The sequence below is a fragment of the Hylobates moloch genome, unplaced genomic scaffold, assembly GCF_009828535.3.
Source record: "Hylobates moloch isolate HMO894 unplaced genomic scaffold, HMol_V3 SCAFFOLD_4, whole genome shotgun sequence".
Lineage (NCBI taxonomy): Eukaryota > Metazoa > Chordata > Mammalia > Primates > Hylobatidae > Hylobates > Hylobates moloch.
The window spans coordinates 82,022,063-82,166,241 of record NW_026652279.1 but is presented as its reverse complement, the minus strand read 5'-3'; the positions used below and the strand labels follow the sequence as shown (position 1 = coordinate 82,166,241).

At 37.8% G+C, this 144,179-nt stretch overlaps 3 protein-coding genes across 6 annotated transcripts in view; 2 read left to right on the top strand and 1 right to left on the bottom strand.

The window, feature by feature from the left end:
• Positions 1-62,263, top strand: part of FREM2 (FRAS1 related extracellular matrix 2) — a 190,847-nt gene extending 128,584 nt beyond the window's left edge. Inside the window, exons 5-22 of the mRNA XM_032151198.2 lie at positions 27,549-27,698; positions 29,435-29,644; positions 31,015-31,212; positions 31,921-32,085; positions 32,663-32,845; positions 37,098-37,228; positions 38,845-39,003; positions 40,269-40,572; positions 42,388-42,519; positions 45,208-45,539; positions 53,693-53,885; positions 55,449-55,553; positions 56,940-57,067; positions 57,166-57,300; positions 58,045-58,171; positions 59,369-59,556; positions 60,068-60,214; positions 61,525-62,263. Coding sequence (XP_032007089.1) covers positions 27,549-27,698; positions 29,435-29,644; positions 31,015-31,212; positions 31,921-32,085; positions 32,663-32,845; positions 37,098-37,228; positions 38,845-39,003; positions 40,269-40,572; positions 42,388-42,519; positions 45,208-45,539; positions 53,693-53,885; positions 55,449-55,553; positions 56,940-57,067; positions 57,166-57,300; positions 58,045-58,171; positions 59,369-59,556; positions 60,068-60,214; positions 61,525-62,028 — 3,491 coding nt within the window. The 3' untranslated portion in view covers positions 62,029-62,263. The remainder of the gene's footprint in view (positions 1-27,548; positions 27,699-29,434; positions 29,645-31,014; positions 31,213-31,920; positions 32,086-32,662; positions 32,846-37,097; positions 37,229-38,844; positions 39,004-40,268; positions 40,573-42,387; positions 42,520-45,207; positions 45,540-53,692; positions 53,886-55,448; positions 55,554-56,939; positions 57,068-57,165; positions 57,301-58,044; positions 58,172-59,368; positions 59,557-60,067; positions 60,215-61,524) is intronic.
• Positions 62,264-76,415: 14,152 nt separating this feature from the next.
• Positions 76,416-103,625, bottom strand: PROSER1 (proline and serine rich 1). Of its 4 annotated transcripts, none has more exons than XM_032150419.2 (13): positions 102,737-103,625; positions 99,698-99,763; positions 97,122-97,190; positions 94,844-94,938; positions 93,777-93,870; positions 91,842-91,952; positions 90,050-90,133; positions 88,634-88,712; positions 87,909-87,995; positions 84,374-84,418; positions 79,552-81,337; positions 78,629-78,779; positions 76,416-78,041 (listed from the first exon to the last, which is right to left on the bottom strand). In XM_032150419.2, exons 1-13 carry the CDS (start codon positions 102,779-102,781, stop codon positions 77,919-77,921), a joined length of 2,835 nt encoding a protein of 944 aa, XP_032006310.1. In that variant the 5' UTR covers positions 102,782-103,625; the 3' UTR covers positions 76,416-77,918. The 4 variants fall into 4 exon arrangements, with proteins under 4 accessions (XP_032006310.1, XP_032006311.1, XP_032006309.1 ...); XM_032150418.2 differs by having other exon boundaries at positions 76,685-78,041; positions 102,444-103,624; XM_032150420.2 differs by lacking the exon at positions 99,698-99,763.
• Positions 103,626-103,888: 263 nt separating this feature from the next.
• On the top strand, positions 103,889-115,352 carry NHLRC3 (NHL repeat containing 3). The gene is made up of 7 exons (XM_032150417.2): positions 103,889-104,257; positions 104,668-104,820; positions 105,104-105,251; positions 107,637-107,837; positions 109,625-109,716; positions 112,288-112,400; positions 112,906-115,352. The coding sequence occupies exons 1-7, from the start codon at positions 103,934-103,936 to the stop codon at positions 113,156-113,158; spliced, it is 1,284 nt and encodes a 427-aa protein (XP_032006308.1). The 5' UTR covers positions 103,889-103,933; the 3' UTR covers positions 113,159-115,352.
• The last annotated feature ends 28,827 nt before the right edge of the window (positions 115,353-144,179 follow it).

The following is a 144,179-nucleotide window of genomic DNA, read 5'->3' as shown; positions in this document are numbered from 1 at the left end:
TGGCTGCTATGCTGCTGTGCGCTTGCCTGGTGTTTTTGAAACTGTTGATACAATGCACTGCTCACCACAGGAAAAGCATTAAAGAGCTTTGTTCCACTGCACACACACAAGCTTGGCAAGCAGCCACTTGAATTTCTCCTGCTAGTCACATTAAAACATTTCACCACCATTACCAGAAAAGGCAAAGTCTCCAAACTTCTTTATGAGAAAAACTAACCATTTTGTATAATTTACACTGAAGAATGACCTTTCTGCCCACAAGAAAGTGAGCACAGGGAGCTGTGGCAAGACATAGGGCTTGTTCACCCAGAAATGAGCCCTCAAATTCATGGAGTGTAAATTTACAGATATGTAGTCTGCTAGAGTGGTTTTAGGATATCAAGGTTGTGGTACCGATTAGGATTATGCTGTTCACAATATTAATTTAACTCATGTCTTTATTTTTTAAGGCTTCATAGATATCATATATTTTTATATAATCATAGCTAACATGAACACCTTCCTAGATGTGCTAAATCTTTTACCTGAATTATTTAATACACATATGCACATACACAAATTACAAGCCAAGTTGTATTATGCCTGGGTGTTATCATCTGTGAGTGGTTAGACAACTTGCCCAAGGTCAAACAGCTGGTAAGCATTTAGCCAGCCTGACTAAAGAGACTATGGCATTAACAACTGCACGGTGCACCTCATATTATACTAGAAGTATGTATATTTAATATACACAATATCTTTCTGATTCTACAATGTAATACTCAAAGATATTATTAGGTATCCTAATAGGGAAGTTTACAAGATGAAACAAGCTATATATACTTTTATAGACATACAGCACCTGAATATTGATAATTGAAATGTCATAGATATTAGGATAACTTGTAAATGAACCATTCTTGTTGATCTTTTATCAATTATAATTCCCCTTGGATCTTTAGGAAAGCTTATTAGTGCGGTCTCAATCCGGTACTTCAATTGGACAAGGAATAGCACTGCTTTTTCCACATCATCTAGCAAACGACCCGGTGAAAATGGTTGCCTTTCTGAAAGATTGCATTTTGGCTCTCGTGTCAAGTCCTCATGGATAAATATTGTCTTGAGTTTGTTTTGTGTTTTTCCCAGTAACACTATCTCTTCCAAACAGAAAAGTGAATGCTGGCCATGCAATACTATCTTATAGACATCAAAGAATAAATATTTCTGATTTATTACCACTAAAACCCTGGAAGCAGTTCACTAAACATTTATAGGATCCTCAAGATCTCACTCACAGAAAATTCCATTTTAGTGTTAAAAATCACATGAATCTGAGAAGCAACTTCTCAGATACTAGACATCAGAATTTGTAAGTTTAAAACTATTAAAATGAATTTTATAATAAAAACCAATAAAATACATAAAAAGTTGATTAAATGGAAAAGATCTCTTACTAAATACTATTGTTGTGATCCGAAAGTCTTAATTATTTGCTGGCCACAGAGGTCTGGCATATCTTTTTATCGAGATCATAAAACATACAGAAAATGCTGAAAAGCCAAACATGGCAACTTGGCTGAAAACAGAGCACTTCAAAGTCTTGGCCTGCGTGCCTCAGTGATGTAAAGAGAGGCCAGCATCTGTGAAATGCTGCCGTGGACTTGCAGGGCTATGATTATTTATTTTAAGTCCAGAAAATGCACTGTGCACCTATGGTCTACTGTTGAAAACGTGTACCTCCATTACTAAACAGACAGCAGCATCTCCTTGTATGGTATTAGAATGAAATGTTATGAAAACATTTTGGAATGTACTATTTTCTGACATTGGCGGATATACCAGTGGTCACTGTAGAGATGTGAAACTTGTTAGTTTGCTTCCTTATAAAACCAGAAGTAGTTGTCTCATTAGGAGTCCTTATAGTGTCCCTATGTTCTCTGTGAACCTTCCTTCTCTTTGTAGATAAATGTTACCTTTCAGAGGGAACAGATAGGTATTATGTTTTCCCTGAGAAATAGGTCTTCATTCTATCTGACTGGACATCGGATCTTCTTTTCCCTCATTTATTCCTATGTTGTAAATCTTATACATATTTTTTTGTAATTGGCCTTAAATCTTCCTTAAAAGTATGTAGAGAATCTTATACTGACCTAGAAAGATACAAGATTGCCCAGTCAAATATAGTGCTACTGTTATTTGACAAACCAGTAAAGTATGTGACAAATAATCACAATAATAATTTATATTGAGATTTTAAACACATATCTAAACTAAAAATGCCTTCTTTCTCTAGGCCATTTGTAATAATTTGAAGCACTTAAAATTATGGATGAAGCTTTTCCTTCATACTACTGGAGAAATAAATAATCTTTTTTTCTCTTTTTTCTAAGAAACAGGTCTTTTTTCTGTCTTTCTGAAACAGACATTTGAAATAATTTGAATCCACATTTTTATTCATTTAAAACACACACTTAACATCTCTCATGTTGCCAGATGCTGTGCAAGGGTAGAGGGAACAAGAATTTGTCCTGGCCTCGCTTCACGTGTTTATAGGCCCCTGCTAAGTGGCGGGCATTAAGGACACAGTGGTGAAAGACACTAGTCCAATCTATAGAGAACTTAGAGAAGGAAATAAACAAACAGCTCCAACAAGGCAAAGGATAAGTCCAGGCTCCACATGCAGTGATGGCTTTCAGAAGGTTCTCTCACTTGGCCTCAGGCTCCCGGAAGGCCAGTTCTCTTCCACACAAAGAATGGAGGAGCCTGAATCATTGAGTGGGCAGCCAGTAAACTGATGCTCAGAGTCACGTGTCTTTTTAGGCTGTGACAGTCTCTCCATTGTGAAGACAACTGCACTATTTGGGATGAGCCAAGTTACAGTACAATTCAGCAGTTCCTGAGTTTAAACACATTCCTGTGAAAAGAAATAAAACAGCTGATAGATCTTTACTCGTGAGTACCTTTTTAAAAAGCAAGAATATAGGTATTGTGAGAGGAAAAAAATAGCTTTCTTTTTACACCTTATAGAGCTGAAATATATCTCAGCTTCAATTTCCCTGAGGGTGTTTCACAAACAATGGGTTTCACAGGCCCAGGAAGTATACTACAGAGCTGAAGCTCTGTGGTCAAAATGCCAACAAGGAGCCCATTCTTTCTTTCTTTTTTTTTTTTTCTTTGTTTTTAAGAATCACACTTATTCAGAAGGGTAATTTTTGAGAGCACACCCCCTGCCAGAGAAGGCTTTAAAAAGCCAAAGCCACAATCTTTCACAGTCTCAGTGCTGCAAGATGACCCTATAAATACAAGATAAAATTAGAAGTGGTCTAGGTGTTGCTTTATGCCTGTGGGTCTAGCGTGCATGGTCTGCATCTCATAAACTGGTGGAATGCTGTCTGTGCTAAATAGCGGGTTGAAAGCAGTACAGTTTTATAAGTCTTTCCAGGGGATCGCTATCCTCCCAACAAACCTAGCATGCATGTTTTCTGTGATGTTGGTCCTCAACATATATTTTGAAGTTTTTAAAATGACAGTACATCTAAATAGTAATATGTATTCCATCTAGTTCAGTATACTGAGAGGACAAATCAACTCTTTGCAGTAGAAGATGTTAGTTTAGCTCCCTGAGGAAAATTTTACGACTCTGTTCAACACATCCCTTGACATCTCTATGAAGAAGGAAACTTCATCAAACCCTGTGATATAATTATGGAAGACACAATGATTTTGTCATGTGTGAAAACTCTTTTTTTCTTCTTCTTTTTAAACAGTGCAAGAAAAGTGATGTAGGCACACATCTTACCAGACTTATTGCCTTAGATTCTGAAAAGCCTCAAAACAAATCAGGAGAAAAACTCAATAGATTAGAGCACTTAGTCCTTGCCCCACCCTGCTTTATTCCCCCTCATCCTTAATCTTGGTGAATGGTTCTATCAGTACTGGATTCCTTCCTCTCACTCCTCACCCAGCTCCTTGATTCTACCTCCTTCATATCTCTAAATATTATATCCTTCTTATTTTTCCCCGTCTGAACTGCCACCACCTGATCCAAATGAACTTCATATCTTGCCTGGATTCTTGCACTTGCCAACTAGCTAGGCCGCCTGCTTCCAGTTTGCTGAAATCCCACCCCTTTCCACCAGCCCATTCATCCTCCAGACCCCTAAATGCACATTTCATCATCATGTTCCCCCCTTTTTTAACACTGAGCACACCGCTCACCTGCTAATTTCTAGGACAAGGCTCCCACCACAAGGTCCTGCATGGCCTGGCCATGGCTTCCTGCTTTCCTTGTTCACCCCGTCTGCTCATTCCAAGCAGCATACAATACCACAGCACACTCTGCAGCCCCCAAACACATGAGGCTATCTATTTATCTTTAGTTTCTATTTCTGCTTCTACTTGAAGAAAAATTCTCCCTCTCCACCTCCTCATTCATCAGCTGACTAACTCATATTAATGCCTCAAAATTCAGCTGCCAATAATTAATAATAATAATAACTTATGGTGACTGAGCACTTTCTATGTGCAGGTGAAGTAATAACTTTATGGTCATCTTATTCTTTCTTTAAAAGAAAACATTCACAATTAAGCAACAGATAAGAGATGAGAGAAGAACCAGGGGACAGCAGTAATATGGAAAGAAAAGGATGAAGATGCAAGAAAAAAGGTGTGGCCCATAGTATTAAATTCTTCAACGATAAAAACAAAGATTTGCAATATGCAGTTGGGTTTTGCAAAAAGAAGGGCATTGGCCAACTTGGAGAGAGTATTTCTGGAGTGTTTTGGAGAATGAGGCCGTGTTTCAATGAGCTTAAAATTAATGAGAGCTGAGAATATGAAAATAATGGATAGAGCATTTCAAGTTATTACTAACGTTAAAGGAAGAAAGAAACTTTAAGATCAAATACGCGTGCTTGTGATAGGGGATGGAGTGGTAGTATTGTGGGAAAGATATGTTATAATGATTTTATGTAGAGAAGAAAGAGTGAGGAGAAAGAGACAGTTTTGTCACATAAAATAGTAAAATTGGGTAGCACAATCTAAGCAATTAGCATTACATCATACAAGGAGAGGCATAATATGCTTATAAAGCCATATCACCCGGTGTCTAATTCTGGCTCTGTCTTATAAAGTAGATGTTCTTGGGATAATCATCTAACCCTTCTCTGCCCCAATTTCCTCATAACGTAACAGCCTGATGAGTTATTCCGGCTCGGTACACAAATAAAGACCATGGCATTTTAGTAAAGAAAGAGTTTAATTGACACGAGGTCAGCCACACCATGTAGGAGATAGAGTTATTATTCCAATCAGTCTCACCAAAGGCTCATAGGTTAGGGGTTTTCCAAAGGTATTTTGAGGGAAACAGTGGGAGTGGCTATGCAATGGGTGCTTGCTGCTGATTGGTTGGGTTAGAGATGAAATCATAGGAAGTTGAAGCTGTCCTCTTGAGCTGAGTTGGTTCTGGGTGGGGCCATAGGAGCCACCAGTTAGCAGCTCCAGGTGGAGCTATGCTGTTAGATACTCACAAAACCTGAAAGAGTATCACAAAATGCCTATCTACAATAGAAGAGTGATGTTATTTGCAGGAGTAACTGGGGAAGTTGCACCTTAGCAGAATTCAGGCTTCTCTCCTCCTGTAGGCTGGTGCTCTCTCATTAGCTTCATAAAGGCAATTGAGTTTTGGGGAAGGGCTGTTTTCATTTAAACTATAAACTAAATGTCTTCCAAAGTTAGCCAGCCTAAACCCAGGCAGCTTGAAAGCTAAAGAAAAGGTTGGGGGTGGAGTGGGGCGGTGGGCTAGATCAGATCTCCCTCACTGCCATAATTTTCTCACTGATATAATTTTTTCGAAGGTGGTTTCAATAATACTGTCTACCTCATAGGGTTGTTATACAGAATAAATAAGTTAATATATGTAAAGCACTTAGAATACCAATATGTTTAGTTGTCATTATTATTACGGCCAAGACAACTGTGCAATGGTGTGTTTGTTTTCAGTTTTAACTCCTAGACTAAGAACTCTTCAAAAACAAGGGCTGTGTCCTTATCATATCCCCAGTATGGAGCACAGTGCCTGATCCATAATAGGTGTTCAAAAAACAGATAATAAATTGATGGTTAAACGTATGCAGGCAGGAGGGTTGGCCAGGACTACCTTTCTTGATATTCTTCCTATTACTTATTGTTTTTATAATATACAAAAAAATTAACCACAAAGAATAAAGCCTTATTTATTAAAAAAAAAAAACCCACATGTAGTGTATTCACAGAATGTCAAACATCTAAGAACAAAACATGTGCTTTGTAGCTTACTTAAATTTTCCTAGGTACGTCTCTGAAAAGCAGTGGTTAGCCTTCCACCTAAAGGCTGCAGCGAGGCATTGTCATTGCCCTAGAAAGCTCTGGCTGCTGCAGTTTATGTTCAGCTATTAGAATGAAAATGCTGAACAGCTCCTTAGTGACATTACATGTATCTGAACACCAGTAGCCTTAAATTGGCATTTCCTCGTGTCAGCCATTTATTAAGCTGCCCAGTTCTATTACCCAGGCTCCTCTCTGAGCTACCTTTTACCCCCATCACTCACAGGCTCTGCCATGACTATCACTCGTATCACCCTGACTCAGGGCTGCGCTCCTTTCACTCTAAAAAGTGGCCTTGCTTTACTTTTAAATTTTATTTTAAAAATATATTAGACAGGTTTTTATTCTCTATAAATGAAAATACACGTTTAAGTGATTAAACAAGTTGTTCTCTTTAAAGCCAAAATGTTATATGATATAAGAAGTCATATAAAAATCATAATGCTTGTGTTTACAGCTTCTTGGTTACTCCTTAAACACAAACCATCTTAAAGACAAGAATGGTTTTCTAACTCCTATTTTTCCTTGAGAGGAAGCACCTATTATCCTTCCAATAAAGACTGCAGGAAGTAAGCATGAATCAATTGGATAAATGTTGAATGAGAGAAATAGCTGCCAACTAGTCTCATATCAACAAGAAAAACACAAACGTCCCAGAAGGGCAAGAAGAATAGCTTGGACCTGAAATCTTAGAGATCTGACTTCACATAGATCAAATTGGATATTGCAGACCAGAAATCCAAGAACTAAAGAAGTTGATTTCCCCAATGTCGGGCATTTTGTAAGTGACTGAGAGGGGAGCGGCACCCCTGGCTTGCAGAACAATGATTTTTTTTTTCCACGTACAACACGAGGAAGCAATGCAACAGCGTTGACTGCTAATATAGAGTAACACAGGATAACCGAGGAAGAAGGATCTCACAATAAAGGAGCACATTCCTTCCAACTTGAAATGGAGTTGCTTTTGCTATTTACTCTGGAATCCCTTCCTGTGCTGCCTGCGGGCGTGTTCAGGTGTCAGTTGTCAAGCAGCCTGTGGTCAAGATTATTTATTTTTTAAGTGTCAATCACATGCTTTTATTCCTGAGATCTCACACAGATTGTGTTTAACACCATATTAGTCGTCATCTTTCTTCATTCAGCTGTTGGAATTCCCAAGTAAATCACCCTCATGTCACAGTCTCTGTTGATTTCAAAATCTTACTTATAAAATTTACTTTAGTTAGCAGGAATAAAAATGTACATATGTGACTTCTGACTGGTGATTTTTGAAGCAGTGACAATTTTAAAGGTATGGAGAGTTTAAGCATAAAGTGACATCTCATTTTATTTCCCTCTTCCTAGAATCTTAATTAAGAAATTTATCCTCACAACTTAGGAATACTGATCTATATAACATATTCTAATTTTCTCTTATGTAGAATATCATGTTCCTCTCTTTTTCTTTAATCAGATACTCATTACACATCTTTTAAAGAAAATATTCTAAAAATCTAAATGTCTGAAATGTTCACATGTCCAGACACTTAACCATTTTCAGAAAAAGTACTATTTAATTTTTTTATAGTACAGATCTTGTATGTGAGTATCTTATGTTTGAATCCTGCTTATACCACATGCTAGCTGTGTGGCCTTGAGCAAGTTATTTAACCTCTCTGAGTCTTGACTTAATTTTGTTTGTAAACAGCAGATAAAAATAATCACCTTGTAAAGCTGTTGTGAGAATTAAGACAACATAACAAGGTTTCTAGAGATCCTGGTGTCACTTGGGCAGAGGCAGTCAGTAAATGTAGCTATTATAATATTAATATTATATCAACTATGATGTTAAGTGGTGTGTTCTCACATACCTGATGAGATTTACATCCAAAATGATTACAAACTTGGGAGGCAGTTGTCAGTCTTAGCTTATGCCTCCACACATGTTTTGATGACCTCCCATACACCAGACTGTACGTTTCTCATTGGAGTTTACAGATGAACAATAGGTGATTCCTGCCTTTGGGAAGCTTGAAGATGGATGTGTGGATAGATCACTGGAATAGGGCATAGAAATAATGGAAGAAGTGTGAGAAGGCAAGACTTTCTTGATAGCAGTAACTGTTGAGTAAGTTATATGTAAGAATGGAAAGACACAAATTTTGCAGGACCTCAGGACTGTGAGATGATGTTTTTGAAAGTGCAGTAACTACTCAGTTCCCTAGACAGCATAATCATCCACAACACTGTGAAATGCTATAGACAGTTGGTAGAGTTGAACCTGTTAAAGAGTAAAAATGTTTTAGAGATCTTAACGAAGAGGAGAGGCTTTCTATTCTCTAATGTTTTTGCCTAATATTCTGAGATTATGTTTAAAGGAGACAAGTTATACATGTTAATCTTTGTTTAGTAATAATATCTTTTATCACAAACTTATTACTTGAGTACCAAGAAGGAGTTTTGTCATCTTCCTCACGGAAGCCACACCTCTCCCTTGAGGTCATTTAGTTTGATGCGTCTTTCCGTACATCCAATAACATGCACACATTTTTGTTTCATTTTAATTAGAGGAAATTATTGGTAAAGTGGCACAATATTCCAAAGGCAGGCTGTCTTGCTTCCTTTTCAATTATTGGTTATTGATCTTGAATTTCTGGGTCTCAGTTTTCTCACCTGTAAAATGAAGATGATGATAGTTTGTACCTCAAAGGGTTGTTAGGAAGATTGAGTTAGTAGATAGATAAAGACAGAAGTATATATAAAGTGCTTAGAACAGTTCAGGCACACTGAAAGTACTCAATAAATATTGGCTATTATTATTACATGATGATATACATATTATCTTATGATGTACTTATTTCATATAAGAATACATAATGGCCAGGCACAGGGTCTCACCCTGTAATCCCATTTCTTTATGAAGCCGAGGTAGGAGGATCACTTGAGGCCAGGAGTTTGAGACCAGCCTGGGCAATGCAGAGAGACCCCAGCTATACAAAAATAAAAAGTAAAATTAGCCTGGTGTGGTATTGGGTACTTGTAATCCTACCTTCTTAGGAGGCTGAGGCAGGAGGATCACTTGAGCCCAAAGATTCCAGTTTACAGTGAGCTATGATCTTGCCACTACACTGCAGACTGGGCAACAGAGAGAGAGAGAGAGAGAGACCATGTCTCTTGATAATAATAATAATAATAATAATAAATTAATTTAAAAAAAATTTTTAAGAGACTATATTATGAAAAACTTTTCATGTCAATGCATATAAACCCAGCTCATTTTTAATGGCTATATAGTATTCCACAGTCTGGCTATAACATATTTAACAATCCGCCATGGATGGGCATTTAGATTGGTTTCAGATTTTTTTTCTAATCACATACATGCTGTAGTACATATCCTTTTTCACGCATGCAGGGTGTCATTTATTTGCCTACTCTCTATCATTACATTCAGTTTTAGATGTCACAAAATATATAATATGACAAGAAATTATCTGTATCATGTAATGACAATAAATGATTACCATTTCTGGGGAGCCTATGACATGCCAAGCACTGCTGTAAGCATGTTATATATATTCTCTCATTCAGTCCTTATAACAAATCCATGACACATATGCTGTCATAATCCCTAATTTTACAGATGAAGAACTGAGACACACACATATTAGGTACCATGCCCAAGGCCATACTGCTAGAAAGTGATTCAGTAAGGGGTAGAACATAGGCAGTCTTAACAAAGCAAAGTTATTTAATTGAGAAAAGGCATCCATATTGGAATTCACTGTGCTATAGCCTATGATAGCTGGCTGTTGATAGTAAGAGTTTCTAACAGGTCTGTATGATATCCCTTAGTAGACAGCATCTGATGATATGGGCCTTCTCCGGAAATGAGGCCCTTTCAGCCTGTCATGGCAGAATAACCCTTTCCAAGATTCCTTTTAACATGATTTTGAAAGGAAATGTATCAAACTTTTTCATTAACTATGGAGAACTCATCTACTTATCATTATGTCTCATTTTTTGTCTTATACAAAAAGACAAACATTAATGGAAAAAATACAAACACTATGGTACATAAAATAGCATTTGGGGGCCTACTGTGCTATTTGTAGTATGGTATACCATGTGGTGTAGTATAGAAATGGAGGCCTCAGTGAAATGTATTTATTATATCCTTTTTTTTTTTTAGATTTCACATTCAGTGTCTTGATTTTACCTATTGAGTATAGAGCCCATTCCTCTATGAATAATTTTTTTATTTGAATAAACAAATTAAATAATTTGTTTATTCAAATAAACAATAGATAGTGTCTGGAAACTGAAAGACGCAAATGGAATACACAGGTTTGGAGTGAAATTTATTTTACCCACATCACACAATTTGGCTACTTTCCATCAGTGATTTGCTCTCAAAAGTTGTTTCTCTGCAATTTTGTCTTTAAAAATAGAAACAATGTTGACTAAATACATTACTTTTACCAGTCTTCTCAAACAATTGTACTTATAACCTTATGTTTAATTACATATATTATCTCTGCACAAATCTAGGGGATGCCCTCATCTATATTCTTAGCCACAAAGTATAGTTGGGAATTTTAATCTTCTCTAAAAGAAGGCACATAGGTGTGAATAAAGCGTGTTGATATATAGATTTTCTTAGCCAGATAATTTTAAAGAAACATATCATACAAGAGTACTGGGAAAGATAACAAATGAAAGTGGGGAAAATGACTGTGTACCAGAGAAATCAGTTGGCAATGGCACAATGAATGACAACACGAATATCCTTCAAAATTAAAAAGCTGGCCAGTTGATCAAGCAGGATATCACCCAGTCATCCACTTTGATAATGTCCTTCACATGTGATTGATCACAAAGCATTGTCACCGTATTTCTGAAGCTCTTCTAGAATCTGACTTCTCAATCTTCCCACCTCCACTGCCCTAGCTCAAGACCTCACTGTTTCTCTGAATTGCACTTTCCCCTCAAGAGTCCCACGGCTTATAGTCTAACTGCTCCAGTCCATCCACCAAGCTTGGTTTGCTTTTTTTGCAAACCAAGTTCTGAGGATTTCACTTCCAGCTTAAAAATCAGCGTCGACTCCCTTTTTTCTGTAGTTCTTAGCATGTATTGCCAGAACTTGCAAAACCTGGCTCTCACCTTAACTTCCTCCCTGGGCTTTCGCCCTTTCCTATACTACAGCCACACAACTTCCCAACCTACTGCGCACTCACCTCTTTCTTTTCCTTCACCTGAGATGCTCTTCTCCTTCAATGCTGCCAAGTCTACAAGGCCCAGCTCACATTTTTTCTTCTCTGGGTTGCTGTCCTGTGTCAGCTCTCCAACTTGGGAACCTCTGCACTACAGCAGCTGTCACCTGTTACAATCACTCTGCCCTCCCAGACTAGCAGCTGAAGGGTGACGACTGATTCTCAGACTCTAGTATGTGTACATTCACCTGAGACAGTTTAAAATCCTTGACTCCGAGAAATTTTGGTTTTGTTGGTTTAAGATGAGGCCCCAGGAATGTGTGTTTTAAAACCCCTTGGGGACTTGCAGTATAGATCTGTGACGACCTTTGGGAAATGGTTTTATATATAATAGTTTAGGAAACTGTAAATTGCACCCCATTGAGTCGAGAAATCAATTAGTAGGTCATGACCAGTTTTTCCTTCTTCTTCCTCATGTATGGGGTATGGTATCATATGGAATAGAAAAAATATTTTAAGTTTTGAAACACTCTTCTAGAAGGCAGGGAGCTCAATAACATTTGTGGAATAAAGAATACTCATGAAGCCTCTTCACACGCTACTGGATGTTGGAAAATTTTGATGACTATGATGTTTAAATTTTATTTTACACTTGTGATGACTCTTAAAAAGGCAAGAGAAGATCGCAGAATGAAACTACATTGACAGTAGAATCTCTGATTTCATTATATTTTTGAAGAAAGACTCACTATGTATTTTCAACCGAGATTTTGGGAAGGTTCAGTATTTAAATTGTCATCATTCTGACATGTATTGACTTTTCTTTATTCTCCCTGAGAAAATTATAGTTGACAAGAAAAATAAATGTTAAAACATGTCTTTAAAATGATATATACTTTAAACTTTCCCGTTTTATATGCATTTTAACTGTAATTTTTTTTTTTTTTTTTTTTTTTTTTTTTTGAGATAGAGTCTTGCTCTGTCTCCCAAGCTGGAGTTCAGTGGCACGATTTTGGCTCACTGCAACCTCCACCTCCCAGTTTCAAGTGGTCCTCCCGCCTCAGCCTCCTGAGTAGCTGGGACTACAGGTGCACGCTACAATGCCAGACTACATTTTTTTTTTTTTTTTGCATTTTTAGTAGCGATGGGGTTTTGCCATGTTGGCCAGGCTGATCTCAAACTCTTGACCTCAGATGATCTGCCTGCCTCGGCCTACCAGAGTGCTGGGATTATAGCCATGAGCTACTGCATCTGGTCCTGAACTTTAATTTTTCAACAATAATTTTGAAAATGCTTTTCAAAGACAAGATATGAGGTCATTTTTCAGAATGTATGTTTATGTATAGTATTTATTGAAAGAAAAATGGGTAGGCTGGGTACGGTGGCTCACACCTATAATCCTAACTCTCTGGGAGGCCAAGGCGGGTGGATCACTTTAGGTCAGGAGTTCAAGACCAGCCTGGCCAACATAGTGAAACCCCATCTCTACTGAAAATACAAAAATTAGCTGGAAATTGCTTGAACCCGGGAGGCGGAGGTTGCAGTTAGCCCAGATCTCATCACGGCGCTCCAGCCTGGGCAACAGAGCAAGACTCTGTCTCAAAAAATAAAAAATAAAAAGTGGGGAAAGGCCATGCCTAAATTGTTTAAAACTAATTTATTTTTAATGATATTATTACAAGGGGAAGTTCATCAATATTTTCTTCTTCTTTGTTTTTCTTAGTTGCAAAAGCAAACAATGCTACCTGAAAAAGTTAAATGGGTAGCAAATGAATGTATGCAAGAAATGTATAGCAAAGGAAGCGAAATTTCCTCACAATCTCAGCTCTAGGAAATAACCAGGTAGTGGTTTAACATACATTCTTTCTTATTTTCTATGCATCAAAAAATAAACTACACAGTTTATTTTTAATAAAATATAATAATTTTATATGTACTATTCTATATCTACCATGTTAAAAAATTCCATTGCAGAAAAGCACACAAACAATATAACATAAAATGTGCTCTATGTAAAAATTAAACAATATTACCATTTTTCATAGTTGCTTTAGGTGTTTTAAAGATATGAAGCAGTACACGTTAAAATGTTAAGTCTCAGCAGGGTGCAGTGGCTCACGCTTGTCATCTAAGCACTTTGGGAGGCTGAGGCAGACAGATCGCTTGAGTCCAGGAGTTCAAGACCAGCCTGAGTAACATGGCAAAACCCTGTCTCTACATTAGAAATTAGCTGGGTGTGGTCACACACGCTTGTAGTCCCAGCTACTCAGGAGACTGAGACAGGAGGATTGCTGAAGTCCAGGAGGCGGAGGTTGCAGTGAACTGAGATTGAGCCACTATACTCCATCCTGGGTGACAGAATGAGACCCTGTCTCAAAAAAAAAGAAAAAAAAAAGTTAAGTCTCTATTAGTGTGTTTTGACTGCCATTGTCCCCAAGAGCAGCATGTCATAAATTGAATATGTATGTACACTTTTTATAGTCTTATCTTTTTCACATTTTTCTGCAGTTTTGTTTGATAACTGTCTTTTATAACTGGCATATGGTTTTGTTTTTTAACCCAACCTAAAAAACTTTTTTAAGTATATTTTTTAATAATAAAGCTAACAACTTCTAAATAATAAACAATTTATTTACATTTGTTCTTAGTATTGATACATTTGGGCTTTTCATTTCATTTTCTGCATATGAACTTTGTTTTTCCTCCTTCCCAGCTTCTTGTAATATTGGGAGACTTCTCCCTATTCTTAGTTATTTTTTATTCTCTGCTAGTTTCTGTCCTTTTGGTGGCAACCCTTATAATTTTAAGAGTTACTTAACCATCTGAGTAACCAAGTTTGTTCTCTTGACTAAGACAAGGACATTAAAATAGTTCATCTACTCACTGAACCCCATTTATAACCTCCTTACTGTTATCTCAATTTTTAGGTTCAACATTGAATGGAAAAAATAATTCAATGAGTTTACTAGCATATTTTATTGATTTCTTTGCTCAACAGAATTTCTTACATCCAGAGTCCTTTGGATTTATTTATTTATTTCAGTGTCCATCTATAGGTGGATGAAACTTCTTCATCTTCAAAGCCTGAAAAACCTATATTTCTCTTTCACTTTTGAATTATGTTTTAGTTTGGTTTCCTATGATCCCCCTCAAGAGTTGATTCATTGCCTGTCTCCAGAACTAGAGACCAGTAGGACCACACTCCTTTGGCTCCACTTACCACTATGATGTTCTGCTTCATTTTTAGTCCATAGAGACGTTTATCTTGTTTTGAGCACAGACCTCTTTTTGCTTATCGAGTATATTAACAGGAGAGGAAAAAATTTCAAAGCTACCAAAAAGAAATGGCAAATTACCCCTTTTTTATTATACTTTAAGTTCTGGGATACATGTGCAAAACGTGCAGGTTTGTTACATAGGTATACATGTGCCATGGTGGTTTGCTGCACCCATCAACCCGTCATCTACATTAGGTATTTCTCCTAATGCTATCCCTCCCCTTGATCCCCACCCCCCAATAGGCCCCAGTGTGTGATGTTCCCCTCCCTGTGCCCACGTGTTCTCATTTTTCAACTCCTACTTGTGAGTGAGAACATGTGGTATTTAGTTTTCTGTTCCTGTGTTAGTTTGCTGAGAATGATGGTTTCCAGCTTCATCCATGTCCCTGCAAAGGACAGGAACTCATCCTTTTTTATGGCTGCATAGTATTCCATGGTGCATATGTGCCACATTTTATTTCTCCAGTCTAACATTGATGGGCATTTATAGTAGAATGATTTATAATCTTTGGCTATATACCCAGCAATGGGATTGCTGGGTCAAATGGTATTTCTCGTTCTAGATCCCTGAGGAATCGCCACACTGGCTTCCACAATAGTTGAACTAATTTACACTTCCACCAACAGTGTAAAAGTGTTTCTATTTCTCCACATCCTCTCCAGCATCTGTGGTTTCCTGACTTTTTAATGATCGCCATTCTAACTGGCATGAAATGATGTCTCATTGTGGTTCTGATTTGCTTTTCTCTAATGACCAGTGATAATGAGCTTTTTTTCATATGTTTGTTGGCTGCATAAATGTCTTCTTTTGAAAAGCATCTGTTCCTATCCTTTGCCCACTTTTTCATAAGGTTGTTTGTTTTTTCTTGTAAATTTGTTTAGTTCCTTTTAGATTCTGGACACTAGCCCTTTAGCAGATGAATAGATTGCAAAGATTTTCTCCCATTCTGTAGGTTGCCTGTTCACTCTGATAATCGTTTCTTTTGCTGTGCAGAAGCTCTTTAGTTTAATTAGATCTCATTTGTCAACTTTGGCTTTTGTTGCCATTGCTTTTGGTGTTTCAGTCATGAAGTCTTTGCCCATACCTATGTCCTTAGTGGTACTGACTAGGTTTTCCCCTAGGGTTTTTATGGTGTTAGGTCTTACATTTAAATCTTTAATCCATTTCAGTTAATTTTTGTAGAAGGTGTAAGGAAGGAGTCCAGTTTCAGTTTACTGCATATGGCTAGCCAGTTTTCCCAACACCGTTTATTAAATAGGGAATCATTTCCCTATTTCCTATTTTTTTCAGGTTTGTCAAAGATCAGATAGTTGTAGATGTATGGCGTTATTTCTGAGGCCTCTGTTCTGTTACACTGGTCTGTATATCTTTTTTGGTACCAGCATCATGCTGTTTTTGTTGCCATAGGCTTGTAGTATAGTTTGAAGTCAGGTAGTGTGATGCCTCCAGCTTTGTTCTTTTTGCTTAGGATTGTCTTGGCTATATGGACTTTTTTGGTTCCATATTTAATTTAAAGTAGTTTTTTCTAATTCTGTGAACAGTCAATGGTAGCTTGATGGGGATGGCATTGAATCTATAAATTACTTTGGGCAGTATGCCCATTTTCATGATATTGATTCTTCCTATCCATGAGCATGGAATGTTTTTCCATTTGTTTGTGTCCTCTCTTATTTCCTTGAGCAGTGGTTTGTAGTTCTCCTTGAAGAGGTCCTTCACGTCCCTTGTAAGTTGTATTCCTGGGTATTTTATTCCCTTCGTAGCAGTTGTGAATGGGAGTTTGCTCATGATTTGGCTCTCTGTTTATCTAATATTGGTGTATAGGAATGCTTGTGATTTTTGCACGTTGATTTTGTATCCTGAGACTTTGCTGAAGTTGCTTATTAGCTTAAGGAGATTTTGGGCTGAGACGATCGGGTTTTCTAAATATACAATCATGTCATCTGCAAAAAGAGATAACTTGACTTCCTCTCTTCCTATATGAATACCTTTATTTCTTTCTTTTGCCTGATTGTCCTGGCCAGAAATTCCAATACTATGTTGAATAGGAGTGGTGAGAAAGGGCATCCTTGTCTTGTGCCGGTTTTCAAAGGGAATGCTTCCAGCTTTTGCCCATTTGTATGATATTGGCTGTGGGTTTGTCATAAATAGCTCTTATTATTTTGAGATATGTTCCATCAATACCTAGTTTATTGAGTGTTTTTAGCATGAAGGAGTGTTGAATTTTATCGAAGGTCTTTTCTGCATCTATTGAGACAATCATGTGGTTTTTGTCATTGGTTCTGTTTATGTGATGGATTACATTTATTGGTTTGCATATGTTGAACCAGCCTTGCATCCCAGGGAAGAGGCTGACTTGAGCATAGTAGATAAGCTTTTTAATGTGCTGCTGGATTCGGTTTGCCAGTATTTTATTGAAGATTTTCGCGTGGATGTTCATCAGGGATAGTGGCCTGAAATTTTCTTTTTTTGTTGTGTCTTTGCCAGGTTTTGGTATCAGGATGATGCTGGCCTCATGAAATGAGTTAAGGAGGAGTCCCTCCTTTTCTATTGTTTGGAATAGTTTCAGAAGGAATGGTACCAGCTCCTCTTTGTCCCTCTGGTAGAATTCGGCTGTGAATCCATCTGGCTCTGGGCTTCTTTTGGTTTGTAGGCTATTAATTACTGTGCCTATTTCAGAACTTGTTATTGGTCTATTGAGGGATTTGACTTCTTCCTGGTTTAGTCTTGGAAGGGTGTATGTGTCCAAGAATTTATCAATTTCTCCTAGATTTTCTAGTTTATTTATGTAGAGGTGTTTATAGTATTTTCTGAGACGGGTCTCACTCTGTCCCCAGGTTGGTTCAGTGGGCAATCGGCTCAATGCAAGTCCCCTCGGTTCATCCGTTCTCCTGCCTCAGCCTCTCGTCAGGAGATCGAGACCACGATGAAACCCCGTCTCGGCCTCCCAAAGTGCTGGGATTACAAGCGTGAGCCACCGCGCCCGGCCTATAGTATTTTCTGATGGTAGTTTGTATTTCTGTGGGATCAGTGGTGATCTCCCCTTTATCATTCTTTATTGTGTCTGTTTGATTCTTCTCTCTTTTCTTCTTTATTAGTCTGGCTAGTGGTGTATCTATTTTGTTAATATTTTCCAAAAGACCAACTCCTGAATTCATTGATTTTTTAAAGGGTTTTTTTGCATCTCTATCTACTTCAGTTCTGCTCTGATCTTAGTTATTTCTTGTTGTCTGCTAGCTTTTGAATTTGTTTTCTCTTGCTTCTTTAGTTCTTTTAATTGTGATGTTAGGGTGTTGATTTTAGAACTTTCCCGCTTTCTCCTGTGAGCATTATTGCTATAAATTCCCTCTAAACACTGCTTTATCTATGTCCCATAGATTCTGGTACATTGTGTCTTTGTTCTCATTGGTTTCAAATAACTTACTTCTTCCTGCCTTAATTTCATTATTTACTCAGTAGTCATACAGGAGCAGGTTGTTCAGTTTCCACGTAGTTGTGCAGTTTTGAGTGGGTTTCTTAATCCTGATTTCTAATTTGATTGCACTGTAGTCTGAGAGAGTGTTTGTATGATTTCCATTCTTTTGCATTTGCTGAGGAGTATTTTACTTCCAATTATGTGGTTGATTTTAGAATACATGCTATGTGGTGCTGAGAAGAATGTATATTCTGTTGATTTGGGGTGGAGAGTTCTGTAGATGTTTATTAGGCCTGCGTGGTCCATAGCTGAGTTCAAGTCCTGAATATCCTTGTTAATTTTCTGTCTTGTTGATCTGTCTAATATTGACAATGGGTGTTAAAGTCTCCCTCTATTATTGCGTGGGAGTCTAAGTCTCTTTGTAGGTCTCTGAGAACTTGCTTTATGAATCTGGGTGCTCCTGTATTGAGTGCATATATATTTAGGATAGTTAGCTCTTTTTATTGCATTGATCCCTTTACCATTATGTAATGCCTTTCTTTGTCTTTTTTGATCTTTGTTGGTTTAAAATCTGTTTTAAGAGACTAGGATTGCAACCCCAGTTTTTTGTTTTGTTTTGTTTTTCGTTTTTTTGCTTTCCATTTGCTTGGTAAATATTCCTCTATCCCTTTATTTTGAGCATACGTGTGTCTCTGCACGTGAGATGGGTCTCCTGAATACAACACACCGATGGGTCTTGACTCTTTATCCAATTTGCCAGTCTGTGCATTTTAATTGGGGCATTTATCCCATTTACATTTAAGATTAATATTGTTATGTGTGAATTTTATCCTGTCATTATGATGCTAGCTGCTTATTTTGCCTATTAGTTGATGCTGTTTCTTCATAGTGTCAATGGTCTTTACATTTTGGTTTGTTTTTGCAGTGGCTGGTACTGGTTTTTCCTTTCCATATTGAGTGCTTCCTTCAGGAGCTCCTGTAAGGCAGGCCTGGTCATGAAAAAATGCTTCAGCATTTGTTTGTCTGTAAAGGATTTTATTTCTCCTTCACTTATGAAGCTTAGTTTGGCTGGATATGAAGTTCTGGGTTGAAAATTCTTTTCTTTAAGAATGTTGAATATTGGTCCCCACTCTCTTCTGGCTTGTAGGGTTTCTGCCAAGAGATCAGCTGTTAGTCTGACAGGCTTCCCTTTGTGGGTAAGCCAATGTTTCTCTCTGGCTGCCCACAACATTTTTTCCTTCATTTCAACCTTGGTGAATCTGAAGATTATGTGTCTTCGGGTTGCTCTTTTCAAGGAGTATCTTTGTGGTGTTCTCTGTATTTCCTGAATTTGAATGTTGGCCTGTCTTGCTAGGTTGGGGAAGTTCTCCTGGATAATATCCTAAAGTGTGTTTTCCAACTTGGTTCTATTCTCCCCATCACTTTCAGGTACACCAATCAAACGTAGGTTTGGTCTTTTCACATAGACCCATATTTCTTGGAGGCTTTGTTCGTTCCTTTTCATTATGTTTTCTCTAATCTTGTCTTCATGCTTTATTTCATTAAGTTGATCTTCAATCTCTGATATCCTTTCTTCCACTTGATCGATTCAGCTATTGATACTTGTGTATGCTTCACGAAGCTCTCGTGCTGTGTTTTTTAGCTCCATTAGGTCATTTATGTTCTCTCTAAACTGGTTATTCTAGTTAGCAATTCCTCAAACCTTCTTTCAAGGTTCTTAGCTTCCTTGCATTGGGTTAGAACATGCTCCTTTAGCTCGGAGGAGTTTGTTATTACCCACCTTCTGAAGCCTACTTCTTCAATTCATCAAACTCATTCTACACCCAGTTTTATTCCCTTGCTGGTGAGGAGTTGTGATCCTTTGGAGGAGAAGAGGCATTCTGGTTTTTGGAATTTTCAGCCTTTTTGTGCTGATTTTTCCTCATCTTCGTGGATTTATCTACCTTTGGTCTTTGCTGTTGGTAATTAGGATGGAGTTTTTGTGTTGTCGTCCTTAGTGTTGATGTTGATGCTATTCCTTTCTGTTTGTTAGTTTTCCTTCTAACAGTCAGGTCCCTCTTCTGCAATTCTGCTGCAGTTTGCTGTGGTTCCACTCCAGACCCTGTTTGCCTGGGTATCACCAGTAGAGGCTGCAGAACAGCAAAGATTGCTGCCTGCTCCTTCCTCTGGAAGCTTCATCCCAGAGGGGCACCCGCCAGATGCCAGCCAGAACTCTCCAGTATGAGGTGTCTGTCAACCCTCGCTAGGAGGTATCTCCCCATCAGGAGGCATGGGGGTGAAGGACCCACTTGAGGAGGCAGTCTGTCCCTTAGCAGAGCTTGTGCACTGTGCTGGGAGATCTTCTGCTCTCTTCAGGGCTGGCAGGCAGGAACATTTAAGTCTGCTGAAGCTGCGCCCACAGCCACCCCTTCCCCGAGGTGCTCTGTCCCAGGGAGATGGGAGTTTTATCTATAAGCCCCTGACTGGGGCTGCTGCCTTTCTTTCAGAGATGTCCTGCCCAGAGGGGAGGAATCTAGAGAGGCAGTCTGGCTTCCATGGCTTTGCAGTGCTGTGATGGGCTCCACCCAGTTTGAGCCTTCTGGAGGCTTTGTTTATGCTGTGAGGGGAAAACCGCCTACAATAGCCTCAATAGTGGTGGACACCCCTTCCCACACCAAGCTCAAGTGTCCCAGGTTGACTTCAGACTGCTGTGCTGGCAGCAAGAATTTCAAGCCAGTGGATGTTAGCCTGCTGGGCTCCATGGGGGTGGGATCCACTGAGCTAGACCACATGGCTCCCTGGCTTCAGCCCCCTTTCCAGGGGAGTGAATGGTTCTGTCTTGCTGGTATTCCAGGCACCACTGAGGTATGAAAAAAAAATCCTGCAGCTAGCTGGGTGTCTGTCCAAATGGCCACCCAGCTTTGTGCTTGAAACTCAGGGTCCTGGTGGTATAGGCACCCAAAGGAATCTCCTAGTCTGTGGGTTGTGAAGACCACGAGAAAAGTGTAGTATTTGGACCAGAGTGCACAGTTCCTCATGGCACAGTCCCTCACGGCTTCCCTTGGACAGGAGAGGGAGTTCCCTGACCCCTTGCACTTACCAGGTGAGGCGACGCCCCACCCTGCTTCTGCTTGCCCTCTATGGGCTGCACCCACTGTCTGACCAGTCCTAATAAGATGAACTGGGCATCTCAGTTGGAAATGCAGAAATCGCCTGCCTTCTCCATTGGCCTTGCTGGGTGCTGCAGACCAGAGCGGTTCTTATTCAGCCACCTTGCCCGGATTTCTCCTTTTTTTTTTTTAATGCAGAGTCTGGCTCTGTCGCCCAGGCTGGAGTGCAATGGTGCAATATTGGCTCACTGCAACCCAAATTACCTTTAATTTTTAATCTATCACTGCTGCTGATGAAGCCAAGTAGAGAGTGTAAGATATAGAATCGCAGAGCATCAATATCTCAAATATTTTTTAACCTGGGGGATAAAACTGAAATATATATACACACACACACACACACGCACACACACACACATACATATATGCTTTATAGTCTGGTAGTCCATTTTGTGAAAGAACTGAATTTAATCCCTTTCTGATGGATTTTGGGCTTGTTTCCAATTGCACCCTAATACAAATGAATGAAATACAATGAACCATCCTTTGTATGCATCTTTGAACACTTAGGTTAGCATTTCTATATGACGGATCCCCATATATTGAATTGCTAGGTAAAAATTTTGTCCATAAAAATCTTGTGAAAACCTTTCATGACTCCTTTCCTGCCTTAATAGTAGTCAAGGGCACAGGCTTTATCTAGATATGCATCCTAGTTCTGCTATTTCCCTGATGTACAGCACAACTTTGGGCAAATCTCTTAATCTCCCTAATCCTTAATTTCCTTATCTGTGAAAATGGGATTAATATAGTGGGTGGTTGTGAGGATGAAATAAGGTACTGAATTTAAAACAACTACTATGGTATCTAGCAATTAAGTTACTAGTGTTAAAGACACTGAAATGAGCTAAAACAATACGCGGATTGCTGACTCCAAGGTAGTTACCTGTCAAGATTTTTAACAACAGTGCTGTGCCTGTGTGGAGGCAAGGGGCATGTGCAGGTCTTTCTATCTTCTGCTCAGTTTTGCCATGAACCTAAAACTGCTCTAAAAACTAAAACCTCTTCACAAACAAACACAGGTGCCTGGAAGCGCCTGTTGGAGATTCTGATTTGGAAAGTTGGAGATGAGGCCCTAGCGTCTGTATTTTTAAATCCTCTAGGATAATTCTAGTATACTTCCTATTTGGGAACCAGTGAAGGCAAAGTATTTCAAAAGAAAAGAAAAAAAAAAATGCCTCTTCTCTTTGAGTTCATTTTGATTCACTTTTCCTTCCTCGTGAATTTCTTGCCGATTCAAAGGGCAGTCTTACGAAGTCGTTTTACTGCAAAGAAAATCACTGGCTCCTCCTTCTGAGGCTTCTTAACTGCCACTGCCTGATGCTAAGAGTGTCCTCTTCCGACCCACCCACCACAAAGACAGACATATGTATTCATTTGCTGTAGCAAATAAATAATTCTACTTTGATGTTAATTCATTCTACAAATATTGATTGCACACCTATTGCATTGATTAAGCTAAGTGTTAGGGAAGTACCAGTGAATAGAGGAAGCTTGATTCCTCCTCTTAGAGAGCTCAGAGACAATGGGGGGACATACTCACAGTGACGGTAGAAGTTGAGCAAGGGCTTTGTTTGGTAGGGGAAAGCAGGGTGCTCCCCACAGAAGTGACTTCTCAACAGAAGCCTGGAAGATGAGCAGAGCAGAAGGTATCCGGACGAGGAAGGAGGAGCATTCAAAGCAGCAGAGCCATAGAGCAAAGGCTGGGAGGGGCACATTTAAGACATTCAAGATACTGGATTGTTTAGTAGAAAAGGGGCTAATATGAGGTTGAAAAGGCAAACCAAGACCAAATGTTTCAGTGTCTTGTAAACCATGTTAAGTAGCTTGTGAATAATCCCAAGAACAGTAAGGAAGGTTGAGAGGCTTTCAGCAAAGGGAGTACTATGATGAGATTTGCTTTGAGGAATGACCACTTTCCTTAAGAGCCTGGTTAAGTGGTTGCTGGGAAAACTCAAATGGAAGGTGTTACTGCCTACAGCTAGATTAGTGACAATGAGACAGAGAGAAACCCGGGGAAGGGGAGTGGAGGTGACCCTGTGGACTGTTATGGAGAAGTTCACCTTGAGTTGCCCATGGGATGTGGATTGATTAGGCAATACAGCTCAGAAGAAAGATCTCATTTGGAAACAATTCATTTGTATTATTTTCAGCACCGGACAGAAAGGCAGCACTAAAGCTTTTACTTCATTCAGTTCTAAGCAAACACATTGGTTAGATCTACAAAGCTTACTTGAATGATGGTCTATCCGCACGTGAGTAAATAAGATTTGGCTCCAGATAGCAATTACTACTGGCACCTCTTCCTTTCATCTCAGGAGACACAATGTAATTGTAAACATCCATCTAGACACTGGGAAAATTTTCCCTCTGGGAAAGAAACTTAAATTGTTTCTCTTTGTCTTTGTTGCAAGTATCTGTGCTGTATTGCTCACCTGTCCACCTCTTCTACGTTTGTAGGAAATAAATGTGATCCTATCTGTGCTGTAGGTAGTGAAAGTATCCCCAACCTTGAGAAGCGCATTTATGTTTAATGAGCTAAAATAGACTTTTCTGTAGTCAACGCCTTGATCTATGTCCTTTATTTAAAAGTATAAAGACCTCAAGGGATAGAGTGTAGAGTTTGGCTTCCCTTATGAATTTCACACTCACTAGGCCAATCCAAAACCTCCCTTGCACTGCTCACAGACAATTTGGATAAACTTATCTTTCCTCTGCATTCTGGAGTGTCATCTGAGGGTGGTGGAGTGCTGAGCAATGACTGTTTTATCTTCTTAGGTGGGTGTAGGCTATGAGATGTGTGTCTTTCTTTGATCATCCTCTTATTCCAAGTAATAATATCCTCCACTGGTTGTTTTATCCATTAAGTCTGTGAACTTAAACATGGTACAAGGCACAGTGTGTATTTAGGAGCTGAATTAAAGAATTGCATAGGCTTCTAGTTTACTTTAAATTGTAATGGGGTAGGGGTATTTCCATAACTGATCTACAGACATCTTCAGTTTACTTATTTTCTTAAAAGAAACCAAGTTTCTAGGACAAAAAAAAAAAAGTTTACCAAAGAAAGAGGTGAGTTAAAAGTCTTACTCATAAATAATAATTGTTTGGGGACAAGCAATTATTCTGGATTTTGCATAGATACCTTTCAAAGGCATGACAGTCACATCTATTTATTATTTTATTCCTTCCTCTTGCTTTAGTACTCATTAAAATGTTCCAGGAACATCTTGCTATTTTTCTTAAGTGACATTTATAACTCAACTTACTGCTTGATGTGTCTTTAACTCATTCATATTACATAAGGTTTTCTCCCAGTGGTAATGATTATAAACAATATTCAAATTTTAGATATTTTGAAAAGATGCTGAGAAATTGAAATAAACATAATCATTACTTCTTTTTAGTTCTCACTCATCTAACACTGAAAAAATATGTTGATGTTTATCCATTTTTTTAATTCATGGCACAAGAAACTAGGTAGTTAGCAGAGTTTTTTTTTTTTCTTATAGAAACTACTGAATGTGTTTTAATCTCATAATAATCACATCAAACTTTAACTTCAGTAATTGTAATTGATTATTTGACCAGTTTTTCAATTATCATGAGTGGAGCACAAAGAGGGAGAAAAATCATATACATAAATCTACTCATAATCAAAAGCTTTAAGGAAGTAGTTAATTAACTTTTCTAACTCCTTTTATTAGCACTGTATTAAAGTTGAAGGATTTAGGGTTAAAATCCCATTTCCATTCTCCTTCCTTCTTTCTACAGGAGATAACAATATATTATGCAGTAGGCAACGGAATAATGTTGTTTGCATCATTCATATCCCTTTTATTTTTATAATATTGTCACATGTGCCATGCCACCCCCACCTCTTTCTTTCTCTCTCTCTGTCTTGCTTACATACACACTCGCACAGATACACACACATGCATATAAAACACATGTGTCTGTACATATATGGTAACTCATTCGTCTTCATTTCGAATGACAACTTAGATAGAAGTTTTCAGAGTACTACATACATAAGACTTCCATATTTTTCTTATAAAAACTACACATTAAGCTATAAAGTAAAACTACATGTTTTGGAGTTGACAGAATGAGTCTGAAATATGCAACACACCATTTGGTCCCTGATGTGTAGCTTATTTGGTGTTTAGCAGTTGTATATTCACTCACTTGATTTTATTATGTTCCTTTTTTGTTATGTGTCTGTGAGGAGTTGGGAGATAGGAAGATGGGGATGTATCGTTGTTAAATAAAAGGTCCTCCCTTAACTGCATTTCACAGCTCTCTCCTATAACTCGGAAATCTAATTTGGGTGATGATGTGGTTTGCCAGGAATGTGAAGAGACTTAAACAGAGATCACTTGTTGGATGCAGGTGATCAAGCCTCTGTGGTAGTTACAGAAGCCTTTTAAAAGACTTACAGATGTGCCTGGTTTGGCCATCTGGTCAGAAGATGCATTTTCAGAGCTCTCTGTCTTCACCTTTGCACCCTACCTCAGTGTGGGAAATGTCAGGAATGTATTGGCTTGTAGTTGAGGTCTGCTTTGACTGAGGTTAACAGACAACACCTTCATCTATACACATACACTCATGTACCCTAGCACTGTCCAAGTTGAAAGGTTAAGAAGGAGGTTAACTATGCTGTAGGGACATTCATCACCTCCTCAACCAAAATATATGAACAAAATTTCTAAGGTTGGTTTTGTACTATTCAAGAATTTGAAGGGGCTGTATGATTTTTATCATGCCCACCATGTGAAGAAACAAAGAAAACAAACTTTTCCAGTTTAAATAAAGGTAATTTATTTGGGGCAAGGAAGTAAAGAAATCATACTCACTTGAGCAATGCACAAAATGAATTTTCTTTGGCTTTCCAAGTGGCTTTGTGAGCCATTGTTGTAGAGTTTTGCTTAATTTGGTATGTGTGGGAATTCAATTAGTTGCTCTGAAACATGATATCATGTTTTAGTGGCCTGCCTTCTTAAGGGACAGTAATGTGAGTTGCATGTTCTTTTAGATTCAGACCTTTTGAATCTTGTAAAACTAGAGCCAGGTGACTAGAAAGTGTCAAGTCAAAGGGTTGTTCACCTTATGTGTGTACATTCACCTGTGTCTGTTCATACATGGTAACTATTATCATTAACCTTTATTCTGGGTGACATAATTTATCTTTCTTAATAATTGCTTATAAAACTAAGCTCAAAATGAGTGAAGTATATACTACTTTTGCAACTTCCCATAACCTCTATATAACTCAAAATAAATTTTTTTTTACAGTAAGATCACAAATTAAATCTCTGTTTTATCATTGGTCAGCTGACTGCTAAACCTCAGACTTCTAGCAGCTCTATCACAAGGTAAACGATTGGTCACAGTTTGAGTCAGGCAGAAACAATGAATAGATCAATTCAAGTTTATTACCAGTATTGGAAAAAAATACGAAGACCCCAAAGCATGTGCTCTAGTTTAGTGACTGAATCTGCCTCATTTTCATGTGTGTTTAGAATTAATATTAACCTCTTTGTATGAGATTATTTATTTAGTAAAGTCTCACTTGGTATAGAGCATCTCCAATACTCTACAGGCAACCTGCAATCAGGTCCTGCAGTCTTCAGGACTAGCAATCATATATTCAGTCTAGTTATGACAGCAGGTTCTAACCCTTGTGATTATGGCACACCCACATACACCGAAATAAGCCCAAATCTAATGGACCAGAAAATGGTAATGCAAAAAGTTACAGCTCTGTTCCAGAGTGCAAACTTGGTAGGAGATAGTAAAATGAGTGGCTGGGCCAAATAAACAAACAAAAAAAATCAGGTATGTGTTTTGTTTCATTTAGTTCTATTTTTCCAACTAAGTTTCCAAAGGCACTTTTAGAAGCCACTTATAATCCCACATATGAAGGACAAACAAACCTATGCCTCCAGATGAGAATGTTTTATTAGGCACTTTACTGTGTGTATGTTCGATTGTAAGCAGTAATATTTTGACCTGAAAAGTACAGATTGAAGAGATATTATCTCACTAAAAGGAAAAAAGTACGATGATATAAGGAAGTCCCTAAGAGTAGGCATACTCTTCTTTGGAATCATGTCAATAGAGTTTGATGCTAAAAAATAAAAATAACAGAAATGATTTCTGTTCCTTTCTTAACAGAACCCATCTTCTACTTTGGTGATGTGGAATACTCTGTGGATGAGAGTGCCAGCTACGTAGAAGTGCAGGTGTGGAGAACAGGCACTGACCTGTCCAAGTCTTCTAGTGTCACAGTGAGGTCTCGGAAAACAGATCCTCCCTCTGCAGATGGTGAGCAGTTTCCCGCTCGGCTCTTTTGATTGTTCTGCAATTTTCAATGACCATGGCACAAATTTATTTAAAGCTGAAATACTTCACTTCTATTAAAGCCGTTTGGCTGGGTGTATTGTTTTTGCTGAAATTATTGCTCTAGGAGGTAAATCTAGGCTTTATTTACTACTTTGGGAAAGTACATTCAAGGGCCATGAATCAGAAGCTAGGTTACAAACGTTAAGACTCAAAGAATCTATATACTGAGGACTATATTTCCATGAAGTGTTTCTCTACTCTCAGTAAATCTAGTATTGCTGAATGCTGTGGCATTATAGGCAGGAAAATCATCTTGCTGCACATAATCTATCCCCACAGAAACCTATGACATTTAGGTATTATGCAGGCATGTGTCTTCAGTTGGCTGTCTCCTTATTTTAACCATGTGTCCCTATAAATACTTCAGATCCAAAAGGTTTTTTCCACACTTCATTATAAAAAATGTACTAACTAGCACATATCTGCATTTTATTCCAGGATCCACATCTCCAAAAAGTTGATTATAAAGTTTACAGCAAGCATAGAATTCAAAATTTCTCTTTTTTTCCAAATGACCAACAATACAAACTTTCTCATGTACACACACACGAGAACACACATGCATGTCATACACACATCATGCATTCATCACACAAAGCAAGCACAGGTTATATCATTTTAAAAGTCACCCTTAGGTTTTAACTTTTTTAATGTAGTGGAAGCAGTATAGTGCTTTGCATGTAGCAGGTGCCTGTTAAACATTTGTTTAACTAAATTAATCATTTTTAAGAGAACGATTTAAATCAGAGATGAGGGGAGGGAGAGAGAGAAATAAGAGCAAAGGAGAAGAAGCAGAGGAAAAGAAAAAATATAAAAAGAACCACAGGGAGATACAGACATCCTACAAAATGAATTAAAGACAGATATACTCAAGCAAAGTTGCACATTTGGAGGTAAAGTAAATACAAAATGAAAGTCAGAAGAGCAGAAGGTATGAAAACAAAGAAAGAAGCAATATTATCGATCTATTGCCCACCACTGTCAGTCTTTGTGGATGTAGTGGCTACAGATTAAAAGACAGTTTTGTTTTTAACTACTTTAGATATAAATGGAGATATCAACACTAGATATAACCCCTTTTGTCTGAAAAATATTAAATTAAAGATCAAAGAGAAGAAGCTTCTCTCATTGCCTGGGACAAAGGTGGGTGGAGTGTGGGCAGAGCTGGTACCCCTTAAATGTGTTGCTATAACTAACAGGCAACCATATACCTAAGTAGGATGTTCTACAGCAGCTCCAGCAAAGATACATAAATACTTCATTAATGTTAACAAAATTTTAAATGTCTCTTTCATATGTAATTTATGAGGATCATATATTTGATTGATATGCTGATTTTTCTAAGCCTGCTTTTATTACCTTTATTAGAGAATTTTCAAACTAAAGTTAGAGGAACTATAACACAGAAAGCTAAAATAACAAATCCAAAGTCTAACCATGAAACATGGATAAAGTTCAGCAGCTGGTCTTTGATCTATCACCACAGTAGTTATCTAGATACTAATCTTTTGCATTTTATTAAATGTACTTTTCTGTAGGGTTATGCTGGTCTCTATTTTTTAAAAGAAGAATTATAAACACAATTACATAATTTATGTCTTATAATTTTTTGAAATTTAATTAGTCCCCAGCTGAATATTTTTTTGTTATTGTCATAGCTGGAACAGACTATGTGGGCATCAGCCGTAATTTAGATTTTGCACCTGGTGTCAGCATGCAACCTGTTCGTGTTGTCATTCTGGATGACCTTGGACAACCAGTGCTGGAGGGAATTGAGAAATTTGAACTGGTGCTTCGTATGCCTATGAACGCAGCCCTTGGCGAGCCCAGCAAAGCCACAGTGTCCATAAATGACTCTGTCTCCGATTGTGAGTATTTATTAATTTTATAATTTACAATGATAAGTGAAATCATAAGCTAAGGTTTATACATATATGATAAGCAAGATGATAAACTATATATATATATATATATATTCGTTTGTTTGCATAACAAAGTACCACTGTCGGGGTGGCTTAAATAACAGAAATTTATTATCTCATAGTTGTTGGCTGGAAGTCCAAAATTAAGGTGTTGGCAGGCTCGCTTCCTTCTGAGGGCTGTCAGGGAAGGAGGTTCCAGGCCTCTCTCCTTGGCTTGAAGATGGCCGTGTCGTACCTATGTCTCTTCACATGATGTTCCTTGTATGTGTCTCTGTCTAATTTTCCCCTTTTTATGAGGACACCTGTCACATTGGATTAGAGCCTACCCTAAAGACCTCATTGTAACTTAATTACTTCTGTCAAGACCCAGCCTACCAATAAGGTCACATCCTCAGGTATTGGGGGTTGGGATTTCAACATATGAATTTGAGGGGAACACAGTCCAACTCATACAAATACCCTAGCTGACCACACCTTTCTCCTCCTGATGATTTTGATAGAATTAGACAGTCTCAGAATAAAACTTTTATTCTTTCTCTCAAATCTTAAAGAGAAAAAAATGTGATGTCATCAGTATCTTGATTGTGCCTCAAGAATTCCCCTCACCACAGTTGGGTGGAAACACATAGAACTGCACAGACTCCTGAGTGTCAATAATCTTTCTCCACTTCACAGCACAAGACACTGTCTGTCATCTCCTTTCCCTAGACACTCATAAAATTTCTCTAATAATGTGCCAAAAATGCTGTTCTGGGACAACCCTTTGCTGGACACATGGCAGAGCTCTCTGACACGTCATCACAAGGGGATTCTGAACACTCTTCAATCATGATGATTTCAACAGTGCTTGGAGGAGTCTCACCTATTGTCAGTGAGCCCTATACATAATTAACCTAGCATAGGTTTCACCTAAAAATCACACACACCACACACACAGTCAACTTACCCACATGATCTGAGTAAACTATGCTTGTAATTATGTGCACAATATTTAGTGTTCTTCATGTCAGGAAATTCTGAAAGCCTCATGACTAAGAAACATATAGACACAAATACCTTAAGGTTTGTGGTTTTATCTACTTTTTAGCATTTCATTGCATACCCTTACTTTACCAAACAGGCAGAGCAAAATGTCAAAGGTAAGGAAATCAAAACTCTTAAGTGATTTGCTCAAGGTCAAAACATTGGCAAGTGACTGAATGGAGACAGAATCCAGTTCTTCTCACTTACTTTCCATTATTCTTTCCACTAAGTCACATCTTCTGAAATGCCATTTTCCACAAGGAAATTTCTGTTTAATCCTTTGTTTTTTGCAGTGCCTAAGATGCAATTCAAAGAACGAATATATACTGGCAGCGAAAGTGATGGGCAGATAATTACAATGATCCATAGGAGTGGGGATGTCCAGTACAGATCTTCAGTGAGATGCTACACCCGGCAGGGGTCTGCACAGGTGATGATGGACTTTGAAGAACGCCCAAACACTGATATCTCCATTATCACATTCCTCCCTGGTAAGCTTGAGCTTGAAATTTTTTCATGAAATTTGAGGAAGCCGAATTTTTACTCAGAAATATGTATCAGGGAAATACAAGTTCCTCGATGTCAACAGGCGTATGGCATGGTTTTATGTGCACTAAATGAGGAAAGTGAAATCGATTTTTAACAGGTTGAATGAATGCCCTTTTGGTATCTGCATTAACTTATTGATTTCCAGTGATGTGATATATGGTTTATTCAAAACTTATTCAGTGGACAAAAGCATATCAAATGTACAAATTTTACAATGCTAGGAATTAAACTTGGCTCAATGATTTGTTTAGTAAGTCAAAAGTTAATAATACTAGAAACTAGTGTTGAGGTCAGATTAACAGTGATCAACCAGTGCAAGGCTACTAATCTTGCTTTCTGAATGTAATACTAAAAATTCAGAAATAAAATAGGCATTTGTGCTTTTCCCCTTGTTTTCTAAGATGAGTGGCAGAGCTTAAAGACAGAAATCAAAGAAATTCCCCATACAAATAAGGGCTGGTCTTTGCATATACTTAAATATTTATTCACTGATTGAGCAAATATCTACTGAAGGCTTATTGCATGCCAAACACTATTTATTGCACTGATATAGCAGGGAAAATCAACAAACTTGCCCTTATGGTGCTCACATTCTAGTTGTAGATATATTCCTATGGGATGTGACTGACCTGCTGACATTGTTGTTCCAGGTGAGACTGAAAAGCCCTGCATTCTTGAGCTGGTGGACGATGTGCTCTATGAGGAGGCAGAGGAGCTCCGCCTGGTACTCGGCACTCCACAAAGCAACTCTCCCTTTGGGGCTGCAGTTGGTGAACAAAACGAAGCTCTCATAAGGATCCGAGATGATGCTGACAGTAAGAAATCTTTTTTTGTTTGTTCAACTGTAAATTAGAAACTAAAATCCACCCAAGTCAAGGTTTTAAGTGACTCAGAAAAATGCCTCCACCTCCTCTGCTTTATGACTAGGGTTCTTAAGCAATTGAGAAATAGCAAAAAGACAAACAAATGGGGAACAAAATAAACCATTAAAACTGATAAAGTTGACGCTGGAGAATATGGCTTATATCCAAACACTAATTCTCAAACATCCATACTGGCCCTCTACTCTATACACACCCTTGGGTACAGGGCGACCAACAGTTTCCTCCCTCCCCACCCACCTTCAGTGGCCTGCTCAGGTGTAATTTATGGCACATATAGAGAGCTGGCGGCACATGCTCTCTGGGGGCTGGTTAGATCCCTGGAAGGAGCTGGACAACACATGCCAGCTTTTCCTTCCACACACATCACTAATTTTGAGTGAGGGGACAGAGAGAAGCCAGGAGTGTAATAGTCATTTATCCCCTCCCACATGGAAACAGACATTAGAAATGGAGGAAAAGCACTCCCCTTACTAACAATTTCATTTGTCTTTGTTTCCCACAATTTTAGAGACTGTTATTAAATTTGGAGAAACCAAATTTAGTGTCACTGAACCCAAAGAACCTGGAAAGTCGGTGGTTATAAGAATTCCAGTGATTCGCCAAGGAGACACTTCAAAGGTTTCCATTGTGCGAGTCCACACCAAGGATGGCTCGGCCACCTCTGGAGAAGACTACCACCCTGTGTCAGAAGGTATGGGGCTCCCAGAGCCTGACTCCTGATGGATCGTGCCAACTCTGTGTGCCAGTGCCAGTGCCCTTAAGGAAAAGAAGGGAAACATCCAATTGAAATCAAAATAGGACACTCTTTTTTAGGGGGTATAATTTTAAGGGGTACAAGTGTAATTTTGTTACATGGTTGTATTATGTAGTAGTGAAGTCTAGTCTTTTAGTATATCCATCCCCCGAATAATGTACCTTGTACCCATTAAGTAATTTGTCAATATCCACCCCCTGCCACTCCCCCACCCTCCCAAGCCTTCAGTGTTTATCATTCCACGCTCTATGTCCACGTGTACACATTATATAGCTACCACTTATAAGTGAGAACAAGCAGTATTTGACTTTCTGTTTCTGAGCTGTTTCAATTAAAATATAGACATACTCTTTTAAATTCCTCTCGTTTAGTAAAACAAACACAATGGGATTTAGTTCCAAGATTTTTTCTTTTTGACTTACAGGGTATATGTGTTAGGACTTAGGGAAATTTTGAGTAAATGTGCTAAATAACCTTCTGTTTTGAATTGGCTTTCTACTGGTTTTACCTTCATTGTAGTTACCAGATTAAATAATAATTTCCTATCTTTTTCTATGTCATTGCAATATGCATGATAACTGTGATAATAATCTATTTTAGTTTAGAGAACACTGGCAATCTAAATCTAAACCAAAAAATTTTGTGTTAACAAAGGACAGTAAACGTATAGTGAAATATTAACCACAGAGACAATACATTCTCTAGGATTTAGGAGCCACTTAGAGATGTCTTTCATCCCTCTCCTTTTGCAAATGTTGGGCCATGTCACCATCTTTTTTTTGTTTTGGAGACAGAGTCTCACTCTGTTGGCCAGGCTAGCATGCAGTGGCGTAATCACAGCTCACTGCAATCTCTGTGTCTTAGGTTCAAGCAATCCTCCCACCTCAGCCTCCCAAGAAGCTAGGACTACAGGCGTGCACCACCAGGCCAGCCAATTTTTTGTATTTTTGGTAGAGACGGGGTTTTACCATGTTGGCCAGGCTGGCCTCAAACTCCTAGTCTCAAGTGATCTGCCCACCTTGTCCTCCCAAAGTGCTTGGATTAAAGGCATGAACCACCAAACTCGGCCTGCCATTTACTTTTATCAGTAATTAAAACAAGTCAGTTCTGGCCGGGCGCATTGGCTCACACCTGTAATCCCAGCACTTTGGGAGGCCGAGGTGGGTGGATCACCTGATGTCAGGAGTTTGAGACCAGCCTGACCAACATGGCAAAACCCCATCTCTACTAAAAATACTAAAATTAGCCAGGCATGGTGGTGCATGCCTGTAATCCCAGCTACTTGGGAGCCTGAGGCAGGAGAATGGCTTGAACCCGGGAGGCAGAGGCCGAGATCCGCCATTGCACTCTAGCCTGAGAGACAAGCACAAAACTCCGTCTAAAAAAAAAAAAAAAAAAACTAATCAGTTCTTCTCTCTCACTTGCTCTCTCTCTGAATTATTTGCTTACAAAATAAAAGTAACTTTATGTCCAAAATTACATTTATGAATTATTTGGAGTCTAATTATTCACTGTGTTTTCTACTTTCCTACCTCTCACTATCAAGAGTCATTAGTTCTTGATCATCTTAGCACTTTAGGAATTCATCTTTATCTAGTTTACAAACAAAGCTGAGAAAACAACTGATAGGTATCACTGAATCAGTAATAAAGTTAGTGAGACAATATAAAAAATGGGTCTTCTACAAAGGAGCTTGTATATTCTTTCCATATAATGGTTATAATTTGATGAATTACACTAGAGCTTCAAAGTCATCCCCACATTATTCTCTATGTAAAACATAATATATATTTGAAATAAATCACATGTAATCCCAGAGAAGGGAAAACAAAACTGATTAGCTACTGAATTATAAAATATAAAATGTCTTTCTATAATGAGCAGATTTTACATGAAAGAACAATCTTTTAAATATCGATAACATGACTTTTAACAAAAAATGTTTTTCTTGGAAGTAAAATTATTCCTTTTGCTAAACGGAAACAAAATTATAGCTATGTAGTAAACTGAAAAATAAAGTCAGAAAAAGGTTAAAACATTAAATAAACCTGTTGGTCTCTTTTATCCAATAAATGTCAATATATGTTTTATAATGTTTATATTAAAAATTTAAGGAATATTTTTCTGAAACGATTTCTAATTTCTCCTTTTAAGGTTCAAACTGAAGTGAGTTCTTTGCACAAAAAAACAGAAAAAAATAAATATAGAAAAAAAGTTGAAATTTTTTGCATGCTAAAATAGCCTAAAGTGACAGAAAAAGATAAATGTGAATGAGAAAACCTGACCACCATGCAGCAAGTATACTATCAGAAAACAGTAACAGATATTTAAAATAAATATTTAATTTTTTAAATTCTAAGAAATTTGGTTTGTATAACTCAAGGCATTACAAAACCTTGAATGTTTACATGTCTAAGACAAGTAATGAAAACGAGTAAAGCAAGGGAAATATGAGAGAAAACTGAGTGACTGTAATGTCATTAAGCCAGCAAGCCCATTCCTTGCCAAGAAAAGCCTGTATTATCACAGCCTAGTGTTCACAGTCTTCTGCCATGCGGGAAGGTGCCAAAAAACTCGAAAATCTCTATTTTCCTATGCAATTCCCGGATATTTAAGTGTTAGAAACCAATTTTTTAATGTCACATCATGCAGGTCAAATCAAACAAATGGTTAGCTATTTTCTTCTCTGGAACAAGAACTGTAAGTTCTCTCAGGGTATAAGAAATCTGAGACTGATGGGCTCATATAATATGTGAAGGCTAATAGGAATAATTGCTGTATCTAGAGACAGAGAACTAATTTTAAAAAGAAAAAGAAAAAAATCTTTAAAGATAAAGAGAAGAAAATTGCTCCTCGTACCTGATAATTTAAAAATTGAAGCAGAAAAAGGAAAATGCACTGGCAATTCATTTTCTTCTTCCAGACTCTAAAGGATTTGTAATTTAGAATTATAATAATTGAACTGCAGCTACATCAGAAACTGGCGTCTGTTGACTCTTCTAATTGGGATAACTATGCTTTATAGGCTTTATATTTTCCCTTTTGAAACAGTATCTTAAGAGGTATAGTAAAACCAACAAAATAGTTTATCCACGGTTTACAGTATGATCAGCTGCTTAATTATGAGTTCAGTAAAATCTGATAATTTTCATGTGTTTTAGTAATTTTGAAATGAGTGGTTAAGAAAAGAATTCTGATTTTTTTTTTAGGATTCTAGATTTAACTTTCATGACAAAGAAGCAATTCTTTTTTAGTAAGAAAGGGCAGGGTGAAAGGAAAAAAGTCACTAGCATTTATCTAAAATAACTTGTCTACGTTTCCCTGAAAAACACAAAGAAGTGTTTTTGAAATATAATTTGTTATTGTATAAAAAACTCAACAATTATTTATCCAGCTCATCTACATATATACATAACGTAAATCCCATTCACACTCTATTATACCTATGATCATATTCATTTGTCTTGAGTCTTACTGGTTTAAAAATTCTGGGGAATAAGAGGTTAATTTTTCGGATTATGTCCCAATATTAGAACTACCGATTGTCCCTTCCGTAATTCAGCATCTTTTCAAACTGTGGGCCAACAAACCAATGTCTTATTATTAAAATTTTCCTTCAGATGAAATCGGCCTTCCCAGCACCCTGGATGGAACTGGAGACCATTATTCTAAGTGAAATAACTCAGGAATGGAAAACCAAACATTGTATATTCTCACTCATAAGTGGGAGCTAAGCTATGAGGATGCAAAGGCCTAACAATGATACAATGAACTTTTGGGACTCCAGGGAAAGGGTGGGAGGGAGGTGAGGGTTGTAAGACTACAAATTGGGTACAGCGTATACTGCTTGGGTGATGGGTGAAACAAAATCTCAGAAATCACCACTCAAGAATTTACTCATGCAACCAAACACCTCCTGTTCCTCCAAAACCCTAGGGAAATAAAAAAATTTAAAAAAAAAAGTCTTGGGAAAAAAGAAAATATTAAAGTAAAGTGCACAGAGTAAGAGTTAGTGATGTTTGTTAAACATTTGATTTCATTTTACACACACACCCAAATATACTGGACCACAGTGTAAAATGTATTTTTCATTGTAGGCCACAGTAAAAAAAAAAAAAAAAAGCAAGCTTGATAGAAAACTTCTCATATTCATATGCAAATGATTAAATCTGTGATTTTGCATTTGTAGAAATTGAGTTTAAGGAAGGGGAAACCCAGCACGTGGTTGAAATCGAAGTTGTCTCTGACGGGGTGAGAGAGATGAGAGAGGCCTTCACTGTTCACCTAAAACCTGATGAAAATATGATAGCAGAGACGCAGGTAAGTAATGTAATGTGTATGTAAATTCATGGCTAGCAGTTTGTCAGAGAAAATACATAAAAGCAATCACATAATGTACAATAAAATGAGGAGACTTTGTAGAAGCCTTACATGAAAGAGATATGCATAATCTCTTTTTACCACATAAATGTATTTGGTTCTGATTAGATCATAGTCAAGAAATGCCTGTCTTTTTCTTTGAAAAATCATGTTTGTGGAAACTCAAGGACTGAAGCCACTGAGCCCCAAACCAGTGCACTTCCCTTCCCCATGTCAGTCAGTAATGATTGATTGACCTTGGGATTAACCATCAGAGGGAAAGCAGCATCTCAGAGTAAAGAGGGAACTATTAATTCAGTGCCACAACTCATAAAACATATTCAAACCCACAGAGCAGTTTGCTAACCCTCCAAATCAAGGTCTGTTTCTCCTGACTTTATCAGAATTTGATGTCCACAGCCTCATGATCAAAATGTTGCAGTCCTAAATCTTGTTGTCCATACTTATTTAATTTATATTGTCTCATTAACCAGATTTTCCTCAAAATGAACATAATTCCATGGAATGTTGACCTTTACATCGGAAATAATATTTAAAACTACATGTCTTTTTGGAATGTATTAATATTTATGTCTTTACGTAAATTTACTGTTACTTTTTTTATCTGTTTCACTTTAATATGAGTTCAAGCTGGGAAACTTTTTTCCCTAAATATTTTTATCATTCTGTAATCTTTACTGCCTGATGGTTTTTCTACTACAGTGCCTTGCTTTTTATCAAGCTATTTAAAATTCAAGTACGGGCAATCTTTATCAAATATAGTTTTGTGTCTTCATCACATAAGATGAACCTTTTATTATTATTTTTATGGAGTAGCATATGAAATTCTTTTGGGTGAAAAGAATAGTCACTCAAACTACTTCCAGTGATGAAAGCTTCTTTTAAAAATATGCATGTAAAGATAGTTCAGGAAACTATGCTATGTAGTCAGATATTGGAAGGTTATTAGGGAGCCAGTGCAAATTCACAGCAAGGTGTTCTTGTCACCTTGCCCAGCAGCAGGTGTTCATAGATTCCGCTTCTGTCTGGAACTCAAATTCTCCCCTGCCTGGGTTTCAGGCGGTGCCTTCTGCCCTTGGCTGCTTCAAAGAGTTTCTTATTACCTGGCATCTGCTTCATCCAGGCTCACACTATCCCATGACCTCTGTGATATTCCTTCCTTCAGAATGTCCTCCAGCTTTACTCCCACTGTCAAAGAATTGACTCCTTCATAAAATTTCCCTTCACAACCCCAAGACACATTTAGCTACTGTCATCACAACTGGAGAAAAAATAAATAAATTAGAGCCCAAACACCTCACGGGCCACTGGCCAACCTTTGGATTGACTGCCCTGGGCTCAGCTGCCCTCCCTGGAACCATAAGATGTGAACAAGGTGCCAAGGTCATGTGCTGCAGGCCACTTAGGGCCTGTTGTTCTCCAGGGGCTCTGAGTATGACAATCTGCATCATAACGAGGCCATGGGTTTGCCAGGGATCATGAGTATTGTCCTGAATCGTAGAAGCATCAAAAGTTTAATATTTCACTAATCAGTGATAATTATCTTTTCCTTCTAGGTGACAAAAGCCATTGTGTACATAGAAGAAATGAGCAGCATGGCAGATGTCACTTTTCCTTCTGTCCCTCAAATTGTATCCCTGTTGATGTATGACGACACTTCCAAAGCTAAGGAGAGTGCTGAACCCGTGTCTGGCTATCCTGTCATCTGTATCACAGTGAGTAGGAGATTCACAAAATTGAGGAAAATTTTAAGATAATTATTTCAAATAATTATAATCAATATAGCATTGGCTTTGTTATGAAGAAATTAAAGTAGAAAAATACTACATGGTTTAAGCCTTGAACTTTGCAAATATAACACTAATCAAATAAAGCTCCCAGCTTTCTTTCTTCACCCAACAAAGGTTCATTAACTGATGTGTACATAGTGTGTTCTCAGTCTGTCACCAACAGAAAAGTAAATAAGATATGAAGTCTGCATTCAAGATATTTAGAGATGAAGAAAAGAATATAGGAATTGGTAACTCTAATATAAGGCAAGATATAACCACTATCATGAAAATGATACAAATTAGAAGTCAGAGTTGCAGCTCCATATATGAGGGGAGGTTTGGGATGGTCAGGTGGAATTTTGACTGTTTAGGATGCAAGTCTGACAAGGGAAGGTCATTCTAGGAAGAAGGGACTGCAACTTGAGCTACAGCTAGAAAAAAATAGCATAAGAAATAGCAAATTATCACTACTTTTAAAATTTGCCTTTTCTTGACTCTAAGTTATAAGCTCCTTGTGAGCTAAAATTATGACTTACTTATGTTTATATCATAACAGCACTTCTATAATCACTTATATATAAAAAGGTACACAATACATGTTTATTGAGTCAACAAGGCAGAGATAATTTGGTGTCAAAGTATAGGGAGTTTTAAATGTCATATTAAGAAATTTGGACTTCATTTGTTGGGTAGCAAAGAGTTCTCACACAGAAGAATGATCAGAGGGGTTAAGCTGGCAGGTTAACAGGGCAGTCGTGTGTCAGTGGACTGGAAGAAAAGAAGCTGAATTAGACAGAGAAGTGCTGCTGTAAATGGAAAGGAAGGCATCAACTTAAGCAATATTGCAAAAGAAGAATCAGCCGAGTTCATGACTCACTGGATAAGGGGGATAAGATGAGAGACAGGAAGGGAGGGAGGAAAAAAGAGAGAATAAGGATAATTGGCAAACCTGATGATTCAAGAGATTATGGTATAAATAACAATTTTACACGTATTAAGTTAGAAATAGAAACATCCAATAAGCTGTTTGAAATGCAAATTATGTTTATAAATGTTATCTTGCCTGGGAATCAAAATTCAGAAGCTGTATGAACAGCATGTGGAAATTGGGGAAAGCAGCAGTGAAAACTCGATGGCAGAAAACGGGAGAAGAATGCGTTCCACCTGTTCTACACTCTGTTCCTAACACAGTCATTCATTTTCCATAGGCTTGCAACCCCAAATATTCAGACTATGATAAAACAGGCTCTATCTGTTCAAGTGAGAACATCAATGACACTTTGACCCGGTACCGGTGGCTGATTAGTACACCTGCGGGCCCTGATGGTGTGACCAGCCCTATGAGAGAAGTGGACTTCGACACCTTTTTTACATCATCCAAGATGGTCACACTGGACTCCATATACTTTCAGCCTGGCTCCCGGGTACAGTGCGCAGCTCGTGCTGTGAACACCAATGGGGATGAAGGCCTGGAGCTCATGAGCCCTATTGTAACCATCAGTAGAGAAGAAGGTCAGTCATTGCCATTTTCCCCTGAAGATCACTGGAATACTGTGCAATATTACAAATGTCTACTTTCTGGTTATTAATACTTCCAATGTCCCACATATTCCATATATTTTGTAAGTAGTTAATACAAAATTATGTATTAGAAAACAAAATATTTATTCATTCTACCTTTAAGTATCTATCATATGCCAGACACAATGCTTTGTGCTGGCAATAAAATAAAGAAGACAGGATCCCTGCTTTTGAGGAATTCTTGGTCCAGTTGAAGATGCAGACACATTTTAGTCTAGACAGGGCACAGGAATGCACAGGTAGAAGTGATTAGTTTTACCCTGAGTGGGTCAGGAAAGGCTCATCAAAAGGGGAGACTGGAGCTGAATCTGAAGAGTAGAGGAAAACAAGCATGAGCAACAACTCATAAAAGCAAGAAAGAATGTGGGATATTCTGGGAACGGCAAGCAGAGAAATGGGGAAGCTTCTGAGAGGGAGAGGAGGAAAAGCCAGGAGACAAGGCAAAATGGTATGCAAGGCTCAGCTCTGAACAGAGCTCATGCCATGCAAGGTGCTCAGCTGGTTGTTGGGTGAGTAGGATTTTGCTGGGGACAGGAGGGGAAGGGCAGACCAGATAGAGGGGTACGTGCAAATTAACGCCTTGGTATTACAAGAGAGACTGTATTTAAGCCTGAAGCAAAGACACATTGGGGATGCAGAATAGGACGTGGCTGGGGACAACATTGGAAAGACAGGAAATTTATTTAAATAAATCCTTCACTCTGCAGAATAATTTTTAATGAGATTTTTCTTAAAAACGGTTGTATATATATGATTCTATTTCTAAATCATCCATCTGCACACTGCATTCAAAAGTAAATTTGCTGCATAGAGGTCATATGTCCCACCTGTGACTACTATATATTCAGGATCAAATATTTAAATAATGCCTTAAAATGATTCTCTCTTTTAATAAATCAGACAGCCTCTATGCTGGGGCCTGACTCTGATTTTATTGCTATTCTAGTACATATTTGTCTATTTTCTCTGTTTTATACAAATAGATAAGCAATTGTATCTTTCCAAGTTCTCCTGAAATTATAATTCAGCATCTTGGTTCCTTTCATGATGTTCAAATAGAAACCCCACTCTTTTCCTAAAGGAAATACTGGAGAAAGAGTTTCATGTTCAAATTCTTGAAGGTCACTGGGAGATATGAGACAGAAAGAGATGAATATAAAATGGATTATAATGTATAATACACATACTATAAAAAATCACATATATAGAGAAAACTCTACTGTACATATTTTGCTCTCTGATTTTTAAGGAGACTTTAGTTTTTGTTCCTAAAATGAGCACAGTTTTAGTTTTATTCACTTATAAGTAATGTAAACATAACTAATGATAAGTATATTATTCTAGAGTAAAAATAACATTTACTTGGTTTAACTACACTTACTTTTATCCTATTGACTTTCAATCACTTTTACTGTATCTGTTCGTACTTCATATTTGAATGGTTTTGTGAATATGGCCATGACTTAGAATAACCAGCACACATTAAGTTACATTGAATGGTAACAAATTTTTTCTCAAAGTTTGAACAATCCATAAATTGTCAAGTGACCACTAAACTGTGTGCTGGGATTACTTCTCACCCTGTGGCCTTCTAATTCCTTATGACATGATGTACACTCTTAGCCATGCCCTACTCCGCAGAGAAGTTGAAAGTACACAGAAAAATAATAGCTCCTATTTTTTAAAACATTCTTTAGGTATTATTGATTACCTTCTTTTCGCATAAATATGTTTTTTTTTTTCAAGGTCTTTGTCAGCCCCGTGTACCTGGGGTTGTTGGAGCAGAGCCATTCTCAGCTAAATTGCGCTACACAGGCCCTGAGGACCCAGACTACACAAACCTCATCAAGCTCACTGTCACAATGCCACACATAGATGGTAGGTGACTTGGGTAAGCAAATCCGTGGAATTGTTTTGGACTCCTCATTACCTGGTGTATTTTCCTTCATCTTCTAGATAACCAAGCTTAAATATTCAATTTGCAACTTGAGCTTTAAGTCCTTCTGCTTCTTTCAACTGTTTTAGCTTTGTTCTACCCTGTTTTTATAACTATGGCAATGTAAGCATTCTTTAAAATTAGATAGATGTAATACATATCCAGACACGATAAAACAAAGCTTTGGTACCTAGTCTAGCTTTTATGAAAGAGTACCAATGCATCTTCAATCGTAAGCTTGAAGTTACAGTAAAGTATTTGATATCTTAGTGCCTACCTTCAACATGTGTTGCAATTTTATAGCGGGAGTTTTATGTCTCTCTCAATATTTATCATGTCACTATAAGACATTTCCTAGATATTTAAATAAAATTAAAAATGAAACTAACAGGTATTAAATATTGTGTTTATTTTCTCTGGCTAGGTACCTGTGACCAGAATGTGTGCATCAATAACTTTATCATACTTTATGAATATTTTACCATGTGCGGAAGGCATTTTCAAGTTATTTTCCACTCAATTCACTTTATCCTTGTAGCAAATTGTTAATTTTATTACTTGGTATGTTAGTTATATTTTATGTAGCTAAGGGAGAGGAAATATGATTACGAGCTGCAAGGTAGAATCTACTCCCCCAGAACAAGAACATCTGCTATGTCTGCCTATTACAACCTGAGATTTTTCGGGGGATTGGAAGGGCAGGTGGTCAGGAATCTGCATTCCTTCCTTTATAACATAATGCTGGTCCCTGAACCACCCGGTCTCTAGGTCCATGTGGAGGTGTGACTTGAGCTGCAAAGGGCTGAGAAGGGACACATCAGAGAAACACAGACCTATAAGAGTTATTTCCTAAAAGAAAGAGTGGTCTCTTCTGCCACTCCTAGGGCTTGGCTTTGCATTTTCTGAATGCAGTATTCAATGCTCAATAGTCACAGCTCTGCCAGAAGTGTAGTTGAGGCTGACCACTTCTTCTGTGGGGCCGGAGTTTTGCTCCGAGTGAATCTGAGAGGAAGAGGTGGGAAAGGCTCAAAGAGAAGAACTGGTTCATAGTCTTTTGCTGTATTGCTTACACCAGGGCTCAACACACTATGTCCTGTGGCCAAATACAGTCTGCTGCCTGTTTTTATATGATCTGCAAGCTAGGAATAGGTTTTATATTTTTAAGTGTTTGGGGAAAAAGAAAAAGAAGTCTACTTTTGAAACATAAAGATGGTATGGAGTTCAAATCCATTGCCCATAATAAAGTTTTATTGCACACAGTTCTGTTTATTCCTTCACATAGTAGTGGCTTTCACTCTGATGGCAGCATTGAACAGTCAACAGAGACCTCAGGGACCACAATGCTAAAATATCTATTATTTGACCCTTTATGGAATAAATTTTCAGTCCTTAGGCTGTACTATATAATGGTGGTAGTTTTGAACCTTTTTTTTAAATTTTTTTTGAGACAGAGTCTCACTCTTGTTACCCAGGCTACAGTGCATAGTGCGATTTCAGCTCATTGCAACCTCCACTCCCAGATTCAAGTGATTCTCCTGCCTCAGCCTCTCAAGTAGCTGGGAGTGCAGGCGCCCACCACCATGCCTGGGTAATTTTTGTATTTTTAGTAGAGACGGGGTTTCGCCATGTTGGTCAGGCTGGTCTCAAACTCCTGACCTCAAGTGATCCGCCCGCCACGGCCTCTCAAAGTGCTGGGATTACAGACGTGAGCCACCACTCATGGTCAGTTTTCAACTTTTATGATCCAGGACGTCTTAGAAATTATTGAAGATCTCAAAGAGATTTTGTTTATGTGGGTGATATCTATAAATATTTATTGGATTTTAAATTAAAACTGAGGAATTGTTATTTATTCACTTATTTAAAAATTACAAAAAGAAATACATTACATATTAACATGAAATACATCCTTTAAAAAATACTATGTTATAAAACAAAAAAAATGATGAGTGGCACTGTTATATTCTTGAAGGTATCATTAATGTCTGACTTAATAGAAGATAACTGGATTCTCTGCTTCTGCGTTCAATCTGTTGCAATGTATCATATCTTGTAGTCTCTGAAAAACCGCATTTGTGAGAGAATATGGGTGGCAAAGTCAAATAATACCTTAGTATCATTATGAAAATAGCATTTAAGTCATGGATCTCTTGAAATTTTCCTGGGGAACCCTAGGATTCTTAGTATACCACTTTTTTATTTTTTTGTTTTTTGTAGGGTTTTTTTTTTTGAGATGGCGTTTCACTCATGTTGTCCAGGCTGGAGTTCAGTGGCATGATCTCGGCTCACTGCAGCCTCCGCCTTCCAGTTCAAGCAATTCTCCTGCCTCGGCCTCCCAAGTAGCTGGGATTACAGGCACCTGCCACCATGCCCGGCTATTGTAACTTTGGTAGAGACGGGGTTTTATCATGTTGGCCAGGCTGGTCTTAAACTCCTGACCTCAGATGATCCACCCCCCTAGACCTTCCAAAGTGCTGGGATTACAGGCATGAGCCACGTCACCGGGCCTGGACACCACTTTGATCATCACTGCTGTACAGTATCTTATGACACTTGTTTTCTTAAGAGATAAAGGTTCAAAATTCTTGGCTACTTGAAAGAATGTTAACAATGATTTCGATTTATCATAGGCATGCTCCCTGTGATCTCCACTAGAGAGCTTTCCAACTTTGAGCTCACCCTCAGCCCTGATGGTACAAGAGTTGGAAACCACAAGTGCTCCAACCTCCTGGATTATACTGAAGTGAAGACTCACTATGGTTTCTTGACTGATGCTACCACAAATCCGGAAATAATTGGAGAGACATATCCTTACCAGTATAGCTTGCCTATCAGAGGTCCCAATACCTTACGCTTCTATCGGAACCTGAACCTAGAGGCCTGTTTATGGGAGTTCGTTAGCTACTATGACATGTCAGAACTCCTTGCTGACTGTGGTGGCACCATTGGAACGGATGGACAGGTACAGATTTATAACATCTGAGTTTGGTCACTGGATAAACCAATTGGTTTGTTTTGTCACACAGATTTGTACTAAGTCCCAACTCCAGTTTTCCATCTCGGTGTTGTAGGTAATTATTGACAACAAGGGACCAGACAACTGGCATGGATGGTGTGAAAATCCATGTCTATTTCTTAACAATGGGCCAGAATATATGTAGTTTTTGACAATGGGTTAGAAACATTATATCTATGTCAAAAGGATTCTGTATAATTATTGCCTTAAGCTCAAAATCTACTCTGATATTATAAAAATCCAAATACTGACTTCTCTTCAAAGTATACACTATCTTTTTTTGTGTTTATGTGTAGATGCCTGTGATGTTGTATCATGAGCCACCTAAAGTGAGGTTTTACAATCCTGGGAGTCAGTCTAATTTTTATCCCTCTTTTCTAACTTTCTTCTTCCCTTACCTTTTACAAAACTTTCTCTTCTTCTAGCCTCCTGTTTTACTCTCCTTCCTTTTCTGTTTTTCTCCTATTCCTCACTTTTTGATTCATTTATCTATCATTAACATAGTCAAGTGTTTTTATTAAAAGCTTATTGTTATTTTCACTCTACAGTTACTGATTCTTCCTCATACTACACAGACATTCACACACAAAATACACATACACACACACAATCCTCACCCCCACAACATCACCAGCAACAAAGTTGTGAAAATGATAAGGAAGCAAGATCTTCTTCAGGGTTACAATAGAGAACCTAAAATATGTAGGGCATGATTTAAAATTGTTATGAGTATCTGAACTAGAAGCAATGCTATATCTTACCTGGACTAAACAAGGAGTTACGTAAGTAGGCTTATGCATTGACGTGTTGAATGGTATATAGACTATATAATGCCCTTCCAGATTGAGCTAAAGTTAGGCTGCATTTTTTGTGCTATATTCATAAGGTGTTGAAATATGTAACAACCAGTAGCAAGAAAAAACTAGATAACTAGTATGAGATAATCCCACAGTAAAGCTGTGGACTTTGGCAAGCTCAGCTGGTGTTGATGTTGAATTGGACTCAGAGGTGGTGAGACATGACCATAGCCACCTTGTCCAAAAGCATCCATGTTTAGTAACTTGCAGGGATTGCTAAAAATGCCAAAAGAAATAGCAATAGAGAAGCAGTATAAGATGGTGGAATCTGGATATTGGAATCAAGCAAATGCTGACCAAAATTTGGCTCTGATATTTTCTAGCTATATGTCTTCGAGCAGGTTACTTAAACACGTGTAAGTGTTCATCCTGTAGATTCCTCTTTCCTAACCTGTTTTTGCTACCTGAAAGAAACATGGAAAAATAAAGATTCAATCCCTGGAAGAAAAATAAAGGCTCATATTCACAAATCTACCTTACCGTTTTTCTTTATAGATCAGGTATCTCTACTTCCTTCACGTCTTCCTTACAAAGCTGCCTTCAATCCATTACTGAATTATTTCTGTTTCCTTTCTGGTTGCTTTTCCCTCAGATTCTTGCTTACCTCACAGCATCTATTGGCATAAACAAAATTGGATATAGAAATAGGATTACGTCGTAGTTCTCATTCCTTGTTAAAATCATTTCATACGCCAGGAGCAGTGACTTCACGCCTGTAATCCCAGCACTTCGGGAGGCCGAGGCGGGCGGATCACCTGAGGTCGGGAGTTGGAGAGCAGCCTGACCAACATGGAGAAACCCCGTCTCTACTAAAAAAAAAAAAACAAAGATTAGCTGGGTGTGGTGGTGGGCTCCTGTAATCCCAGCTACTCAGGAGGCTGAGGCATGAGAACTACTTGAACCCGGGAGGCAGAGGTTGCGGTGAGCTGAGATCATGCCACTGCACTCCAGCCTAGGCGACAGAGCGAGACTCTGTCAAAATAAAATAAAATAAAATAAAATTAGCCGGGCGTGGTGGCGCATGCCTGTAATCCCAGCTACTCAGGAGGCTGAGGCAGGAGAATCGCTTGGGAGGCGGAGGTTGTGGTGAGCCAAGATCGCGCCATTGCACTCCAGCCTGGGCAGCAAGAGTAAAACTCCACCTCAAAAAAACAAAAACAAAAACAAAAAACAAAAAACAATCACTTCATGCTATTGAACTTCTCTGTGGATCTCATCTAGTTTATAGTCTTTTTTTACCCTTAAGAATGTTTTCTATCTTCTCCACAAAGTGGCAGCACTTCTCTGTCTTTTGTACATGTTACCCAGGTAGCCTTTTCTATCAATAATAAAAACCCTGCTCTTGCCTACCTAAGCTTTATCCTATTATATCTGTCCACTTTTTTAATGTGGCAAGGCTGTTTTATTTTGAATGCAAAGCCTGCCCTCTACTGTGTTCATTCTTCAAATCAAATCTTACTGTAAAATTTAGATCAGCTAAAGTGACTATGATTTGCTAGATTTTTAAAATTCCAGTTCCTTTATCAAATTATTTGTGCTCAGTATTTTTTTTCTTCCTATGACTTCTGCCAGCTAGAAAAGTCATTACTCTGCTTCTCTATTGGAACTGACAACAGTTCTACTCCATTAGGTGGAAATCAGCAATTGTAAGTTTTCAGTTAAGTTTTGCCTGCTAGAAAAGCTTATGTTCCATAATATTAGAAGAGAGTGCAATATACGAATTACAACATAATTCAGTTCTTAATAGTCTGCGCTACTTTCTTAAGGAAGATGGCTAACTTGTATGAGTTCCTTCTGAAAGACTTCTGCTTTTGCATTGTTAAACATAAATTTAATAGCGTAACCATGATGATCAATGTCATAGTGATGACCAGATTCAGAGTAAATCACTGAGATTTTAGGATCTTGTTATAAAATTCTAAAATCCTTATTGTAAATTAAATGGTAATACAATTTAATAAAACATGTTGCTTACTCTCTTGGGGTGAAACTTAGAGATGTTGTGTTAGTCAGGGTTCTCCCCAGAGACAGACCAATAGAATAGATAGATGAGAAAGGATTCCTTATGAGAATTAGCTCACGAGATCGTAGAGACTGAACAGTTCCATGGCAGGCCATCTGCAAGATGGAGAACCAGGGAAGCCAGTGGTGTGGCCCACTCCAAGAGGCCAAAGGCCTAAGAACCCGGGTTAAGTCCCCAAGTCTAAACATCAGAGAACTGGGAGTTCTGATATCCAAGGGCAGGAAAAGAAGAGTGTCCCAGCTCCGAGAGAGAGAGAGATAATTCACAACAAGTCTTTGAGATAAGTACTATTTTTGTCCTTTTCTTTTCCTTTTTTGTCTATCTAGGCCTCAGCCAATTTGGTGGTGCCCACTTACATTGAGTGAGGATGGGTCTTCCTTACTCAGTCCGTGGATTCAAATGCAGTCTTTTCTGGAAACACTCTCATGGACACACCCAGAAATAATGCTTTACCCACTATCTGGGTATCCCTTAATCTAGTAAAGCTGACACCTAAAATTAACCATCATAGATGGCCATCCCATTTTCTTCTATCTTCTTCATTGAGGTTAACTTTCTACTTTTCCCCTTGCTGTTGATAGTCTCCTACACCCTCACCTCAACATACACACACATATTATTTACACATAGGTGAGGGAGAAGAAAATAAAAATTAAAGTAGAAGAAATTCAACCCTCTGAGATATTGCCCTAATTTTTCTCCATTAGTTTTGGCTTATAGTGAAGAGAACAAAATATCTAATAATAGTACTAGCAATAACAGTAAGGACAATGATAATTGTAATAGCTCACATTTATTTATTGTTTACTACATGCCTGCCATTCTTCTAAATACTTTGTATATTTCCACTCATTCTAGCCTCACCACAACCCTTTGAGATAAGTACAATTTTTGAAGCAAAGAGAATTCAAATAACTAGCCCAGGTTCGTGTAGCTTGTAAACCTATGCTGCTAAACACATCATAATGCTTTTCTGGGCATTAAATTGAATGTGAGTGAATGTGAGGAATGGATATGGCCACAGATGCAATTGCAAGAAAGCCAGATGAACTTTTTCCTTTGTTCTTGGTACAAGTATGCTGCCTGACAGCATTCATGAAAATACGTGCCAGGTTACATCCACACCCACTGTTGGTAAAACGGTGCAAATCCATGTCCTAACAACAGTGGTCTACAGCTTCATCTGAATACAGGAAGATCAGTGTTGAATGCAAGCATATTTCATGAGATGGCACCTGAAGGAAGGCAAAGTAAATGCTTGGTAAAGTCTACTTTACACTCTATTTTTAAATGTCATGAGGGCCTTCCAAACTTTTGCATTTCAGCATTAAGGATGGGAAAATGGAGAAAAATAAAAAGCAAACCATCAGCACAGACTCCGTGTGCTTCAGAGGCTTCGTGGTTTTATTGATCACCCCAGGAAACAGCCCCTGCAGCAAGCCAGAGCTGACCCAGGTCTGTTTGTCCTCAACAATCCCACAGAGCCCAGGCCAAGCGCCTAGCAGACATTACTTGCCCGCCTCTAGTCCTTTCCCAAATTTGGCATCTTAGCTCAAGGTAATCACTGTGCAAACACATTTTATCAACTGGTAATTGCTTTTGCTAGGAACAACATGATAGATAATTGATTTTTTTAAATGTATTCTTAGTAGCTAAAGCTGCCACCATAAAATATTGCCAAGTCCCTGCATTTTTCTTTATAAATGAAAATCTAACACACTGTGTAAGGGTTTTCTTCCTTCTCCAACCTCCCAATTCAGATTATTTACCTAGTTAACAGGATAGTTATCTGTTAACAGCATGAAGTGTGATTAACTTTTATGCAGCTAGACTACATCTAGCTTCAGCTGTTCTTAAAACTATATCTGATTTTGCCATCTCATTTATTTGAACATTCATTCATTAAAGAAATATTCCATGAACACCTACTCTGTGCCAGGGAGCATACCAAGTACTCACGAGGACACCAGACATGAAGCTTACAGGGGAACAAAGCAGTTACGACAGTCACATCATCACTCATAAAAGTTAAGAATTTTACTTGCCAAGAAAAACAAATTTGGAATTTCTCTAATGATATTTGATTCTAAAATCATTTTAATAGTTTCTAAAATATAAACACAGATAAATAGCAGGAAAAGCAAAATAGAGACGAAATAAATAAATGATTCCACTTTACCTTTGTGCGTGACACCTATTTTGTAAATAAAATTTAAAGTTGTTTGAGTTCACAATAAAAAAACACCTTAGATGCAAAGTGGTTATTAAAGCTAAATTAAGTTCTTAGAACTATTGGATAGTTTGGTAGTTTTTCTCCTGAAAACAATTTTTTAAAATAATTGAAGACTGCAGATCATTTGACCTTTTATTGTCCTGGCTAGCTGTTTTGAGACATAGAATCTTAACTCTCCCATTTGTTTACAGGTAAACAGTGACTGATAACATTGTTCAATGTGCATGAATAAGCTACAGAAATGCAACTCCAATCATAGTTTTCACTTAAAATATGAAATTATAATGTACTTATCAGAAGATATAGCATAATTCTGGAAAAGTAAACAAATTTTTTTTCTTAGTTGCTTTGGGGAGTAATTATGCCTCTTTTTCACTATGTGTTTGATTTAGATATATGAAACTTTGAGGCTGGAATATACTTAAGAGGTCATTTTTCCATCCCATTGTTTTATACTTTGTATACTGATTCTCTTTTATATGTAAGCCACTCTAAATTATTTTGCAAGATATATACTTACCCCAGTGTGTAGTAGAATAAATTTGACAGTGTGTTACTTTTTCCATGGTATTTGCATTTTACACTTTCCTTTTAAATATGGAATTTAAAGTATTGCTTGCCTTTGATAAAGGAACTTCAAACAGCAATAGGGACATATGAAATCACTCATTGTGTCTCAGTTTCTTTAACATTTGACAGATATTTATTTCAATATAAACAAATACCTTGAAAAGTCCTGTGATACAGGCTGAAAGAAAATTAAGTGCTTTTTACGTTGACATCTAAATGTTAGAATGATTGCGTTGCACTCTTCACTTTTGAAGAAGGTAGGTGATCTAGATGGTCAAGGTAGCTTCATTTAGGCTCCAGTTCCTCCAGGTAGAGATTCTAAGTAGACAGAAAGAAGACCTAGCCATGGGTACTAAGAAAATGCAATGGAATGCTGATTCTGTGTCCAAAAATGATCAAGCTCTAGTTTACCACATCAAATAAAATCAAATAAGAATTAGCTGGGGAGCTGTACTCCAAGTAACTTATTCATAGGAAGTGAATATTAGTAATTCCCTCCAAAATAGCATACTCAGTAACATTTGATGGATAGAATATAACATTGGAAAAAATTATTCTTAGCACCTATAAAGCTTAATTGGAAATCTATGCCTAAAGCCTAATTATTTTTTAAAATCATGGTTTATTAAAATTGTAAGGTAAAATATTAATCTTAAGGACTAGTGGCATATGGATTGACTTAATCACTGTCCATTTCCCTGCACTTCAAAATCAATTGCTCAACAAAGTAATAATAGCCGCCCATAGAAACTACTGTCTCAAAGGATTTTTAATGCAAAGCACTTCTCCTGCTGGCCAGGCTAGCAGGTAAGAGGGAATGCTAACTACTATACTATACAGTTAAGAATGAAATAACTGGTTTGGTTGATGGTTCTTTTCTGTATATTTTTATTAGGGATTCAGGTCATCATTTTTGTGACATGAGCAGTTTACTTTTAACTTCATAAGAATGTTCTAAATTATAGTTCTCGTGATTTAAATTATTTGCTAACTCATGCCTGTGATTCTTGTTGTGAGCTCAGTGTGGAAGGAGAACGAGACCATTATCAGACAGCCTGACTCAAACTTCTATGGAGTGTGATCTGACCTAAGTCCTTCCCTCTTGTGTAGAAGAGGCTAGTTGTATTTGTCCTACTATTGTGCAGACCTATTTTGAGAATTAAATATGATAACCTTTGTTAGATGACCTTAGGACTGCCTTCATCTTTGTTTGGAATATGATGAAGTATGACAGAATGGAAAAAAAATGGGCCAAAAGCTGAGTTCTGATCTCGTCCGAGCCATTCGGGAGGCTTAGAGAACACTGTGGGACATTTGCCTTTTTCCTTTGAGTCTTAATTTTATCTTCTTCTCTTTCTATCCATCATCCATTGACCATCCAACTATCCATCCATAATGCAAAATAATTATGGTGGAGAGTGAAAATATTAAATAGTGTTTATTCAGAAACTAGTACAGTTTCTGAAATATGGTAAGTACTCAATAAATAAATAATAGTTTATCTTCCACTATTCTCAACCCATCTGCTAAATACCAGAAGGAGGAAAGTATAAAATTCAAGGCAAGACACTTCATTTCAACTAGTTATTCTTGAGATATTATCAATGTTATATGTCATTAGTAAATATATTTGCTTCCAGATCTATGTTTCATATTCCCTTAATAAAAAAGTAGCTCATAGCAGCATTTTTTATAATAGCCAAAAACTGGAAACAACCCAAATGGCCATGAAGTGATAAATAGATAAATGAAATGTAATATGTGCATACAATGGGCTGCAATTCAGTAACAGGGGAATGAAGTATTGAAACGTGCTCCAATATGGACGCACCTTGAAAACATTATGCTAAGTGAAAGAAATCTATCACACAAAAAAACCACATTTTGTATGATTCCATTTATATGAAGTGTCCAGGATAGACAAATACATAAAGACCTAGTGGTTGCCAGGGACTGGCAGGGAGGAGGGATTAGAGGGTGACTGTTAATAAGTACAGGCTTCCTTTTGGAGGTGATGAAAATCTTCTGAAATTGACTGTGTTGGCTGCACAGCTCCTTGAATATACTAAGAACCATTGAATTGTTTACTTTAAATGGGTGAATTATATGGTATGTAAACTATCTTCATAAAACTGCTCTAAAGAGGATTTTGTAAGTATAGTATGCTCAAAATAATGCACTGTCTTAAGGATTTCTGGTACATATCCTTTGTTGCCAATGAAGGTAATTAGTAACAACTATTTAATCGATCCAAAATTAAGTGAGGGGAAAATAGTGTTATAAAATGCTGTCATTTCCTCTTCTCAATGATTACCTAAAATCTTTAGTTAAGCGAAAGGACAAAATGGCTTGTACAAAATTAGGCCCACTTAGTTAACGCTGAGTCGTGTTGATAGATGTAATTTTATTGTTTTAGGTCCTAAACCTAGTGCAGTCCTATGTGACCCTTCGAGTCCCTCTGTATGTTTCCTACGTGTTCCATTCCCCCGTGGGGGTAGGAGGCTGGCAGCATTTTGACTTGAAGTCAGAGCTTCGTCTAACTTTTGTGTACGACACTGCCATCTTGTGGAATGATGGAATTGGCAGCCCCCCAGAGGCTGAACTTCAAGGTGAGTTCAGAAGACTTGGAACATTCTATAGTTTTGTAACCTATTTAAACTATTTAAGAGGATTTTTTTTTTTTTTTTTTTGCTATTGCTAAAAGTAGTACTAGCAAATTTCAGTATATTTTCATTTTCTATTCTATAATAAGATAATTTCACCTTTTTCATCAAAAAACTTTAAATCATATTAGGGCTTTAAATTTTGTGTAATATGTGATTATTAAATATAACTTTATATATTTCATGGATATTTCATCCTTGTGATCTATTTTAGGTTATTAATTATTTATGTGTTACATAACACAACATATATATTTTTCTGAATTCTAGAAAATGGATAGAGGAAGCTCCAACGAAAGCAAGAAATGACCAAGGGAAAAAGTTACACATTTTTATTTCTGAAAAAAAAGAGGTGCATTTAAATTACATACAAATTACGGCCTGAATTCTAGTCATGACTCTACAACTAACTAGCTGTGAGATCTCAAACATATTGCTTAACCTTTCTGGGACTTAACTTTTTCTGAATGATAGACAAAACTTCTAATATCTCTTTCTGATTTAAAATTCTATTACTCTGGGATACTTTAGCTGAATGTCTGCGAACTCTGATTGTGAATGCCACTAGTTTGAGTTCGCAAGCATTTGCAAAACTTGGTTTCAATCTCCATGTTAGACTCATAGTTCAAAGTCCACAAGCATCAGTCTAATAAATCCATTAGTAAGATGAGTGCTTTTTCTTTTTCAGACATGTATTACTGTTCCGATTCCACAAACATCCGTAGTGTCATGCCAGTACTACCTTTTACTAGCCAGCAGGAAAACAGAGTTAATAGTGCACATCAAATGTAAATCTACTCTCTTAAGTGGATTAAAACCTATTTATGCTCTGTTCATTTTGTTGTTGTCTTTTTTTTTCCATGTTTCATTTTGAATAGTTTCTATTTTAGAGCAATGTGACAGGTAATATGATCACCCTGAGTTATGATTCCAAATTATTTCAAATGTTTTAAGTCTATGTCTTGTTTTAGAAGATGTATATTTAAGTTAATCTTAATGAGGATTTTTCTGTGGTTCCCAACCTCCACATAGGATCTCTTGTTTCCTTCTGATTTCTGGAGCCAAATTTTATCAAACTGCTAAATTTCTTGGGAAAGCTTCAGAGCTTTCTTTAAGTCTATAAAATTAGGAATAATTCTGGATAACTCCAACCTATTTCTATTTACGTGTCCGAATCTCCATCATTTTGACAATTTTGTCATGCCTCTCAATTTACAGCTTCATTTTTGTAAACTCAAATTAAAAAAAAAAACTTGGTCTATTGTAAGTAATCTGTGTATTTCGTAGTGACTTCACTCATGTTACTTAATAATTCATTTTGGCTCCCTTTTCTGCTTAGAAAAGAAAATGAAGATACTTCTGCCTCCGTTATTCAGAATTCTTCTGATAATACCCTTTGCCCAGAATGCTTAAAGACAAGTCAAACCTGAATTAATTTTTGGAAGGAATCTGTACATAAGGAGTCTCTGGCTACATATATTTTCATTCTTGGTACTCTCCCCATTATAGGTTCTCTCTATCCAACCAGCATGCGCATCGGTGATGAGGGGCGCTTGGCCGTGCACTTCAAGACAGAGGCTCAGTTCCATGGCTTATTTGTGCTGTCACATCCCGGTAAGCCCCGTTATCTTTTAACAACCACTCCTCACACAAAAAGGAGGTAGATTTTCCATCTTCACACATTTCAGCGTGCTTCCCTGTTACCACTGAAGCCCTTAATCTCAAATGAATTGTACATGTGCGATTATCTCCATGAGAGCTTGATAATTGTTCAGCTTCACCTCATAATCCACAAAATTATTATTATGCAGACTTTCAGAGAAAATGCAAAATAATTGGAGTAAAATTAAAAGGAAACCCTATTGAGTTCATTTTAAGTGAAGTTTTCCTTAAAGAGCATAGGAATAATCATTTCTTTCCCTGCTTTGCTGCCATTGTGCAAACTGAATTGCACAGCTTTTTCCTAGATACTGTGAGAAACCCTTTTAATAGGGTCAGAGGAGGTACTTCACTTTCATATTTAAGTTTTGGACATGTTAATTATGTTTAATAAGTATTGGCTATGCAATTTTACTAACTGTGATGCACTGTGCTTTGAATATCAATAAGGCAGCAGTCGATAAAATCCCACATCTAACTTGTTTTTTGTTTTTTTTAATAACGGACGTTTCACTAGAAAGAGCTTATTTTTTATTTGACTCTCCAAACCGGTAACATGGAGAGTCAAATAAAAAATAAGCTATTTTTCTGCCAGCTTATGTTAGATTGGAAAAGGGAAAATAGTTCACTCATTATCTTTATAGCCTTTCTTTTTCTGGACTTGAACTCTAACAAAAGAGAATAGGGCGGAATAATTAGGAAGAGAAAGAGGCTTCATTGTATTTTTATGGAACTGAGCTACAAGAAAAAAAGAATCCAAAAAAAATCATTTTGCTTTATTGTATTTGACAGTTCCGGAAAATGGGGATTTTCTGGTCTATACAGTTTTCTTCTACATGCCTACTTTCTAATAAACTTAATCTTTGTGTAGCCATGATTGCAGGCAATCTAAGTAAAATTAGACTCCATTCATAAATTGGGTTTGCCCAGCTGTGTGGATACTAATAGACTATTTTAAGTTCAGCTCATAGCTTCATTGCACAATAAATGCATTCACATCACCATTTATTGTGCTGCTGTGACTCCCCAGAAAGTAGCTCTGAACAATTTGAGCATTTCTGTACAATTATATTTTGACAAAACTATAGAGCAGAAACAGCACTGAAGTAGGAATCAGAAAGTCACATCCTAGCTGTGTGATCTTTAGAAAGTCACATAGTCACAGCCCAGTTTCTTCATCTGCCAGAGGAGAATAATTATGCCAACCATGACTGCTTTGCAGCCTTCTTATAAAAACAGAAGCAAATAATGTCTGATAGTTTATTTTGAAAACTCTAAACTGTTATGCATTCTTTTAATTGAACCACTATATCATTATTATCATTACTGGCACTTTCCTAGCATCCTTTACAAGCTCAGTGATTATGTCAACTGATCATCCAGGCCTGACATTTTCCCTCCGCCTCATAAGGAGTGAACCAACCTATAACCAGCCAGTACAGCAGTGGAGCTTTGTCTCTGACTTTGCCGTAAGTGACTAAGACTCTTAATTAATTTTCTTCTGCTGCTGTCATCCAACTACACCTCAGATTTTTAAATGTAATATATCAATATCTTCTCTTCAAAGGTACGTGACTATTCAGGGACCTATACTGTGAAGCTGGTGCCATGCGCTGCCCCATCACATCAGGAATACCGCCTGCCAGTCACCTGCAACCCCAGAGAGCCTGTCACCTTTGACCTTGACATCCGGTTCCAACAGGTGTGGCTTATAGAATTATTATCTCATGACTTGCAGAATCCCACTTTGTTTTTCATTTATTAGTAAAAAAAAAAAAAAAAGTATCCACACATGAATGACTTTAATTCTTGCATGCTGAAAAGAAAAGAAATCAGATAGTTAAGGAAGCAAGGGATAAAAGAATGAGGAAAGAGTTGCCCTTTATCTGTTGTTCGTACAGGATGTAATATTCAGAGTTTAAATGTATGCAATGGTTATTTTTTTCTTATCTGATCTTATCTTGTCTCCTCCTGAAGTTTGCTGTCTTGGAGATTTGAGAATTTTCCCCACACTTCTGCATTTCTTTTCTTGTTCTTCTCTAAAGAAAATGAAATCCTGTAGCTCAAACCACCTCACAGTACCTAATTGCCATTATGTATTATAAAAAATGTGTTGGCATCTTTTTTTCAAGAATATATACTACTGGCCTTCTACTGACAATGATATTTACAAGTGCTTTATATACCCCAATAAACCAGTGGAAATGAGCTCAAGCAATGCTATTTAGTCCCATTCAAAAAAATGACTTGACCCCACCAGTTTTGCCTTCTCAAGGACAAAAGCCATGTTACAAACTCCCTAAGTTGGCTTGGTATGGAGTGAAAATTGCGGTGCAGTGCTTAGCATTCTACAGTCAGTGTACGGTGAATGTATGTATCTGTGAACAGTATGTTTGTGCACCATCAGAACCACCGATGCATAAAGGACTTTTACCTTTGGTTTTAGGTCAGTGATCCAGTGGCTGCTGAGTTTAGCTTGAACACCCAAATGTACCTGCTCTCTAAGAAGAGTCTCTGGTTGTCTGATGGATCCATGGGATTCGGGCAAGAGAGTGATGTTGCATTTGCAGAAGGTATCACTTTACAAATGAGAGGGATGCTCTGTTTGTCATGTATATCTTTTGTGCTTTGCTTTTTGGGGATTGTGTTTGAGGGGGGAAATTATAGCTTCTTTTATGGTTTTGAGAACATAACTGAGTCTTTACCCACTCTGGCTGGTGTGGGAAGTCATTGCGATTGGTTATATGTGACTGGGTACCATTTTTTTCTGAGGAAGCTAATCTCTAGCTGTCTTACCTAAGTGACTTTTGGAAAAAGTCTAGATGATTTCTTGAATGTTTTTTTTTTTTCAATCTGCGTAAACTTAAATGCTGCAGCTGCATGGGACTGTAAATGCCTCTCAGGCAAAGATTGTGCCTGCCTTACTCAATGGTAATATTCAGCACCTAGCACACATACCTAGCAAAAATACCTGGCACACACGGTAGGGGTTCAATAATAGTTATGAAATAACTAATTGAACACTGGGGGTTTCATTAAACCCTCTTTCAGAAACAAAGTTAATTAGGCTTTTTATTGATACTTTCTTTCTTTCTTTTTTTTTTTTTTTTTTGAGACGGAGTCTCGCTCTGTCGCCCAGGCTGGAGTGCAGTGGTGCAATCTCGGCTCACTGCAAGCTCCGCCTCCCGGATTCACGCCATTCTCCTGCCTCAACCTCTCCGAGTAGCTGGGACTACAGGCGTCCGCCACCACGCCCGGCTAATTTTTTGTATTTTTAGTACAGACGGGGTTTCACCGTGGTCTCGATCTCCTGACCTCGTGATCCACCCGCCTCGGCCTCCCAAAGTGCTGGGATTACAAGCGTGAGCCACCGCACCCGGCCCTATTGATACTTTCTTTTTTAGTGTTATTCTATATTGTATCAGTATGTATCTTATCAACTTATTTTTATAAACTGGACTTGAACCACAATGAGATATTATTAATGTCAAATTATAGGACAGACCTTTGAAATTATTCCCACTAGTGGCTAAGCATCTGAGACTCAATAAATATTTAGTGACTTGTGGTTAGTCTGCAAAGTGGTCTTACCTGAGGCCTGGGAATGTACCAGATCCTGAAGCTCATACAAACAGGCCTTCAACATTTGATGGTAGATGAGGGTGGCAAGGAAATAATCTCTGTGTCCTCATTGTCATAACCTGTTTACAGTGTCACATTGATATACCTTATCACATAACAGAAATAACATTTCCACATGTCTATTTCAGGTGATATAATTTACGGTCGTGTCATGGTGGATCCTGTCCAGAACCTGGGTGACTCCTTTTACTGCAGCATTGAGAAGGTGTTTCTATGCACTGGAGCTGATGGCTATGTTCCCAAGTATAGTCCAACGAATGCAGAATATGGCTGCTTAGCCGACTCTCCTTCACTCTTATATAGATTTAAAATTGTGGTAAGTGCTTTGACCCAAAAAATGAGCTAGATAGATTTTTCAAAGTTCAGCTTCCTTGTCTTATATTTAAAAACAAGGCTGGGCACAGTGGCCACACTAGTCCCAGCACTTTGGGAGGCCAAGGTAGAAGGATCACTTGAAGCCAGGATTTCAAGACCAGCCTGGGCAACATAGTGAGACCCCATCTCTACAAAAAATTTTTAGAAATTAGCCGAGCATCGTGGCACGTGCCTGGAATCCCAGTTACTTGGGAGGCTGAGGTGGGAAGATTGCTTAAGTCAGGAAGTTCAATCTATGATCATGCTACTGCACTCTAGCCTGGGTGACACAGAAGATCCCTGTCTCTTAAAAAATAAAAATAAAAAAACCAACAAAATGATCATTTTTAGTGAACCAAATGGTGACATTTTATAGTAATTTGTACTTGCACAAAACAAATAGGGAAACATGCTGTCCTAGCAAAAGCTGTGGCATTATCTACAGCAATCACCACTTTCCTTACTGCTTAAAGGACAAAGCTCAGCCAGAGACACAAGCGACCAGTTTTGGAAATGTCCTATTTAATGCCAAACTAGCAGTGGATGACCCTGAAGCCATTCTCTTAGTGAATCAGCCTGGATCTGATGGATTTAAAGTCGACTCAACACCACTCTTTCAGGTAGGCCAAAAACAAGCTCATTTGTAATAGCTATGTACCCACATGCAAGTTACGGAACATTTATATGCCTCAGATGTCTCATATGTAAATAGCAGTAATAGTAATATTGCATACAGTTAATGGCAACATTGAACAAGATATGGCATATAAACCACATAGCCCTGTACTGGGCATATGGTGAGCACTCCATAAACCCAGCTTTTATTATTTTTGTTAGCAATATATCTGGCTTTCATAGCTCTTAACACTTTTATTAATGAATTCATATTATTTTAAGACTATGTGTAATGAAGAGTCTTATTTAGCCCAGAATATAAATCTGTGTCTGACAGTTGAGTAATCCGCTTTTCTTATTCAAAACTTCCTTCCTGCTGACTTTTCACGAATATCTTAATTAGAGTGATCTTGTGTGAACTGCCGAACTCAGGAAAGCAATTGTGCACAGCTCCACTCTCAAAGATTTCAGAAACCAAGATACAAATTCCTGACTCAGGGATCAAAGGTAGAGGGGGACACAAGCAGCCACCACAACACTGAGCAGACAAATGCCACAAATTTCAAGATGTGCTTACACTGTAAATCTCCGCCAGAGCAAGTGCAACCTTTAGGATATTTCCTGAAAATTAACCCGACAGGATGGCCTGGAGAAATGTTATTTTCATTCAACCTAAGCAAGGAATCTTAAGAAAGCATGTTTGTTATTCTGAATCTTTTCAAACAAGAAGTTGAAGTATGATATGGTTTTTTTTTTTTTTGCCATTAAATCTCAAAGCATCTGACCTTTCTAAATCTTGCATGCTTCAAAGACTCATCAGAAAATTCATCCTTTTCCAAAGCCCCAGAAAAGCTTGAAAATTGATTTTTTTCCCCCTATGGTCTTATATGCAATAAGCAGCAAGACACAATGAAAAGAGTCTTGGGGTTCAGAAGATTTGAGCTGTAGTCCTGCCTCTGCCACTAACTGGTTGAGTAACACTGGGCAACTCACTTGACTGCTGCATATTCTTCTTTACTCATTTTTTTAATGAATAAGCTAGACTGTATAATCTATTAATAGTTCTTTAGAACTCTCCCATTCTATGACAAGTACCAAATATTCACTCCCTTAAGAGTTGCACAGAATATATCACAGAGTGCTTTGCACAGAGCCTTGCACCTAGTACTCATTCAAAAATACTAAGTAATTTGATTCTGCAGACTAAAATAAATCATTTATTAATATCTCTGCCATTAATTTCTCTTGCAAAGAGTCATGGATTAGGTTGACATGGTATCTAGTATTTCCTAACAAATAGAGTTGTGCTTTCTAGGTCGCTCTGGGCCGAGAATGGTATATACATACGATCTATACAGTAAGATCAAAAAACAATGCCAATCGAGGTATTGGCAAAAGAAGTGTGGAGTACCATTCTCTGGTGAGTCAAGGAAAGCCCCAATCCACCACCAACATCCGGAAGAAGAGAGAAATCAGGAGCACACCCTCGCTGGCATGGGAGATTGGTGCTGAAAACAATCGAGGAACAAACATCAGGCACATTGCCCTGGACCGCACCAAGAGGCAGATCCCCCACGGGAGAGTACCTCCGGATGGCATCCTTCCCTGGGAGCTCAACAGCCCCAGCGCTGCAGTCAGCCTGGTCACTGTGGTGGGAGGCACCACGGTGGGGTTACTGACCATCTGCCTCACTGTCATTGCAGTGCTAATGTGCAGGGGCAAGGGAAGTTTCAGGGGGAAGGATGCCCCGAAAGGCTCCAGCAGCAGCGAGCCCATGGTGCCCCCACAGAGCCATCACAATGACAGCTCAGAAGTTTGATGACCGCAGGCGGAATTCAACTTTTTCCTTAAGTGCCTCAGAAAAGATCATGATGGAACCCTAAATACTTCTGGTAAACCACAGAGAATGGAGGACGTCTATGATGAAGCTGCTCAGCGAATATGACTGTACTAATGTAGTTTGATTTGAATTCTCCATACTCTTTTATGCATCAAAGGACAAATAAAGACACCTTTCCTCTTGCCCCGAAGGCAGCAACAACGTACTCACATGTACACAGAGCCATGGATAGATGGTGAGGAATGTACTCCTCATTTTAAACATATTCTCTATGCAGTGGAGAAAAATCTATTAAAAGGTGCTAACAGACCCTCTTACGAGTGTAAAAGGAGTCTACTGTTGCTATGTTAGTGTGAATGTTGAAGGTGCAATTATCACATTGTTTATTCATTGTATAACAGATTATTACTAGAAAGGTTTTCGTTGCTAGTCTGGAAAACTGGTGAACACACTGTTTATTATGACAAGTTTTCAAATAGGTGAAGACAGCGTAGAATTATGACCCGGGTGGCTCAACCCACAAATCAACTGATCTACTACTTGGGAGACAGTGGAAGGAAAGATAGAGGGAAGGAAGTTCACTCACTTGAATTTGAATTGCTTCTCATTCTCATCAGACCCTCCTTGTTTTGTTTGCGTATTTAATTTTAAATTAAACCAAAGAATATGTTAATTCTGGAAGAGATTTTTAAGAGATGCTGCTCTGTTTTGGCATATAGTGAGTAATGGTAAAGCTCTTGCATGGTAATATACCTTATTGGTGCTCAACGTTTGTGGGAAATTAGAGGGTTGGTGAGATTTTCGTGATGAATAGATGCCATAGAGTTAGAGTCACTACAAGACAATGTTCTCTAAGAACTGAGCCTAGATGTTTGCAGTATTGAACCCATAAATGATCATGAGAAACATTATTACAGATGGTGAAGGGAGAAAGTGGTATTTATTAATATAATGTGTATAATCAGAGTGCCTCTTATGCATACTTTATAGAACAAAGGAACATTTTGATAGATGAGGTTATCCCTCAGAGTAGCGTAATCACACAATAACATTTAGAACTTAAATTGGCTACAGGACATTTTATTAGCTTTCTATTCAGCATCTGGTCCAAATGATGGGACTCTCTGCAACTATGGACTTCAAGACCAGAAATGGTCTTGGAGGTGGCCAGAATCATTGACCATATTTTTATTTGATTCAAGAAGACATCACTCTGGCATCCCCAGTTCAGTGAACTGGTACAATGTGGTCCCTCTCAATATTTAAAAATATAATTTGTAACAGTGCTTACCATTCACCTCACAAAGCCAAGGAACTTGAGTGAGCTTCCTTGGCAAGACTCCCATTGCCTTTCTGCATCAATGTGTTTGTTACCAAACAGCAGAAATTTTGCTTAGAAGGGGAAAACTTCAGCCTTCCAAAAGCTAGTAAACATGTTTCAAAAAAAAATAAGGTCAGGAGAAAAAGAATAATGCCTACAGATTATCCTTCAGATGCTGGCTAGAATCCCCTTTGACTTCTAGCCATAAGCTGGCCACATTGGACATCTTGGTCACTGCAGAATTTTAAAAGGCAAACTTCTCAGAACAGATGTGCACATCTTAATTTGGTGTCTGTAAGTATCAACCATTTCTTGATCAAGATAAGGAAGCAACACTGATACTGAGAGAGAGGTCATGTGTCCAGTAGTTACCTTTCTTCTTTTAGGCAGCTCTGCATTTCATGTTCAGTTTTTTAAAAATAGACTATAGTATCCTTTCATTGGAGAGAATTTACAAAAATATCACCTACAGCTCAAAAGTCCCACTAATGGCTTATACGAACAGAAAGTACTGTGTAGCCCAGGAGTTTATTGAGCAAGATAAATAGTGGTAATTTATTAATCATTCCCCTTTCCTTTGCTTTACCTTCTGGCAGATGCTTAGCTGCTTCTTTGGCTACCTCATAATTTGTATGGGAATGAACATGAATTAGGGAACTTCAAATAGTGCAGACTTTTCACTACTTACCATTGGGTTCAATTGATGTAGACTGTTAAAGCAAGTATACTCAATCAACTTGCTGATATTTTAGTAGTTAACAGCTTCCGAGCCTGTCGTGCAATTCGGAGTCTGTCAATGAATATAGCAATCGGTGAAGCATTACTGTACAAAGTCTGTTTTGAGGCTTTCGGTCAGGCTGGTTTTATACCAAATTTCACTCTACAATGCATATTCTAATGAGGCTACTGTATATAAATTGGAGAGCTTATAAAATGCAGAACATTTCTATCCTATCCTACCAAATATTTATCCTTCTCTGGCCTCTATTCTCTTACTCTCCTCTCTCCTTTTCCTTCCCTTTATTCCCTTGAAAAAGGAGAATCTGTGGGAAATAGGCAGATATAGCTTTTTAAAGTATAAAGTACTTGGGATTTTGCATTATTTTTCTTAATATCTATTTACTAAGTATGTAATTTAATATACATTAATTATTTTTTGAAACTCTTGTTAGTGGGAAGAATATGGTAAATTTTTGTTAAATAAAATAGACCTTATGTTTAGCATTTTGTTTTTAGAGAACTATTCTGGTACTATCAGAACAAATACATAAAATAACTTCCCATAGAGAACAGGATATAGCAATAATAGCTCCTTAGATACTCAGTGGCTTCTGACTCCAATCAAGGTCTTGTTGATATTATATAGTAAAAATAAAACCAAAAATAAATATTATACAAGTGGCTCTTCTAAGCATATGAATCATGAAGCACTGAAATATGTATTTTAATGATGATCTTATTTATTCCCATTTTTGCCTTTAGTTAACATTTACTGGTGCTCACCTAGGATTGGCTATTCTGAGAGATTGCATTGAAACCAAGCTCCACTTCCTGTCCTTGGAAAGGTTATAACTGAATGCAGCTCTTTATTTGGACTAAAGTGCCAGGATTTGCATTAGATTCTCTCCTGAACCAAAAACACAACAGTCATTATCTGTGAACCACAATTTAAAAATCTTTCTAGAATAACAACAGCAGACTCCACTCTTGTTTGTCTAAAAGAGCCCTACTGGTTATGGATCATTCTGATGACAGATTTATACAAAATGATTCAAACCAGTAACTTAGTAAAATTGACCTTCGCAAACCCTCACTGGGGGAGTGCCTTGTAGAGCTGTGGGTGGCACTGCATATTCTTTTCCTCTTGGTAAAAGATAGGCCCACTTTATTCCAAGAATAACACTTAGCACCTAAACTCTTCTTCCAGCTCGTTAGCAGCATTAGCACCTTCTGAATTCCACCCTCTCAGAAGAATCCACAGTGTTTGAACAATATGCATAAAGGTCAGCTAGCATCCTGCTGCCAAGCCACTGCATAGCATTTGTGATAAGAAGGACCAACTCTAGGCTCAACATGAAGGGATTTAGTTCTGTAAGCAGCAAAAAAGCTTCTTTATCAAGTCATCTTACCTCTAATTCTTTTCCAGTGTGCCAACTCCAAAGTCAACATTAAAAATGTAAATGAACCTGTGTAAATATCACAGAGAGCTTTTCCTTATACATCTCAATGCTGAGAGTTAAAATATTCCCAGGTTAAAAATTATTTAAAGTACCAATAATAGAGCTAAATACAATGACATTTAGATTTTAAAAGTTGGATATTTTATTTCTGCTTTTTGAAAATACTTATTTAGTATTGACTTGGAAGCCAATTCGGTCCTTTAATAAGTAAAGAAAATAATATGTTTAAAAATGTACATGTTTTACAAATTTGAAACTTTCATAATTGTGTTAATTAGCAAACAAGCACATTGCCATTCTTTGAAACTCATGTTTCTAGACATGACAGTAATAAAAGGATGAAAACAAGTGTCTTCACTAAGCATATGGCAAATAAATGGGACCCAAACGTTCAATCTGTTGAGTTTACCAAGGTCCAGAAATATATAATTTAGCAGGAAACTACAAATACCAGTGCTATCACAGCTACACGTACACACACAGATATAAAATAACCAAACATCTCATTTCTAGGAAAGAGATAACACTAAAGGCATAGTTTTAACTGAAATACTTTATATGAAGTTTTACAAAAAGGTCAACAGAAAGCTCATTTGTGAAAACATACAGTCATGGGAGCTTCTTTAACATTATTAGTTCAGAGGTTAATATATTTCCTGGAGGTATTTTCCTAGAATTGATTGCAGTATTGCATGGTAATAACATTTAATTTTTAGGAAAACATTATATATAGGTTCAAATTACCCCTTAATGTCGATTTCTCCCCTTTTCCATATATTTTGATACTAAGAAACAAAACGCTTTGAGATTTTGGTAACTATTTTGATTTTGGTAAAACATTTTAAAATAGAAGGACATGATATTTTTCTATAGTTTCCATCAGGAAGAGTACATCAAAAACTTCTCCGTAAGGAAAGGAAACTGACTCTCTCTTGAACTAGTGTTGATAAAATACACTAATGTCTTTCTTAATTTTATTTTATTAAGAGAAAAATCAGAATATTAAATTCGCAAACTTTTGAACAGGAGTAATAGCTCCTTAGACACTCAGTATCTTTCTTCTCTATCTTTCAAGCACATTTATTTTCTTTCCCCGGTATTTGTTTGCTTTGTGTTTTTTCAATATTTTGTTTGCTAAAGAACAATAACAACAACAAAGCTGGGCCAGCCCTGACACCTACTTTTGCTTTCTTTTCTTTCTTTCTTTTAATTTGTTGAACTATAGATTTCTTTCTCTGAGATGTATTTTTCATTCTTCCAATAATGCTCTCTTTTTCATTTCAAAACCATTACCACTTTCAATATGTAATTAACATCCTCATTCATCAGAAAGCTGGTAAGTTCACACAGCATTTGTGCAGTATCCCTTCTGTGTAAAATTTTAAGGCTTTCAGATGAAAGAAAAAAGAACTTCCTGCAAAAGATCAAAAGCATCATACTGAATAAAATGATGACAATCTGTGCCTTGATTTTTCTCTCAATGGAGGTTCAACATCGACATTTAAGATGTAAACAAAATTACTTTGGTGATTTAATTAAGAATAATAAGTCAAAGATCACATGTATGTAGTTCTTTTGGATGACTGAATACCTTAAAATGAACTAAATAACTGAAATAAATTGTTAAAATGTTAACAGCATTGACGTTTTTAAAATTATAATTATTAAACGCACAATGTTCTTTTGCTATGCCAAATGTTGCCTACACTGATTACATGAGTGTCACAGTTTAAGTGAATTTCTACTATGGATATTTATTTTTCCCAATGTTTGGATCATCCTCTCAGATAAGAATTGTCAGTATTGCACCTCAAGAAAGAAGAAAAAAAAAGAATGCAAAATTTTAAAAGCATTAAAAGTAAAGAGCATTACAATAAAAATCACTTAAAATAGAGAAAGGCAACTGCTGAGTAAGAAGAAAAGATAGTTTCTGTAAAAGCTAAATTTATGCACATTACAAAAAGTAGTACAAATCAGTCTTTCACTGTGACTATAGGAATTCAAATTCAAGTTGTTGACAAGATACACACACACACAGACACGCACACACACACACAGACACGCACACACACACACACACACACACACACACACACACATATATATATATATATATATTTTTTTTGAGACAGTGTTTTGCTCTTGTTGCCCAGGCTGGAGGGCAATGGAAGGATCTCGGCTCACTGCAACCTCCGCTTCCCAGGTTCAAGTGATTCTCCTGCCTCAACCTCCTGAGTAGCTGGGATTACAGGTGCCTGCTACCACGCCCAGCTAACTTTTATATTTTAGTAGAGACAGGGTTTCTCCATGTTGGTCAGGCTGATCTCGAACTCCCAACCTCAGGTGATCCGCCCGCCTCCACCTTCCAAAGTGCTGGAATTACAGTGGCGTGAACCACCACACCCAGCTGGGCAAGATATTTTTAAAGCCCATTTGTCTATAAAAGAAAACTTCATCCTGGACAAGGAACTTTGTGTTTTATAATTGTATTACATGCCTGCTTCCTTCCCAAGTGCCCTCCATAACACTAAGTAAATTTATATTTATCTAGCCTCTGAGTGACATATCTGTGTGTAATGGAATTACTCGCAGAACTTAATAGCCTTTCTTATTTTCCGATGAGAATTTTTCAAGAACTATCAGGGTCTAGTTTTATCATATATTTACTAAGTTACTACATATTGGTGGATATTGACGTTTATTCCTGGGATCTAATTTTGCAAACAATTTGAAGCCATTCAATCATAAATTCATGTCAACAGTAAGTCTTACTGCCACTTGTGTTTTATAACTACACTTGCTTTCCTTCAAAATATATCAAATGTTTAATATAAATAAAGCCCATATAAATATAAATATTCAAATGGCCAAGTTATCCTGGTGCATTCTATAACTTAATTTTTTATGCTAAAATCACAGATTCCCATAGTCTGCAATTAATGTCAGTTATTTTCATTCTGGTTCTGGAGCCTTGAACTTAGTTTTCTGGACTGGCATCTGTGCTTCCACTGCCACTCATACTGATGGTAAAACTTTGCCTCTCCCAGTAGAATCCACCTTGAAGGTCCTGGCATCTGCCCACTAGTTATAAAGAGTGTAGCCAGAAGTTCACCAGGGGCAAATGTGTATTTTAAGGAAACAACATATTTGGACTAATTCTTTGTCCCAGGAAGCAATGTGACTAGACCTTGCTATAGTTAGGAAATCCTGCCCAGTGCACCGATGAGGATGAATTAACTAATCTGGTCTTTACTGCCAACGTAGTCTGGTCACCTAAGTTAATGACCAATTGATTTGTTATAAGGTCAGATTTTTAACTTGAGGCCACCACTGTTTAATACCAAAAGGAAATGCAAAGACAGCTTGTTTAAGACATTGAAGAATATCCCAAGAAAAGGACAAAATACAAAAAAGAAGTAAAGTGGAAGGAAAATAATTGCTATGTCAAAGATCTTCCAGCACTTTCAAGACTGGGGAGAGAAAAATGGCTATGTTGTAAGAGAAAGTTTGTGACCAGTAACAGAAAAGTGCAGCTCAACCAATCTTCACCCTGGAAGAAAAAAACATGGGTAGACCGTTCATTGTGGTGTCTAAGGCAAGAGTCATAAGGCAGGGTAAACTGGTTTCAGATGGGCTTGTTTGAATACTTCCAGCAGTCTCTATGGCATAGGGACAGTCTCTAGTTGTCTGGTACCTAGTTCTGGGGTGTTTAGCCGGTGTGGTGAAGAAATGTCCAAGCTGCTAGGGACAGGGCCTGGCCTTCAGGAAGTCTCAGGAAGGGAACCAGAGAAGGAAAGAGTCATGATTCAGTCCCTCAAGGATATTGACAGTGAGAGAAAAAGCCACACCCAGAGGCACCCAATTTAAGGGAAAACCCACAAACCAGACTTGGTCAAGGTAGACCTGAATAGGAAAACAGACTCATCAGGAACAGAGGCAGGGCGATCTGGGACTACACTCTATCAATTCCTCCCTACCCTTCAACCAAGCCAGTAAACTTCTCTTTAAAAACCTTGACAGTCATCTTTGAAAGTCTAATTCCCAACAGCCAAAAGAGCATTCCAGGATGTTTAGATGGCATCCTAGTAATTTAAATGTGACTAATTGCAAAGTGGCAAAGCGTGGTGGAGAAAGTTATTGAACAGTGCATGATTAAGTCTAAAGGAAATTGGGGCAGGTCAGAAGCATTCATGGTAGCTATCAGGGAAGAATGTTTGAAAGGGCTATATGCAAAAAAGAGGGGAACAGGCCGGGTGTGGTGGCTCATGCTTGTAATCCCAGCACTTTGGGAGGCCAAGGCGGGCGGATCACGAGGTCAGGAGATTGAGACCACGGTGAAACCCTGTCTCTACTAAAAATACAAAATATTAGCCGGGCGTGGTGGCGGGCGCCTGTAGCCCCAGCTACTTGGAGAGGCTGAGGCAGGAGAATGGCGTGAACCCAGAGCGAGACTCCATCTCAAAAAAAAAAAAAACAGGGGAACATATTTCCCCAAGCGTTCCATAGAGTTGACACCAAAGACAGTGAGTTAGAAACATCTAGGCTCCATGAGAATGCACCATAGCTATGGCCTGATGTGATTCAAACGTGTTTGATGAAGATAGGACTCCCGTGTTCTCCACACCACCACTACCCCCACTTGGCTTAATTAAAGAGAGACCACTAAATTGGGAGGTACTGGTAGTTCCCCAGTGTCTCTAAAAGAAGACCCCAAAGGCAGTGACCAGAATCAAAGGAGACTTCTTTATAACATTATGATTTTCTGTTGGTATGATCCACATACTGTGTTATTTTTACAGACACTTGTGCGTACATTAAAACAGGTGCCTAGTCTGTGTAGACAATCGGAATAAAGTAGCCCCATCCCTGGAGATGAAGACCCCAGGCTCATAATTTGGTGTTTTTAAATGTAGATTGTATTATTATGAGTATGACAATGCCAGCAGATAAGGAGAAGATCGCCATTAAAAACACAGCATGTTTTTATACTCACAGATCGCAAGAGGAGGAAGGCACACCGCACCATGGAAGGCCACATGGAGAAGCACCAGGGTTGGTCAGGAGGCAGAGGGAGCTAGGGGAAAACATGGGTAAACCTTTCATTGTGGTGTCTGAGGCAGAAGTGAGGCAGGATAAACAGGTTTAGGACTGGCTAGTTTAAATAATTTCAGCAGTCCTTAGGGCATAGGGACTGTCTCTAGTTGTTTGGTACCTAGTTCTGGGGTGATTCGGGCATGTGAATAATGGCCTAGGTGTGGGCTGCGGATGGATTGGTTTGCATGTGAAAGTCATACACACAGGCTAATCATCTACTGTCTCTAGGAATTGGCTAGCCCTGGGAGAGGCAGTATCTCTTGGGTCAGCAGGGCCCCAGATGTCACAGCATCAGAAACAGTTAATACACCTAGTAGTGGAAGAGGACTTTTCACAGGGAATGCGTGGTGTGGTAAGTCAAGCCAGTATTGTGCTGGGATATTTTAACAATCAGCTGTTTGAAGAAAGCAGAGTTCCAAATCAGCTTTTGCTGATTTCCTAATGCAAATGCTCCTATCGTCATCAGTTCCAAGTTATCAATGTGACATCAGCTAGTTGGAAAAATTCCTGAAAATTTAACAATTAACTCTTACCAGCCAAAACATGTACACTTCATCACTCAAAGTTTTTATTTCAGTCCTTATGTGCATCCTCTGTCTTGAATCTTTGTGCAGTACACAAACTACAAAATCACAGGCAGAGAACACAAATTTTTCGTGAAGCAGTGGTTTATAAACCTAAAGTAATTGGTGAACAAAATATGATTACAACAGCCATCTCTAAAGACCAAAGAATTGATTTCTATGAAAGGGTAATCTTTAAAAGTTTAGCCCCATGTCTCAAATCAGGTTTCTTGGGTGAGCCTTGTGGTTTAGGTGAGGGCTGTTTCTATCACTAAGAAAGGAAAATTTTGGCCAAAATTAGTGGCAGCATCTATTGTTTGAAGGGCTTTAAAACTGAAATGAGAATTGATTAACACTAGCTGAGGCTTTAAAATAGTAAGGAATATTATTCAAGTATTAATACTTTCCTAGAATTATTGAAAGATTATGTGTTATAAGTACAGGCAACAAAAGAACAACACTGAGGCCAAGTTCCTTTTTAGATAGACCTGAATAAAATCTCATTAGACTTAGGAGATGTGTGGGCCTAGAGATGATTTTGTTGTGAAAATAATTAAAATATGAACAAAAACCTACATATGAACCTAACTGATTTCAGACTCACCATGTACTCATGTCTACTGGCTCTATAATTCTTCCTCTAAAATAGCCATACACAACGGAGATGGGAGGAAATGAGCAATTTGAGCTCTAGTGACATCAGCCAGCCCTCTAAGAGAGCTCAGCACCTACCTCACCTAATACTCTCCTGCATCTCTGGAGACTTGCTACTCCCACCACAATATAATGGCAGTGGAAGTGGGAGTCTACAGAATACCATGGCTTAGTGAGCACAGTGGTAAACAAAGGCAGCATTTCTCATACCAAAAGAATGGTTCTTGGCTGGAGCAGTCCAGGGTAGGGAGACTAGGTGAGACACTATATTCTATATTTAGAAACAATTAGTAATACATTTATAGCAATCTCTTCATGCTGGGAAGAGCAAATGGTCCTTTATTGGTAAATATTTTTGTGATATCTCATTGCTAGTTGCTTTACATGTTACCTCATTGAATCTTTATGATGATCCTAAGAAGTAGCTGACAGAGCAGGATCATCGCCATCTTAGACAAACACCACCATTCTAAAGTTCCCCTCTATCAAAAACTGCCTAAATCCAAAAGGCATCAGCCTAATGGCTAAGGTCAGCATGACCATAAACCACAAATGACATCTCCGACCAGAAACACTCCAACCCTAAGATAAACCCCTCCCCTCCCAGAGACATGCCAGTCCCAAGATAACTTTCCCTCTGGTTGAAAAGATGTCAGCCCCAAGATAACTGCCCCTCCAGCCAAAGACATTCCAACCCTGCCATAAACTTCTCCCCCACAAAGAAAACATTCCAACCCTGTGATAAGCTCTCTCACCCTAAAACCAATAAATACTCTGACTCTATAAGAGAGAGCACTCTTGACCAAAATCAGCCAGAAGCCCCTCTCAGGTTTATTCTCCAAAATAAACCTGTCTTTGACTGTTGAGCCACTTTTCATGTTTCTTTCCTCTTTCTTTAACTCTTACAGTAGCTTTGTTTCTAATAGAGAGAAGAAACTTGAGATTATTTTTTGCTATTTCAGTGTTTCTTTTTTCCTTTGCCAGTCCTTCAATATGTGTTAAACAAATTCTATGTGTTAAATTTAGGATTGACTCCATATTCCCAATCATTGTAATTACTCTGTCTCTAAACTAATCCCATTCTTTATTTATTGATCACCATGAATGTACAGACCTCATCCACTGTCATCCCCTAAAGTAAGCATTGACGGGAAAACTGAAATGAAGCTGGCACAGCATTGTAGGCAGTGGGAGAGAAAGTGATATGTGTCTGGGTCCCAAGGAGTGGAGATGATGAAATCATGAGGAACTCATTTGGGACGCCACTGGAATATTGATTCGTGACTAAAGCAGAGAGATCGTTGGCCACCTAAAAGGGAATAAGGCTGGCCCTCATGGTTGCTCCTTTCCAAGATTATCTCTGTTTTTTCTGTGTTAGCAGCTCCTCAGTTTCGATAAATGTCAAATCCTCCAGTGAATGGGGCCATGATAAATTTTAGTCTGTCTCCATCCACCATCATTAAACATGTTGGACTCCAGCAATCATAAGCACAAGCGAATCATTTTTCCTCTTAACAATTATCTTTTAACATTTGAAACAACTTTAATACAACAATATTTTTATTCTAATTTTTTTCTCAAATCTTGTCTCAGTATCTTCCCATGTAGAACAACTTTATATATCACAGAATTACTTTTAGGGACCCATTAAACATGGCATATTGAGTTATTAAGTTATGTTATTTCTATTAAAATAACCAAAGAGGAGTGACATTAGTAAAAATAATGGAGTAAGAGCCTTTGAAAATTCACCTCTCCATAAAAGCAACAAAAATCTGACAAGTAATGTGGTAGAATCAGCTTTTTCAGAACTTTGGAAATTAACCAAAGGCTTACAGAAATCTGGAAGCATGCATTCAAAAAAATAAATAAATAAAGGAAAGGCGAGCTCTCCAGAAGAACAGCACATTTTACTGTGTTTTAACTTGCATTCTCCTTTCCCCCAGTTCAGTGGTAGTCTTGAAAAATAACAGCATTCCTGTTACAAAATACAGCAGAATAGAGTAGAGCTTGAGTGTTTCCAAAGCCTAATTCCCAAAGAACCGGCATTAATTTGACCTGTCTGGTGCTATCCTAGGACTAGACTGGAAAGACTTCTCTTTATGTAACTTCACTTAGAGCTCATGCAGTACCAAAAACCTATACAGAGAGGGATGGTGGGGAAGAAATTGAAAACAAACAAAAACATGTATAGGCAAGTGTTTAAAATGTTGTATCTGCTAGATGTGGTAACAGTTGGATCAAACAACGCATTAACCGGAAAGCTTAAAAGAAAATGCTGAAAAATGAGATGTTTATAGAGACTTTTAAAATCTCAGCCATATTCATAGGAATATAGAAGTTCATACATATGTGTAGCACTATGCATATACACAGGAAAACACACGAGAAGGCCTTAAGCTCTTACTTCTAGCTGAGTTTGAGGCTCTATGCAGGGAAGGTGAAGACTAAGATAGAGTTTTCAACTGCTTGGTTGAGTTGTTGAAGGCATGCTCCAACACATGCAATAATCTTTCAGCAAAGACTGAAATACTAATTGGTCTCAAGTTTAAGGAGCGATCTGTACAATCACTAGCTAACAACGAAACTGAGTAAAGACTACAGTGGCTGAACAAAGACTGTATGGAATTAGTTCAGAAAAGTCACTAAATGAACAACAATTACAATAAGCAGCAATGCCTAGGATGCTGATCAGAGAAATTTCTCCCTGGACCATCTTTCCTGAAGACATTCTGTGTTCTCAGCTACAACTATATGAGGAAACAGACCGGTCTATTTATTTTGACCACTTCTCATTGCAAGCTGAAAGTATATTTCCAGAGCTGAAATCAGAAAAGGTGAGATTATCAGAGAACCAAATGGGGGAGCCCAAGACCTTCCGTTTATAACTAGCAATCGATACACAACCTGGGCAATTTCTTAGCCTGCTCAGCAGCAGTGAGATTGTGTTGCCCACCTGACAAATACTGAAAGTGCTTCCCATCTGGTTCTTTGTATTTCCTTCAACGGCTAAGTGAGAAATTCTATGGGGGCCAGGCGGGAGGAAACCTTAATAGGAGAGGTGACGAATCTGACAAGAACATGTGCTAGAAGGCTGTCCTTTAGCTGCCTGGGGAAGAGATGAAAGAGGACCCAAAAACAGGACCAAAATTAGCTGTAAGAAGTCCTTGAGCATCTGCCATAACAGAAGGTCAAGGCCTCCAAGATGACACCTGCCACTTGACAATCCCAGACCTCAGAAGAAACCAATCCATAGGTTCTCAGCTTCTTGGAGCCAGAGTGGGAGCTCAGTGTCTCCATCCCTGGGCCAGGAGAGGCTACTCACACACACCTGAACTCTACTGGCCCTCTTCTGTGACTGGTTCCGTTTGGTGTAATTCAAGTTGGCCAACATCTATAGAAGGACTTCTTATGTGTTAGATAACAGGCTAAGAGCTGGGACACAGCCCCTGTCCTCAATAGGCTCATAGTCTCATGGTTGTCAATCTAAGCTTGAAATCCCTTAACCACAGTATAGTTACATGTAGGGATATTCCACGTGTGCTGCAGGTGAAGGGAAAAGAGCCTACAAGGCTAGGGGAAGTGGGGAAAAGAGCATAATCATAGATGGTATTATAGTCACTTTCTGAACAAAAAGATTTTTACAAAGAACCAGTCTCCAGATGCTAGTTGAACTGGGAGGAGTCACATGGCCTGTCCTCCCCATCATGAAGTGATTGCAGAGCTGTGATGCTGCACTGTCCACATCTGTCTCCTACTTTCCCCAACCAAAAAGAATCTGAGACAAGTCTCAATTTAGGGGTTATTTAGCCAAGGTTAAGGACATGCCTGAAAAAAAGGGACACAAAACCACAGGAACAATGTGTGCTCTGTGCATTTTTTCCAAAGATGGTTTTGAGGGCTTCAATATTTAAAAGGAAAAAGCAGGCTTGAGGGAAAGGAGGGAAGATATGGTCACATTACTGAATCCACATGTTGCAGGAGAAAAGAAGTAGGTGGTGGAATAATCAGTTATGTATTTGCCTCACACTCAGCAGATCGACACTTTAAGTAAGTTAAAGTGAACATAGAGTAGCTCCCTGTGGAGTTATCTGGCATTTTATCTGTTGCTATCTTTAATGTCATTGATAAATCTTTCTAGACTCTCTCAGGTAATAAGATACTCCCCTCACTTCTCGTGTTTTCTTAGCACTTGTTAGTAGAAGTATTCACAGTAGATGCTTGATTCAGATTTACCACTTATTATGTGACTTACATCTTGGATTCTTTAGTGAATTAGGTTACTCATCCCATATAGTTGGGAAACATATACATAAAACTAGCCTCTAGGAATTAGTGCAAGGATTCTAAAAACATTGACTTTCATATATAGCTTTGAATGGCTAATTATGTGTGAGGCCAGGGATCTATAAGATGAACAGGATATAGCTCCTCTTTTCAAGGGGCTCATAGGATAGCAGAAACACACCTTGTTGTGGCATCACATTGTATCAAGACTACTCATTCAATAATTATTTTCTGAATGAATGGTCAACATATATAAAAAACACAATATAATCTTAAAAGAAGTTTTATGGGTATAGATTTAAGAAAAACAAATGGCAACTTCTAGCAACTGGTATCAGAGTAAACTATAGCTTACATTCTGTGTTTAAAGACATAAATCAGTCTGTTTATGTGTTGGTTATGACTTTTACATTAAGATAGCATTTAAACGAATGAGCAATCAGTAGTATAAAGTTACAACTAAATTTGGATAAAAATGTTCAATATATTAACCCTAGCACGTACACAAAATTAGAAAGCCTATCCAAGCACTTAGCAAAACACACAGAATATTTGTCATATCCATAAAGTTTATTTTAAAAAACTGTTAAAAACTAACCATACAGGTTTATTAATATACTTAAAAAGTTTGTTCCCTATGTTGAAGTGAAATACATTAGCAACATCTTCCGGACACCATCTTTATAAAAGTAAAACTTCTAGATCCTGAAATGTACTACAGTAGAGTCTATAGTTTACTTTTAATCACAGATTGGAATTTATTCTCCTTACTCCCCTACTCCCCACATGTGGCAGTTATTACTCCAAAATTAATGACATTCGCTCATGTTCTACTACCACAGATCCTTAGAGTACATACTGCATAATTACTAACAGAGCCAGTCTTCTCTATTTGTTGTCACATATTACATATAAGCATTTGACTTAAAGTACAAATAGAAATACTACATCCCATAATTGTAAACATTCACCGGGAGCTTCCATAGTACAGTAAGTAATAGAGGTGGCCCAAGAGTCAGTCAAGTGTTCTTCACTCATTGGATGCTGCTGAGATTAGGAAAACTGTTTTGAAGGCAAATTATCCTAAATCTTGCTTGTATTTCTATAAGGATGCAGTTCTGGATATATATATTCAGTTGAAAACACCTGAAAGTCATTCTATAGTCTACATTAAGCACCACTTTCACTTACCTGAAATGTTTTGAGTTAAATTCAGCAGTATGTACGGTTGTTAATATCAGAAATTAAGAATAACTGTGGGTCTCAAGTTCCCTTTTGTGGATACATATAGAGTACTGAGTTCCCACTGATGCTAATAGGAACCGCTCATGCATACCAAGGGTCGTAACTCCCCCAGGGCCACATGCAACCCCCAAGTCTGAGGCACAACTATTATTTCTGCCAGTGGATGCTATACAAGCATATTTAAGGCTGTATTCGGCTATAAAGAGTTCAATCTACTCTTTAATATTCTTTCTATGTAGATCACATACACAATTCAAAATTTTATAGGACAGGTGAAAAGTCTCCAAACACTTTTTAAATACCATTCTCCATACAATTTATTGTCAGCATATTTACATAGGGGAGTGTTCATACTTAAAACCATTTTTTAAAATGCAACCACAATTTTCAAATTGTCACAATTTCTCCAGGATTACCCTCATTCTCATTTTCCAATTTTTGGCCAGCTTCACATTGTCAGATTGTTCACTGCAGTTCTGAGGCAATTCTGATGTTGCTCTGAAGGAGAATAAAAGTTAAAAGTATTCACTGCCACCCACTTTGGGACAGGCTTGGTTGCAAAGAAAATGGTGTTCCTGGCGCTGAAGGATAACTAGGAAACCCATCAGGCTGAGCTGGATAGCTTTCCAGAGCCGAAGCTGAATGGACCTGATGGAAAGAAGAGCGTGTGGTTTAGCAGAGCAAGTTCATTCCAGCCTGCGCTTGCTTCTACCTATGCCACACAGAGATATTCAGAATAGGGAAGAAAGACAAAACTCTGAGGCACAATAAAGTCTGCTCAGTCACCTAAAATTTCTAAGAAAATGTTCGAATTTCTTCAGGTGAAGGAGATGCATAGAATTGTCATTAAAATATTTAATATTCTCTCAAAAGTCAATAGGTTTTCTACAGATAATGTGCTTTAACGGTCAATCATTAAGCTTGAATTATAGAAGACAAGTTAATATTTAACTGTCATGAACAGACTCTTAAATTTTATCAAGTAAAATCTATAAGCAGGAAGGAAAAACAATTCATACAGATGACTATATCCTACCACCTCTGTTACTCTCCTGAAAGAAGACAAGCATAATTTACAAATTTAGAGAGAACTAATCATCATCAAATCTCTATGCATTCTGCTAAGAGCCATTTTTTGCCAATGTTGGGATATCGCAAATGATACTGCAACGTTATCACTACAGAAGTTGGCTACACATGTTACCATGTAATTTATGCCAGCCATTGCTGCTTACCTGCTGTAACAATGCTGACTGTGCAGCCGCATTATGCTGTAATTCTTGCAAGGATGATTGTGAAGGATTCTGAGAAAACCCAGGGATACCTGGGAGGGACAAAAGGCCTGGAAAAACAGAACTGCCTGCAGTTTGAAGTCCAGATGATAAACTAAAACAATTGACAGAAAAACAAGTTAACTGCAGACAAGACATAAAAGCTACTGCTTCCATATTTGTCAAATACAAACTTAAAATTAAAAAACGAAACAAAAACTTTAGAATTTATTCCTCTGGGCCGGGCGCGGTGGCTCACGCTTGTAATCCCAGCACTTTGGGAGGCCGAGGCGGGCAGATCACAAGGTCAGGAGATCGAGACCATGGTGAAACCCCATCTCTACTAAAAATACAAAAAAAAATTAGCCGGGCATGGTGGCGGGCGCCTGTAGTCCCAGCTACTCGGAGAGGCTGAGGCAGGAGAATGGCGTGAACCCAGGAGGCGGAGCTTGCAGTGAGCCGAGATCGTGCCACTGCACTCCAGCCTGGGCGACAGAGCAAGACTCCGTCTCAAAAAAAAAAAAAAAAAAAAAAAAGAATTTATTCCTCTGTTGGAAGGACCATAAAAATCAGCCATTCCCTGATATGAATCTTACTTTCTACTGTGAAGTATATTATTCGAAATTCAGTGAGTCTGTTTTGCATATAATCCTTTCTGTTGTCTTATAAATAAAACTACCAAATACAAATCCAAACATTATGTCAACAGGCATTAATATTTTATATATTTATCTTAACATGGTTCATAAAACATTTTTGAGTGCTAAAGTTTCAGCCCAGAAAAACATCATTTAGATTTTGACATTCATTTGGATGACTTGAAATGAAATGTGAACTACAAGTTAGGTGAAGAATAATTTTATCCTATTTCCAAACTATCCACATACCCGGCTTGTGCAACAAGAGCGGAGTTGAAATTGGAACTGAATGCTGAGGCGAATCCTGGAAGGACTGGAGCCGGGGATGGGGCTGTGGCAGCCACAGGTAGTGGTGTGACAGCTGCGACTGTAGAGGGCGCCTGCAGCCCCGGAAATGAGGGAAGAGCAGGGGTAACGCTTGGGGTATTAGACACAGAAAAGCCTGGGTAGGAGGGATTTGAAGATGACAGAGGTCCTTGAGTAACTGAGAAAAGTGAGGGAACAGCAGTGGACAGGTTGAGGGGGAAAGGTGCTGCTGAGACCGGTGCTGAAGCAGAAAGCCCTGAGAGAACAGCTGCCGTCGAGCTGGGATGAGGGAGAGATGTGGAGGTGGCAGCAGTAGATGAGGTGGCTATTAATGACCCTGGGAGAGATACTGATGGATTAAGAGATGGGTTGCCAGTTAAAGGAAAATTGTTGGTCAAAGAAGTAAAAGGAGGAAGAGCAGTGAATACTGGTGCAATGGGAGTGGAGGAACCATGTGGTGGAAGGGAAATAGAGGAAAGGGGATTTGAACCATTTAAAGGAGTACTCAAGCTGGAGAGACCTGACAATGCAGGATTAAGGCAAGTAGATAAACTGATGGGCACGGATGTTGAAGTATATGCACGGCCCAATGCCCCTGACAAACCTAAAGTGCCATGAGAGGGATTCCCAGAATGAGATGGACCTTTGAAGGCCGAGGGAGTAGGACTCGTGGGCTCAGTTTTGATCATAACAGGAAGAGTTGTTACAGCAGGGGTAGATGAAATATGCAGATCTGAGGTACCTGGGTGGGGGCCATGCAAAAGGGAGGCTGAGGAGCCACAGCTAACTGGCGCTGACGTGGAAGCTGATGCAGCAGTGGCTAAAGGAGACTGTACAGGCAATGTCAGGGGAGTGGAAGCTGAGTTAGCCACAGGAGACGGCAGGCCTGGGAACAGGGCCAACCCTGGAGTGGAAGTCCTCTGTGGGGTAGGGATGGCTGATGGGGCATAGCACTTGTTAGGGGCTGAAGCAGAAGAGTCAGAGTTCTGAAGAGTAAGAGAAGATAGTGAAGCCAGCCCACTTGGGACAGCAGAGGATAAAGCAGAGGAGCTGATTAAATTGGTGTCATTGGATGTCAGAAAACCTTTTAACGCAGACAAAAGAGGACTGTTCACACCAAGTGGACTGGCAACGCTGGGAGTAGAGCCACCAGCAATTACAGGAGTCGGGTTGGACAGGCCTTGGGATGTTGGTGGTAAGGGCAAAGGGAGCCCTGCAAAAACTGATGACAATGAAGCAGAATTTGGGTTGCTGGTAGAAGCAGCAGTAGAGCTGGTGGAAAAGGGGAGGCTAGTGAAAGGTGCAGAAGTAGAAGCAAATGCTTCACTGGAACCAAGAGTGGACCGTGGTGTAGGTCCTGGGGTAGGAGTGGCTGGGGTAGGAGTGGCAGAAGGACCTGGCAGTGACACTAGGCTAGAAAAAATGGAAGGAACAGGAGTGGTGGTTGTACTGTAGATGGATGTAACAGGTGCAGTGGGCAATGAAGGGGTTCTGATAACTGTTGGGTTTGGTATCGATGGCTGAGGTGTGTGAACGGCTGAGGAGACCTGCCCTGGGAACACAGGAAGGACAGTATTCAGCAGGTTCATTCCAGAAACGGTGGCAGCTGCTGCTGCTGATGGATGATTGACTGCCTTGACTGGGGATGCAGTAGGAACAGGAGTTGCAGCAGGTGTTGAAGGATTAGAACCATGAGGAGAAAAGAGTTGACTTGCTGGGGTGGAAAATGCTATATGGAAGGAGGAAAAAAGGCAAGAATGTATCATCATGCTGAAACGTCAAATTTTGAATTAAAAAGCATAACCATTTTTGTCATATTTAACAAATACCAAATAAAAAATGACAAGTATAACATATGGCTATTGAAATATCTAAATTGCTGGGTTCCATTTCTCAGATCTTTACTCTGGAGCCAGTCAGATCCAGTTGTCGTCTAGACTCTGTTCAAAATAGCCCTCCAAATCACAGGAAGTTGTGAGAAGCTTGTAAAGTGTCCTTTCCTAGTTTTCCACTTTTTAAAAATTAAAGCATTTATTTTAATTGCGATTAGTGCTGCTGCACTGACTTTACCTCTAATTCTTTCAATCTACTTATCTAGAGTCAGTCAGTCCCCCTCATAGGAGCTTTCAGAACATGGCTTCCCTTGCAGGGCCATATGAGGCTTTCCAGGATTCATGCCTAGCTCTCCAGTATTGTTTGTTGCCACTCTGTGAGTTGAATTTAATATTCCAGATTGTTAATCTGTACAGTTGCCCCCACCCCACCCCCATACATTTGCTCATACTGACCACTCTACGCTACATTAACCCCCAACCTTTACCTGGCAACTCCTTTAGGGGCAAAAGCTATGTCTAATTCATCTTTATAGTCTTAGTACCTAGCACAGCACACAGCACCTGCATAGTTAATGAGTGTCTGCTGGGCTGGATATATCATAATTACCTCAAACTACAGTTCCCAAACCCACTCAAGGACTATTCCCAACACTATTTCTAGAGTTTGCTATGGTATTTTTATTCTGATAAACTCTACAAATAATAAGCATTTGGGGGGATGATGTGGGCTCCCCTCTGAATGTATTCAATGGCTATCCCCACCTGTGATAACCTTGGTGTCAAGGGATATCATGATTTAGGTAGCTAATGTGATAAAGACAACTATCATCTGATACGGTACTCACATCAAATTCTGTTTCAGTTGTAAACAGAGAATGTTCCTGTTGCAGTGATAACCAACTGAGAAATATTTTCATGGACTAACATATTTTAAAATTTATGTATAATTAAGATTCTTTTGACATAAGCAAGCTGACATAGTCAACGAATACACTATGCTACTCATAGATGGGAAGGGACAATAGGAAGAAAATGGAGGTAAACAACACATACATAATTCATTTGCACTATGTGAAGGCCAAAGGGTGTCACATTGGGCTGAACAAATTTGGTAGTTGTTTTAGAAAAAAAAATGATTGGAAAATTGACAGTCATACTTAAGTACATAAACTGAAACTCAAAAGTCCTTAAGTCTTGACCATATTAATGGTTGTAGGCAGTGATTTGGTTTCAATAAGAACTAGCTATCATTTTAAACTTACAGTACCTATAAAAATGGATTTGTATGTTTTTTGTACTTAATTTCTTTTATAAGAACTAGAAGCATAAGGAACATATACCTAATCTTATGTTTGTAAATAATGTACCAAAAAGGTATTTTAAGTCCGTAAGTGTTGGGTACCATTTGAGAAATCACTATCTTATTTATTAAACTATATGCTGAAGCCCATGTAGCTAATGACAAATCTGAAGGTAAAACCAAGTTATCCTAGAGTGTTATTTATAGCAGCCTCTGTTGGATATCTTTTTATTTAATAAAGCAAAAGCTATGCATTATTAATCATAGCACTTGCAGGTAAAAATGAAACGAACAAAAATTAAAAAAATCCCAACCACATACCATAATAAACAGCACTTTCCAGTCATCTAATTTGGTTATTAACCATAAAACACGATCTGTCAAGCCCTGTGCTAAGTTAGGCCCATCATTTCACTTGTCCTCACAATAACTCTCTGAGATAGAAACTAACACCCTCATTTGACAGATGGGCAATCTGAGGGTTGCTATGACTAAGCAACTGGATAAAAGATCATGCAGCTACTACATGATGGAGCCAAGACTTGGGTCTTTCAGACTCACATCTTTAACTGCTATACTAGTTTGTCTTAATTTCTGTTTCTTAATACAGTTCCAAAAGGAAAAAATAAAATCTTAATCATGCTAACATCGTACAACATAGGAAAACAATATGCTATTCCTGCCAATGGTACTTACAGCAACTAACCTGATTACTCCCTTCAAAAACATTTGAACATAAAATAATAAAGTTGAACATAAAAGCTGAAATTTCCTCAATCTCCTTTTCACGGGAGTTAAATTACCTGTTCAAGGTCACAAAACTAGGTGGTGCCAGAGCAGGATAAGAAACTGGATGTCCTGACATTTCACTTAGTGTTCTTTACACCCCACTATGCTACCTCCTTTAGAAACTACCAGCTGAGAAGCACCTGCTAGGCACTGTTCTCAGGGAATGGAATTCTCCCACTGAGACTCCTAACTATGTACTACAAAGGTCAGGCTATTGTGCTACTTTGCTAAACAAGAACTGATGTCAGTTTGGTCTCATACAGGAAAGCTTCTCCTTCCTGATCACACAGATCATCACCTAGGGGAAAAATACAACGTCGCAGCACTGCTGCCATCTGGAGGCACTGTGTAGGACACACTTCATTTTCATTTTTCAATTCCATTTTCTGCTTTGGTGCCCCTTGTTCTTTTCTACATCAAGATACGCTTAATAATACTTATTGAAATAATGAACTCTAAAAATAAAATCTGACTAGCATTTGTCAAAAAGGATTTTTATCATCCCATGTGTTTATATCAAAAAACAAATGAGGTTTCCAGTATCACAGAATGTAAAGTGAATGTGAATGCAATGCTACGTAGTACTTACATTACACTGCAAGTTTTGCAAATTGTATAAAAGTCCTAAGATTAATTTTAAATCCAGTTAACACGTGCACTTCATGTTATGTATATAATATGTAACACTAGTAAACCACTTTTAACAAGTATGAATTATATTCTTTAACCAGAAACTTTTCCTAAAACATAACAATTCCAAATATACTCAAATTATTCTCAGTGAATAACAGAGCAAACCATGACAGATATCCATTATCTCTGGATCAAATTTGCTACTTACTTTGATTCTGTACAGGTTTTGACAGATTGGAAAGGTCTTCATTCTCTATATAAAAATAAAAAAAAGTTCATTTTAAACTTTAATCAAATATTTGCCACCATAATAAACAGATATTTGGATAAAAAGAAAAACAGAGGATATAAATATTTATGGACTGTGTTAGGAAAAATGTATACATATGGGAAAATAAATAAAAATAGTAGTAACTCTACTATTATTACTACTAATACTTTACTACTATATCTGAAGAGCAAGAGGATTACCAGCAACTGAGTGAGTGCTCTTTTATCCCCTAGCATCTCCACCTTAGCTTGTCAAGTTTTAAATACACGCTGTTAATTTTACATATATACTGTATTCAAGAACACTTTCTGGAAAGATGCTGGCCTGAGGGTGCCATCCAGGAGAAAGTGTACCCTGCAGCTGTAGTGCAGAGAGGACCACTATCATTGGCTGACCTGACAGGAGTGGGAAGGCTGAGAAGTGAGGTGGCAGCTGGATGAATAAGTGTAGAATTCACTGCCATTCACTGTGGATTGTCCAAGCCAACAGAAAGAAACTGTCCTGCCCATTTGCTGTACTCAGCTTGGGAAAGGCCCTATATTAGGAACTATCATGGAGAACTGGCCTAGTTGAGGCTGACTTGAAGCCTGTGAGACTGACAACCTAAAGCACACTCCTCAAGGGAAAGGATCTATCCAAACAGCCCATTAGCCAAGGATACAAAGGGAGAAAAATTTACCCTCTTATGGCTTGACAATAACTGCCCAAGAAACCAATACTGTGACAGGCATACAGTGTAAAGGAAACCTCCATTCCCTGGTATAGCGAGCAAAGAAAAACCACAGCTTGTCTAAGGAATTCATGAGCTTGACTGAGGTGACAAAAAATAACCACCAGAACAATGGAGATTTAATTAAAGAAAAAGGACTTTTAAAACCCGACACACACACACACACACACACACTACTGGGAAATAAGCAGAGAAGACTTCTACATATAAAAATCTGATTCCAAATTAATAAATGGGAAGAATAATAAATATAGAAATAAAATGACTACAAGTTAAACTATGGTTGGACACAAGAAACAAATATCACTTAGAATGACAAAAAAAAATTTTTAATGGAAAAGATGTCATAAATGAATAGGTAATAGGCTTAGAAGGCAAATACAGAAAATGTAAAGTAAGAGTAGCAGGAGGAGGGGAAAAAAAGCAGAACAAAATGCAACAATTAAAAGAATAACGAAAACAAAATTTTCCTAAGCTTTAAAGACTTTGAGTTTTCACATCGAAAGAACTTACAGAATGCTAGAAAAGATTAATGACAAGATGTACACCTAAACATACTGGTAAAATTTCTGAAATCTAAAGATAAAAAAAATTCTTTGTAAGCTTACAGAAAGAGACCAAGTTCCCAATAAAGAAAATTATCTGGAATTAAATTTCCCATCCACAACTCTATACGTGTGTCCTTTCTGAAGAAATTTCTTAAAGTCATTTTCTACCAAAAGAAAATTATAACAGGCACATCAAGACAAAGAATAAAACAAACAGAAGAAACAATAACAAGTCATGATCAAAGGCAATTTTAAAGAAATTAAATATCAGAAGCAAAAATGTCTAGTATCCCAACAAAACACACAAATTGATTTTAAAAAGGAGAGGTTGGGCGCAGTGACTCACGCCTATAATCCCAGAACTTTGGAAAGCCGAGGTAGGCAGATCACCTGAGGTCAGGAGTTCGAGACCAGCCTGACCAACGTGGAGAAACCCTGTCTCTACTAAAAATACAAAAAAAAAAAAAAATTAGCCAGGCATGGTGGTATGCCTGTAACCCCCAGCTACTTGGGAGGCTGAGGCAGGAGAATTGCTTGAACCTGGAAGGCGGAGGTTGTGGTGAGCCGACATTGCGCCACTGCACTCCAGTCTGGGCAACAAGAGCGAAACTCCGTCTCAAAAAAAAAAAAAGAGAGAGAATATGGAAGTAAAATGATATATAGAATAGTTTTAAGTTTTTGTATACTGACAACAATTAAGAATAAGAAGGTAGTCATTGGCAATATTAGAGAAAATTTCTAAGTTTGGGTGGGGTCAAGGAGTCAAGGAGAAAACAGTTGTTAAAAGAATAAAATGGCAATTTGACCAATACAATTTAGCGAAAGGTAAGAAAAACAAAACTGGAATAAACGAATAATGAAAATAAAAATAAAATGGAAGGACTAAGAACAGATGTGTAATTTGTATTATTATTAAAAATTCCTATTAAAAGTCTAACAGGTTTAAAAATAAAAATTCAGCTATATATCATTTACAAACCAAGCCAATCTACCAAATAAAATCATAGGGGAAAAATGTTTAAAATAAAGTATAGGCAAAATATTTTTTATGAAATAAAAATAAGTCAGGACAATATTATTACTCAATAAGGCCTAGGAAACAAAGAAATATTTTATAGTAAGACTATAACTCAGCTGATATTATTTTATATCTATCTAGAAAACTCAAGAGACTTTAAAAAAAAGTAGAGAGGGTAATTAGTAATAAGCACCTAGAAATGAAACATTCTATTTGTAATTGTAACCAAAAAATATCTCTAAATTCTATAGACAGATTTAAGGAATAGAACCTGCATATAGAAAACTACAGTATCTTCTTGAAAGGAATAATATAAACCCTGGGGAAGAAAACACTACCAGCTTGACATGATATAAAGATATATACACATAACTGAATGGTAAGTCTTACTATCATAAAAATGTCAGTTCTTCGGAAATTACTATATAGCTCTCTCTCTGTACACACACACACACACACAAACCCCTGTTGTTTTAAGTTGCAGAAAATGATCTTAAGGTTCAGATGCAAGATTTCTAACGATAATAAAAATACAAAAATATATAAGGGGGAGCCTGCCTTAAGAAACATTAGAACACACTACAAATCTGGCAGTTAACCTTTAACAGTATATTATGCAAGCAGCTCACATTTACTTTAGTGGGGCTGATTTGGATGCCTCTCCTATGAGTTTCCATAGCACCCTAACCCTACCACAGCACTGATCATTCCAACGTATCTCTTTGAATCTAAGATGCCACTTGCTATAAATCACATTCTAATTTCAGAGAAATTAAACTATAAAAAATGTGCAATTGAGAACCAATAATGTAGAATATATTGAAATGGCCTTCTCTTTCCTCATCTGTATTTTTTCACTAGACTAAACCCTTTGCAAACATGACTCTGTGCACCTCTGTATCCACAGCACACAACACATGATAGGGTCACCTAATATTCATTAAACATGTTACTGAACAAATGCTATTAAAATGTTATCCTATATTACAAATAGACAAAGTGAAGTCCATCAAGACTATGAAAACCGTCCAGTATTACCAAGGATTCACTTCCAGATCCTTCAGACTCTTGAGCTTGTGTTCCCTCTGTTAGAATACGTCATGCCAAACAACTGTCCGTTCCAAGTGTACACTTGTGTATGAGTAAGTTAAACACCCCCAAATAACATGACTTTACCTGTTCCTACAGGATTAGGAGTATATGGAGGTGGAGGTGGAGCTATGACATTCGCTAATGGTACCAGACCTGCATTGTTATAAGCACCTAAAATAAAAACACAATAGAAAAAAATATATGTTAGTACTGTTCTGTGACTAGTATTGTTCTGTGACTAGGAGTTCAAACTATATTAATGCAGCTATTCAATTTATTATAAAAACTCCTATTTAATAGAGTTGATTTTATATGGAGGTTTAGGTCTAGAGTTAAGTGAAAACTGACACCAAATGAAACAACCAGAGATTCCTATTTCCCACTGCATACTCATTGCAGGGAAAAGCTCAGTGAATGGCATGGCAGGCAGAACCCGCTATACTTACATTATTTGTCTTTTCTGCCCAACACATATACTTGACTTTTTAAAGTTAAACGCATCAATGATGCCTCTGAACTACCAACTACCAAAAAAAGGAATTCAAGATGATTTACCAAAGTGAAAACCCATAAATAATGAATGACTAAAAATAATCTAATTAATTTATCATAAAGAAAATATCCTAAATAAACTGTCTGCTGCAGTGTTGTAGGCCAGGACACTACTAGCTAACTATGGGCATAATTAAGCTCACAGTAGCATTTCATAAATGCTACAGATTTCCCAACCACATAGACCAGCACTTACTTTCAATTTAATAAACAAACAGCAAAAAGAAAAACAAGTAAAAAATAAGGGAACTCCTTACTTGGTGCAATAGTTGCATGTGGTCGGCATGGAGGTATCGGATAAGGAACAGGTTTATGTGGATTATATGTTGAAGGAGGCTAAAAGATGGGGGAAAATACAGCAGTTAGAAGAAAATCAAGTAAGCTCTCTCCTGGCAACTTGCCTTTCAAAATATTTAGTCCTAATATGCTAGAAATGTCCCCGCATATCAAATACTACCGGACTACATGGGATGACAAATGAGGGAAATTTCTTTGCTTTAATAAATGTGGCTGCTATTAAATTCCAAACGCAGATCTTGCCAAAGATGGCCATAGAGGTGGCCAAAGATTTTTAAAATCATCTCCAATAAGGGGTTAGATCTCCTCGTAACCAGCAAACTCCTCCCAGGCCCAGCCTAAGTTAAACCAAGAATTCCTGTTTCCTCCTACATAACAAAGATAAGAAACCTCCTAGGTTTTACAATCTCAAATTACGCAAGAACTCCCAATGGCAACATCCTCCTAAACTGATAGGAATTCATCCTCTCATTCCCACCCTCTTTCCTCCTTTTGGAAGAAAAATGCACTGTTTGCGTTAGCATTTGGCATTCTGACACCTCCAGTAGAACAGACTGGAATCAGGAATTCAGTATGTTAGTTGTTCTTTTGAAATCCATAAATCCACCAATACCTATTTTACAGTTAATGGAGCTTATCTAAGTAACAAAAAGCATTCAAAGAACCGGTCTTTAGAAAACCGGAAGTACGTGAAGCTAAGCCAAATGCTGTACTTTTTACCTAGAGACAGAGCATGTGCATGCCTGTGAGGCAGGGGAAAGGATCCACTGGTGGAAAGGGAGCCAGATTCTTTCCAGCTCCCATAATTGTGGCCCTATCTGAAGTCTTGAACAAGAACCATGATCTGTTACTATTCTGCCATAAACAACTCCACTGGAGTTCTTGTCATGTGGACGGGCAGGTTTTGCAAGGCGGTTGTATGCGGGCCTCTAGTACTTCAACTCAAGATCCTTCAACCCATGGGGTTGTCTTCTCCTGTCCTGTTTACATTGCAATCATTATAATCACTGTCTTGTAAGCACTTTCAACCTCCTGACTTCACTGTGGTTTCACTAACACTAATTCAGCTAAACTACAAACTTAGTTGAAACAAACTCTCCACATTCCCTATCTCCAAATGAGCAGCTGAATGCGTCTCGAGAAAAAAACTGAAAGCAATTTAACTGATTCTACTTTAAAATAAAAAGCTTACTGCCAAAGGGGCTCTTACTACTGTTAAATATTTATGTTTCCCTCAACCATTCACTCTCTCACTCTCCTACAATTTCTAGAATACTTCAAACTTTGCAACACAAAAATAAAATTTATGGTTTGAGTAAAAAGGAAACTTTATGTAGGAAGGAGTTTGGGCTTGTTTCATCATTTTCTAAACATACTGGTTTGGATGGTCCAAGAATTCGTGCAGCTATTCCTTTGCCTTCATTAGTACATTCTTCACCATCTTTTTTCAAAGGAGTTCCCTATTAAAAAAAAAAAGATAATTGAAACTTAAAAGAAAAAAACCCTCAAACCAGTAACAATAACCAACCTCACTGTATTACACTGAAGAAAAGGACTTGGTAAGCGTGTAAAGACTTGCATTCCCGTTTCAGTTCTGCACTGCCTGGCAGCATGACCCTGATAAGGTCCTCAATCCTCTTCTGCTATGGAACTCTCGTATCACATGCAAAGGTACTCAGAAGTGAACGTGAAAAACACAGAGAGGATGACAGGAAAAGATAAAGTATCCACAGGGACTGGTCCTAGGACCTCCCCCATAGATACCAAAATACATGGATGCTCAAGTCTCTTATATAAAACGGCATAGTATTTGCATATAACCTGAACATATCCACCCATATACTTTAAATAATCTCTAGATTACTTATAATACCGAATACAATGTGGATGCTGTGTAAATAGTTGTTATGCTGCATTGCTTTACTGTATTATTGCTTTTTTTTGGAATACAGTATGTTCTAATTTTTCTTCTTCACAAAAAGGAGCCATCAGAAATGAACTTCCGATGCCACGGTATGTATAATACTCAAAGAATAAGAGTACCTGTTACAGTTGAAAGTAGGTAAGAAAAAACGGTGTTCTCTACGAAAATTAACTGTGATTATTTACATTGTCAAGGGTAAACGAGACCTTATTCAAGACTGCTAAAATTAACACATCAGAATAAGCTGATAGATTACTGCAGTGTGTCATCACCCTAACAGTGTGTGTGGCTAAATGCTATATACTAGCGTGGATGCCAACTCCCAAGATGTCCCCCACTGATCCTCATCTCCTACCTGCCCTTGCACCATTCCCGCCCAGAATGAATGGGGTTGACCTGTGTAACACATGGGACATTGCAGAAAGGATGGCATCTGACTTCCAGGCAGCTTCCACTTGTCCTCTCTTGCTTGGATTACTTGCTCTGGTAGAAACCAGCTGCCATGTCATGAGGACACTCAAAAAGTCTTTGTGGTGGACAACAAAGGAGTCCTGCCAACCACCAACACTACCTTGCCAAGCATGTAAACGAGTCACCTTGAGGCCCTATTCTTGGGCTCCAATCAAACTTTCAGATGAATGTAACCTCATGAAAAGACCTGAACCAGAACTACCCAGCTAAGCATTCCAATATTCCTGACCCATAAAAACCATGTGAGGTAATAAACGTTTATTGCTTTAATCCACTAAGCTGTGGGGTTGTTACGCAGCTACAGGAATATAACATTCTTTGAGAAAGCTGTTTTACAAAGAGGTTCAAGGAACATTAGATGATATAAAAACAAGTTTCTTTTTTATAGTACTTCTCAGAGCCTTTATATGCAATGTGATTCCCCAGGAAGGAAACACTGTATGCAAAGTTTCCCAAACACGCTTCACTGAATGAAACTGAGATTGTAAGAATACTGTGAATTTGAGAACTGTTCCTTTACTAAATGTAAATCAATGCTTCTAAAGTACTTTGAAAAATAAAAATCATCCTCTCTTCTATTTGTCTTGTTCTATAGATTTTATATAAATACCCTTAATACTTTAATGAAGTTTAGACATGAAATTTCAATCAGTGGTGAGCCTATGAATTAAGTTACTGACATAAAATTCTTTTCCTTTAAATATCATTAACTTATTCTACACTTCATACTTAACCATGAGAAGTTTCATATACAGCTACAGAAGTATGCTTACTGGGAAAATTCCATTTATGCGGCTAGGTCTTCCTTTGGGATATGGATTTCCTGGGATCGTTCCACAAGAAGATATCATAGCATGAGGAGCTTTGCAGCCCCCCTTGAAGGCCTGTAATATAAGAAAGAGGGGTAGGAAAAAAATTCTCAAAAGACAAGTATTCTGAACATTGGGAGCTCAGCTAAAAAAAAACATGAATTAAGGAACAGCACTACATTCAATCTGCTCACATATCATTCAGCACTTACAGTGGTGAATGTGACCAAAAGTAATAATATCACTTTATTTAAATGGAATAATTAAAATGGTAACATAATAATGTTGCAACTAACAGACTCATACAAAGAATGCCTTCACAACAGATTTTGTAAATTGTGTAAAAAAGTGTTTATTATCTAATCTGTCCCATTTCAACTACCAAGAAATAACAGTTCAAATCTACAAATGCCAAGGTCATGTTACATTTGAGGAAAGGAGGACACAGAGATGAAAGAAACATGGTCCCTGCTCTTTACAACCCAGTGGAGGCCAACATAAACAAATAACATGACACTGGGTGGTCCAAAGAGCTACATACCGTTGAAAAACCAAGTTACAATGTTCAACATACTATTACATATTTATGAGAAATAGTGAGGGAAGGGATTTAGGTCTAAGCTGTTTATTACTGCATCCTCAGCTTCTTGTACTGAGTTGGTGCTCAATACATATTAATAAATGAAAAAGACACTGTATTAGGCAACATATATTCCAATGTATCTATATTATGTTATAGAAATATCCAGCTATATATATGTGTGTGTGTGTATATATATATTCACAAGTATGTACAATGTTATATATTTTATTATATATTGGTTTTATAAATCCCTTCACAACACATATATGTATATTAGCTATATAACCCAGCCCCTCTACTAAATACCCCAACCCTGAAATCATCTGAATTTTCGGCTATCATAAAGAATACTGGGGTGAATGCCCTTATATATAAATTTGTATATTTTAACATTTCCTTCAAATAAATTCCTAAAAGTAGAAATTTGGGGCCAAAAGTTATAAATACTTTAAAGGCTCTTCAAGCTTACCTTCTAGAAAAGTTGTACTAATTTACATTGACCAGAGGGCCTACTCTACAGAACACTCAGGCCCAGAATATTTCTGAGAAGGAAAGTGACATGATTGGAACACTTCGTAAGAAAGAAAACTACAGTAGTAATATGCATGTTGCCTTAAAGGTTTTAGTCAAGAAAACTGATAACAAGTTACTGAAGTAAATAAACATGGCTCAGATCTTAACTGTTCTACAACAATGTATGACTAAGGTGAATTTGCCTATCATCCCTGGGCTTAAAGGAGTTTGTGAGTATTAAATACAACTGAACTGCCAGGCTCATAATTAATTAATTAATTCAGCTTCCAGCCATCGCAATCCTACCTTAGAAATAACTACCTTAGATGACAAATCAAGTTTTCTAGGGTTGGACAAGTACTATTTCTCCCATTCTTAGAGATTTTTAACTAATAAACTGGAATTTTAACTAATAAACTGGCTTTAATATTCATCTCTTATGAATCTGATTTAAAATAAACTGGAAAACAAAGCAAATTTGAAAAGTTAAGTTCCTAAATACATAAAGTTTAAAGCAAAAACTTGAAGCCATGGCAAAGGTACCAAGGGACCAAGACATAAACATTTCCACGAGGCTCAAGCTGAGTGGCCAACTAACTTCTCATTCTCAAGCCATCTCTTCCCCCTTGAATGTCCCCATCAACCAGCTATTTCCACTCTGCAGACCGCAGGGATGTTCATTTTTAACCCATTGTACAACAGCATTCAAGTTATTCACCAAAGTTGGTAAGAAGAAAGGTGCTTTTTCGTCAACATTCAGAAAAACCAGCGTGCCAAGGACATGACAATCTTCAGAAAACTACCTGCTCAAGTATTCTCTTGCACCGTTTCTTCTCAGACATATTTATCCTGAATAAATCTTCAATAGGACGAGAATTCTGTGCATCAATAATGTTCCTACCAAGAAAACACAATTTAGCTTTTTGTTTAAAAATCTGAACATGCATCTGAGGTAAGCAACCTTTGTTTACCACACAAACATATCCGAGTAAGCTTTCTCCATGACATAGGGAGAAAAGTGTGACCATTTACTTTTAATAGCTCAATTTAAACAACATGTTTATATATAAATATAATAACAGGTTTATCTGACTACTGAAAGGTAAAACAGTAATACTGTAAATAAAAATCACTATTTTGAGATTTTTCAAAATATACTCTCTTCAGTGATAGGAGAGCTATGGCAATAGAACCAACTCGTGCTAAACGCATAAAAATCATTTTATGCTAAATGCACAAAGTTTTATCTTGTGCTTTATTTTAATTTTGTGCTTTTATGGACACCTATGAATATAAAAAGGACTTAAAAATGTATGTGTTACAAATAAATAACATACATTCTTCAATTGCGCAAAGGAGTAGGTTCTTTCCATGTCTTTTCGAGCTTACATTCATTACGGTCGTCTGTCAAATGCTGTGGTAGGTGCTTTCACAGACTTTCTGATATTTAAAGTTCATTACCCTATTAAGTGGGTATGAGTCTTATTTTTACAATTGAGGCAAATAAGGCTCAGAAAAAATAAGCACTTTGCCAAAAAAAAAAAAAAAAAATTATTGTGTCAGTAAGTGAAAGAATCTCTAATTCTTAAATTCCTGTCTTTTCGGAGTAGGAAGGCAAAGCAAATAACTGAAATACAAAAAATTAAATTAAACAATCTTGTTAAGCCCCTTCATTTTATAAGTTATAATCATATATGTAATAAGTACACTAGATACTTATGCACATTTAGAAATAAGAATGTACCACTATGCTTTTGACTGTATTTTGTTAGACACGTTAACACACACTAATTAGACACTTAAAAGGCTTCTACATTTTTTCCCAATGAAGTAAAAAAAAAAAAAAAAAAAAGGAAAAAGAAATACTTACGAGGCTAACAGTTCAAGAGCAACTAGTTTGTCTTTACTGAAAGTGAAACAGTTGAGTATATTGACCACTTCTGTTGGCTGGACAGCCACCATTTTCTGTTAATATAAAAAATAATTTTATTTTTAACATGTGAAATTGTCATGCCAGAAATTACCTTCTTCTGGAAGTACAGTTAAATGCTCTTAATATAAACATTTTAGATAAAATATATCACATTTTAGGTGAAAACCACTTCCTCAAAAGACAGTTCTAACAATGGATTATGCTCTATCAACATAACCATTTCAGCTGAAGATCTAATGAAGATCTAAGTTCTCCTACAAGCTCCTTTTTTATCCATTTCTCGATGTATTCAGTTACAGAATTAAAAAAATCAGAATTATTACTTTCCTCAGAAAGGTTATATAAAAAGGTGATACACACATGGGAGATTAAATTGTTCAAAGGTTAGAAAAACATTATTATACTCCTCAGTTAGGGGGCTAAGTATGCCACAGATCAGTGCTTCCATGATGTTAAACATATTACAAAAAAAGGTTACACTAGCCATATAAGGTAGGGAGAAGCTGGGTTAAACAGGTTTCTCTACTGCAGAACTTTAAGTCTTATTTTAATTTAATGTGCATTGTGATGCATCAAGATTGTGTGGAATGTTACATAATTATTTGACTAGAGTACCCTTATTTCTGAAGAACATCCAGAAGATTTGGCCAATTTGGAGATTTATGTTAACAGTGAAGGAAAATTAAAAGCAACATCAACATAAGAAGTAAGACTGGTTAGAATCAATATTCAAGAGCTCCTAAAATTTGGAGCAGTGGTTTTCACATACTTTTATGTACTACCAGAAGAACTAATAAAACTATATGCCCCTTTGCATGGTTTTAAATTGATACCTAACGATTTTATCAGAAGTTTAAATACTCACAAAAGGTCGATTTTCTTAAATACATTTATATATCTCGAACTTTGAAACTACTAATTTAGCTCATTTATGGAAATATTTATTACGTAACCTAACTGGCGAAATCAGTCTTCAGTGAGAAAACAATCAAATCAGACTGACATTGTTAGAAAAGGTCAGACTTAATTTAATTCAAATAAGTGTATTGAGTTGTCCCTGTGATACCCTTGTCACCTCTGAATTTTAAGTCTAAGGCAGGGAGACAGGCAAGCAGGCCTCAGAGCTTTGTCATGAGTTTGTTGTCCTGATAAAATAAAGCAAAGCCCTCATCAATATTCCCCCTACCTCAGCCTCCTGGGTAGTTAGGACTAAAGGAGCATACCACCACACCCAGCTAATTTAAATTTCGTATATTTTTCTAGAGACAGGGTCTCACTGTGTTGCCCAGGCTGGTCTAGAACTGCTGGCCTCAAGCGATCCTCGTACTTCAGCCTCCCAAAGTGCTGGGATTACAGGCTTGGCCACCACCGCGAGCCCCTTATCAATATTTCTTATAGAGCCTCTCTCTTTGCTTTGCTCTCCCTCTCAAGAGCAAAGCACTGTCCTTTTGGAACCTGGAGAAACATTTTCACCCCCAGAGAACAGGCGCAATAATTCTTTCTTTTGTAAAGCAGTAAAAAAGCCAGTATTAAAGTGGAGGTCAGACAGCAGCACTAACAGACCCAGATACTTTCTTAGGCTCATCAGTTTAGAAAGTCAAGGATCTATAAATTGATTCCACTGAAGATATCCAGGCCTGATATTGCTTCAAAAATCTTCCTACACAGCCAGATACTCCTGTGTGATCTAGATGCTCCTGTTGACCTAGGTTCTAGAGCTGTGCTATCCACATAGTAGCCACTAAGCACATGTACCTATTTGAACTAATTACAATTAAATAAAATTAAATATAGTTCCTCAGAAGAGGCACATTCAAGTGGCTACCACAATGGACAGTGCTGATATAAAAATTTCCATCATCACTGAAAATTTATTTGGACAGTACTAACTCTTCTAAGACTAAATAGAAAGATGGTGAAGATGGATATTAAAAAAACAGAAGTGCAAAAAGCCATTAAGAATTCAAATCCTATATTTTGCTTGCTGGTGAAGTTTTCTTCTAACTTGCCAATCAAGACACTGTGGCATACAATTTAAATGTACAGTTTAGAAAATTTTAATTTTTTAACAGCTATTTTGAATCAAAGTACAATATAACACGTAGAGTTCGCTTTTCTAATGCAAATAAATTACAACTGAAATAAATTATACACAACTGGGAGAATTAAAAATACTTAAACTCTACGTTCCAAAGGAAAAAAATAAGTTACTTACATGCTGTAATGCTTTCATTGCCTTCAACTGGGGCTCGGCCCAGGAAAAATATCTCAGCAAATCAACCACCTGAAAACAAAGAACTAACAGCTCTAATGACAGCATGTTTGCAAACATTTTTATAAGATTTCAGTACTTGAAATTATAATTCAACATGTGCAGCCCAGGCCCAGGTGATACAGGTGGCATTAAAGTCTAAAAACTGTGCTAACAGAATAGCGACGTGCGGTTATGTACATTTAAATCACTTAAAGTCAAATAAAATGTAAAAATCAGTTCCTTAGTGACACAAGCTACATTTCAAGTGCTCCAGAGCTATGTGAGGCTGGTAACTACAATAATGCACAATGCGGATAGAGAACATTTCTACCATCACAAAAATTTCTACTAGACAGCACTGGTCTAGAAAGAAAAATATACAATATAGAAAAAAACAAAGTATCCTAATCGGAAAAGGATGGTTGAAAAGTACTAGACGGAGATCAAATGTCAGCTCAGGATTATAAAGATGAACTGTGAATGGAAAACCTTTCAACACAAGGGGAGAACAGCACTCACAAGGGCACGGTGGTATGTTTTAGTGTAGGTCCACTAACTTTAGTCCTAGTAGGTCCTTTAACTTGAATCTGGAGGGCATAAACTCAAATCATAAACCTAGTCCCTTAAAAATGTTAAGAATCAACATGAATTACTCCAGCAGCCCCTAAATGATACATCATTTGAGAGCTCAGAGTGTGCAGCTCAGATCAGCTCCCACCACCACCTAAGAACTTCAAACAAATGAGGGAAGCATTACGAGACAGCCAGTAAGTGGTGAGCACAGGGCATAAAGATCAGGACACTGAAGTCTCAGCATGATCACCACCACCCTGTTTCACTGCCTCCAAAGATGCTCCAAAGAGGGAAAAAAGTGATACAAGAAGACAGTTCCTGAAAGTATGCTAAGGTTTCAATTATTCTATACAGCAAGGTCAATGGTGCAAACTGGAGTGGTATGTAAAGAGAGTAAAAATAATTTTTACTCCTTATAAAGAGATACATATATATCAAATAAGTATTATGTATACTTTCCAGTTAATTTGATAAAAGTGTATGTCCTTAACTTTGATGGGAATAATGTTCTTAATATCTAATAAATGCTATATTTTACCAACCATAAAATTTTACAAGCCACCATATCTAAAATACAAAGAAAAATCTTTAATATAATAAGCTCATTTAGAAAGTGGCTTAATAAACTTTGTAATGACTTTAGCAAAGTGGAAGCATCATTAAGGGTGGTGCATCACATACACACAAGAAAAAAATGCTATTAGCTGTAAGAAATTATAAATCTTTTTAAAACATTTAATTTTTTTTTTTTTTTTTTTTTTTGTGAGACAGAGTTTTGCTCTGTCACCCCGGCTGGAGCGCAATGGCACGATCTTGGCTCACTGCAAGCTCCGCCTCCCGGGTTCAAGCGATTCTCCCACCTGAGCCTCCTGAGCAGCTGGGATTACAGGCACCTGCCATCATGCCCGGTTCATTTTTGTATTTTTGTAGAGATGGGGTTTCGCCATGTTGGCCAGTCTGGTCCTGAACTCCTGACCTCATGAGATCCGCCTGCCTCGGCCTCCCAAAGTGCTGGGACTACAGGTGTGAGCCACCGCGCCCAGCCAAAACATTTAAATTTTTAAAAGAGCATAAAGTAACTTTGTAAAGCAATGGGAAAGCTGAAAAACTGACATAAAGGCAACAAATGCAAATCATAAAGTAGCTTTTAAGAATTTAGTGGGCAGAACTTCTATAGGCTTAAAGTCATTCAAGCTTTCAAGTTTTGAAGTTCTTGGGAAACCAATGAGAAGTTGGACCATTTACTAACTCAACTGGAGCATGTACTAACTCAATATATAGATTCATTTATTGTCCATCCTTTCCCCAAGCTGTTCTCCAGACATTTCTATTAATATTTATGCCTGACTTCTCTATCAAGAATTTTCCAACTATACCTCAGAAACATGCCCCCTTGTGTGTGTGACACACACACACATATATTTTAATTAGCAAACTGCCCCTAAGGAGGAATGAAGTTTTCACTAAACTATCATGCTTAAAATGTTAGTATTCTGGCAGTTACAGAAACTACTTATTAAATAACGCTGTGCATTTTTCTTACTGTTGAAATTTTTATTAGTGGCTTCATATAAAAACATATTTCATTATTTGTTCACATTTTCTTCTATATTACATGATGAATTTTGTAATTGTCTTACATGCAATTATAAAAATTTGGGTAAATTTACCATTACAAGTTTCTAAATCTTTGATATTGTGCCCAGAACCATAAACACTTTGAATTGCTTTAAGACCCTATATTTAAAATCATTTTAAAACATGAATTGGGGTGAAAGTGGAGAGGTGCTTAGTCCCTGAATTATAAATTCTGTAAAGTTTTCTGCCAAAACTGAGAGCTTCTCGAGTTCTTGAATAAATACAGCAAAAAGGTAAAAGCAATTCTGAATTTGGCCAGCAGACAGACATTAAACAGAACACTGGTATAAAAAGAAAGCTTTGTTTAAACAAATAATGAGGAATACCTGTTCACTAGAAAAGTATCCATGCACATATTCAATTGCTTTTAATTTGTATTCTGTCAAAACAGCCTAAAAAAAAACACACACACACACAGTAAAACAGCATTAATATACGTGAGCAGCACAGTAATACGCATCTATCAAAACTGCCTAAGCAACTCAACAGTGGCAGGTCTACTTCAGCCCTGTCATGCAGAGGAACTAAGGTCACTGTGGTGAGAGGCCCTTCCTTCCACCTTTCCAGGTTCCACACTGTGAGGGACACACTGAGCAGGCAGGAAGATCTGCTGGGCTTCCCTACCAACTTCTACAAAGAAAGGGAGTAAAATTGTAATAGATATGATTCAACATTAGTATATATAACATTTAGAATTCCTAAATATGTAATTAAAGAGTTTCAAAACATTCTAAATCCAATCAAATTGTCATTCTTAAGATTAAACATATCAGATGTTACTCATTCATCAATTATTGAATATCTATTATGTGCTAGGTGACAGAGAAGCAAGAATAAGATAAGGTCTAGTTGAGGCTCTCAGTATTTCTATAGGGATATAAGAATGCAAGAAGCCCTGAATTCAATGTCTGTGCCTGCCACTAACTGGCAGTGTAGACTTTGAAAGGCATTTTAATTCCCTTTGAGCGTCCTCACTCATAGAGGGAACACCATTCACCAACCTCAAAGAATTACTATGAAAACTATAATAGTGGACATTAGATGTGATATATGATAGGTATTCAGTAAGTGGTGGTTCCTTTCCTTTATGGAATCTGTCAGTGAGTGAGAGAGAAGTTGGTGGCTTTGATGCCGCATTATCTAGAGCCCACTAAATCACATATGCTCCCCTTGCAGCTATTTGCTTAGAGATGGAAACAGCTATCTTAAGTCGGTAGCCACTAATCATTAAAAATGAACTAATCCCTTTGTACTACAAAATAATTGTAATATTCATATTTTTCACATATATCATTCTGCTAGGAGAAAGTATTATGACCAGTCAACCGAAATATCCTGGGTGCTCAGTAGAGTTGAATATTCACTGAAAAGGGAGAAAATAGCATTCTAAATAATGTACTCCTAAGAGTTTTATTACCAATATAATAATCGGACACAGTCAAATACAAGTTTCTGAACAAAGTCTTGGATTGTACTGATGCCAAGTCATATCTCAATTCTTCCATCAATGCCTGAGAGGCACAGCTGTAACCCCAGGCGGGACAGCATGGTGCTCCGCAAGCATAGTTTGAATACTGCCCCCGCCCCCAACTTAGCACCTGGGGAGTCTTGAGCTGACCAGTTAACCCCAGAGAGTAGGCCGCCAGCTGTAAGAAAGTAGTGCCTACACCTCGTGGGTTGTAAGGAGAATCAAAACAAATAATGACTGCAGAAAGTGCTTAAAAACAGGCTTACAAAATAAGCTATCATTCCCTCCTTTTTGAATAATCAGTTAAGCATTGCTTTTTCCCCCTTTCTACTCCCTTTCCCAGTTCTTCTGCTAGTGGCTTCTTATATGCCTCTGTTTTAAATGACAGTAGTGACAATCGGTATTAGCTATCATATAAACTCACTGTGATACTCAAGAGATGACCTGGTTTAAACTGACTTACATTTACAAAGAACAATTTTTAAGAAAATCAACAGTAATGCTCATATTTAGATATGTCAATATTTTATTCCATTTTAATAGACTATGACAATGTTGATGTATCTAACCACTCGGCAAAGCCAGCAGAAGATATATTTTAACTGTTGACCAGAAATATTGACTTAAGTTGCCATCTCACGTGAACAAGACTTTTTCATATCCGGAAAATTTCCTATTCCCCTCTTTAGAATTTACTGTGACGTTTTTACGACACTAAGAAGAGAATATGCACAGAGACCCTGTATCTTCCAAAAGTAAAAATCTGCTGTCTACTTGGACTCACCAATTATTTTCTCATGAAAAGTAATTAAAAATCAGCACATGAACAAATTGTGACAAATTTCTAGGCATATAATTAGCAAACCAATATTTTATTTCAAAAATTAATTGGACACTTGGGTTTGCAAAAGCAGAATTTGTTCAAAAAAGAATGTTCGGTATTATCAAATATGAAAACTTAAAGACGTCAATTTGAAAAAAGAAAAAAGCTGTATAAAAACAAAGTAAAACAGCAAGACCAGAGACAATTTTAATAATAGTTTTGTAAACTGAAATAAGCACCACAGCACATGGCAACAATTTCTTCCGTTTCAGTCAAGGGTCGTAAAGGTATGCAGCTGACGAAAGAGTAATTGCCCGGAAGGCCGAAGGAAAGCACCGTGTGTTGATGTAACAATGGTACATCAAGTCCTTACATTTTAAAATAAGTAACTTCTCTGTATTTTTGTGCTTAAGATATTGTTAGGCTCAAGACTACCTTCCACAATTGTTGCTGTCTGGTTCACTCTGGGAAATGGGATCCACACAACAGCCTCAAAAAGCGCAAAAACTTGGAAAGCAGGAGAAAAAAGTTTTGAAACTCAAGTTATTGACGGCCAATTCCTAAAAAAGAGACTTTAAACTTAATGCCACACTTACCATCAGGACACGAATTTTGCATGGCCAACGCAACAAATATACTCTACCTTATGCTTAGATTTGAAAACCCCATCATAATAAGTACCATAAAGGAAACTTTCTGTGTATTAATTACCTCTCGTTTTCAGTCACTCTTGTGTTACTGAAAGATGAGGCAATAAACTCAAAAATATTAAACCACTTACCCAAAAGTACGGAGCTATTAAGGATTTGTAAAGCCGGCTTCGGAACGGAGGGCCGTCTGAATATAATTCCCACGACACCATGCTGAGTCTCAAATTTGGCGTTAACGTAACTTAATTTCTATTTGTGCTGGAAACGTATCAAGATATAAACTCCTCCATTACACGTGAGAATTCAAACCAATTTGGCAATCCTAGGACCCTTATTCTGCACAATCTCCACACAGTACCTCAAAGAGAGTCTAAACCACGAGAATTCATCTCATAAAATAATTCATGGAATCCAGCATAATTACCTTTCTAATTTCATCCAGCACCATTTCAAAGGACTTTTTATCCATCTTGACTACTATCCCGACGTGGTTTTAACAGTTACACTTGGCAATTACAAGACGTTCATCCCTGGTCTGCTCCGCCGATAGTAAAAATATTTATAGCTGAGAAGGAAAAAGACTCCACGAGCAAGAGAGGATGCGAAGAGGTAGAGAGTATTGCAAACTTCGCAAAAAAATTTCTAAAAACTGAGACTCAGAAAAACTTTTTTTTTATTAAAAAAAGCACTCCAATCAGGCTTCCCCAGCTTATTCACACAATGCTTCAGGGCACCTCGGGCAAGAGCCAGGTCCTCTGAGTTTTGCAGAAAAACCCGGGCTCGGCGGCAGGTTTGAGTGCCGTTTCCCTGAAGCTGAGGGCCAGGTGCCGCCAGAGGTAGCTCTTGAAGCCGCTTTCCCAGGTGGAGCGGCCGGCAGAGTAGAAACACCTGGATTCGGAGTACACGGGCGGCGGGGAGGGAGGTGCCGGGCTCTCGACCCGCACCTGTGCCTCGGCCGCCGGCCGCGACCCTCACCGCCGCGAACCCGGACGCATGGTCCGGCTCGCGCTCATCCCCAGCCGCTCCGCCCGACTGCTGGATACCTCGGCCCCGGCAGCAGGCGCCCCGGCAGGCTCTTTGTTACCAGCTGCGGCGGCTTCCGGGAGCGGGCCGGCGGCTGGAGAGCACCGGGAGCCGGGCGAAGAGGGGCACAGACTCGCATAGGGGGACTCCGGAAAAACGCAGCCCCAACAGCGCCAGGCGCCCTGCCTGGTTACCCCTACAGCCCCCACCAGCTCATGGGGACCTACGATAAAGCCAGTCGCGCCCAAGTAAACTCAACACTGCGCCGCCAGCTTGGGCCCCTCTTTCCCGAAAGTCAGAGGTGGGGTCCTGGTGTGGGAACATAGGCATCCATAGCGGATGCCTGGATGGTAGGACCAGGATGTGGCAAAAATCCTTCCCGAAGCCTAGCGGTCATTATTTTGAATGTCATCCCCACTATGCCTCGTGTTTGAGTGTGCGATGTTTTGATTTTGTCGTCTGAATTAAAAAGAATAAATGGCGAGCGATTAAGGCATATCTACGGACGCCCATACGTTGGTGGCCACTAGAAGTCAGCGGCGCGGACTGCCCCGAGGGCGGGAAGGGGTGGTCACTGGGTCAGCCCGAAGCACCTGACATGAGGGCGGGGACCCCGAAATGCATACGAAGTCCGGAACCGGTCTTCTTTGATTTTCATTCGCCCTGGTCTCTGTTCCCTTTCGTACTGAAAGCTCGTGCCTCCAGGGAGGGGAAACTGGAGATAGGGTCTTCGGGCCCTGGGCAGACCCTCTGTGCCGCTACAAACCGTTCGGGCCTGAGGCTGTCGGGTCCCCCCGGGCACCTGCGGACCCTCCCTCGCCTGGCTGCCCGTCTGGTCATGGCGAGATTCTGGGTCTGCGTAGCCGGTGCTGGCTTCTTTCTTGCATTTCTGGTTTTGCATTCGAGTTTTTGTGGCTCTCCAGTGAGTTGGGTAGTGAGGAAATGACTGTTGGGTGTGCGGAGGGCCCTGTTGGGAGGCGTCGCCACGGTCGTGGGATGGAGGTGGCAGGCCCTGGTTCCCTCAGTAGCTTGTCTCAAAGCCTGCACCTGGATCCGAACTGCCTTGACTCTGAGTTTAAAAATTTGTATATGTTACATCGCCATTTTCCTCTTTCCCAACTCCTACTACACCCTCAAATAATTTGCAGACTTGTATTGTGGTCGTGTTGGTCTTCAGGCATCTAAGCTCATTTCTTTGGAATTATTTCACTCCAGCAAACTTCTGGTTGTCAAGGCATGCTTAACAATAAGCCCTGTTCCCCCCCGCCCCCGCCCTTTTTTTGTTCTTACCTAGAGGGTAAACTAAATCTGAATTGTCTGATTTTGTTTCAGGTTTTGAGGAACTTTACTTTTGCAGTTTCCTGGAGAACTGAGAAAATTCTTTACCGGCTGGATGTGGGTTGGCCTAAGCACCCAGAATATTTTACCGGAACAACATTTTGTGTTGCAGTTGACTCCCTCAATGGATTGGTTTACATAGGTCAAGTAAGTAACATAGAGATTTAAAAAAATTATGAACACAAAGGATACAACAGCCTTCCTGTCTTGCTGTAGTAACTGACCATATGCGTTTATATCATGCTAATTGTGCAATTTATTTTTGAGTTGGTTTCAAGTATTTTGATTACGAATGTGAAAGATATGTTAGATTTTGAAAGTGATTTTTGAAACATTAGTAATATTCTCAGTTATTTTTTTTTCTTCGCCAAGATACAGATTACCTTTCCTTAAAACTGATCCTAAGAAGTTATTTTTTGTATACCTTCAGAGAGGGGATAACATCCCAAAGATATTAGTGTTCACAGAGGATGGATATTTACTACGAGCCTGGAATTATACAGTTGACACACCTCATGGTATATTTGCAGCCAGTACTCTATATGAACAATCCGTCTGGATCACGGATGTAGGAAGTGGTATGTATAGTAATATCTATTAAATTATCTTACTGGAAATCGCATCTTTGCACATGTCCTTGTTTGTATTGTTTAAAATCAGAGTTGCTGAATCTAATTGTAATTTCTTTAACGATTCACGAAATCACATGTTTTTAACAAACTTTATATTGTACTTATGTGGAATTAAGAAATTTGACAAGGGCCGGCCGCGGTGGTTCACGCCTGAAATCCTAGCACTTTGGGAGGCCGAGGCGGGCGGATCACGAGGTCAGGAGATCGAGACGATCCTGGCCAACATGGTGAAACCCCGTCTCTACTAAAAATACAAAAAAAAAAATTAGCCGGGCGTGGTGGCGGGCGTCTTTAGTTCCAGCTACTCAGGAGGCTGAGGCAGGAGAATGGTGTGAACCCGGGAGGCGGAGCTTGCAGTGAGCCGAGATCGCGCCACTGCACTCCAGCCTGGGTGACAGAGCGAGACTCCGTCTCAAAAAAAAAGAAGGAAAGAAATTTGACAAGGAGCCTGTTAATATGATCTTTCCTTGAACTTGTCTAGGGACTTCTCTTTAAAGCATCAGTTGCTCTTCTCAGATTAAATAACTCTTAAACTGAAGCCAAATAAAGTGGCAGTCTCTAAAAGCAATGACTGGAATCCTCGACTCTTATTTTCCTTTTCCAGTTCTCTTTCATAAAAGATTGTGAAATCGTAACTGCTTTGTTGCTCAAAGTGCAAAGATTGCAGAAACTGGTGTTAATGTTTCTGAAATTCTACTGACTGAAGCATGTCTGAAATCTTCTTGCCATCAAATATTTTTAGTAGAAAAAGCTGAAAAATGAAGTGAGCACAACTGAATGTGCAGCTATGGAGAAAGTTTTCAGAGGAACAATTCACCTGTGGCTGTAGCTTAAGACAAGGCAATACCTGAGATATCCTAGCATTACCCTAGGAATTCAGGAAGAAATGGGATTATAAAAACATTATTTCTAGTATTCCTTGGCCCAGTTACGTTCTTGAATTGAGGGACATCCTGGTTCTACAGTCCTGGCTGATTCAGATACCATTTTTTAGAGATAATGAGTTCTCAGTTTCTGTAAGTAGGGCCATTATCACAGCTGTTCTCAGAACCCATAAGATTTCTGGGCCTCAGCTGATGGCCCATTTATTTCATGCTGTGTTTTACATAGTACGATTCTGGTTCAACCAAAAAAAATCTATAGATTATCACTGAGTGAATTGTTAATACTGTAATGAGAGTCTGTTTTCACTTTTTTCCTGAAGATCTACTGTTAAAGACCGTTACTTTGAGTTCATTTTATTCATGTGATTTTTAAAAATAAGACTTCCTTGATTCCCAGAAATAAAAAGAGCACAGACGATCTCTTCATTTTTTCCATTACAGCGAATTTTCTACCCAGAGATCTGAAGACAGTTTTATGTTCCTATTTCCCAAAGGAATAAATTTCCTCTACTGAAAAATATGGCTACAAATTAGCCTTTTTTTTTTTTGAGAAAATTTTTTATTGGTAGTCTTTTTTGCTAGTTTTTAGAAAGTTGGAGGCTTATGTGTTTTTTATTGCTATAAACTTTAGCTCAACTGTCCAAAAGTATAATAGTAAATAAATTATTTAACATAGAATTGTAATGCAAGCTGATTCACTTTCTTTCTGGTAAGCTCAATGTATCCAGTTTGTTTTTTGAATACCTATCAATTAATTTGGCATATGTACCTTCCAATTGATTTCTGTTCACTGCTTTATGATATTCCCTTATTAATAGTCTGCTGTATGCTCTTGCTTGTGAGATAATTTTAACTTAAAGAAATTTTAACGTGAGAAAATAAGATACTCATGATTTACAAAGATTATTTTCTTCTTAGCAAACAAAAGTTGAGGGGTTGAATTTTGAATGTCTCCACAAGGTGAAAATGCAGTTAAAAAAAAAATCTGTACCATAGAGAACGTTTTTGTTGACTTACTGAAATTTAAGATCTGTATGTGAGTGATTGAAATAACAGTTTCAAATATAAGTTGTTCCCTTTACATTTTCTTCTTGATTTCCTTTCATAAGCAATGCTTATTCAAGGTCATAAGATTAAAAAAGAAAATGGTGCACCAATACTTTGTTAACATTCCGAGTTTCCTGTATAATGAGTCAATTATGGGGATGTTATTTATTTGAATTTAGAATCCACTTATTTTGGACTAATGGAAATTTTAATTCGTGATCAAATTTGGCTGTAATTTATGAAGAAGCTATAGTGCTTGTCAATTATACGTTAATTTCCTAAGCCTATCAACTATTTGTTACTGTTTACTTCTATCAAATTTTTGCTCTTAGCTTACTTGAAAAATCTGAATGTTTGTATAGTGATTTTATTTGTGAGATGTACATATCTATCTTTATAGGATTCTTTGGTCATACTGTTAAAAAATACAGTTCTTTTGGTGATCTTGTTCAAGTCTTGGGTACTCCAGGCAAAAAAGGCACTGGTTTGAATCCTTTGCAGTTTGATAACCCAGCAGAATTATATGTAGAGGACACAGGAGATATTTACATTGTGGATGGAGATGGAGGATTGAATAACAGATTGATCAAACTGTCCCAAGGTACATGACTTAATTGTTTATGGTATTATAAAAATATTATAAATTGATTTTAATTTGTTCGATACTTGGTATAATGTTTTAAGTGTTGTGTATGAAGCGCTGTGTAAAGAGCTAAGTGTATTACTACAAGAAAACTGAAAAAAGATGGGTATGATTGCCCACAATAAATGATCCTGATAACAGGCCCACTTATTCTTCACCAAAGGCCAGGAGATTCCTCCAAAAGTAACTGGCAACAGTATGAGAATTTCTGGTGGGCTCAGGAGATAAGTGTGTATCCTATTCAATTAAGCATGTAGAAATTAGAAACCTAGAATCCCAGAGTCAAGTATCCTACAGGCTGATTAATCAGCAAGCATTTTATTGAGTGCCCTTTCTGTGTCCTCTCTAGTATCAGGAGGTGCAGATCTATTATGTATGGAACAATGAAATGTAGTCTATGGTGTTGATTCTTAAAGCAAAATGGACTTAGGAGGAGAAACTAAATTGCCTGGAGAAGTAGAACAAGATGTCATGAAGGAAGTAGTTATTGAACTAAACTAGTTTTGGTGGGAGGAGAAGGGAGGGTGGATGGAACATTCATGGAGAGTTTATCATGCATGGTCTACAGGCACTTATTAGCAGGAAAGAAGGTGAAGATGCACTTTTTCAGCAGCAGAAAATACAATTTGGGATGTTTTTGAAGTCTTATTTGAGGATTATTAAAGCCATGTTTTTGCCTATAACATTTTTGAGGTTTTCTTAGTAGGAAAGTGATGTTACAGCAGCAGGTTTTATAACACATTCTTTTAGGATCTATTACAAGTGAGCTCTGTCATTTGGAGGCTGTGTAGTCAATTTATCATTTAGTAACTGAATTTGGTTGATAACAGTTAAAAGGGAAGTGTAGGGTAAGGATAAAGCAAGAATCCAAAAAATTCAATGAAAGAAACAACGAAATCTAGGAGACAGATTGAATATGGGTGTATTAGTTTCCTGTGGTTGCCATAACAAATTGCCACAAACTGCGTGGCTTTAAACAACATAAATTTATTCTCGCAGTTTTGGAATCCAGAAGTCAGAAATCTGGTAGACCGTGCTCACTCTAAAAGTCCTGCCTTGCCGCTTCTAGTTTCTGGTGGCTCAAGCATTCCTTGGCTTGTGGCAGCATAACTCTGACGTCTGTCTCCATATTCACATGGCGGCCCCTTCTTCTCTGTGTGTTTTTGTGCCTCCAGTCTTTCCCTTCGTTCTCTTAATAAGGATTTAGGGCCCACCCTAAATCCAGGATGATCTCATGAGATCCCTAATTTAATTTTACCTGCAAAAACTATTTCCAAATAGCATCACATTCCCAGGTATCAGAAGTTAGGACTTGGACATCTTTTTAAAGGACCACAGTTGAACCCACCATAGTGGGTAATAAAGGAGATAGGTGGTAAAATCATAATGTGAATTTTTAAGGTCTGTGGAATACTAATATCAAGTAACAGATAAGTTGGGAAGGGGAACCAGTTTTAGGGAAAGGATGGCATAAACCCTAAACAATGATTTTGAAGCAGTCATGAAAAATTCAAGTGGAGATAATAATTAAAGAAGTAGATTAATTCCCTAAAGCAGAGAAGGAACTTTAAAAAAAAAAATTGTAAGAAATGGGCAAATGGACATATAGACAGGAAAGCCGAGAAAGCATAGTCAAGTGAACCAGCAGTGTAATTAAATAGTTCTTTGTAACCTGTTTCATAAAATATGCAAATGCATGAGACATTCTATATGTTGCTCTGACTATATATTTTTACCATTTATAGATTTCATGATCCTTTGGCTGCATGGAGAAAATGGGACGGGGCCTGCTAAGTTCAACATACCTCACAGTGTTACACTTGATTCAGCTGGTCGGGTAAAAATACAGTGTCATTGTGTCTGGGACTGTGTGTCTGAATATGTTTGTGCGTGTATGTGTGTGTGTGTGTGTGTGTGTGTGTGTGTGTGTCCGGGCATGTATATATAGATTGTGGTATACATGTGTGTCTGGGTATGTGGATACATGTGTGTTAGTGGGTGTGTCTGGGTAATTACTGAGGGGCTGGGTGTGCACACATACTTTCTTACAAATGTTTGGGTCCTATAGTGAGGGGGTTCCCCAAATATTTAGAAATGAGCAAAATGGATTTCCTGTACCATTTAAAAGGATAGAAGGAACAAATAATGGATCTGAACGTAAAGTTACCTGAAAGAAAAAGTTGCCCTCTTACTGGAAAAACTCCACTAAAAGTGTTTGAATGTCTTTTCACTTCTCAAGAAAAAAATGTGCTGATCTAAAGTGGAGTGGGAGAGCTTAACCTTGGAAGTTTGAAAAAGAGCTACCTAGGCTAACTCTTGTTCTCACTAGCTCCACATTGTTTAGGGAACAGAAAGTTTTAGCTAACAAATTTCAATCAATTTCTCTCTTTTCTACCCTATTCACTACTATCTCTTTTGCCTTTACTCAACTTCTAAGCATAGAGCTCACTTCTTTGAGGTTACATTTTCACAACGAAACCCCCACCAAAAAATTTGTGTATTAGTTTCTCCTCCTCTTTTCCTATAGCAGCCTGTACTTCCTGTCATAGTAACTATCATGCTATATTGTAATCATTTGTCTGTTTCCCCTAATAGATGTTAGGCTGTTGAGAGTGCTTACTGAATCTCTTTTGCTTTATTTCTTCGTGCCTAGTACATAGTAGTTATATTTATTTATTAAATGACTAAATGTCTTGACACACAATGGATGCATTAAGCTACTTGCCTTCATACCATAAGGCATTTAATCCATTTCTACTTCCGATTCAGTGCTCAGCAAACAAACTTCTAATTATGACTTGGCTTCCTAATCGTAATTGATTGACAAAAATGAGAATGTTTTGATCATTAAATCTTCTGATCTGCCATAAGATGTTAATCAACCATGTGAACTTTGTAGGTAAATTGGGAACTGGAAAGTTTGAATTAAGCTTTTGCACATTATCCTCCTTAGCTTGGGTGACTCGTTGTGTGCTAAGAAAAAAAATCAAATTTCAGAGCATGCGAGACCTCGACCCAGGTAAATTCATCGTGGTGAGGAATACCCTTCTGAAAGGCCTTGGAAATCATCTGATGGGGGTACTCTGGCATTCCTGAGTGATAAAGAGTGTCAGTTATACACAATTGTGTTTTATAACAATAGCAATTCTGTTCTGAGCATTTTACATAATTAACTCATTTAATCATCACCACAACCCTATATGAAAGGTTAGTCAGTTCCAGACTTCTTGTTATGTGTTAAACAAGAGTTCTCATAATCAAAATTCATTGAGTGTTGAGCAGGAAAGATGACGCTAACAATCTAAAGTATCATCCTATGTGTAAACTATACTTCTTCCTTGGTCATTTGTCTGGGATACTAATCTCAAAATCTTTAAGAAAACCCATCTTTACTAAAGGATCATAGATCAGGAAAAGACCTTGAGAAATTGCTTATTTTGGCATCAACAATCTGTCTTAAATGGTGTAGTGAGTTGTGATTTGTTTCTGATTGGAGATGAATTCAATGGCTACCAAAATTCACACACATTGATGAAGCTGTAGTCAGGGTTACCTGTGAAGAAATAATCTCTCAGTCTACAAACCCAAGAAATCCAAAGGACCAAAAGCAGGGAGGTAGAAGTAAAGAGGACTGACCCACTCCCAGTCCATTCTTTCATACCTCTCTGTAACCCTGGCCACAAGTCATCAAAAACCATTTCCCTTTATGCTTTAAGCTGCATGCATGTAGCCATGAAATGTCATTTAGAATGCATCTCGCTTCTTGTCTTATAACAAGTTCCTTAATAACCCGTTACAGCCTATAACAAACCTAAATTAAACCTATTACTGTTCTTTATATGTTGCTAAAATATCTCAGGCTTCTTCTTTAGTTGGTTCAGCACTCTGTACATACCTTGGTAATAGCAGGTATGGGTTTAATGATACTGCAATATGAAGGAATACCTCACATCCTACTATCTTGAGCTCTTGAGAAGTAAAGCTGCTTTTCTTTGTCATGTTGCCTGGCCCAGGAGCTGACAAGCCAGTAGTATTCATTGAAAAATGAATGCTTGTTAGAGGAATGAATGAATGTTGTCACTTTTCATTATCTACTGATCCCCTGCATTATGGTAGAGTACTCCAGCTTTTTAGTTATTCACACATTTAGAACAGTAGACAGAGTATTGTAAGCTTTGGGTTAAGACAGCTTTGGGTTGTGCCTTTCCCATTTGTAAGCTCACTTCAGAGATGGCAGCCTTTCTGAACTTTAGTTTTTCCTCATCTGAAAATGGGACTTATACTGCCTTCTTCGGAATCCTCTTAAGTGAGATAATGTATGTGAAACTAATGAAAGTAAACATTCTTTTCCCTTTTTCCTTCTCATATTATGGATATTTTTCAATTGACATTTTTGTGTGTTTCTCAGGTGTGGGTTGCTGACCGAGGAAATAAAAGAATCCAAGTATTTGATAAAGACACTGGGGAGTGGTTAGGAGCATGGAATAATTGTTTCACAGAAGAGGGACCTTCTTCAGTCAGGTAATTGTTTCATTTTATTGCAAAATGCTTGTTTTAGTTAGTGTATGTGTCTCACTTCCTCTGAATAGCTAGCTGAAAGTTTAAAATATTTATTGTTAATTTTGAATTAGGGGAAAATAGAAATATACAGAGGAATTTGATATGCGAGATTTTCAGATGCCAGATAAAGTGAAAACAAGAAATAACGTACGCTAGACCTCTCCTCTAGCCTTTACATGGTAAATGTTTAAACACAGGACAAAAATCAAACCCAGCCTAACATCAGTTCTTCATTATGATACTGATACTTTTAAAAAATTTAAGCTAATCTTTGGCTTTGCTTACCATCATGGACATCTTATTCCCTCATAAACAGAATTAGATCAAATTAAAATTCTTCTTAAAAGAATCATTCAGCAAGTAGGTGCCTACTGTTGTTTGGCACAGTAGGGGATTAAAATGTTGAAAAAAAATACCCTTATGTTTTTTCACAGACATTTATTATGTTAAATGTCTTTCTTCTTAGGTTTACTCCTGATGGGAAGTACTTGATTGTGGCCCAGCTGAATCTTAGCCGGCTCTCAGTTGTAGCAGCACCCCCAGTGGGAAGCATTGGGGAGTGTTCTGTGATCAGCACAATCCAACTAGCAGATCAAGCTTTACCACATCTCCTAGAAGTCGACAGAAAGACTGGAGCAGTCTATGTGGCAGAAATTGGAGCAAAACAAGTACAAAAATATGTCCCTTTGAATAGCTATGTTCCTTCATTTGGTTCATAATGTTTCTTTCCTGGGAATATTTCAAGTGGCAGTTCAGATTCTCAAATTCACTAAGTGCTTAAAAATGATGTTCAAGCACAATAATTTATTTTTCTAGTATACAAGATCTAGTATCAGCAAGATTTGTTTTTATATCATTAAGAATCTTATATTTTGTTGCCCTCTTGGGACTTAGTTTTATTTGTAAGTGCATAAGGATATTTTAATGAAAGGAATGTAACTATAAAATGGGGTTGGGAAGAGGGACTAAGGTCGTAAGCTCATTATTTGCCCTGGTAGACTGATTCTCCCTGGGTAAAGAAAATGGGAATAAAAATGAGCTTGCAGGATAATTTATTAAATTTCATGTGAAGAACTCCAGACCTCCAGATTGTGCAACTAACATAAAATGAGCTGCTTGAGAAATTGTAAATAAGATGAACTATTGGTTAACTATTGAGTACCCACAGAGTGCTGTGTCTTGATGACTTAAAAATGAAGAAGCAGGATTGCCTTTTGAGTAGCTTATAGTCCAGTGGGGAGACAAGTGGGCAAACAATCACAACACAGCAAAAGCGACCTTGTAGCTTAGCGGAACTTTTGGAGTAGGAGCGCTGCATTTGACTGAGGGAATCATGGATACTTCGCCGAAGTGAATTTGAGCTCAGGCTTGAAAACTGAGGAGGAGCTTACCAAGGGACAAGGAGGAGAGAACAATAATTTCCAAGTAAAGAAGGTATAAAAAGTTAGAAACGTACTGTAAACTTTGATAGGCTTTTAGGCTTTTTTTTAAAGCCCAACTTGGCTTTTGTCCATTACCTGTAAGATATTTAACATCAGTCAGCCTTTAAATGTAGGAATAAAATGGCTGGCATCTAAGCACTTTACTAAAAGAGGTTTTTACAAATAACTAAGGATTGTAGAGCTTCCTTCTCTTTTTTTTTTTCTTTTTCTTTCTTTCTTTTTTGTTTTTCATGAACTCAACTTATTCTTAACATTTGTCTACCTCAAAGAAATTTCAAGATTATTTAGATAACATAGATATGTGCCAAATCCTTTGAGCTGTTAAGATGGATAATTTCCTGCTTTCCTCCTTCTACATCTTCTCCTCCCACTCCCTCCTTTGGTCTGAATATTGGCTTCCCAATTAAGACCTTTTTTATTTTTTTCAGTTTGTTTTAACTTATTATAGGTTTTAGAGGAACTTTGCCATTTTATAATCTTTCAAATCATTCTTCCCCCTTCCTCACATCAGCTTCCTGCTTTTCCCAGTGTTTTACTGTAAATTGTGTAGCATATGCCAAATCTTGAGCTGACTTTGCTCTTCACCTGTTATGGCTGGAGTATTTTCCAGACCTGAAGGGACTCACACTTGTTTTGATACTTGGATCACATCTCCGTGAGGTTAGGAAGGTGTATCTACCAACAGGAAGCCCTGTACTCTGTATTCCAAGGCTATTGATAAATGTGTTTGTGCCACCGATCAGACTGTATGACCTTAAACAAGTCACCTTAGTTTTCAGTGAATTGGGAACATCATTGTCTCCTCTTTCATGAATGCTGTGAGAATCAGATGTGCAACAGATACAGACTTGCCCTTTGAAATCTATACCTCTGGATACATTAGAGGCATTTGATTAACAAAGGGCCTTCTAAATGTGCTATTTATCTGACAGTAACTATCAGATTTGCCTTAATTTTGTGTTTATAGCATTTATCACAACGTAGCCTCATAGACTTTATGCAGATTAATATGGTCAATTGATTTGGATAAAAGAAAAGTAATTTCAGGGTTTGTTTTTAAGCCAGGACAAGAAATACAAATGCCTCTTTGAGGCAATTTAGGCTAAACTGATTCTGAAATTTCAAATGTTTTATTTTACTTTGTTTTATTAAGCCAGGACAAGAAGTGCAAATGTCTCTTTGAAGCAATTTAGGCTAGGTAAACCGATTTTGCCATTTCAAAATGTTTTATTTTACTTTGTTTTATATCAGAGTCTTATAAAACCGGCTGCAAATATTTCTGAATATCTTTGTAAAAGTGTTTATTAGTGTACCTGTGATTATAGTACTTCACTTTTTTCCTTTGGATTAATTGGTTAAATGAATGAGAAATGTGTTATGTTTTCTACTAAAAAGTATAAATTAAAATTTTGGAAAGAAAAGGCAATATTATCTGGCTCCCCAATTAAAGTTTGATTTTATTGTCACAAAAGCAGTCTGTAACTTTTTATTCCTTTAAAGAATTTCAACAATTATGAAATCACAAGTTGATGCTGAAAGAATATCCCACTTGTCACACATATAGGTTATAAGCTGATGTGCATAAATAAGACTAGAAGTTGCTTAGAACATTTAAAGGATGTAGCTTGTTTTGAGGTGGTGGGAGGGTACAACTGACAGTAATAACTAGTTAATTATCTACATTTCTGCATTAAAAGTGGAACATCTTTATACTTCTACTTTTTAGGTCTATTTTTTGAGTAGGGGAGGGGAGAAAGTGTTCTAAATTAGAAAACCAAAGGCTATAGATTTAGCTCTATCTTTCCTTACCTGTACCATCAGATTAGGTCTTTCAAGTGGAATATTTATCGATCGGAGAAAACTTGGATGAAATCTGATGGCGAACAAAGATTTACCACGAATTTTTTTTTTTTTTTTTTTTTTTTTGAGACAGAGTCTCGCTCAGTCGCCCAGGCTGGAATGCAGTGGCGCGATCTCGGCACACTGCAAGCTCCGCCTCCCGGGTTCACACCATTCTCCTGCCTCAGCCCCCTGAGTAGCTGGGACTACAGGCACCCGCCACCAAGCCCGGCTAATTTTTTTGTTGTTGTTGTATTTTTAGTGGAGATGGGGTTTCACCGTGTTAGCCAGGATGGTCTTGATCTTCTGACCTGGTGATCCGCCTGCCTCGGCCTCCCAAAGTGCTAGGATTATGTTCTTAGGTCACTTAGCGGATTAAAAGACTGCTTCAAGCAATGTAGTGTAAGGCTAAGGCAGTAAAGTCCTAATTTGTTTTGCCTTTGCTGGTTTTAAGCACTTTTGCATTTGAAACAGGACAGATTGGATAGTCAGCACTAAAATGGACACTCTCAAATTTTTGCTTTTTAGGCTTACCAAAATAAATAAGAGTTTTTAAAAGTCCTAAATTTATTACTTTAATTTGTATTCTCTGCTATATATTTTCAGCAACAATAAAAAAAATCAAAATAATCAGCTGTATTGATTCAGTAAAAAGTTTTGAGACAACAAACATATAAAGGCAATCAGGCAAGTGTCCTCTGCTCTAATAGTTCCCTACCTGGTTGGGAAAATAAGCTACTTAAACCTTGTCTTAGGTTTAGGAGATACCATTTTTGGCACTTGCGTTACGTTACATTCTTGATACACAAGAGGTCAGTAGCGTTCTGCTTATAAGCATTTCTTGAAATCAACCATGGGCTAAGCTTCATACTTTGATGTTTTTTTTTAATTGAAGCCACAGTGTTCACCATACTTTCATTGTTTTTCTTTTTTCCGCAACTTGCTTACATCTTGAGGAAATTGGTTTATGGATGAAACATTTTCCAAGCATTGTTGGAAATTTTTTACTGGTTAATTGGACTTGTCCACAATTAAGAAGAAAAGTTTAAACCTTTTCAGTAATTCAGACTAACAGCCAGAAGTGAATTAACTTATTTTAAACGAAGGTGAAACTATAATCTGAATGTGTGAGTTTAGTACAATAAAGAATGAATTTGTATTAGTGGGGAATTATTCTTTTTTCTCCCTAGTAGGTGTTTTTTGTTGTCGTTGTTGTTTAAAAAAAAAAAAAATTCACCTTGTGGTTGCTACTTTACGAATAAGAAAAATAAGTTTTTTATAAAGACTCAAGTCATTTCTTCATCAGCTACTCCTATGGAATCCATGAGTTTATAAATTAATCCTCTAAACACTAAATGACATGTAGATGCTCCTTTTGTGTATAAAAATTGAACAGAATTTGTGCAGTGAAAAATAACACTACTTAAAACTTATTTTTTCCATTGTAAACAATGAAGTAATACGATTTAATTCTGCTTCTATGTAATTCATAAATAAAAAACTCACTGTAACACATAAAACAACCTTGTCCTACATGAGTTATATTTAAATAAATTAATTTAAATTTAAATTAATTTAATAGATTAAATTTAAATTAATTTAATAGATTAAATTTAAATTAATTTAATAGATTAATTTAAATTTAAATTAATTTAATAGATTAATTTGCATGAGTCACAACAAATTGACATTATAAACTTGCTTCTCAATTTTCAGCCACTTTATCAAAGGAAGAAATTTTAGTGGCATGGTGCAGATTCTCAGATTTGTTCCTAATGAGAATTGGTTACTATAATATGTGTTAGAAATTTTTTTTTTTACAATAGGACATTTATATACAAACTGTCACAATCACCAGTTAAATGTTTTTATAACGTTTTTCTTCACAGTGTTTGTAAAGAAGTATTTAAATATTTTGATGTTTCCTGTATTGAACTGAAATACTAATTTTTACTTAACTAAAGGGATGAAGGAACTAACTATATGTACATTTGTTTTTAATCAACATTAATTTAGGTAAATGTATTCAATTTTGTGTGGAGTGTATGGGGGTTACATTTGTGCAGTCTGTGTGCATATGTGTAAATATAAATGTGCATCTAAAGGGCATTATGCCCAACTAGGTCAGAAGAACTGGATCAAAACAGATGAGACTTAACATGGCTAAATGTTAAGTCCTCATGGGAGGAAATGTGGTTTGGCAACAAATTATTTGAAAAAGTTTTGGGAGGTTTGTTGACCAAAAATATTACAAGCCTTGTTAAGAAAAATGTTGCAATCTCAGACAACATTGAAGTGTAGATTTAATGGCAGTTTAATCGACAAGATAGTCTATATATCTAGTAAACAGCTCCGTGGTGTTGTTACCTTTTGGATACTACATTTTAAGAGGGAATCCTATAAACTGTTTAACCCAAAAGCAGTGTGATGGTTAATATTGAGTGTCAACTTGGTTGGATTGAAGTATGCAAAGTATTGTTCCCGGGTGTGTCTGTGAGAGGGTTGCTGAAGGAGATTGACATTTGAATCAGTGGACTGTGAGAGGCAGCCCCACCCTCAGTCTGGGTGGGCACCATCTAATCAGCTGCCAGTGTGGCTAGAATAAAAGCAAGCAGAGGAACGTGGAAGGACTAGACTGGCTGAGTCTTCTGGCCTTCATCTTTCTCCCATGCTGGATGCTTCCTGCCCTTGAACATTGGACAGCAAGTTCTTTAGCTTTTGGACGTTTGGACTTAGACCAGTGGTTTGCCAGGGGCTGTCAGACCTTCTGCCACAGACTGAAGGCTGCACTGTCAGCTTTCCTACTTTTGAGGTTTTGGAACTCAGACTGGCTTCCTTGCTCCTCAGCTTGCAGAGGGCCTATTATGGGACTTTACTTTGTGGATCGTGTGAGTCAGTACTCCTTAAACTCCCTTTCATACATCCATCTATCCTATTCATCCTGTCTCTCTAGACAACCCTAACTAATACAAGCAGGTAACCAAAATAACAGTGTTTGGAAATAATTCTGAAGTTTCAGAGGGTGATCATGTAGTAGAGTGGATAGAATTCTGCACTTTCCTCCAGAACTAAGACAATGAGTGCAAATAATAGAGTGGACCATGGGATCAGCCCAATAAAAGAACCCTCCTCTAGCAGTGGAATGGGCTGTAGCAGTGGATGTGGTAAAGCTTGGTATTTCACAGCTTGGAATCCAGAGTTAGGTTGACCTAGGTTTTAATCCACACCCTGCCACTAATTTGTATTGTTTTTAGCTATGCCTCATTTTATTGCTCATTTGCGAGATGGGAATACTAATATTTTCCTTATGGAATTGTGAATACAAATAAGATCATTCATGTAAAGCATTAAGCCCTGTCTCTGACATGCACTAAGCACTCAACAAACCTTAAGAGATTCACTTGTGGTATTTCGGTCAGACAATGGCAGTCATGCCACCACCTTTGGGCAGGGTTTGGGAGAATGGTGAGACCACATGACCTTCCCTACTCTATAATTCTGTGTTTAGTCACAGTATTGAAAACTAAAGGTAAGGCTATAATATACTAAAGCATCTATCATTTAGAAATGCCATTTTAAAAAACATGGCTATTTTTAGTTGGCATTAATGCTGTTTATCCAACAAGTAATTTATGAGCAAGGTAAAGACTCCCACTTTCTGCAATTTATGTTCTAGTTGGAGAGACAGAGCAAATTGAGAGGAAAAATGGGATTTTGGTTAACATTTGTGGTATACATTAACACTTAGTTAGTTAAGCAAATGCCCATTTTCAGTGTTCTTCTGCCTTTCCTTCCACTACTGTAACGACTGGAAGAGCTGGGTGCTCGCTTCCTCAGCCTGCTAGCAACTAGAGGTAGCTCTGTGACGTGGCTCTGAACATAATTGGAAGTCTACTGATAGACTTCTAGAAAAGCAATTGCTTTTTTGATTTTAAAAAATAGCAGCATCACTCCTTTATCCATTTCTTCCCTGCCTTGAACTTGGAAGTGATGCCTGAAGTTACAGTAGCCGTCTCAGAACTATGAAGCCACAAAGCAGCAATTCTAAGGCAGAAAGATAGAAGGAGCCTGGGTTTTTAGCGTGTTGGGGAACCACTACATTGTCCTTGTATTTCCTTTCTTCAGACTTCTTTTTATGTGAGATAATTAAATGTGACTAAAGCCATTGTTAGTTGAATGTTTTCTTGCAGGTGAAAGCATTCCTAAGAAATATAATACTGAGTTAAACTGCATTAATTTGAGAAAGATGGATATTTTTATTGTCTTAAGAGTCTGTATCCAGGAATATGTCATTCTAATGTCTTATGTCCTTTAAGATTTTACAGGTTCTTTTTTAAAAAAATAGATCCTGTGCCTTTCTCATGACAAATTTAGATTCCTGTGTCAAATTTATTCCATGCATTTATTACCGATACTAGAGTAGGATTTTTCCCCATTTCTATTTAGTTATTGGAGGTATAGAGAAAAGGAATCAATTTGTTTTATATATAATATATATTAACCTTAATTTAATTTAATAATTAATAGTTAATTTAACAATTAACCTTAATTATTTTAATTCGCTATTATAGATATTTGGATTTTGTGGGTGGAGCACTGAAAAAACTATACATCTTTTAATATTTGTATTGCTTGTTTGATTTTCAAAATTTTATTACATTAGCTATACTATTTAAAACGATGTTGAATGATAAGGGGATATCCTTATCTTATTTCTGATTTTAATGGAAATGTTTGCACTACACCAATTATTAATAATATGATATTTGCTATTAAGTTTTGGTAATTTTCATATTTCAGTTCTTTGTCTCTTAGAGTTTTATTAAGAATACTCAATTTTATTAACTGGCTTTTGACATTGATGTAGACAATATGTTGATGTAATGAATGTTACAGATTATTTTTCTTATGTTATTGGAAAACATTTTAATCATGATGTCTTGCTTGGAACTTTTATTCTTGAAACACAAAGGGCAGTAGAGTTCTATTTATACAATTTACTAATTATGTTACTAATTATGTTTCTTCCATCTCCAAAAAGAAATTTTTTTTTAGGTTATATACCCAGTATTTATTTCTTAGGTTATATACCCAGTAATAGGATTGCTGGGTCAAATGCTAGTTCAGCTCTTAGTTCTATAAGAAGTCTTCCATACAAAAAAAAAAAAAAAGAATTAGCTGGGCATGGTGGTACATGCCTGTAATCCCAGCTACTTGGGAGGCTGAGGCAGGAGAATCACTTGAACTAGGGAGTCGGAGGTTGCAGTGAGCCGAGATCGCACTGATGCACTCCAGCCTGGCGACAGAGTGAGACTCTGTCTAATAAAAAAAAAAACAACAACAAAAAAGAAGTCTTCCAACTACTCTCCACAGTGGATGAACTAATATATTCCCACCAACAGTGTATTAGTGTTCCTTTTTCTCTGCAACCCCACCAGCATTTGTTATTTTTGACGGTTTAACAAAAGCTATTCTGACATGTGTGAGATTGATTTGCATTTATCTAATGATTAGTGATGATGAGCATTTTTCCATTTGTTTGTTGGCCACTTGTATGTCTTCTTTTGAGAAGTGTCTGTTCATATCCTTTGCCCACTTTTTAATGGGGCTATTTGTTTTTTGCTTGTTGATTTAGTTCCTTATAGATTGTGGACATTAGGCTATTTTCAGGTGCATAGTTTGAGTGTTTTCTCCCATTCTGTAGGTTGTCTATTTACTCTGTTGATAGTTTCTTTTTCTTTGCAAAAGCTCTTTAGTTTAATTAGGTCCTACTTGTCAATTTTTGTTTTTGTTGCAATTGTTTATGAAGACAACCATAAATTCTTTGTCAAGGCCAGTATTGAGAAGAGTATTTCCTAGGTTTTCCTCAAGAAATGTTATGGTTTGAGGTCTTATATTTAAGTCCTTAATCCATCTTGAGTTTAATTTTTATATATGGTGATAGATGGGGGTCTACTTTCATTCTTCTCTGTATGGATAGCCAGTTATACCAGCATCATTTATTGAGTAGAGAGTCCTTTCTTCATTGCTTATTTTGTTGACTTTGTCAAAGATCATATGGTCATAGATGTGCAGCTTTATTTCTGGGTTTCCTACTCTGTTCCATTGGTCTATGTGTCTATTTTTATAACAGTACCATGCTGTTTTGGTTATTGTAGCCTTATAATATTGTTTGAAGTCAGGTAATGTGATGCCCCCCCCCGACTTTGTACTTTTTGCTTAGGATTGTGTTGGCTATTCAGGCTGTTTTTTGGTTCCATATGAATTTTAGAATAGTTTTTTTTCCAATTCTGTGAAACATGATCTTGGTGCTTTAGTAGGAATGGTGTTGAATCTATACATTGCTTTTGGCAGTATGGCCATTTTAATGATATTGATTCTTCCAGTCCTTGAGTATGGAATGTTTTTCCATTTGTTTGTGTCATTGCTGATTTATTTCAGTAGCATTTGTTGTTGTTCTTCTAGTGGTCTCTCACCTCCTTGGTGAGAGGAGAGCCTTGAGGCTATTGTAAATAGGATTGTGTTCTTGATTTGGCTCTTAGCTTGAACATTATTGGTGTATAGAAATGCTACTAATTTTTGTATGCAGATTTTGTATCATGAAACTTCACTGAAATTGTTTGTCAATTCTTAGAGGCTTTGGTGCAGGCTTTGGCATTTTCTCAATATAGAATCGTATCATCAGGGAAGGGAGATAGTTTGGCTTCTTTTTTTTCCTATTTCTGTGACTTTTATTTCTTTCTCTTGCCTGATTTCTCTGGCTGGGACTCCCAGTACTGGGTTGAATAGGAGTGGTGAGAGTGGACATTCTTGTCTTATTCCAATTCTTAGTCAAAATGCTTCCAACATTTGCCCATTAAGTATGATGTTGGCCATGAGTTTGTCATAACTAGCTCTTATTATTTTGAGGTATGTTCTTTCAGTGCCTAGTTTGTTGAAGGCTTTTATTGAGAAGGGATGTTGGATTTTATTGAAGGTTTTTTTTTTTTTTTTTTGTCTATGGAGATGATCACATAGTTTTTGTTTTTAATCCTGTTTATGTGGTGAATCACATTTATTTACTTGTGTGTGTTGAACTATCCTTGCATCCCATAAATAAAGTCTGGTTGATCATGGTGAATTAACTTTTTGGTGTGCTGCTGGATTCGGTTTGTTAGTATTTTGTTGAGGATTGTTGCATCTGTGTTCATCAGGGATATTGGCCTGTAGTTTTCTTTTTTCATTGTGTCTCTGCCAGATTTTTGGCATCAATATGATGCTGGTTTTGTAAAATGAATTAGGGAAGAGTCCTTCCTCCTTGATTTTTTTGGAATAGTTTCAGTAGGATTGATACCAGCTCATCCTTGTATGTCTGATATTATTCAGCTGTGAATCCATCTGATCCAGGACTTTTTTTGGTTGGTAGGATTTTTGTTACTAATTCAATTTTAGCACTCATTATTGGTCTGCTCAGGGTTTCAGTTTATTCGTTCAATCTTGGGAAGTTGTGTGTTTCCAGAAATTTATCCATTGCTTCCAGATTTTGTTTTCTTTTCCTTTCTTCCTTTCCTTTCTCTCTTTATCTCTTTCTGTCTCTCTCTCCTTCTTTCCCTCCCTTCTCCCCTACCCTCCTTCCTTTTTCTTCATTTATTTATTTATTTATTTTGAAACAGAACCTCACTCTGTCACTCAGACTGGAGTGCAGCAGCGCAATCTTGGGTCACTGCAACCTCCGCCTCCTAGGTTCAAGTGATTCTCCTGCCTTGGCCTCCTGAGTAGCTGGGATTATAGGTGCATGCCACCATGTCAGGCTAACTTTCTAATATTTTGTCAAGATGGATTCTCACTGTGTTGCACAGGCTGTCTTCTAGATTTTCTAGTTTGAGTGCATGGAGATGTTTTAGTAGTTAGTCTCTGAGGATCTTTTGTATTTCTGTGGGATCAGCGGTAATGTCATCTTTGTCTTTTCTGATTCTACTTATTTGTATTGTTACTCTTTTTATTAATCTAGACAGCAGTGTGTCAATCCTGTTTATCCTTTCAAAAAGCCAACTTTTGGTTTCATTGATCTTTTGTGTGTATTTTTGCATCTCAACTTCATTCAGTTCTGCTCTGATTTTAGTTTTCTTCTGCTAGCATTGAGGTTCCTGTTTTTCTAGTTCCTCTGGGGGCACTGTTTGATTATTAATTTGATATCTTTCTAACTTCTTGATATAGGTATTTTGTACTGTAAACTTTTATCACTGCTTTCATTGCATCCCAGAGATTTGGGTATGTTGTGTCTCTGTTTTCATTAATTTTAGAGAAATTTTTTATTTCTGCCTTAATTTTATTATTTACCCAAAAGTCATTCAGGAGTAAGTTTTTAATTTCCATGTATTATGTGGTTTTAAGAGGGCTTCTTGGTATTGATTTCTATTTTTATTGCACGGTCATTGGAGAGTATGGTTGGTATGATTTTAATTTTTTAAAATGTACTGAGACTTGCTTTATAACCAAATATGGTTAATCTTAGAGTGTGTTTCCTGTGCAATTGGGAAGAATGTATATTCTGTGGTTGTTGGGTGGAGTATTTCGTACCTGTCTATTAGGTACAATTGGTCATGTGTCAAGTTTAAGTCCAGAATGTATTTGTTAGTTTTTTGCCTTGATAATGTAACACTGTCAGTGGGGTGAGGTCCTCCAATATTGTTATGTGGCTATCTAAGTCTTTTTTTTTTTTTTTTTGAGACGGAGTTTCGCTCCTGTTGCCCAGGTGCCACCACGCCAGGCTAATTTTGTATTTTTAGCAGAGACAGTGTCTCTCTTTGTTGGTCAGGCTGGTCTCAAACTCCCAACCTCAGGTGATCCACCTGCCTCTGCCTCCCAAAGTGCTGGAATTACAGGCATGAGCCACCGCACCCCAGCCCTAAGTCTTTTTGCCATTCTAGAAGTACTTGTTTTATCAATCTGACTTCTCCAGTGTTGGGTGCTTATGTATTTAGGATAGTTATGTTTTGCTGAATTGAACCTTTTATCATTATAAAATGTCCTTCTTTGTCCTTTCTGACTGCGTTGGTTTAAAGCTTGTTTTGTCTTATGTAAGAATAGTTACCCTGCTCTTTTTCGCTTTCTGTTTGCATGATAGATTTTTCTCCATTTCTTTATTTTGAGACCATGGGTGTCGTTACACATGGGATGGGTCTCTTGAAGATAGACGGTTGGGTCTTGCCAGTCTGTGCCTTTAAGTGGGGCGTTTAGACTATTTATGTTCAAGGTTAATGTTGATATGTAAGGATTTGATCCTGTCATTTTGTTATTAATTGGTTGTTTTGTAGACTCAATTATATTATTGATTTGTAGGATCTGTTGTGTATGTACTTAAGCGTGTTTTTGTAGTATCAGATATTGTTCTTTCCTTTCCACATTTAGAACTCTCTCCTTAAGTACCTGTTGTAAGGCAGGTCTAGTGGTAATGAATTCCCTTAGTGTTTGCGTGTTTGAAAAGGATTTCATTTCTCCTCTGCATGTGAAGCATAATTTGGCAGGAAATAAAATTCTTCGTTGGAATTTCTTTTCTTTAAGGATGCTAAATATACATCCCCAGTCTCTCCTGGCTTGTAAAGTTTCTGCTGAGAACTCTGCTGTTAGCCTGATGGGGTTCCCTTTGTAAGTGACTTGGCCTTTTTCCCTAGCCACCTTTATGATTTTTTTTTCCTTGTTGACTTTGGAGAATCTGATGACTATGTGTCTTTGGGATGGTTGTCTTGTATAATATCTTGCAGGTGTTCTCTGGATTTCTGGAATTTGCATGTCTACCTCTCTAGTGAGATTGGGAAAATTTCTGTGGACAATATCCTCAAATATGTTTTCCAAGTTGTTTACTCTCTCTTTTTCTCTCTCAGGAATGCCAATGAGTTGTAGAGAAAGTTTGTTTCCTTCTTTAAAAATAACTACATCATCTCTCATGGACCATTTTACTGGCTTCCTTGGATTGAGTTTAAACTTTCTCCTGAATCTCATTGAGCTTTTTTGCCAATCAGATTCTGAATTCTATGTCTGTCATCTCTCTCAGCCATTTCAATCTGGTAAGGAACCAGACATTGCTGGGGAGCTAGTGCAATCATTTAGAGGTAAGGAGACACTGACTTTTTGAATAATCGGAGTTCTTGGGCTGATTCTTTCTCATATGAGAGGGCTGGTGTTGCCTTATCATTTTGAAATGGCTGTTGTTTGTTTGGGGCTTTTTGTTTTTATATTCTTTATTTCCCTTGAGGGTTTGACTGGAGTATGCTACCTATAGTCAATTGACTTCATTCCTAGGTGCTTTCAGAGAGTCAAGGCTCTATGCGGGATCTTTCTTTGTGGCTAGATTCCTGCATTGGGTTTCACTGGTGATGTATGGTGAAAGAATTTATGTTTGGTGGTTTAATTAAGGCTGTGATCTAGTACATGGCTGTTAAGAGTAAGGGCAAATAAAAAACATTTTTAATTAAAAAAAATGTTGAAAAAAGAAAAAGCATGATGTAGGCTGATAAATTAAAAAATTATTTTTTAAAAAGAGTAAGGGCTGGTAGATAGGCTCTTAGTCACACGCCTCTTATATTTTGGTGCATTCGCAGCAGTACTCTGGGGTGAGTTAGATGGGGGTGGGCAAGAGATAACCTCACCAAATCCATTCCTGGGTCTTGGAGAGCCCCCTCCAGTCACTGGTGCCATGCTCACATTTTCTTAGTCCCAAAGTGGGGTGCTGGTAGGCTGTGTTCTCCCTTCCCTTAGTGTCACCCAAGCCAAAGTTTAGGTCACCAGGAGACCCGCAGGTCCTTGGGGACCCACTGGTCCTCTGTGCTTGGCAGAGTCAGAGCAGGTTGTGGGATATGTCAACAGGTGGCCCCTTGAGGCACTAGGTCAAGGGTGAGGATCCCTGGGCAGGGCAGTGTTACTGTGGGTATCCAGCTGGTGTGGTGACTGCAGCCTGGGTTTTTTTTCCTAGCAGATGGCTGTGGGGACCATTCCACTCGTGCTCCCACAACGGGATCTCCTTACACTGTCTATCCTAGTAGCTGGCCTGACAAGCTAGTTTTGTCCCACTCCATCTGCACCCAGATTGCTGGGCTGTTGGTTGTTCTGGGCTGCAGGGCTCCTTCTGGCAGAGGCTGTGGCTGACAAACAGGCTACACCTTTCCCTGGCTGATCTTGCAGAGGGAAGCACGTTCTGCTCCTGCTCCAGCCCACGAACCCGCACCTTATACTTCTCAGTGTTTGGAGAGTAGGGGCTCTTACCCCAATCTAGCTCTGGCCATAGATCTCAGCTGGATATTCCTCAGCTGTGTATCCGAACTCTGGGGGATTGGGACCGGACCTGTGGCTTTGTCCTCTGACCTCTTAGGGTGGAGCACAGGCTGTGCAGGGGGGCTGAAGTGCTCCCAGGCCACCAGCAAAGCACTCAGGAGGGGCAGTGGAAGCTGTGCTATGTGTATGCTTTTATGGGAGCAGCCAGCTGGAAGACTTGGGAGGGGCCAACAGAGAATGGGGCGTGGCAGATTAGAGTCACCCTGGTCCCATGGGAAAGACAGCCCTGCTCTCTCCTGGCCTTGGCGGTCAGCAGAGGTTAGAGCCACAGGGAGATGGTTGTTGATGGTCGTGTTTTGCTGCAGCTGACCCCCGCAAAACCTTCTGGGCTCCGTGCAGGCTCAAACTCTGCCTCTGTCTACTCTCTGGGCAGCTCCCCTTGCCAATCCAAATATCTGTGAGGGTGGTGGGAGCTCTCGTAGCTAGGATCTTGGAGATCCACAGCAGCAGAGTGTTGCCTTGCAGTTCCTTCGCTCACCCCTTCCTCATGACCTGTTTAAGGCCTGGAGCTGGTCCCAGTGCTTGGCAACTCCATGTAGTGTTCCCAACTTCCTCCCTCTTCCACCTCAATGTCTGCATCACCCTTCTATCAGCACTAAGTTTTTCCACTCAAGAGATCTGTTTGAAACGTGATGGTTTACCTGATATTTTGGTTTCTCTTGGTGGGAGAGGCACTTCCCAGTTGCATCAAGTCAGACGTCTTGTCCCCCTCCCTCCACAAAATATTTTCTATTTTCATTGCATGGATCCTTGTCAGTAAAACAAAACAACATATCTTAAACAAAAGTATAATATAACAGAAAGAAATGTTCATTTTTTTATGTGATGAAAAGTCAAGAATGACGTAAAAAGGGGATGAGGTCTTTAAATCAGTAACTCAGTAAGCATTCATATTTGGCACGCATACCACGGACTGGGAGCCTAGTTTTTAGCACTATCCAATAGAAGTGATGATGATAATATATCGTATATTTCACATCTTACACCTATATGTCATATGCTATATCTCTGCTGTTCAATAGGGTAGCCTCTAGCTCATGTGGTTTTAGACACTTGAAATGTAGCTTGTGTGTCTGAGGAACTGAATTTTCTACCATATTTCTAATTAATTTAAATTGTCCCATTTGGCTATTGGCTACTATATTGGATAGCTTAGTAGGTGACTAGATTTTCATAATGATGATAAATCATTTGTTTTCACTGAATTCCCCTGTTCATTTGTGTAATTTGCCTTCTGCCAACCCCTTAGTGTAATGTATTATCCAATGTGACCTTCATGCTTAGAAATTTGGAGTTGTGGGTGTTTGGATTTTACATTTTTTTGTGTGTGTGGATATGAGCCCAAGGGGATGGCAGCAGATGGGGAAGATCAGGAATTTCTGAAAAGTCATTTTGGATCCAAACCAAACTGAGTTTCTGAACTACCATGCCAGACTATAAACAACACACATCTTTACCTACTCAGTCCCTATTGAGGTAATTTTAACCAAGAAAAAATTAAGAGAAGGTGGTGTCTTCTACACACTTTGCTTTTACAAGGTGACCTAATTTTGAGTAACACTCAGACTGAGTTAGCTACAGAAATGTAGGTAACTGAACAAATCGGCCTATGAATGAGTTATTCAGTATTTTTTTTTTCATTTGAACTTTAGAAAAAAATCTCCTCCCTCTTTTTCAGTAGTTTTTGTTTTGGCATGATTAATATTGGACTCCTTATTCCTGAGTAATTACAAAACATTTAATTGTTTCTGTAGTCACTTCTTATATCTGATTGTAAAGCCACGTTATCAGCCTTGAGGAGGAGAAAGTTTATTCCTTTTATTTTTTTATTTTTAACAGATGCCCCATGCCAGGCAGTGAGGTTTTTTGGCTTAATTTTTTAATTTTGGTAAAAACCAAGTAATATATAATTTACCATCTTAACCATTTTTAAATATACAGGTCAGTAGTGTCAACAGTATTCACATTGTTGTATAGCAGAACAACTGCCTATTCCCCCTCCTATTCACACTGTTGTATAGCAGAGTCAGCCACAATTCTACTATTTCCGTGATTTTGACTACTCTAGATATTACGTATAAGTGTAATCATACAGTATTTGTCCTTTTGTGACTGGCTTATTTCACTTAGCATACAAGGTTTATCCATGTTGTAGAATATGAGGATTTTCTTATTTTAAAAAGATGAATAATATTCTACTGTATATACACATATGCTAATTTTTTTTTATCCATTCATCTGTCGACGGACATTTGGGCTGCTTTTGCCTCTTGGCTATTGTGAATAATGCTATAGTGAACATGGGTGTGCAAATATTTCTTCAAGATTCTGCTTTCACTTCTTTTGGATTTATACCCCAGAAGTGGGATTGCTGGATCACATTGGTGATTCTATGTTTAAGTTTCTGAAGAACCACCATCCTGTTTTCCACAGCAGCTGCTCCATTATTTTATAGTCTCACCAGTAGTGCACAAGGGTCCTCTGCATTCTCATCAACATTTATTATTTTCTGGGTTTTGACAGTGGCCATCCTAATGGATATGACCTGATATCTCACTGTGGTTTTGCTTCACATTTTTCTAATAATTTGTAATGTTGAGTATTTTTCATGTGCTTGTTGGCCATTTGTATGTCTTCTTGGGAGAAATACCTATTCAGGTTCTTTGTCTACTTTGTAATCAGGTTACTTGTTTTTTTGTTATTCAGTTGTGAAAGTTCTTTATATATTCTAGATATTCACTGCTTATCAGATATATGATTTGCCATTAGTTTCTTTAATCCATAGGTTGCCTGTTTTTATTCTGTTGTTTCCCTTGATGTGCACAAGTTTTTATGTTTGATGCCGTACCATCTGTCTACTTTTGCTTTCATTGCCTGTGCTTTTGGTGTCATATCCAGAAAATCATTGTCAAACCAATGTCATAAAGCTTTCCTCCTATGTTTTCTTCTGGAGTTTTATGATTTTAGGCCTTTTTTTGTTTTTTGTTTTGTTTTGAGACAGGGTCTGGCTCTGTTGCCCAGGCTGGAGTGTAGTGATATGATCCAGGTTCACTACAACCTCTGCCTCCCAGACATAGGTGATCCTCCCACCTCAGCACCCCTAACCAGTAGCTGGGACTACAGGCACATGCGACCATGCCCGGCTAATTTTTTTTTTCTTTTGTATTTTTTTGTAGAGACCAGGTTTTGCCATGTTGCCCAGGCTAGTTTCAAACTCCTGAGCTCAAGTGATCTGCCCGCCTTCGCCTCCCAAAGTGTTGGGATTACAGGTGTGAGCCACTGTGCCTGGCCTGGTTTTAGGTCTTAATGTTTATATCTTTAATCCGTTTTGAGTTAATTTTTGTATATGATGTAAGGTAAAGGTCCAGTTTTATTTTTTTGCATGTGGAGATACAGTCAGCACCATTTGTCAGTGAAGCTGTCCTTTCCCCACTGTGTATTCATGGCACCCTTGTTGAAGATCATTTGGCTATATACGTGAAGGTTTATTTCTGTGCTCAGTGTTCTTTTCTATTGGTCTATTTGTATGTCTTTATGCTAGTACCACATTGTTTTGTTTTGTTGGTTTTTTAATGTTTTTTGAGATGTTTTTTATTTTTTCTCACTGTATCAGATACCCAGGCTGGAGTGCAGTGGTGCGATCTCAGCTCACTGTAATCTCTGCCTCCTGGATTCAAGCAATTCTCCTGCCTCAGTCTCCTGAGTAGCTGGGACTACAGGTAAGCACCGCCACACCTGGCTAATTTTTGTATTTTAGTAGAAATGGAGTTTCACCATGTTGGCCAGGCTGGTCTGAAACTCCTGACCTCAAGTGATCCACCCGCCTTGGCCTCCCAAAGTTTTGGGATTATAGGTGTGAGCCACTGCGCCTGGCCGTACCACATTGTTTTGATTACTGTAGCTTAGTAATGTTTTGAAATTCAGAAGTATAAAATCTTCAACTTTTTTTAAGGTTGTATAGGCAACACAGGGTTTCTTGAGAGTCCATAAGAATGTTAAAATATTTTGTTTCTATTTCTGCAAAAAAAAAAGTGCCATTGGGCTTTTGATAGGAATTGCATTGAATCTGTAGATTGCTTTGGGTAGTACACACATTTTAACAGTATTAAGTCTTCCAATCAATGAACATGGAATGTGTTTCCATGTAGCAATGTTTTGTAGTTTGTATAAGTTTTTTGCCTTCTTTATTGAGTTTATTCCTAAGTATTTTATCCTTTTTGATGCCATTGTGAATGAGATTGTTTTCTTAATTTCCATCTCAGATTGTTTGTTGTTAGTATACAGAAGCACAACTGAATTTTTTGTGTTGATTTTGTATCCTGCAACTTTGCTGAATTTGTTTATTTTGTGTGTGTGTATGTGTGTGTGTGTGTGTCTGTGTGTGTAATCTTTAGGGTTTTCTATAGGTAAGATTATGTCATCTGTGAACAGAGATAATTTTACTTCTTTCTTTTAACATGGATGCCTTTTATTATTTTTTTCTTGCCTAATTGCTCTGGCTAGGACTTCCAGTACCATATTTAATAGTAGGCACTAATATGGTACCTTCCCTCAGGACCTTTGGTGATTTAAGGGAGGACACATATTTCTGTTTCAGTGTTGAGCAGTGCTTGGGTAGAGGTATGGGCCGAGAATATTAGAACAAAGAAAAGGAAATGTGAGAATGTGGAGAATAATGGAAGGGGACATCTGGTTCAATACGGAATGATAAGTGGAATGTGGACTTTTGAAGAAGAGTGTGAAGCCAAGCAGAAGTTTTGAAGATACCTCTTATTTTGTCTAACCGCCTATGTTTTTCAGACAAGCAATGTGAGAGGCAAGAATTGGTGAATAAGCTGAGGGTAGATTCCAGATCTATCCCTTCAGCAGTGTTCTGTCAGCTCAGGTGGTCTATCATCCCTACTACCTTGTTGAGTGATACTTTTCCTGATTAAAAGATGATGTGGGCCAGGCATAGTGGTTCACACTTATAATCTCAGCACTTTGAGAGGACAAGGCGGGCTGATCACCTGAGTTTAGCCTGGTCAACATGATGAAACCTCTTTTCTACTAAAACTACAAAAAATTAGCCAGGTGGGTTGTGCACGCCAATAATCCCAGCTACTTGGTAGTCTGAGGTAGGAGAATCATTTGAACCTGGGAGGCAGAGGTCGCAGTGAGCTGAGATCACACCACTGCACTCCAGCCTGGGCGATAGAGTGAGACTCTGTCTCAAAAAAAAAAAGTACTGATTGCGATCCATGAATGATTAATCATATGTATCACATTTCTTTCTGTCCTAGGCAGTCCTTTTTTACACAGAGTAGATCTAGAACTTGAGTAGATTTTCATTATCTTTTAGAGAGTTGCACTGTACCCAGGCACTTTGTATATTTTGAAAAATACCTAAATCTGAATAAAATTATCATATATGTGTATGAAAGAAGGCTACCTCAAGATGTAGAAAAATGAAAGTTGAGTAAAATGGGTCTTGAATTAAGACAAGCAAAGGATGAAATGACATACTAGCATCAAGTAACTATTTTGGAAATTCTAATAAAAGGATTAGAAAAATAAGGCACTGGCAGTTAAATGCAATTAAATTCTTTGCATAATAAAGGGCATGTAAAAAAACCCACAAGGAATTGTCAAATTATTATTTTTAATGTAATTTTGGTGGTGAATGCTGATTAAGATGTATTGAAATGGTACTCTTACATAATATTGTTAGTATAAATTAATGCAATCTTTTAATTAGTTTAGTAATGTATTAAAAGCTATAAACATTTAAGAACTTCTGAGCTAATAATTGTACTTCAACAAAGTGATCTGCTTTGAGAAATATTTCAAATAAAATAATAGTTGGCATTTATTGAATAGGTACTTTCTACTTGGCAGGCACTGCTGTAAGCATTTAACATTTATTAGTTAAATCCTCACCATGGCCTCGAGGTAAGTAGGCATTATTAGATGAGGAAACTGCATCACAGCAAGGAAAACAACTTGCCCCAGCTGGTAAACAGGGAAGTTGGGATTCATACTACCTGTGGTCTGTTTGTAAAGCCTGTGCTTCAACCATTAGGCTAGTCTGCTTCTCTCAGAAGGATATGCACACATATGTGCACAAATATGTGACTATATTAAGGAATATCTCAAACTATGATATTTGTTAAGTAGCAAAAATTTAGAAATTAGTGTTACAAGACAGCAATGAATAAAGTATGGTCTGTTCATTCTACATTGACCCTTATGTGTGTGGGCTTTAAAAATGATTATGAAGAGTATTAAACCACTCAGAAAATGATTATGACAACATGAAATGAGAAAGACTTGTAGTAATCAATGTAAGACTATAAGATATCCATTATGTTTATATGGTTATAACTAAATAACAATGTACATAAGACTTCCTCTGAACTAGTTGCTGTTCTAAGCATTGTGTATTATTTAATTCTCATAGAGAAATTCTCCTGTGAGTAGTTGTCATTATTCTCATTTTACACATGAAGGAGTTGGGCTACAGATAGACTAAGGTCAAGGTCTAACAACAGTAAATGAAGAGCAAGGATTTGAAATCAGGCAATCTAGCTTCAGAGTGTACATGTAGAACTAAAGTTCTATTCATTGCACCAACAAATTCCAGAAGAGATCAAAATGATAATAATGGTACTATTTATGTGGCAGAATCACAGGAGAGAGGTATCATCCTATGTACCGCAAAAGGATTTTGACCTCATTTGCAATCCCAATAAAGCAAAAGGGGGAAATTACCCTTCTAGAATGGAACCCTTCCGGGCACATTTGTTTGGGTTATGATATGGTTTGGCTGTGTGTCCCCATCCAAATCTCATCTCGAATTGTAATCCCCATATGTCAAGAGAGAGACATGGTGGGAGTGATTGGATCTTAGGGGTGGTTTTTCCCATGCTGTTCTTGTGATTGTGAGTTCTCATGAGACCCGATGGTTTTATAAGGGGCTGTTCCCCCTTTGCTTGCTTGCTGCTCTCACCTGCCACCATGTAAGATGTGTCTTTGCTTCTCTCTCACCTTATGCCATGATATTAAGGTTCCTGAGGCCTCCCTAGCCTTGTGGAACTGTGAGTCAATTAAACCTCTTTCCTTTATAGATTGCCCAGTCTTGTGTATGTCTTTATAACAGTGTAAGAATGGACTAATACTGGCTACTTCCCTCAACTTCTCCTTTTTCCTTTCTCATGCCTTTCTGAAAGCCACTACATCCTAGCACTCCATCATAATTCAGAATAGAATTATTTTGAATATAAGAGAGTTTCACTGGTAAAAATTACAAAATTGACTATAAAGTTAGGACACTGGTTTTCCAAATTACATGTCCCTGAAACACATTTTTCACATGGCTTCCAGGGTTTCACATTCTTTGGATTTCTTCTTACCTCACGGAATCTTTCCCAGTGTCTTTGTTTTTGGTTGCTTCTTTCATCCTGACTTTTAAATGGTGGAGTGCCTCAGCACTCTGCTTGTTCCTGCCCTCTTTCTGTACTCATCCCACCCCATCAGTCTGATGAAATAGATTACCATCCAAATGTAAATGACTCCCAGACTAACAGTTGTGGTTCAAAGTGCTCTTCAGGGTTATGGACTTGGATAGACAATTACCTCCTTGACATTTCCACTTGCACATGTAATCGTTATTTCAAACATAACATATGCAAAATAGATATTTGATCTCTTTTCCTCGTCTCAAAATAGTACCACCATTTATTTACCTAGCTGCTCTTCTATCTACCTGGAACATCTTTGCTCCAAATCTTTGTGACTCAGTCCACATACAGGTGGCCCTCCATATTCATGGGTTCTGTATCTGCAAATTGAAAATATTTGGGGGAAAAATACAATAAAAATGGATACAAATAAAAAATACACTATAGCAACTATTTACATAGCATTTGCATTGTATTAGATGTAAGTAATCTAGATAAGATTTAAAGTATACAGGAGGATGTGCATAGGTTATATGCAAATACTGTGCCATTTTATATCAGAGACTTGACATGGATTTTGGTGCCTAAGGGAGTTCCTGAAACCAGTCACCTGCAGATACTGAGGACGGCTGTATTCTTTCAGGTTCTGCTCAAATACAACCTCTTCAAAGAGGTGCACCTTGAACATTTGCTCTATTGATAAATTTTGACTCCTGTCATTCTCTCTTCTCTTATTCTGCCTTATTTTTGTTACATCTCATAATTTTCTAACACTGCTCATTTATTTTTTATTTGTGTATCACCTATTTCCCTCAATGGAATATAAACTTTATGAGGGCAAGATGAGTTTGCTTTGTTCAGTACTCCAGTGCCTGGCACATAGTAGGTGGTCAGTAAATACTTGTCAAGTGTGACTAAGTGAATGAATCTTATTACCTTTTATCATAACTTAGTTTCTTCGTTGAGTTTCATGTCTTTTAATAGTTCACTATATCGTTTAATCAATTCAATTTAAACTTCTCAGGTCAAATGATCTCTAGTAATTTATCAATTTAGATTCTATTTCAGACTTGTGTGTAGGATCCACCCACTAGCCTGCACTAGTCCTAGTCTGCTTTCTTGAGACGTAGTTCCTTTCTTCTTTTTTCCTTTCTTATTGCCTTTCTTCACCCATCACTATTTTACCATCTTCTTTCCCATTTCTAGATTTGTTTCTTTTTGCAGTATCCTAGGCTTCACTGTGATATCCAGATGCATATGGTGACTTTCAGCATTGCCTTCTTTTTTTGTGTTGCGTTTTTCTTTGTGAATGTATGATTTTCCTGCTACCTCTCACTTTCTCCTCATCTAAATATATTCAAGAATCCTTTCTCATATTGAAATACTGAATTTTCAAAGCAACTTCAAATATATTCTGTATCCTACATTACGTTTTACACAGCTATCTCCAACTTTCTTTCCTACTGTTTGTCCCCATAAATCACCTTGGGGATGAAGCTGTTTTCTAACTTCTGAGTTCTGTGTGTTCAACTGACATTCTGTGAAGCTGAAAGGACAGGAAATATTTTACTTGAAGAAAAGCAATAGGTAGCATGGTACTCTAAATAATGGCTTCACAAGATATTCACTTCCTAAACCAGGACAGCAGAGAAGTCAACTTGACCATACCATGAAAAGCTGTGGAATGCCAGCAGCCCCCAACAGCTGGAAGAGGCAAGGAATGGAATCTTCCCTGCAAATTATAAGACAGTATAATAATGTCTGAAATTTGCTGAAAGAAAAATAAATTGGTCAACCTAGAAATTTATATCCAGCAAACATTTTTTTAAGTGAAGGAAAATAAAGACATTTCAAACAAAAGCTGAGAATATTCGTTCCCATCAAACCTATACTATAAGAAATATTAAAGAAAGATCTTTAGGCTGAAAGAAAATAATATCATTTGAAAACTTGTCTCTACAAAAAGAAAAAGGACCCAAAATGGTAAATTTTGTGGCTAAATGGAAAATACATTTTTTCATTAAACATTTTTTTCAGTTAAGAGGGATCAAGATGGCTGAGTAGACGCAGGTAGTGTGTTCCTTCTCCATGGGGAAGAACCAGAATAGTAAGTATATATATTTTGAACAGATTATCTAGGAGAGAACACTTGGGCTCACCAGAGTAGAGACAGGAACTGCTAGAAGTAAGTAAGGAGGAGGTTTGAGGCAGCTTCCCCAGCTGGGAACTGACAGCACCAAGAGAGGCCCCTTGACACAGACAGTAAGAGAGAAATCCCCAGAGCTCTGAAATGAGCTTGCATGATCTTTGCTACAGGAGAAACCCTCAACCCACTAGAGCCTCATGCCTGACATACAGAGCTGCCTAAATATTGCAGAGATGTTGCTGCATAAAGAGAATCCACACAGAATCCCACAGGCATCCGAGCCTGGAGCATCCTCAACTGAGCACTATTTTCAGAACGTAGATACTGGGTATCTGCAGACAGAGCTTCAGCTGCTGCATTGCTCCAGTAAGGAAAAGGGGAGAAGAGGCATGCCTGTGTAACCCTAGGAGGATACTTGCTACCCTACAAGGGGCTGCTGCTGAGACTGAGACATGAGTGAACTGCACCCCACATAGATTTTTGCCCATGCTTCTTGCCTGGATGGTGCCACAACTCTGGCCCCAGGTTAAGGTGCTATTTTGAGAGGCTAATGCTGGACTTCACCCCACCCTTGGCCCAAGTTTGTGCTGATGCAGTTGCAGCTGCCACCCAGCCAAAGAGGGACAGAGAGGCCAGGACATCCTATGCGTATCTTGGACAATACCCACTATTCTGCAATGAGCTGCTGAGAGACTGAGACACAACTGGGCTGCATTCCCCACAGCTTCTTGCCCATGCTTCTTGCCCAGACAGTGCCTCATCCTACCTGGTTGCAGGCCCAAAGTATCATTTTGAGATTGTAATGCTGAGCCCTACACCACCTTTGGCTTGAATTTTGGCTGATGTGGCTTCAGTTGCCACCCAGCCAAGGAAGGAAAGGGAAGCTAGGTTCTCCTACGCCTGCCTAGGATAATACCCAGCACTCTGCTACAGGCCGTAGTGAGACTGAGACTCAAGTGGACCACACTCCTCACAGATTCCTGCCCATGCTGCTTGTCTGAAAGGGGCCCAACCTCTGCAGTTGCAAGCCCACAGCTGGGCATATCTTTAGAGACATTGCTTGGTGACATGGCCGTGGTGGTTACAGCTGGCATTTTAGTCTCAGAGCAGAGATTGGAGTGCTGGCTCTGGACAGGGGAAGGGACCCAACAGCCAAAATTGAGTAATGAGTGTGGCCAGTGCCCCAACAGTAGGCACTGGAATTAGGCTCTCTCCCATCACAGAACTAGAACAGGAGGAGAGTTGCTGAAGCTGAGATTTCTCCTGGGCAGTAAGACATGCAGCCAGGAACGGTTTTGTGATCTGGAACTGGTCTCCGTGTGTCATTACTGGGTGTCCCAGCCTGTTCCCTTGGTCATTTGGGGGACAGTGCTCCACTACCTCTGAAGAGCAGGAGTTAGGCAGACCCCATTCCCCTCAAAATCTAACGCTCGGCACAGACTGCCCATAAGGGAGTGCAGAATGCAGCCCACCAAATTCCCCCCATGGGTCAAAAGAAACATGAATGCAGTACCAACCACTGAAGGCAGCACCACCAAAGTCCAGGAATGGACACAGAGAGGAGATAATCTCTTGCCCCCCACCCCATTTCTCAGTGTGCTGTTGCAGACTCAACAGGGACATTCCCCATTTGGGCCTGGGGAACATGGGCTGAAAAATTCTGTTTGGCAGGCTTCTCCAGTGGCTCCTCTCCCTCTGAAGGTGAATACATGCCAGAGGGGGGCACTTTTCACAATTCTCTGTTGGCTCCACCCCTTCCCCTACCTGCTGGCTCTTATTCTTAAGCACCATCTATTGGAATGCAGCATAAAATACACTGCCAAATAAACTTACATCATTATAAAAAGCAATATCTGAAAGAGTCATTGCATAAACATATCTGCTACCAAGGAACATTTACAGGTCCTTGGCACCCTAAAAGCACCCAGAAGTAAAGCCAATTGATTAGACACAGTATACACAACAGCCATAACCCCAAGGGAAAGAATTAAAAAATCAAGAAGCCCCATCCAAACAATAGCAAATTTAAAAAAAATCGTCTCTCTCAGATGAGAAGGAAGCAGCACAAAAACTCTGGCAGTACAAGAAGCTAGAGTATTTTGTCACCTCCACAGGATTCCACTAGCTCCCAAGCAATGTATCCTAATGTGAATTAAATGTGTGAAATGATAGATATAGAATTCACAATATGGATGAAAAAGAAATTCAGTGAGATCCAAGAGAAAGTTGAAATTGACCAGAAAGAAGCCAGAAAAATCCAAGATTTGAAAGACAAAGTAGCTATATTAAGAAATAACCAAACAGAACTTCTGGAATTGAAAAATTCCCTATAGGAATTTCAAAATACAGTAGGAAACCTTAACAACAGACTAGACCAAGCAGAATAAAGAATTTCAGAGTTTGAAGACCAGTCCTTCAAATCAACCCACTCAAACAAAATATGAAAAAGAGAATTTAGAAAATCAAGCCTTCAAGAAATATGGGATTATATAAAGCCACCAAGTCTGCAACTTATTGGCATTCCTGAGAGAGGAGAAGAGAAAGTAAGCAACTTAGAAAACATATTAGAGGATATAATTCAGGAAGATTTCCCAAATGTTGCTAAAGAGGGTAACATGCGGATTAAAAAAAAAATCCAAAGAATTCCTATGAGATACTATACAAGATGACAATCCCCAGGAACATAGTCATCAGATGATCCCAGGTCAATGCAAAAGAAAAAGCCTTAAAGGCAGCTAGAGAAAAGGATCAGGTCACTTACAAAGGGAACCCCATCAGACCAACAGCATACTTCTCAGCAGAAACCTTAAAAGCCAAAGATTGAGGGCCCATTTTTAGCATTCTTAAAGAAAAGAAATGCTAGCAAAGAATTTCATATCCTGCCAATTTAAGCTTCATGAACGAAAGAGAAACAGTCTTTCCCAGAGAGACAATTTCTGAAGGAATTTGTCACCACCAGACCAGACCTACAACAGATACTTAAGGGAGTTCTAAATGTGGAAATGAAAGGACAATACTTGCTACTACAAAAGCATGCATAAGCACATAGCCCAAAGAGTGCATAAGGCAACTATGCAATAGAGACTACAAAGAAACTAGCTAATACTATGACAAGAATAAAACTTCACATATCAATATTAACCTTGAATGTAAATAACCAAAGCATTCCTCTTAAAAGACATAGAGAAGACATCCTCCTGCTGTCTTCAAGAGACCCATCTCATATGTAATGAGGCCCATTGGCTCAAAGTGAAGGAATGGAGAAAGAGCTATCATGCAAATGCAAATGGAACATCAGAAAGAGCAAATGTCGCTGTTTTGTGTCAGATACAATAGACTTTAAACAAGAATAGTTAAAAAAAAAAAAAAGACAAAGGGCATTACATAATGATAAAGGGTTCAATTCAACAAGAAGACTTAACTATCCAAATATATACACACTCAACATTGGAGCACTCATATTTATAAACCATTTACTTCAAGACTTAAGAAAAGACTATCAACCCCACAATAATAGTGGGGAACTTCAGTACTCCACTGACAACATTAGACAGATAATAGAGGCAGAAAATTAACATAAATTTATAACTTAAATTTGACACTTGACCAATTGGACCTAATAGATATCTACAGAACATTCTCCCAACACATTCTTCTCATCTACACAGGGAACATACTCCAAAATTGACCAACAACGTGCTCTGTCATAAAGGAAGTCTCAGCAAATTTAAAAAAATGAAATTATACTATGCATATTCTTGGACCACAGTGGAATAAAAATAAAAATCAATACCAAGAGGAACGTTCAAAACCACATAAACATGTGGAAACTGAACAACTTGCTCCTGTATGATTTTTAGGTACACAACAAAATAAAGGCAGAAGTCAAAAAATTATTTAAAGCAAATTAACATAGAAGCACAACATACCAAAACCTCTAAGATGTGGCAAAAGCAGTCTTAACAGGAAAGCTTATAGTACTAAATGCATCACTATAGCATCAAGAATATAGAATGATTCCAAATTAACAACACAGACTTGTACCTAAACAAACCAGAAAAACAACAAATTAAACCCAAAGCTAGGGAAAGTAACAAGATAATTCAGAGCAGAACTAAATGAAATTGAGATCCAAAATCTATACAAAGGATAAATGAAATAAAAAGTTGGTTCTTTGAAAGGATAAACAAAATTGATAGACTGATAAATAGATTAACAAGGAAAAAGAGAGAAGATCCAAATAAGCACAATCAGAAATGACCAAGATGACATTACAGCCAATTTCACGGAAATAAAAGATCCTCAGAGACTACTAAGAACATCTCTATGCACACAGACTAGAAAATCTAGAGGAAATTGACAAATTCTGGAAACACACAACCCCTCAAGATTGAGCCAGGAAGAAATTGAAACCCTGAGCAGACAAATATCAAGTTTGAAAATGGAATCAACAATCATAAAAAAAAAAAAAAAACCTACCAACCAAAAAAAGCCCTGGACCAGATGGATTCACAGCTAAATTCTTCCAGATGTACAAAGATGAGCTGGTACCAGTCCTACTGAAACTATTTCAAAAAAATTGAGGAGGAGGGACTCTTCTCTAACTCATTCTATGAAACCAGCATCATCTTTATGCCAAAAATCTGGCAAAGGCACAGGAAAACTACAAGCCAATATCCCCGATGAACATAGACACAAAAATTCTCAACAAAATACCAGCAAACTAAATCCAGCAGCACATCAAAAAGTTAATTTACCATGATCAAGTAGGCTTTTTTCACAGAATGAAAGGGTGGTTCAACATAGGCAAATCAGTAAATGTGATTCATCAAATAGAATTAAAAATAAAAACCATATGATCATCTCCATAGGCACAGAAAAAGCTTTTGATAAAATCCAACATCCCTTTACAATAAAAGCTATCAACAAGCTAAGCATTGAAGGAACATACCTCAATAAGAGTCATCTGTGACAAACTCATGGCCAACATCATACTGAAGGGGCAAAAGCTAGAAGCATTCCCCCTAAGAACTGATGTAAGACAAGAATGTCCACTCTCACCACTCTTATTCAACATAGTACTGGAGGTCCCAGCCAGAGGAATCAGGCAAGAGAGAAAAATAAAAGGCATCCAAGGGAAAGTCAAATTATCTCTCTTCATTGATGATATGATTCTACACCTAGAAAACCCTAAAGATTCCACCAAATACTCCTCTTCCTGATAAATGACTTCAGTAGAACCTCAGGATACAAAATCAATGTACTAAAACTAGTGGAATTTCTACATACAATAACATTCAAGCTGAGAGTCAAATCAAGAATGCAATCCCATTTACAATAGCCACACACACAGAAATAAAATACCTAAGAATACATCAAACCACAGAGGTGAAAACTCTCTATGAGGAGAACTGTAAACACTGCTGAAAGACATCATAGATGACACAAACAAATGGGAAAGCATCCCATGCTCATGGGTTGAAAACATCAATATTGTTAAAATGTCCATACTATACAATGGAATCTCCAGATTCAAAGCTATTTCTATCAAATTACCAAGACAATCCTTCACAGAATTAGAAAACTATTCTAAAATTTATATGGAACTGAAAAAGAGCCTGAATAGCCAAAGCAATTTTAAGCAAAAAAATAAAAATAAAGACAGAGGCATCACATTACCCAACTTCAAACAATACTACAAGGCTATCTTAACCAAAACAGCATGGTACTGGTACAAATATAGACACATAGACCAATGGAACGGAATAGAGACCCCTGAAATAAAGCCACACATTTATAATCAGCTGATTTTTGAACAAAGTTGACAAAAGTAAACAATGGAGAAAGGACACCCTATTTACCAAATGGTGCTGGGAAAACTGGCTAACCACTTGCAGAAGACGGAAACTGGACTCCTACTTCTCACCATTTACAAAAATTATCTCAAGATGGAATGAAGACTTTAATGTAAGACCTCAAACTATAAAAATCCTAGAAGAAAACCTAAGAAATACTCTTCTGGCTTAGGCAAATAATGTATGACTAAGTCCTTGAAAGCAATTGCAAAACAAAAATTGACAAGTGGGACTTCATTAAGCTAAAGAGCTACTGCACAGCAAAATAAACTATCATTGAGTAAACAGACAATCTACAGAACAGAAGAAAATATTTGCAATTGATGTACCTGACAAACAACTAATACCCAGAATCTGTAAGGAAGTTAAACAACTAAACAAGTAAAAACCAAATAACCCCATTAAAAATTGGGCAAAAGGTATGAACAGACACTTCTCAAAAGAAGGCATACAAGTGGCCAAAACACGTATAAAAAAAAGCTCACCATCACTAATCATCAGAGAAATGGAAATCAGAACCACAATGGAATACCATCTCAGACCAGTCAGAATGGCTATTATTAAAAAGTCAAAGAAATAACAGATGTTGGCAGCATTGCGGAGAAAAGAGAATGCTTATACGCTGTTGATGGGAATGAAAATTTGTTCATTTGCTATGGAAAGCACTTTAGATATTTCTCAAAGAACTAGAAATAGAATTACCATTTGACCTAGCAATCTCATTACTGGGTATATGCCCAAAGGAAAAGAAAGTGTTCTACCAAAAAGAAACCTGCATTTGAATGTTTATCACAGCACTGTTTACAATAGCAAAGACCTGGAATCAACTCAGATGCTCATCAATTGTAGATTAGATAAAGAAAATATGGTATATATATACCATGGAATACTATGCAGCCATAAAACCTCATGGAGTCATGTCCTTTGCAGCCACGTGGATGTAGCTGGAGGCCATCACCCTAAGTGAATTAACACAGAAATAGAAAAACAAATGCCACATGTTCTCACTTATGGGTGGGAACCAAACACTGGGTTCACAAAGATGGGAATAATAAACACTGGGGATTCCAAAAGTTGGAGGAAGTGAGGGGGACAAGTGTTGAAGAAGTACCTATCAGGAACTATGTTCACTACTTGGGTGATGGGATGCCCAAACCTTGGCATCATGCAATTTGTCCAGGTAATAAATCTGTACATATTTCCCCTGAATCTAAAATAAAAAATAAAATGAATAAAAATAAAAACTTCTTCTAAAGTTTTAAGTATTGTTTAAAGCAATACTTTAACAATGTATTGATGTGTTTATATAATACGTAGATGTAAAAAATATGACAAAAATATCACAAAAGATGATATGGTGAAATGAAAACATGTTTTAAGGATATGAGAAGAGGTATATTATTTGAAAGTAGATCCCAACAACTTACAGAGTAATATTTTAAATTCTAGTGCAGCCATTTGAAAATGTAATAAAATGTGTTTGTAATAAATCAGTAGAAGAAGGTAAAATGCTACACAAATTGTCAATTCCAAAAGAAGACTGGAAAAAGGGAAAAAAGGAAAAAGAACAGATAGGGCAAATAGAAAACAGCATTATGTTAGACTTAAACCCAGTCATATTAAATATGACATTAAATGTAAGTGGTTTAAATACCCCAATTAAAAATTAGTGACTGTCAGACTGGATAAAAGTGAAAGAGCAAATTAAT

Bases quoted from the DNA above. Each gene is read 5' to 3' on its own strand.
- NHLRC3 (XM_032150417.2), top strand. From the start codon at position 103,934: ATGAGGGCGGGGACCCCGAAATGCATACGAAGTCCGGAACCGGTCTTC. The intron at 104,821-105,103 runs GTAAGTAACATA...GTATACCTTCAG, and splicing joins GATTGGTTTACATAGGTCAA to AGAGGGGATAACATCCCAAA. The intron at 105,252-107,636 runs GTATGTATAGTA...CTATCTTTATAG, and splicing joins GATCACGGATGTAGGAAGTG to GATTCTTTGGTCATACTGTT.
- PROSER1 (XM_032150418.2), bottom strand. From the start codon at position 102,524: ATGGTGTCGTGGGAATTATATTCAGACGGCCCTCCGTTCCGAAGCCGG. The intron at 99,764-102,443 runs GTAAGTGGTTTA...GTTTTTTTTTAG, and splicing joins TAATAGCTCCGTACTTTTGG to GCTGTTTTGACAGAATACAA. The intron at 97,191-99,697 runs GTATTCCTCATT...CTTTGTTTTCAG, and splicing joins GATACTTTTCTAGTGAACAG to GTGGTTGATTTGCTGAGATA.